The 124,062-nt window shown below is 47.0% G+C and overlaps 58 protein-coding genes across 58 annotated transcripts in view; 28 read left to right on the top strand and 30 right to left on the bottom strand.

The window, feature by feature from the left end:
* BDR25DRAFT_216848 (AAA-domain-containing protein) overlaps positions 1-859 on the bottom strand; it is a gene marked incomplete at both ends in the record, with an annotated part of 2,324 nt that extends 1,465 nt beyond the window's left edge. The window contains one exon of the mRNA XM_033684889.1: positions 1-859. This exon is cut by the window's left edge and continues 800 nt beyond it. Within this exon, the coding sequence (XP_033550452.1) occupies positions 1-859 (859 nt within the window).
* A 186-nt stretch (positions 860-1,045) lies between these two features.
* BDR25DRAFT_281495 (charged multivesicular body protein-like protein 6) lies at positions 1,046-2,006 on the top strand. The gene is made up of 3 exons (XM_033687896.1): positions 1,046-1,126; positions 1,185-1,548; positions 1,628-2,006. The coding sequence occupies exons 1-3, from the start codon at positions 1,083-1,085 to the stop codon at positions 1,856-1,858; spliced, it is 639 nt and encodes a 212-aa protein (XP_033550451.1). The 5' UTR covers positions 1,046-1,082; the 3' UTR covers positions 1,859-2,006.
* Positions 2,007-2,259: 253 nt separating this feature from the next.
* BDR25DRAFT_281492 (DUF1000-domain-containing protein) lies at positions 2,260-3,575 on the top strand. Its single transcript, XM_033687895.1, has 3 exons — positions 2,260-2,493; positions 2,548-2,934; positions 3,033-3,575. Exons 2-3 carry the CDS (start codon positions 2,657-2,659, stop codon positions 3,442-3,444), a joined length of 690 nt encoding a protein of 229 aa, XP_033550450.1. The 5' UTR covers positions 2,260-2,493; positions 2,548-2,656; the 3' UTR covers positions 3,445-3,575.
* A 118-nt stretch (positions 3,576-3,693) lies between these two features.
* BDR25DRAFT_301818 (Sm-like ribonucleoprotein) lies at positions 3,694-4,827 on the bottom strand. The gene is made up of 3 exons (XM_033689658.1): positions 4,596-4,827; positions 3,920-4,442; positions 3,694-3,860 (listed from the first exon to the last, which is right to left on the bottom strand). The coding sequence occupies exons 1-2, from the start codon at positions 4,621-4,623 to the stop codon at positions 4,177-4,179; spliced, it is 294 nt and encodes a 97-aa protein (XP_033550449.1). The 5' UTR covers positions 4,624-4,827; the 3' UTR covers positions 3,694-3,860; positions 3,920-4,176.
* Positions 4,828-5,618: 791 nt separating this feature from the next.
* Positions 5,619-6,510, bottom strand: BDR25DRAFT_311829 (glycoside hydrolase; the record flags this gene model as incomplete). The annotated part of the gene is made up of 2 exons (XM_033691261.1): positions 5,619-6,360; positions 6,413-6,510. The coding sequence occupies 2 exons, from the start codon at positions 6,508-6,510 to the stop codon at positions 5,619-5,621; spliced, it is 840 nt and encodes a 279-aa protein (XP_033550448.1).
* A 642-nt stretch (positions 6,511-7,152) lies between these two features.
* On the top strand, positions 7,153-8,054 carry BDR25DRAFT_386417 (uncharacterized protein; the record flags this gene model as incomplete). The annotated part of the gene is made up of 2 exons (XM_033698002.1): positions 7,153-7,314; positions 7,356-8,054. 2 exons carry the CDS (start codon positions 7,153-7,155, stop codon positions 8,052-8,054), a joined length of 861 nt encoding a protein of 286 aa, XP_033550447.1.
* A 3,710-nt stretch (positions 8,055-11,764) lies between these two features.
* Positions 11,765-12,274, top strand: BDR25DRAFT_340950 (uncharacterized protein; the record flags this gene model as incomplete). Its single annotated transcript, XM_033693558.1, has 2 exons — positions 11,765-11,849; positions 11,915-12,274. The coding sequence occupies exons 1-2, from the start codon at positions 11,838-11,840 to the stop codon at positions 12,272-12,274; spliced, it is 372 nt and encodes a 123-aa protein (XP_033550446.1). The 5' UTR covers positions 11,765-11,837.
* A 254-nt stretch (positions 12,275-12,528) lies between these two features.
* On the bottom strand, positions 12,529-14,207 carry BDR25DRAFT_386407 (MFS general substrate transporter; the record flags this gene model as incomplete). The annotated part of the gene is made up of 4 exons (XM_033698001.1): positions 12,529-13,263; positions 13,333-13,450; positions 13,508-14,064; positions 14,119-14,207. 4 exons carry the CDS (start codon positions 14,205-14,207, stop codon positions 12,615-12,617), a joined length of 1,413 nt encoding a protein of 470 aa, XP_033550445.1. The 3' UTR covers positions 12,529-12,614.
* A 286-nt stretch (positions 14,208-14,493) lies between these two features.
* On the top strand, positions 14,494-15,533 carry BDR25DRAFT_340949 (uncharacterized protein; the record flags this gene model as incomplete). Its single annotated transcript, XM_033693557.1, has 2 exons — positions 14,494-14,547; positions 14,643-15,533. The coding sequence occupies 2 exons, from the start codon at positions 14,494-14,496 to the stop codon at positions 15,531-15,533; spliced, it is 945 nt and encodes a 314-aa protein (XP_033550444.1).
* A 60-nt stretch (positions 15,534-15,593) lies between these two features.
* On the bottom strand, positions 15,594-16,182 carry BDR25DRAFT_352096 (uncharacterized protein; the record flags this gene model as incomplete). The annotated part of the gene is made up of 2 exons (XM_033694973.1): positions 15,594-15,787; positions 15,846-16,182. 2 exons carry the CDS (start codon positions 16,180-16,182, stop codon positions 15,594-15,596), a joined length of 531 nt encoding a protein of 176 aa, XP_033550443.1.
* Positions 16,183-16,240: 58 nt separating this feature from the next.
* BDR25DRAFT_256396 (uncharacterized protein) lies at positions 16,241-17,481 on the top strand (the record flags this gene model as incomplete). Its single annotated transcript, XM_033686406.1, has 1 exon — positions 16,241-17,481. A coding segment is annotated over exon 1 (1,215 nt), but the record flags the coding sequence as incomplete, so codon positions are not given.
* Positions 17,482-18,867: 1,386 nt separating this feature from the next.
* On the bottom strand, positions 18,868-20,632 carry BDR25DRAFT_386394 (uncharacterized protein; the record flags this gene model as incomplete). Its single annotated transcript, XM_033698000.1, has 3 exons — positions 18,868-20,049; positions 20,241-20,275; positions 20,614-20,632. 3 exons carry the CDS (start codon positions 20,630-20,632, stop codon positions 18,868-18,870), a joined length of 1,236 nt encoding a protein of 411 aa, XP_033550441.1.
* A 3-nt stretch (positions 20,633-20,635) lies between these two features.
* BDR25DRAFT_301817 (uncharacterized protein) lies at positions 20,636-22,055 on the bottom strand. The gene is made up of 3 exons (XM_033689657.1): positions 21,914-22,055; positions 21,540-21,744; positions 20,636-21,484 (listed from the first exon to the last, which is right to left on the bottom strand). Exons 1-3 carry the CDS (start codon positions 22,015-22,017, stop codon positions 20,867-20,869), a joined length of 927 nt encoding a protein of 308 aa, XP_033550440.1. The 5' UTR covers positions 22,018-22,055; the 3' UTR covers positions 20,636-20,866.
* Positions 22,056-22,314: 259 nt separating this feature from the next.
* Positions 22,315-23,397, bottom strand: BDR25DRAFT_352091 (uncharacterized protein; the record flags this gene model as incomplete). The annotated part of the gene is made up of 11 exons (XM_033694972.1): positions 22,315-22,339; positions 22,370-22,483; positions 22,533-22,612; positions 22,680-22,724; positions 22,782-22,808; positions 22,874-22,952; positions 23,011-23,072; positions 23,114-23,151; positions 23,195-23,205; positions 23,262-23,318; positions 23,366-23,397. 11 exons carry the CDS (start codon positions 23,395-23,397, stop codon positions 22,315-22,317), a joined length of 570 nt encoding a protein of 189 aa, XP_033550439.1.
* A 126-nt stretch (positions 23,398-23,523) lies between these two features.
* On the top strand, positions 23,524-24,919 carry BDR25DRAFT_352090 (uncharacterized protein; the record flags this gene model as incomplete). The annotated part of the gene is made up of 11 exons (XM_033694971.1): positions 23,524-23,572; positions 23,638-23,668; positions 23,942-24,040; positions 24,082-24,141; positions 24,168-24,192; positions 24,244-24,312; positions 24,388-24,482; positions 24,512-24,605; positions 24,642-24,656; positions 24,705-24,737; positions 24,791-24,919. The coding sequence occupies 11 exons, from the start codon at positions 23,524-23,526 to the stop codon at positions 24,917-24,919; spliced, it is 699 nt and encodes a 232-aa protein (XP_033550438.1).
* Positions 24,920-25,164: 245 nt separating this feature from the next.
* Positions 25,165-26,053, top strand: BDR25DRAFT_124048 (uncharacterized protein). The gene has a single exon (XM_033683745.1). It carries the CDS (start codon positions 25,253-25,255, stop codon positions 25,814-25,816), a length of 564 nt encoding a protein of 187 aa, XP_033550437.1. The 5' UTR covers positions 25,165-25,252; the 3' UTR covers positions 25,817-26,053.
* Positions 26,054-26,530: 477 nt separating this feature from the next.
* BDR25DRAFT_124039 (uncharacterized protein) lies at positions 26,531-26,881 on the top strand. Its single transcript, XM_033683744.1, has one exon. The coding sequence runs from the start codon at positions 26,633-26,635 to the stop codon at positions 26,816-26,818; it is 186 nt and encodes a 61-aa protein (XP_033550436.1). The 5' UTR covers positions 26,531-26,632; the 3' UTR covers positions 26,819-26,881.
* Positions 26,882-39,555: 12,674 nt separating this feature from the next.
* On the bottom strand, positions 39,556-40,877 carry BDR25DRAFT_124033 (putative short chain type dehydrogenase). Its single transcript, XM_033683743.1, has one exon. The coding sequence runs from the start codon at positions 40,592-40,594 to the stop codon at positions 39,761-39,763; it is 834 nt and encodes a 277-aa protein (XP_033550435.1). The 5' UTR covers positions 40,595-40,877; the 3' UTR covers positions 39,556-39,760.
* A 184-nt stretch (positions 40,878-41,061) lies between these two features.
* BDR25DRAFT_256390 (FAD/NAD(P)-binding domain-containing protein) lies at positions 41,062-43,210 on the top strand (the record flags this gene model as incomplete). Its single annotated transcript, XM_033686405.1, has 2 exons — positions 41,062-41,896; positions 41,982-43,210. Coding segments are annotated over exons 1-2 (1,869 nt in total), but the record flags the coding sequence as incomplete, so codon positions are not given.
* Positions 43,211-43,428: 218 nt separating this feature from the next.
* Positions 43,429-44,752, bottom strand: BDR25DRAFT_256388 (zinc-binding dehydrogenase). The gene has a single exon (XM_033686404.1). The coding sequence runs from the start codon at positions 44,501-44,503 to the stop codon at positions 43,478-43,480; it is 1,026 nt and encodes a 341-aa protein (XP_033550433.1). The 5' UTR covers positions 44,504-44,752; the 3' UTR covers positions 43,429-43,477.
* On the top strand, positions 44,595-45,028 carry BDR25DRAFT_124029 (uncharacterized protein). The gene has a single exon (XM_033683742.1). The coding sequence runs from the start codon at positions 44,686-44,688 to the stop codon at positions 44,908-44,910; it is 225 nt and encodes a 74-aa protein (XP_033550432.1). The 5' UTR covers positions 44,595-44,685; the 3' UTR covers positions 44,911-45,028.
* Positions 45,029-45,340: 312 nt separating this feature from the next.
* Positions 45,341-46,882, bottom strand: BDR25DRAFT_256383 (uncharacterized protein; the record flags this gene model as incomplete). Its single annotated transcript, XM_033686403.1, has 4 exons — positions 45,341-45,887; positions 45,969-46,193; positions 46,284-46,464; positions 46,570-46,882. 4 exons carry the CDS (start codon positions 46,880-46,882, stop codon positions 45,341-45,343), a joined length of 1,266 nt encoding a protein of 421 aa, XP_033550431.1.
* A 2,087-nt stretch (positions 46,883-48,969) lies between these two features.
* BDR25DRAFT_311816 (uncharacterized protein) lies at positions 48,970-49,591 on the top strand (the record flags this gene model as incomplete). The annotated part of the gene is made up of 2 exons (XM_033691260.1): positions 48,970-49,465; positions 49,524-49,591. 2 exons carry the CDS (start codon positions 48,970-48,972, stop codon positions 49,589-49,591), a joined length of 564 nt encoding a protein of 187 aa, XP_033550430.1.
* A 7,119-nt stretch (positions 49,592-56,710) lies between these two features.
* Positions 56,711-57,733, top strand: BDR25DRAFT_352081 (uncharacterized protein; the record flags this gene model as incomplete). The annotated part of the gene is made up of 7 exons (XM_033694970.1): positions 56,711-56,951; positions 57,091-57,157; positions 57,196-57,249; positions 57,293-57,400; positions 57,454-57,520; positions 57,592-57,645; positions 57,692-57,733. The coding sequence occupies 7 exons, from the start codon at positions 56,711-56,713 to the stop codon at positions 57,731-57,733; spliced, it is 633 nt and encodes a 210-aa protein (XP_033550429.1).
* Positions 57,734-57,778: 45 nt separating this feature from the next.
* Positions 57,779-59,186, bottom strand: BDR25DRAFT_352080 (uncharacterized protein; the record flags this gene model as incomplete). Its single annotated transcript, XM_033694969.1, has 12 exons — positions 57,779-57,964; positions 57,998-58,035; positions 58,066-58,146; positions 58,183-58,242; positions 58,301-58,346; positions 58,469-58,510; positions 58,545-58,566; positions 58,621-58,768; positions 58,807-59,011; positions 59,041-59,064; positions 59,118-59,139; positions 59,170-59,186. 12 exons carry the CDS (start codon positions 59,184-59,186, stop codon positions 57,779-57,781), a joined length of 891 nt encoding a protein of 296 aa, XP_033550428.1.
* Positions 59,187-59,654: 468 nt separating this feature from the next.
* Positions 59,655-61,446, top strand: BDR25DRAFT_323393 (retrograde regulation protein 2; the record flags this gene model as incomplete). The annotated part of the gene is made up of 7 exons (XM_033692099.1): positions 59,655-59,752; positions 59,825-59,862; positions 59,933-60,106; positions 60,167-60,279; positions 60,350-60,630; positions 60,735-61,179; positions 61,288-61,446. The coding sequence occupies 7 exons, from the start codon at positions 59,655-59,657 to the stop codon at positions 61,444-61,446; spliced, it is 1,308 nt and encodes a 435-aa protein (XP_033550427.1).
* Positions 61,447-62,198: 752 nt separating this feature from the next.
* Positions 62,199-62,354, top strand: BDR25DRAFT_217658 (uncharacterized protein; the record flags this gene model as incomplete). Its single annotated transcript, XM_033684911.1, has 1 exon — positions 62,199-62,354. A coding segment is annotated over one exon (156 nt), but the record flags the coding sequence as incomplete, so codon positions are not given.
* Positions 62,355-63,579: 1,225 nt separating this feature from the next.
* BDR25DRAFT_386379 (uncharacterized protein) lies at positions 63,580-63,822 on the top strand (the record flags this gene model as incomplete). The annotated part of the gene is made up of 1 exon (XM_033697999.1): positions 63,580-63,822. One exon carries the CDS (start codon positions 63,580-63,582, stop codon positions 63,820-63,822), a length of 243 nt encoding a protein of 80 aa, XP_033550425.1.
* Positions 63,823-63,869: 47 nt separating this feature from the next.
* On the top strand, positions 63,870-64,277 carry BDR25DRAFT_124012 (uncharacterized protein). Its single transcript, XM_033683741.1, has one exon. It carries the CDS (start codon positions 63,967-63,969, stop codon positions 64,228-64,230), a length of 264 nt encoding a protein of 87 aa, XP_033550424.1. The 5' UTR covers positions 63,870-63,966; the 3' UTR covers positions 64,231-64,277.
* A 112-nt stretch (positions 64,278-64,389) lies between these two features.
* Positions 64,390-66,414, top strand: BDR25DRAFT_340941 (uncharacterized protein). The gene is made up of 4 exons (XM_033693556.1): positions 64,390-64,561; positions 64,686-65,250; positions 65,304-65,600; positions 65,659-66,414. The coding sequence occupies exons 1-4, from the start codon at positions 64,535-64,537 to the stop codon at positions 66,069-66,071; spliced, it is 1,302 nt and encodes a 433-aa protein (XP_033550423.1). The 5' UTR covers positions 64,390-64,534; the 3' UTR covers positions 66,072-66,414.
* A 465-nt stretch (positions 66,415-66,879) lies between these two features.
* On the bottom strand, positions 66,880-68,448 carry BDR25DRAFT_311810 (uncharacterized protein; the record flags this gene model as incomplete). Its single annotated transcript, XM_033691259.1, has 5 exons — positions 66,880-67,023; positions 67,085-67,802; positions 67,853-68,064; positions 68,111-68,143; positions 68,413-68,448. The coding sequence occupies 5 exons, from the start codon at positions 68,446-68,448 to the stop codon at positions 66,880-66,882; spliced, it is 1,143 nt and encodes a 380-aa protein (XP_033550422.1).
* A 972-nt stretch (positions 68,449-69,420) lies between these two features.
* Positions 69,421-71,761, bottom strand: BDR25DRAFT_311809 (uncharacterized protein; the record flags this gene model as incomplete). Its single annotated transcript, XM_033691258.1, has 4 exons — positions 69,421-69,635; positions 69,701-70,963; positions 71,011-71,177; positions 71,232-71,761. 4 exons carry the CDS (start codon positions 71,759-71,761, stop codon positions 69,421-69,423), a joined length of 2,175 nt encoding a protein of 724 aa, XP_033550421.1.
* Positions 71,762-73,090: 1,329 nt separating this feature from the next.
* BDR25DRAFT_216837 (uncharacterized protein) lies at positions 73,091-73,585 on the bottom strand (the record flags this gene model as incomplete). The annotated part of the gene is made up of 2 exons (XM_033684887.1): positions 73,091-73,416; positions 73,489-73,585. 2 exons carry the CDS (start codon positions 73,583-73,585, stop codon positions 73,091-73,093), a joined length of 423 nt encoding a protein of 140 aa, XP_033550420.1.
* A 658-nt stretch (positions 73,586-74,243) lies between these two features.
* BDR25DRAFT_301808 (uncharacterized protein) lies at positions 74,244-75,924 on the bottom strand. Its single transcript, XM_033689656.1, has 4 exons — positions 75,337-75,924; positions 75,219-75,270; positions 74,907-75,090; positions 74,244-74,820 (listed from the first exon to the last, which is right to left on the bottom strand). The coding sequence occupies exons 1-4, from the start codon at positions 75,467-75,469 to the stop codon at positions 74,680-74,682; spliced, it is 510 nt and encodes a 169-aa protein (XP_033550419.1). The 5' UTR covers positions 75,470-75,924; the 3' UTR covers positions 74,244-74,679.
* BDR25DRAFT_352074 (uncharacterized protein) lies at positions 75,782-76,343 on the bottom strand (the record flags this gene model as incomplete). Its single annotated transcript, XM_033694968.1, has 4 exons — positions 75,782-75,794; positions 75,848-75,995; positions 76,021-76,095; positions 76,130-76,343. 4 exons carry the CDS (start codon positions 76,341-76,343, stop codon positions 75,782-75,784), a joined length of 450 nt encoding a protein of 149 aa, XP_033550418.1.
* Positions 76,344-76,377: 34 nt separating this feature from the next.
* On the bottom strand, positions 76,378-76,821 carry BDR25DRAFT_352073 (uncharacterized protein; the record flags this gene model as incomplete). Its single annotated transcript, XM_033694967.1, has 3 exons — positions 76,378-76,537; positions 76,589-76,642; positions 76,727-76,821. The coding sequence occupies 3 exons, from the start codon at positions 76,819-76,821 to the stop codon at positions 76,378-76,380; spliced, it is 309 nt and encodes a 102-aa protein (XP_033550417.1).
* Positions 76,822-77,538: 717 nt separating this feature from the next.
* Positions 77,539-78,095, bottom strand: BDR25DRAFT_386375 (uncharacterized protein; the record flags this gene model as incomplete). Its single annotated transcript, XM_033697998.1, has 1 exon — positions 77,539-78,095. Exon 1 carries the CDS (start codon positions 78,031-78,033, stop codon positions 77,539-77,541), a length of 495 nt encoding a protein of 164 aa, XP_033550416.1. The 5' UTR covers positions 78,034-78,095.
* Positions 78,096-79,280: 1,185 nt separating this feature from the next.
* On the bottom strand, positions 79,281-79,595 carry BDR25DRAFT_311806 (uncharacterized protein; the record flags this gene model as incomplete). Its single annotated transcript, XM_033691257.1, has 1 exon — positions 79,281-79,595. The coding sequence occupies one exon, from the start codon at positions 79,593-79,595 to the stop codon at positions 79,281-79,283; it is 315 nt and encodes a 104-aa protein (XP_033550415.1).
* A 649-nt stretch (positions 79,596-80,244) lies between these two features.
* Positions 80,245-80,966, top strand: BDR25DRAFT_332487 (uncharacterized protein; the record flags this gene model as incomplete). Its single annotated transcript, XM_033692754.1, has 1 exon — positions 80,245-80,966. Exon 1 carries the CDS (start codon positions 80,415-80,417, stop codon positions 80,964-80,966), a length of 552 nt encoding a protein of 183 aa, XP_033550414.1. The 5' UTR covers positions 80,245-80,414.
* Positions 80,967-82,058: 1,092 nt separating this feature from the next.
* BDR25DRAFT_301806 (ribosomal protein L6) lies at positions 82,059-83,400 on the bottom strand. Its single transcript, XM_033689655.1, has 9 exons — positions 83,357-83,400; positions 83,144-83,217; positions 83,075-83,082; positions 82,979-83,026; positions 82,843-82,926; positions 82,726-82,766; positions 82,651-82,671; positions 82,383-82,548; positions 82,059-82,330 (listed from the first exon to the last, which is right to left on the bottom strand). The coding sequence occupies exons 1-9, from the start codon at positions 83,365-83,367 to the stop codon at positions 82,205-82,207; spliced, it is 579 nt and encodes a 192-aa protein (XP_033550413.1). The 5' UTR covers positions 83,368-83,400; the 3' UTR covers positions 82,059-82,204.
* Positions 83,401-84,420: 1,020 nt separating this feature from the next.
* BDR25DRAFT_352068 (uncharacterized protein) lies at positions 84,421-84,839 on the top strand (the record flags this gene model as incomplete). The annotated part of the gene is made up of 2 exons (XM_033694966.1): positions 84,421-84,573; positions 84,642-84,839. 2 exons carry the CDS (start codon positions 84,421-84,423, stop codon positions 84,837-84,839), a joined length of 351 nt encoding a protein of 116 aa, XP_033550412.1.
* Positions 84,840-86,166: 1,327 nt separating this feature from the next.
* Positions 86,167-88,497, top strand: BDR25DRAFT_281458 (RNA-binding domain-containing protein; the record flags this gene model as incomplete). Its single annotated transcript, XM_033687894.1, has 2 exons — positions 86,167-88,257; positions 88,294-88,497. 2 exons carry the CDS (start codon positions 86,167-86,169, stop codon positions 88,495-88,497), a joined length of 2,295 nt encoding a protein of 764 aa, XP_033550411.1.
* A 290-nt stretch (positions 88,498-88,787) lies between these two features.
* Positions 88,788-91,102, bottom strand: BDR25DRAFT_352065 (uncharacterized protein; the record flags this gene model as incomplete). The annotated part of the gene is made up of 14 exons (XM_033694965.1): positions 88,788-88,977; positions 89,182-89,244; positions 89,284-89,301; positions 89,331-89,588; positions 89,615-89,760; positions 89,785-89,811; positions 89,841-89,936; positions 89,973-90,011; positions 90,068-90,203; positions 90,252-90,271; positions 90,330-90,519; positions 90,575-90,729; positions 90,789-90,916; positions 90,970-91,102. The coding sequence occupies 14 exons, from the start codon at positions 91,100-91,102 to the stop codon at positions 88,788-88,790; spliced, it is 1,599 nt and encodes a 532-aa protein (XP_033550410.1).
* Positions 91,103-91,338: 236 nt separating this feature from the next.
* BDR25DRAFT_165268 (uncharacterized protein) lies at positions 91,339-91,494 on the top strand (the record flags this gene model as incomplete). The annotated part of the gene is made up of 1 exon (XM_033684086.1): positions 91,339-91,494. A coding segment is annotated over one exon (156 nt), but the record flags the coding sequence as incomplete, so codon positions are not given.
* Positions 91,495-92,173: 679 nt separating this feature from the next.
* Positions 92,174-93,045, bottom strand: BDR25DRAFT_301805 (putative progesterone binding protein). The gene is made up of 4 exons (XM_033689654.1): positions 92,885-93,045; positions 92,792-92,829; positions 92,660-92,717; positions 92,174-92,586 (listed from the first exon to the last, which is right to left on the bottom strand). Exons 1-4 carry the CDS (start codon positions 92,991-92,993, stop codon positions 92,402-92,404), a joined length of 390 nt encoding a protein of 129 aa, XP_033550408.1. The 5' UTR covers positions 92,994-93,045; the 3' UTR covers positions 92,174-92,401.
* Positions 93,046-93,495: 450 nt separating this feature from the next.
* BDR25DRAFT_281455 (Arginase/deacetylase) lies at positions 93,496-96,129 on the bottom strand. The gene is made up of 10 exons (XM_033687893.1): positions 95,853-96,129; positions 95,256-95,352; positions 94,866-94,930; positions 94,772-94,813; positions 94,531-94,681; positions 94,454-94,477; positions 94,383-94,404; positions 94,058-94,326; positions 93,780-93,875; positions 93,496-93,715 (listed from the first exon to the last, which is right to left on the bottom strand). The coding sequence occupies exons 1-10, from the start codon at positions 96,096-96,098 to the stop codon at positions 93,594-93,596; spliced, it is 1,134 nt and encodes a 377-aa protein (XP_033550407.1). The 5' UTR covers positions 96,099-96,129; the 3' UTR covers positions 93,496-93,593.
* Positions 96,130-96,772: 643 nt separating this feature from the next.
* BDR25DRAFT_352060 (uncharacterized protein) lies at positions 96,773-99,020 on the top strand (the record flags this gene model as incomplete). Its single annotated transcript, XM_033694964.1, has 17 exons — positions 96,773-96,815; positions 96,864-96,938; positions 96,976-97,182; positions 97,237-97,261; positions 97,287-97,392; positions 97,426-97,526; positions 97,558-97,676; positions 97,711-97,811; positions 97,882-97,975; positions 98,011-98,055; positions 98,110-98,118; positions 98,214-98,384; positions 98,411-98,476; positions 98,508-98,629; positions 98,697-98,774; positions 98,809-98,930; positions 98,987-99,020. 17 exons carry the CDS (start codon positions 96,773-96,775, stop codon positions 99,018-99,020), a joined length of 1,518 nt encoding a protein of 505 aa, XP_033550406.1.
* A 60-nt stretch (positions 99,021-99,080) lies between these two features.
* BDR25DRAFT_352059 (uncharacterized protein) lies at positions 99,081-99,954 on the bottom strand (the record flags this gene model as incomplete). Its single annotated transcript, XM_033694963.1, has 5 exons — positions 99,081-99,105; positions 99,162-99,311; positions 99,342-99,410; positions 99,456-99,774; positions 99,834-99,954. The coding sequence occupies 5 exons, from the start codon at positions 99,952-99,954 to the stop codon at positions 99,081-99,083; spliced, it is 684 nt and encodes a 227-aa protein (XP_033550405.1).
* Positions 99,955-101,436: 1,482 nt separating this feature from the next.
* On the top strand, positions 101,437-102,045 carry BDR25DRAFT_158866 (uncharacterized protein; the record flags this gene model as incomplete). Its single annotated transcript, XM_033684002.1, has 1 exon — positions 101,437-102,045. A coding segment is annotated over one exon (609 nt), but the record flags the coding sequence as incomplete, so codon positions are not given.
* Positions 102,046-104,484: 2,439 nt separating this feature from the next.
* BDR25DRAFT_281451 (PTR2-domain-containing protein) lies at positions 104,485-106,904 on the bottom strand. Its single transcript, XM_033687892.1, has 3 exons — positions 106,172-106,904; positions 105,252-106,121; positions 104,485-105,197 (listed from the first exon to the last, which is right to left on the bottom strand). Exons 1-3 carry the CDS (start codon positions 106,470-106,472, stop codon positions 104,518-104,520), a joined length of 1,851 nt encoding a protein of 616 aa, XP_033550403.1. The 5' UTR covers positions 106,473-106,904; the 3' UTR covers positions 104,485-104,517.
* BDR25DRAFT_392124 (uncharacterized protein) lies at positions 106,342-108,219 on the top strand (the record flags this gene model as incomplete). Its single annotated transcript, XM_033698188.1, has 10 exons — positions 106,342-106,544; positions 106,589-106,625; positions 106,663-106,725; positions 106,767-106,919; positions 106,947-107,191; positions 107,224-107,477; positions 107,510-107,871; positions 107,916-108,010; positions 108,091-108,130; positions 108,176-108,219. The coding sequence occupies exons 1-10, from the start codon at positions 106,509-106,511 to the stop codon at positions 108,217-108,219; spliced, it is 1,329 nt and encodes a 442-aa protein (XP_033550402.1). The 5' UTR covers positions 106,342-106,508.
* On the bottom strand, positions 108,176-110,931 carry BDR25DRAFT_301803 (uncharacterized protein). Its single transcript, XM_033689653.1, has 3 exons — positions 110,578-110,931; positions 110,229-110,522; positions 108,176-110,123 (listed from the first exon to the last, which is right to left on the bottom strand). The coding sequence occupies exons 1-3, from the start codon at positions 110,640-110,642 to the stop codon at positions 108,320-108,322; spliced, it is 2,163 nt and encodes a 720-aa protein (XP_033550401.1). The 5' UTR covers positions 110,643-110,931; the 3' UTR covers positions 108,176-108,319.
* Positions 110,932-113,085: 2,154 nt separating this feature from the next.
* On the bottom strand, positions 113,086-114,368 carry BDR25DRAFT_281446 (DUF1295-domain-containing protein). Its single transcript, XM_033687891.1, has 2 exons — positions 113,549-114,368; positions 113,086-113,492 (listed from the first exon to the last, which is right to left on the bottom strand). The coding sequence occupies exons 1-2, from the start codon at positions 114,337-114,339 to the stop codon at positions 113,168-113,170; spliced, it is 1,116 nt and encodes a 371-aa protein (XP_033550400.1). The 5' UTR covers positions 114,340-114,368; the 3' UTR covers positions 113,086-113,167.
* Positions 114,369-115,878: 1,510 nt separating this feature from the next.
* On the top strand, positions 115,879-116,421 carry BDR25DRAFT_216791 (uncharacterized protein; the record flags this gene model as incomplete). Its single annotated transcript, XM_033684883.1, has 1 exon — positions 115,879-116,421. The coding sequence occupies one exon, from the start codon at positions 115,879-115,881 to the stop codon at positions 116,419-116,421; it is 543 nt and encodes a 180-aa protein (XP_033550399.1).
* Positions 116,422-116,458: 37 nt separating this feature from the next.
* Positions 116,459-117,760, bottom strand: BDR25DRAFT_352053 (uncharacterized protein; the record flags this gene model as incomplete). The annotated part of the gene is made up of 10 exons (XM_033694962.1): positions 116,459-116,473; positions 116,504-116,672; positions 116,766-116,787; positions 116,877-116,954; positions 117,020-117,060; positions 117,101-117,114; positions 117,148-117,165; positions 117,280-117,370; positions 117,582-117,647; positions 117,684-117,760. 10 exons carry the CDS (start codon positions 117,758-117,760, stop codon positions 116,459-116,461), a joined length of 591 nt encoding a protein of 196 aa, XP_033550398.1.
* A 35-nt stretch (positions 117,761-117,795) lies between these two features.
* On the top strand, positions 117,796-119,814 carry BDR25DRAFT_311796 (uncharacterized protein; the record flags this gene model as incomplete). The annotated part of the gene is made up of 2 exons (XM_033691256.1): positions 117,796-119,083; positions 119,156-119,814. The coding sequence occupies 2 exons, from the start codon at positions 117,796-117,798 to the stop codon at positions 119,812-119,814; spliced, it is 1,947 nt and encodes a 648-aa protein (XP_033550397.1).
* Positions 119,815-119,911: 97 nt separating this feature from the next.
* On the bottom strand, positions 119,912-120,456 carry BDR25DRAFT_352051 (uncharacterized protein; the record flags this gene model as incomplete). The annotated part of the gene is made up of 4 exons (XM_033694961.1): positions 119,912-119,999; positions 120,030-120,164; positions 120,191-120,235; positions 120,290-120,456. 4 exons carry the CDS (start codon positions 120,454-120,456, stop codon positions 119,912-119,914), a joined length of 435 nt encoding a protein of 144 aa, XP_033550396.1.
* Positions 120,457-121,853: 1,397 nt separating this feature from the next.
* The window catches only part of BDR25DRAFT_386348 (alpha-glucuronidase), a gene marked incomplete at its 3' end in the record, with an annotated part of 2,647 nt that continues 438 nt past the window's right edge, over positions 121,854-124,062 (top strand). The window contains exons 1-2 of the mRNA XM_033697997.1: positions 121,854-123,350; positions 123,406-124,062. The exon at positions 123,406-124,062 is cut by the window's right edge and continues 438 nt beyond it. Of these exons, the coding sequence (XP_033550395.1) occupies positions 121,938-123,350; positions 123,406-124,062 (2,070 nt within the window). The 5' untranslated portion in view covers positions 121,854-121,937. The remainder of the gene's footprint in view (positions 123,351-123,405) is intronic.

Genomic DNA, 124,062 nt, shown 5'->3' with positions numbered 1-124,062 from the left:
CGATTCGCTTTTCCATCTGACTTTGCGCACTATCGCGTTTCGGTGCAATCACGTCGATCTCATCGATGAAGATTAAACACGGTGCAACCTCTTTCGCCTTCTCGAAATGCTCTCGAATCTGCTTCTCCGATTCTCCAGACATGCCGGATACAACAGACGGGCCAAGAATCTCGATGAACGGGACCCCAAGCTCTGCAGCAAAAGCCCTGCAAATGACTGTCTTACCGCATCCGGGAGGGCCATGGAGAAGAATGCCTCGGGGGATAGGAATCTTTCTTTTGACGTATTCGTCCGGACAGAGGAGAGGCATAACGAGATGGTCTTTGAGCTCTGCCTTGACGTTATCGACGCCCCCGACATCTTTCAGACTGATGTGGTTTGGCGGAGCGGTGTCGATTTTGGATTGCGCTTCTCTGACATCTCGTCTCTGTTTCTTGCTTTCTCGCTCCCCATTCACCTTTGGCCCGTCTCTCTTTTTCGTCTTATCTCCATTCGCGACTGGCGTTGCTGTTCCCGATGATACCGCCCAAGAGTTAACGATTTGCTTGTTCATGATGTCGACAGGCTCCTTCGGCTTTTTTGCTTCCTGACTATTCCCGAAGTCACCATCAATAGGTCCCATCTCATCCTCCCCGCTTTCGTCTTCCTGAATCACTGCCAGAACTCGTTCGATGCTGTCTTCAAGCACTTTCTTCGGCCTTCTCTTCAAGCTCGAGTTCGAATTCTTAATCCAGTCGTACACCGTATACGGCTTTACCTTCAGCGAGGACTCATTCCTATCATCGAGGAACTTCCTCACAACCTGATATACCTCGCGATCAAGGCCCTGCTGAAGGGACGGGCGACCACGTGAGGCCATCTGCATTCCCAAAACCAGTCTCAACCGAGTGAATGTAGAGGAAGCGTAAACCATACGTAAAATTGCGACGACTTTCGCTTGATAAATTTCAACGCAGCGCCAAGAGTCTTATCGATACAATCCCTGCCCATGCGCACGTTAGCGTGCCTCATCGTCTCGGCGCGGAACTGCAATCAAGGCACGCCCGCTGTGACGACCTCATGGCGCCGCACACGACACCAACATGGGGAGTTCCAGCAGTGCGAATAGGATTTCTGCGCAGGATAAGCATGTCTTCGCTCATCCGCCTCTATACTTCCTACATTGCTAACGCACTAGGCTTTAGAGCTATCCTAGACATGAAGAACCAGCGAGACAAGCTGCGCCAATACCAAAAACGCATCACGGTGATAACAACACGCGAAACCGCCATCGCAAAAGAGTGCCTTCGCCGCGGGGACGAGAAGTCGGCCAAGCTTGCCCTGCGGCGGAAGAAGTACCAAGAGTCACTACTCTCTAAGACGGATGCGCAGTTGGCCCAACTAGAGATCCTGACGAGCGACGTCGAGTTTGCGCTCGTGCAGAAGGATGTCTTGTTCGGACTGCAGCAGGGTACAGCGGTGCTGAAGGAGATTCACAGGGAGATGGGTGGGGTTGAGAATGTGGAGAAGCTGTTGGGGGAGAGCGAGGAGGCGAGGGCTTATCAGCAGGTGAGGGGGGATGAGCATTTCCAAAGCCCTTCTTGGATGGATAGTGCGGATATGAGGGTATGCTGACAATGGCGGATAGGAAATAAGCGAGCTGCTTGCGAACAAAATGTCCAACCAGGACGAGGACGAAGTTGAAGAAGAGCTCGAGGCCCTCGAACAAGAAGTCTCGGGTATAAAGCTACCCGACGCACCGACGAAACAGATCGAACTTAGCGAGGAGGATAAGGCGAGGGTGCGGAGAGAAAGGGCGCAACGAAGAGCGAAGGAGCGTGAAGAGGGGCAGCAGGCGCCGGAGCCTATGCTAGCATAACATTTCATTTGGGTGTGTATGGTGGGTTGTGGATATATGCATTAGAACAAGGCGTTTAGTTCAGACCCTGCTCTGGTATTAGATACAGAGCGGCAGCATATTCTTTTAGTGGGCTTGGTGTTATGCACTGGTAGACTCTTGGGATTACACGCAGAATATTACTGAATTCAATACAGCATGCCCATGAATAGCCGGAGAACAAAGACGAAGAAGATTTAATCTAACAAACGTCATAATTAAGGAAACGGTAAATGGGTTCAAGCTTCTCTCCCAAATCTACCCAAGCCCTAACATATTCCACGGGACGCGCGCAGTTTGCCTAGCGTCCACGTGCTCACGACATAGGTCCTGATGCAAGTCTCACGATTCAGCATCGTTTGTCTCGAAGGTTGTGTCCCTTCCTTCCTTCTCCCTCACCGCAACTTACCACAATAAGAGCTCACATACGTAATCCTGTTTTATCCGCCCCCCTCCCTTTTAGCATTTCGCCCTCAATAGCCCAGTCTTCGTGTTAACGAAGCTCCTCAAGCTCCTGAAGCTACCCCGCTACCCCGCCAAACCCACACCTCTTCCAAGAACCCCGGCACCGCGCGAGCGTGACCTTATTGAGGTTCGAGGAGAGGCAAGACTCTCAGGTATTCGAGCAAGAGCCTTCTATAGGACAAAATCTGATTTTCCGTCTCCTATAGACCAGAAAATATCCTTGATTCTCTCAGTACTTTACCCGGGCAGCCATAGGCGTCGGGGGAAAATATCACCACCTTCCTTCCACTCGCAAATACACTATAACCCGCAGCCATGTCCGACCACCACCACCCTCACAATCACGACGAAGAGCACGCCGAAGCCCATAACCACGCCCACGACCACGACCACGACCACGACCATACCGACGACCTGACCCCCGCGCTCCAAAACCTTCTCTACGAACAAGTGGATTTTAGCAAACTACACACACTCAACGAAGAAGAATCAAACTCCGGACGCGCCATATGCCAGAAGACGTGGGCCCAACGAATGGATGCAGAGCCGGAATTGAGGAGTTCGGCGGATGAGCAGTTGTTGATGATTGTGCCGTAAGCTTCCCCTTCTCTATCCCCTGATGAAGAAGAGGAGGAGAAAAAAGATGATGAAGAAGTAAGCATGTACATGGATGCTAAGACGACTCCTCCAGCTTCACAGGCCAAGTCCGCCTCCACAGTATCCTCATCCGCACCTCCCCTTCCCCATCCTCCCCACTAACCCTAAAGCTCTTCGTCAACCCTCCTTCCTCCACCCTCGACTTCGAAACCGCCACCGACCTCGCCCCCACCCAAACTGTCACCATCTCGCAAACCTCTGCCGTCCAGGAAATCCCCGTGAAGCGCGCCTTCTTTAATACCACACGTTGCTTGGCGCTGTTCTTTGAGGATAATTGGAGCGCGGGGGAGGAGGAGGTTACCAGAATTAGTTACTTGGCGTTTAAGGGCGATTTTATGAAGTTGAGTAAGGAGCCGGTGAGCTTTTTGTATGAGGCTGCGGCGAATCCGAGGGATCATAGAATGGTTGTGGGGACGGATTTGGGGGTCGGGCGGCAAATACAGTGAGGAGTGCTTGGGGTTGTAGAATTGGGGAGAGATAGGAAGGTGTGATGGGCAATATGGTGTTTGGTATCCCATTTCAAGGGGCTTGCTTGCGTACGGTAATGGGTTTAGAAAGATAGGAAAATGGGATGGTGGCATGCGTGCGTGCATCTCTCATGGAGTGTATGTAAAATCGGCCTATTGCACAAAAGCGTGTACTCTTGGCGACTGCAGATTAGAAGCTATCATATTTGGAGATATAGAATACAAGATGAATTAGTCAATCACAAGGCAGAGGGGCGTTGATCGATAGAAAAACGAAGGGGGGAGCATCAGCAACTCCATCCTACTGGTTACTACTGCCCCTAATATAGGGTCACATGTCTTTCTACCTCATGCTCATGTAAAGTGTGTATAAATATTCCCATACTCCAGTATTCCTTTCGCTTACGTCAATAAAGTTGGGCCTAGGATGTAGAATAAGTGAAATATAACATACTTCAGAATTGTGGCGTCCAGCCAAGGGTATCATTCACAGCTGCCTCTGTTCCGTTCTGTTGGCAGTATAGGGGGTTTATGAGGAGCTCATCCTCCCTTTTCATCTCCGGCCAGAAAGAATTCTTTGGCTGGTTCTTGTGGTAGACGGTTAGATATGCCGCCTTAACCCCATTGCCATGCCCCCCGAAAGAATCCATCACGCATTACCCGCCGTATACCGCCCATGCACTGAATCCCAGCCACTCACTCAACCCACCCTCACGTATGATACGTCCCACCAATAGCATCTCCATGCACCTTGGTCCAGTCGATCTGAGCATCCAATTCTTCATCCACCCTCCCAACCACGCAAACCGTATCACCACGCACGATATACACTCCGATAGGAACCTCGGAGCTCTCTTCCCCACCCGGTCGAATCACGCGCTCCACCGTATCTTGGAGTACGAGGTTCATGCTGCCGTCGCATGCGACTAGCTTGCCGATGAGGATGCGGCCGTCATTTGTGAGGACAGAGACTTTTTCTACGAGGGGGGATGGTTAGTGGGGTAGGGAAGGGAGTTGTAGTGTAGGAAAGCTCTCTAGGCATATTCGTGCCGCGATTTGAGGAATGGGATAGAGTGAGGGAAAGAGAGGGAAAGAGAGGTGGGACAAAATTGAGGACACAGGGTTCTTACTCTCCAGGAGGATATTCATGTGCACCATTTTGCCAGGCTTGTTTCTCTCGAGTGCCGGTCCTCGAGAGCTCTCCCGTATTGTACCTGGTGTCGTTCGCTAATTTGCGGTGGAAGGAGCGGGCTCGATTGTCAGGTCGAGCGGAGAGAGTTTGCGGGAGGTGGGTACTAGGCGGGACTCTTTGAGCGAATAGCGGGGGGGTAGAGTGGTGTGGGAAAGAGCGACGGGTTAGGGATGAAGAAGGCAAGTTGAATGAAGGGCTCTTGGCAAATATTTAGAGCTTGGGGCTGGCGGTCCGTGCGCTCGGCCCTACTATTGAAATGGCCTTGTTCCGGTCGCTCCCTCTTCGTTTTGATGTTGGCGCCTTCAACTGTTCGTCAGAGGAATTGCACCCAGGCCCCTAGCTGTGTCCGTGGAAGAGATAGCAGGCAGCCGCACGTCTCCACAGTTTGGCCAGCTGTCCGCTGTTTAGAAATGAGACCACCACACGCCGATTCGGGATCCTCAGAGCCCATCTTGCAGATCTTAACACCTGAGCTAAGAGTCTTCAGAACACAAATATTAGGGCTAGTGCTATTCCACGTTATTCTCAGAGCTATTATATCAAAGAAACTACTATAGATGTCTTTGAGACAAATTAACTGATAGGCAGGTCGTCTGAAGGTCATCTAACTAGCACTAAAACAATTCAGAGATTTGACTACTCTATCAAATCAACTAGAATAAGTGAGAATCCCTTAATTGAATGGTAAGAGGGCCTGGCGTGTAGTCGAGATTGAGCCCTACTCTCTAGAATCTGGTGCGTTGTAGCTCTTCCTACACCCTCTTGAATACTTTCTACGTATTTCAGATACTTGAATTAGTCTCAGTGCGGCTACTTTACTCTCTTTCTCTGTAAAGTCCGCCAAAATCGACTCAATGGGAATACAAAGATCAACGCTTCCTTCCCTTTCTCCACCGGTTTTCACAACCCGCCCACACCCAACCTGCCGCCAAGACAAGCTCCACACGAATCTAAGGGCGACCTACGCTATTCCAGTTGAGGTGGCCGTAGCCGTCACAAAAGTCTGGGTTGCTGTCGCTGCACCGCCGTAAATCGTTGGACCAGGAATATCATACACAAACGGCGTCGCTTTCAAGAGCTGAGAAATAACCATCACATCCTTGCTCTGGTACAACTCTGTTCCGAGCACACCTGCCGGCTCTGCCGTCCCCCGTCCTACAACCCTAAGATTGATGCACGATGGATAGAACTGCGGAGTCTGATTCTGCAGCCCGATAATCTCATGCCTCACAACATAATTTCCCGGCGCAATGTCCTCGGGGATAACAGTTGTCCAGGAATCATCCCACTGGTGGACAATGCCTGCACCCCATGACTCCATGTCGAAATAGCTTTTATTCGTCGGTGGATTGTAGCCTGCATGATCGATCTTGAAGAACCTCAGCGTTGTCTTGTCCACGGTTGTGCACGCGCCGTGGCAGTTCGCCAGATACGTTAGCACGGGACCTTGGTGGCCGACTTGCGTCCAGCGGAATGTCAATGGTTTCCCGGCTTGCGCTGGAATGTACATTTTCCCATTCGTGCTGTTTACGCCGCAGATGATGTCGGGGTTTTGGGTCTGCGTGGCGGTTTCTGCGGCGGTGTAGGTGTAGTCCATTGGGAAGATGACTTGGTGCTGATATGGGAATGGTCGGTGAGGCTGCCATTGCGGCGTAATTGGGGTGTAGTTTTCAGACCAGTCCGAAAGGTTGTAGCCTACGTAACTACGGGATTTTGATTTTAGATTTTGGGATGGAAATGATGGAGGGTACTTACTTGACCTGGTTAGAAACCACGTCAGTAACCATAAAGTGGCCTTGGACTGCTAATGCCCAGATAAGAACAGCAAGCGCGGTGCGGATGTGGGAAGTCATAGTGAATATAGCTAGTTTTCTCGCAGAACTTGAATCGGAATATGCAACAAGAAGTTTTGGTGCTAACACTGAGGGAAGCAAATCAGCACGTCTTAATACTTTAAACTCAACTTGCGTAGAGTGTCTTGGGTGTCGGTTACACACTCATGTGCATATATAGACTTCTTAACCCCATGTATCTCTATGAGGGTCCATGCATCTCCTTGTTGTTCATATACACTCACCCCTCCTTGTCATCGATTTGAGCTTCCTGCTAAAGTGCCCTCACACCATTGCAAGGCTGCCTCGCAGGTGTTACCTATTAGAGGAATCTATCCATGGGTTGTAATAGGTTGTTGCCCGGTTCTCTATACTGCTGGAGATATTCGTTAATTTCCCGGAGCGCGAAGGATCCTACGATGATTAGCCAGAACAATATAACGCCCGATCGGAGGCAGATTCTCACAGCCTGTACATATCAGAATCTTGTTGCATCACGCCGCTCGCATGAAACCTTATAGGCGCATACCTGCAGTGTGGCTGTGGCGAGCCCTCGCGAGCCACGTCGTCGGGTGGGGAAGTTTGTGTACACATTTTAGGCAGCTTACTTACCTTCTCACCTTCCTTCCTTCTCATGAAATAAATAAAGACTAAATGCAGGCCATGTCGTATTTTGAGCCAGGAACCATCCTCTGGCTACCAAAACGACGAGATATTTTATGCAGCTACCTTGAATCCACCAACACTGTACCAAACCGCTGCTTCGGCCACCCCGTTCTTGTACTTGGTGTGAACTCTTCAAACAATTCCGTTTATATTTTAATCGTAAGATTGACCTTCCAGCGAACTATGCGATGCTCACATAGCATGAGATCACTTCTTTTGCGTGCTCGAACGACATTGCCGAAATACGCACCAAAGTATTCCGCCGAGGCCATGATCTAGACGACTATCTACCCATCCACCCTGCCGCTCGTTTTACCCACAGCGTCCCTACGCTGCACCTTTTTCCATCCCAGGAATTGGCTCGGAATAATTGGGTGCACGTCAGAGAACCATATCGCTGCCCCAAGGCTTGGGTAGAACAAACATGGGATGAGAACTGGGTCAGACCACATCTAAGTCGGAGGATCGAGACCAGTTCCGTACATGCACTGGCCCGGTATGCCATCTCACAGGGATACAAGGCGCGGGTTTACAAAAAGCTGTTGGAGAAGCATGCGTCCCCAGTCGAAGCTCGCTCGAGAGGCGGGGGCCCGGTCCACATTTCCATTCCTGACAACCTACAAGTTGGGGGATTTACTCCCAGCTCGATCTATCCCCCGCCCATAATACCACACAATTCCAGTTCTCGGATCACCGCTGGTCAGTCTACACACATCTTTAGCAGCTCTTACTCTTCGCATCCTCGCATCGCCCAAGACTATGGAACAGTCGAAACGCCACGAAGGAGGCCAGGCGGAGAGCAGATTCGCCCCTGTTTCGCGGTTTTCTTAACATTCTTATTTGCTGCTTTGATATTATTAATTGCGTATGCCGCGTATCTTTCAACGTTGGGCTCATAATGGTGTGCAAAGATACAGTTCGGCCACCCGTGAGTGCTCTGTTGGGAAATTTCTTAGTTTAGATTCAAGTGGTGTTGAATGAGGTTTGAACATGTTCTAAGCTGCTATTACTTCATATTGGACCAGCAAGATATTGCTAGTCTACCTTTCCGGGGCTTGTTTCCATTCAATCAATGGGTCTACTTAAGCGGCTTTCATAGTAGCATGTTTTGGCTGCCCATGGCTGTGAGAGGCTCTCGCAATACGGATTTTAAAATATTAAATCCTCTGCTTCAAAGATCCTTTGAAATATATGGCGTTTAGGTTGCGATCTAAGCAAGGGAAAAGAGAACGGGGCTCTGGGTTATGGATAGTTGTTCTGCACAGTATGTAGAGAACAGGAAGCGCGTTCCTCTTTATTAAATGGACTATAGAAGGCTTAAATTCATGTCTTAGAGAGGGACAAGACGCTCAGGGGTTGATACGGCTTGGCTAAATTGTGTAAAATGAATTTTGTAGATTGAGAAAATACTCTACATGCAGTTAGTGAGACGAAAATGCATGGATGAACTGCGTGCCGTGGAATCAGAGCCAATGTAAAAATGAAGGAGCATTTCTTCTTAACTAACTTGCCGAAGAAGCGGTCGACTTGAAGTAGCTGTCCCAGAAGCGTGGTGTACCCACTTTTTGCGGCTAGATAATGTCGTAGTAGTATGGAGTGGACGAGGAGCGCAATATTCTCTGTAGCATATGCTTCAGAAGGCTCATCTGCATGAGACCTGGAGATAGACCGGATGCTAGGAGATTCAAGACTCCACCCACAGAGGAAACTTTGCGCTTTTCCGCAGTTACTGGGAGTAATAACGTTAAACATTCATTCTCCATTACTTAGTAATAGCTCTAGGGCACTGGTCTCATAGTTTATTACTATGGATCAAGAACTCGATTGGATTTCAAGGAACAGCCCTGCGCAGCATGCACCTTAATTCTCAACACCCTCCGCAAACCATTTAAACAGCGTAACAAATCTGCGCGATGGACCATTCACAACGACCTAACAGGGCTCGCGCAGCCCCAAACAACATCCCTTGAAGCCGATCATTTTCCGAAACCCAGCACGTCGTCTCCATGCTCTGCTCAAGCCGAGTACCAACCGAGGACCCCACTAGTCCTAACTATGTCTACTAGCGCCCACTCGGTCGATCCATCGCATTCGCTGTTTACATAAATGATAGCCGGAATATCTACCATGTTGATAAGAGGTTCAATGGAGGGAGGAAGTTGATTCCATATGCGAAGCATCGCCCTGGAAATCGAGATTCGAGAATTCAGGCATATCTCGATTCAGCTGCGAGGAATGAAGGCGAGAATAAGAGGGTTAAAGTTTGGCAGAATTGGTCAGATCTAGCAGAATTTTTGGCGATGTATCCGCCCGAGGAGACGGAACATGAGGTGGTTAGGTTATATTGGAGCAAGGGTTTGTCGTGATTTTGAGCAGGATAGATCAAACCTCTACTATGAAATTGCCCTTGTCATTTCCGCATTAAGAAATAAGATGCAACATGACAAATAATTACTTAATGATTTTCTTCTCCCTGAACCTGCATCACCTATTTTGTATACCACCCTGTTGACATTCTGTGTGATTCCCGCGAGTAGTTTAGGTAGCAAAATCTTCCATAGCCGCGTCGCGTGGAGGCTTGAGAACGCCATGAATTTAAAGGATGAATTTATCACATTTCTAGGCTCCATTGTAGGACGGTGGATGCTGGCTTTCCAGCAAAGTCCTCATCTCAGCTTATTATGGGTTTGAGTGTTCATAACGTCCATGATTAGGGTCTACTGCGTGAGGAAGGGGAGCATAGTGGAACTCGATCGTACTTATGTTTCAAAGGCAAGGCGATATGACGATAGCATGTGGTATATTTCACGCTAAATTTGTATCTAACCCACGGCCCTTTTTCCCTTGGCCTTTTAGAAGGACAAAGTAATTCCGAAATAAGTAACACGTCGATACCTAGGAGGCTACGAAAGACTGTGAGCCAATTGCGGGGAGACACTCGGGAAACCTTGAGATACTCAGCAATGTGCTCACACTTTGAGTGTAATGTTCTTCTTTTGTGAGAGTGAACGGTAAGACAGCTTTCTGCTTATCGAGGCGAGAGGGTATCAAGAAAAATGAATATGAAAAAGATGTGCGGTATTAAAAACACCAAATGAGACTAGCGCCTTTGGTCAAAGCGCTCACCCCGCGGCAACCTTCGCATTCACTCTTCGTCCCCTCGTCAACCTTCGATAGCGCCTTGTTAGTTAATCACTTTAATTACTTTGATTGCAACATAAAGGTCGTACTATTGATGCAGTATATAGACATATGCGCTTTCTACTTAATGCCGTGTCCTGCAGGGGAGCTAACACCCATGGATGCAGGGTTTTCTCTGTCAACATCACGCAAATGAAGACGTTTCGTTCTTCTGAAGCCTGCGCACCACTTCCCGCCTCTAAAACTCCAAGCCACTAGGTAGGGGCTAGCTTCAGTTTTATACGCACTTAATGCTCGAAGCCCTTCCGGGATACCTGGATAGCAATGTTCAGAGCATGTCTTTGTACAATACTATCTTGAGCGTGGCAAGTAAACTCTCTTTCCAATTGCCCCTTTTACCCTTTAGCTATGATTATTGCATCTTCAACCCTTTGAAACTCTTATGAAAATAGTTATGCGTGGAAACTGTCTGAGCTTGTTCATCTCGAATATTGTGCATTTCGATTTATTAACTAGTTACCTCTGACTAACAACTCCATATCAGGCAGTCGAACCCCTCCACCGAAAAGACGCGAACTACTACGCTATGCCCCTCTCTCGTTATATATTAGCTCGTTAGTCGCTAGCGGCAGGATAGTGACCAGCGCATATGGTTCCTGGAAGCACGGTCTACGGAATTCTAAGGTGGCTATCGTTTCAAAAGTGGAGTAAGAAAAACTACGTGGCGCAGCATCTCGGGGCACCAGCATTAAGTGTAATATCATGCAAAGCGCTACCATTCGGACCACCATTCAGACCATCACACCTTGAGTGATTATGGTTCACACCGTGATTGCATCATTACTACTCTGGTCACGACGAGTTCGGAGGCGCTAGGAAATAATTTAGGGGCGACAGAGAAGGCTGTGGAGGAGGTTTCTGATTTAAAAGTCAGGCGCTTGTCATGATAAAGCGCAGCAACAACGCACAGCCTTTGTGCCATGGTTGATTTTCTGCTCAGCATTCTACGAAATCTCCCGAATTAACGGAGTCTAAAAATGTGCAGTGCACTTACACCTCTCTCGATTACTCGAACCACCACGTGGGCAGGCAGACATCCAGGCAAATTGAAGCACATGATAGTTCCGAACAAAGCCCTGGGTTGGAGCTGTCGTATTGCCAACACGAAATGGACATGCAACAACCACTCAGCCACACGCTAGTCCACACATTCCACACACCGGTGACGCACATCCAAAAGCTGCAGGGATCGACCTCCTGTTTTTGATACATTCTACGCGAGGCTCACTCCTCACGAAATAACCGCATTCCATCAAAAGTGTAGCATCAGATCGTAAACGATGCCGCAGTGCAGTCGAAGAGCACGGATTTGAATTGTGAGGCTGACGTGGTGGCTGTGGAGTAAGCGCCGCCAACTGCATATATACTACTTTGGCAAGCGTCAGTAGCAACGCACCTCGCCCACACAACAAAACACAATTCCAATACTGCGTGCGAACTACAGAAGCAAGCACTGCGCCAGGTTCTCGCCCACCTACACCATGGGCTCAAAGGTACGGCCCTATCCTCCGCCCCCTGCTATACCACCCTTGCACTCATATGACTGACTGACCACCAGAGCTCCAAAATAAAGAGAGAGCAGAAGAAGGAGCAAAAGAAGGGAGAGCTAAAACGTGGCCAAGCCGCATACTACAAACCACGTGTGCCCTCGCAATCTTCCGCCCCATATCACAAAAAGAAGGAGACAACACATGCCGGCGGGACGCATTCAAGTGGACATCAGGGAAGCTCGGATACGGGTGCGATGACTGGGGCGTATTTTGGGGCTATGAGTGGAGAAGATACTGGCGGGTATTCGGGAGGCGATGGAGGGCATTCAGGAGGTGATGGGGGAGGGTATTCAGGAGGTGATGGGGGAGGGTATTCGGGAGGTGGGGGTGGTGATGGAGGGGGTGGAGGCGGAGGCGGCGGAGATTAAGAGTCTTAATGTGTGTATTTATGTGTGTTCATGCCGAACAAAGCAGCTGGAAACGGAGGTCGGCTCTAAGGATATGCTATAAGGGTATAATGAGGATGTAGTGGTGGGTATAATGGGAGGCGGATTTGAAAGTATTATTGTAACGACTATAGGTTGTTAGCACGTAACAACAAGCAAGCTGACAATCAAACTGTATTATAGAACAAATTGCGTTTTTATCCTCATTGCCTTCTAAGTAAATCAAGCACGTTACATAGCTTAGGACCGTTTCATAGTTAGAAGAGCCTAGCAAGCGATGAGCTACGCTAAACAGATGGCCTTAATCTTCATTTTTTTTAGCCTACGCAATCCACCTCTGTTCGCTTGTCCCTACCATCTTCTTATTCAGGCGACGGTAATACATCATCAATCCAAAGCTCAGAACCCCGCTCATCAGAATGAACGCGGCGTTAACCGCATGACCTAGACGGTAAAATGGCTTGTCCTGCGAGCGATAGATCCAAACTCCAATGATCTGTCCCGGCCCCGAAAAAGCGATGTTGAGTGCGGTGGAAAGCGAGCCAGCGGTTGAAGTGCGCACATTATCGCCGACCCAGGCGCAGAGCGAAGGCAGGCCACCGAAGACCCCTGATGTTGCGATGATGAGGAAGACATATCGAACAGTATACGCAGTACCAGGAAGTGCGGCCTGAATAAGGAATGCAACTCCTGCTATAACGCACGATATGCCGGCGACAAAGCCTCGGGATTTGTAGTGATCGGAGATCATGGCAGTGATGAAGGTGACGACGTATGCTACAGCATAAGGGGGGACGGTGAAAAGTTGGGCTTGAAGGTCTTTGTAACCAAGACCCGCGACGATGGTTGGAGAGAAGAGAGACAGTGATGCCACGGTAACACCAGCTCCCATGTAAATGAGATAGTGCACATAAAGTCTCCAGGTTGTGAGACAATCTTTGATCTCTGCCCAGTTGAGCTTCTTTTCTTCGCTAAAGGGGGTCAGAGGATAAGATTAGGAGGCGGAGGAGGAGGAGGAGGAGGAGGAAAGAGATTCAAACCTTTGCCCAGCGTTGATACCAAGACGATCTCTTTGTAGCCGTTTCTCTTCCGGTGTCAACCATGAGGCTTGTTCAGGATAGCTTGGCAGGAAGAAGAACACAAATATCCCCACGACCGCTGCTCCAAATTAGCGAGTATCATACAACAGGGCGGTAGACAATTGGAACCGCTTACCTGTAAGACATCCTTCAAGAATGAACAGCCACCGCCATCCCTCCAACCCGCCAGCACCATTCATATGCCCCACGCTATATGCCAGTGCTCCGCCAAAAGCTCCAGCGAGGGTCGCGCTACATAAGAAAGCGGCAATACGAGTCGCTCGCTCTTCTTGTTTATACCACAGACTAAAGTAGAATATCAATCCCGGAAATGATCCGGCCTCGGCTGCACCAAGAAAGAATCGTAAGGCTGTAACTCCTGCAAAGTTGTGGGTTCCGGCAATACCAGCACATAGTGCTCCAAAAGCAATGACTAGAAAGCCGATCCATTTGTTTGGGGATATGACTTTCAGAGCCAGGTTACTAGGTGCCTCAAATATTGAATATGCGACCAGGAAGACCATGAGGGCGACTGTGAATTGGTAGTTCGTCATGTTGTTGGTTTCCACCATTGTATCCCCGGAACTGGAGTTCAGGATTTTGGCGTTTCCAATGTTCGACCTGTCTAGGTAGCAAAGCAGGTAGATGAGGGCAGTGATGGGAAGTAATCGGATGTCGATTTTGCGAACCATTCTGCACATAGTAAATCAGTCATCGGCCTGGTAATCGTGCCTGGAGACCTCGAACCTCTTTTCCACAGCTGGGTCCACCTGACTTTCCAGAGCTAGTTTGTCCTCGCTGACTTCAATCATCTCAACATCATTCTTTTCCAACATGTCGTACTGGTACTGTTATAGTTTTGCTAAGAACCGTGATAGAAAATAGGGAGTTAGTTTCGAGTGTTGTCTTCTCCAAGTGCGTAGATCTGGGTCTTAATAGCAGGCCCCAAGATGTGGGGATCTTGGGCAGTGATGGGGGTGCGGGGAGACGCTAATTGCATTTTGTTGTCCAACTCGAATCCAACAGTCTTAGAGCGATGCTTGGTCCTGGTCTGAGTGTATGAAGGTGGAGGTGTCGGGATATCGGCGGAGAGGCACCCTGTCTCCCCGACCGCCTTGGAAAATGAAAACCGAAGTTTGGAAAGTCGTGACTTCCCCCACAACGACCTTGGGACACGTAAGTGTCTCCACACCGAGATCCTGATCTTCCAAATATTACCTTACTTGGTGATAGATCTAAGAGGTTACTAAGCCTTACTATATTAGGCCTAGATGACTCTGCAATCGCTTATCAGGCGTTTCAGTGGCTCATTAGCCCGAACTGCGGCTGGTGGTCGCGAACATATTTTTCTGCCCCCTCCTCGTCTACTTTCAACTCGCGATTCTTTCCAGTCCTTATTTGATCGGGTGTCGAGACGAAAAATGGGATCTGTACCCGGCTGTGGAGGGCCGCCAAAAGTCCAGGCAAATGTCGCCAACCTTTTCCAGGATATTGAGAGCGCGGTTGAGTCGACAAGTTTAGGAAAGGAGAAATGGTACATCTTAACAATTGCGGCGCTCGTCGGAGGTACTGAGCCTGAATTGGCAGACCAACTGTACCTGTATATCATCAACAAACCCGAGTATGCCACAACCAGTCACCGACATTACTTGATCCGTCGATTACGAGAGGCGCTAGTTAAGCTCGTCTCTATCGTTGGAGTATGCAAACCCCTTGAGGCAATTATCGCCATTATGAAAGTGGAAAAGGAAGAAGACAGGGACTATACCTTCACCCGGGAGAACTGGCAATGCGATCAAGAGAACCATGACCGGGGGATGGAGTGGATGCGCCAGATTTACGCCCACAATATCGAACCTACGCTTGATCTCTTCAAAGCACACCAGGACTTCAGGTGGATATCAACCGAAATCACGTACGGCCTTTACTTATCAGACCGCAAAATACTCGACGACTTAGATACAGAGCTCGTGGTGCTCGTAGGAATCATGGTTCAGAACCTGAGGCTAGAGACGCATTGGCATATTCGAGGGACTAGAAGGATCGGCGTGTCTAAGGGCGACGTGGAGATTATTGTCGCATGTGTTCATAAAGTTGCGAACTTCATGGGGACTTCCCTGAATAGGATACCAACTGTAGAAGAGGTTGAAAAGGATGTTTAAATTCATTCGAATACCAGTGTCCATCCCTGAGCCCTTCAGTGCTCACAAAGCCCCATTCCATCAAAGTGCATCAGCGAGGCACCAATAGAAAGTAGAACGAGCCCATCGAGATAAGTTAGAGAGGATTGCGTACGACTTTGTAGATGGCGACCATTGCGAATGTTCACTCGGGGATGACTCAGCATTCCTGTGCACGGTCCATAACGTCCCCTTTTTGGCCACTAAGTTAGGAAAAGAATCCCTGTTAATTGTCCCTCGTAGCACAATATGAGCCCTCATTTATATCCCTCTAGCTTGCAGTATCTTAGATACGGGCGAAAAATGTCGAAACTTCTCGGGGTGGTTCATTGCCGTGAACAGCGCCCCAGCCCTCTTGGAGTGAAGCATCACAAGCCCCACTAGCTCGTTGCCTTCCTCGTATCCGTCCAAGTGGGAGTGTTTGTTCATGCAGGAGAATCCCAGCTTCAATTAAAGTCAAGCCACGTGGCTGTCCGTGTGTTGACATTGGATATTCTATAGCATTCCAATAAATTGAGTTTGTGCACAGCCTCCACTGAAGCCTCGGAACCTTGTGCCTTATCCCTGTGGCGTTGTACCCCACCACCACGAATTCATGATCAATAAAATATAAAGCAGCATGACATGGCATTCTGAAACTGTAGTCTGCAATATATGTCTCTATTCTGTTGACATACTTTCTGAGTGTATTCTGTTACTGCTATACACAACAACCATGAAGTCGAGAAGAGATATTACCGCTTTCGGTGTTGGATCGATGGCTTTCCTAGCTCTCCTGCTAGCAAAAGAGGTTGGGGCGAATGGGTTTAATCGAGACGAATGCGTGCGCTATGTCCGAGACTCACTGAGCCAAGGCATTCTTGCAAAGAATGCTACCTGCTTTTTCCGTGACAACAGTGGCATGCCAATGTCAGACCCCGACTACCCGACCGTCACTCTTGCTGGATGCAACCAACTCTGTGGTTCGTCACGCGGGTGGTATAAAGATATTGGACCGCGACTCAGCACTTGGCTTATTCCAGTCGTCCTCCTTTTAAGCAACATGGAGGTATCCCCTCTGGACAAGCGCAGATACTTGATGCTGGCACATCTTGTCGGAGATCCAATCGACTCGCTTTGGTCCCTTCTACTGAAATTAGAAGCGTGGTCTCGGTGCCATAATCTTGCGAAAGCATTTCTTCGAGTAAACGATCGACGCCTTGTGCGGAATCTAGCAACAGTCCTAGGAGGGATCGAGGAGCTGGTTGGATTTCATACCAATCCGCTCTCTGTATACCGCCACCTTGTCGCTCACTCAACTCTCGACGATGAAGAACTCAGCCTTCTCATTGGCAAAACCGCCCAACGGCTTTCTGACAGTAGAACGGACGAGCGACTACGCACTCTCTTTACTACCGCACTATACTTTTACCAGCTCGTTTCTGCATTCATAGCTACTGTAGGAGGAGGAAATACTTCTCCTCCTGGCGGACGGATAGGGACTGCGATGTTCATGACTTGGGTCGTTCCGTCCATATTGTTAAGCAACGCAATCGGCACTTTTACGTCATCACGCACTTGCTTCACCATCCTGGAACGCTTCTACCAAGATTCAACTGGTCAATTCGATCTATGGGCAGAGCTGCAGCGTACCTGCCCTCAACTTAGACAATATCCAACTATCGACGACTATTTTGATTCTTTGACCTGGTCTGGTGCCATTTACACATATCGCCCAAACAAAAGACTTCCTTTTGCCACCGGAGCTAAGGACCGCAGTCCAGTTACGCTGCTGATGTTGGCAACATCACCAATTATTGTAGCTTCGGTTATTTCATCTGCCATAATCTACCACACTCCACCGATTGCATTCAGCTGTCGCAACGTACTCATCATCTCCCTCGCTGCATTCCAGCTCCTCAGCCCTCTGTTTACTTGGCTTACTTCCCGAGCTGGCATTCGAGGAGGAGCTCATTGGCATATAACCATCGTTAAAGATATTTTCATTGCTGTTCCCACCGTCCTTCTTATCTTCCTTTCCAGCTCGGGCCTCTTTAATAGCTGCTATTGTTGGAGTGGGATATGGTCTTTGCACGGAAGGGCTCATGTTCCACTGAATGTAGTTCCCTTACTGGTTTACAGCGGCCAGACAATCTATCCTATTATGGTTGGAATATGTCTGGGGCTCCAAGTTGTAGTATTTGTGGCAATGATGTGGGTTTGCTGGGATGGATGGTCTCTTATGAGGTGGAGTGAAAAGGACAAGCATGATGAATGGAACGCAACTAGGCGAATCCGATGCGGGATGTCGGAGGCTCTAAACACTTCACCTCCGCATGGACGGCAGGACAGCATCATCGAAGATAAACCACAATCAATGCCCTGAGAGTTTTCGTCAGTCCAACTTAATATACTTCAAATAACCTTCTGTTAGATCACTTGGAGTATTATTTGAAACAAAGCGCAATTAGGATACAACTACAAGCTAATTCTGGCCTCTTCATATATGGCTCTCTTAAGGCCTTGCTCACGAGGTTTGAAGGAAAGGCAGCGTCCAACAAGACCCTTCGCAGTAGGCTTTGTTTATATACAAGCTCGTACCAATATCCAATTTTTGTATATTACTTTGTCTTTTCCAGTACCTACGGGGAAGGGAATATGCAGGGGAGCAAGCCGGAACTCTGATATATACCACTTTATTTAAGATCTTCCCGGGTTACCTTAAGAGCTAATGGCCCGTTCTTTAAATACTTTACTGGATCGACAAGTAATTTCAGGACCAATCGAGAGCGAAGCATCTCGTTCGATAAACCGACGATCGTGGCGTTATTGCCTTCATTGGAGTACTCGAGAAGCAACTAAGCGGCCTCACAAATTAGCTTTAGTTCGACAATGCAACTTCAGCGCGGACTTGCACCAAACTATTCCCGAAGGTAGATTGGGGTACCGGGTGGAACTAGGCCTGAGGCGTGTAAACTCTAGATGACAAATGGGGCAAATCCACATTGAAGTTTCGGCATTGTTATGCATGTCTTAGAAGACCCCCCATGCGCTTTCGAAAGGCGCCTTTGGCAGCGTTTGCTACCCCATTACTTGAAATTACCATGGAAGCCATGGACAAGTATCTTACGGTCGGGACATTAAAGTAACTTCCCTTGAAAACTAAAGTATCATTTACTTATTTCATAATGTTCCCCCATACAGTTAAGTAGACTTCCCTATCACTCAAAATTATGCATTTGTCAAGCAGGAAGCCAAACGAAACCCCAATTTCGCTTCCTCATATTGCTAAAAAAAACGTTCTGATTCGCTCTAAATAACATGGATAGAACGCTTCTTAGGCAGCAGGTCCTGCCCCAACCCAAACCCGGTAACTAACAAAAGGCCCTTTTCTATTATCCACATTCCGATATTGCCGTCCTGGACTCAATTCCAACTGATTCGTACAAAAATACAGCCACCCATCCCAAATCGCCGCAGAATCCGCGTGCTGGATCAACGCACTTCGGACCAGCGTTTTCACCACATAATCCTCTGGCGGCACTACTCCCGCTCCTCCTGCCACTACACCATTAACCTCTTCCGTGACGTATTGCTGCAGCGTGTCGACATAAAATATCGCATTATGCTCGCTCGCGCAAACATATACTCGTCCTTTATTGTCGGCTGTAAGACCAGCCTGTTCGGTGCCGATTTGGCTGGGATACACAACACCAGCTAACACCTCCTCTTCACTAGCAGAGGCATTAACCAGTAAATTTTGCGGAATATAATACCACCTCCGACTGGCCAAAACGCCCCAATACACATTCCCGCTCTGAAGAGCAATCCCATCCGCTCCAGTTGTGAAGTACGATTTCTTCGTCCCATTCCAGGCATACACTGGATTGCCGTTGTAAATCCCAACATACTTTTGATCAGCGCGGGTTTCAGTGGTGTTGTATAATCTCCGTAGAACGATGCCAGTGTCCAGGTCGATAGTTAGCAAGGATCCGGCTGTCGATTCATCCGTAATGAAAGCAAAGCCACCAGTACCGAGAGTGTTGTTTATGCGAACGTCATTTGCATTCATTTTGTCGTAGTACGATTCCTCCGGAATGACATACGTGCGCTTCAACGCCCGTGTCTGCCAGTCGAAGCTCATGATCTTGGCGCCGTAGCGCACAGCGCTGCTTTCTCCAGCCGGGATCCCAGAATCTACGATCCAGAGTTGGTGTAGCGAATCGAGGACTACATTTTGCACGTTGATGAAACATGTGCTCGCGTTTTGGCTGGATGTGCAGTTTTGGATTTCTGCGTTGGGCCAAGGCTCTTCAGTGGAGTAGGTTGGGCAGATTACTACGTTGTTAGGTGTTGGTCCGGTGTTACGCGGGTAGGTGAGATAGATCTTGAGGTCTGGATCTATTGCGAGGCCAGTTGGTGGGGATTGGGAAGCGTGGACGGCTTGGAGTGGTGGTCCTATAACGCCGTAATCCGTTGAGGAAGCAGGAGGAAATGCGCCTGTGGCATCGGGCAATGTCTGGTAGGAAGCGCAGCTTTGGAAGTTTGTGGGACAGGATGCATTAGTTGATTGGGAATGTGCGAAAGTGAAAATTATGAGGGTGGTAGTGAGGAATTGGATTGAAGGGCGCATAATTGTCGAGTTCGGGAATGTAGGCGGACAGATGTGAGTGCAGGAAACGCGCAGCTTTGCTCCAATAGAGGCCCTACAGAGCTTGGTTGATCAAAGTTTCGTAGCTCGGTCACTTGTACCTAGCTACAATGTGTGGGGGGCTCGCGTCACCGATAATATACCATATAATCCAATTGTACGAAACTGCTAGAAAGATGAGAGAACATGCCAACCCGACAAGAAAGCAAGGCACCGTGCGATGATACACTCCGGATAAATCCCAGGTCCGGAAATATGGACGACGTCACTGAGGAGTCGTCACGTGAAACTTACCGCTTTGTGGGGAATTGCAATTTGTCCGTAATGTAGCGGGGTTCTTCCCATTTGTTCCCACAATTCAGAGGGTTGGGGATTGCGGGTTAGAGGGATATATGAGATGGGTATTGGAAAGAAATAAATAGAAAAGGATACACGAAAAGCTCGCATACATAACTCGCAAATGATTCTTTGTTGAAAGATGGTTCCAAAAGCGACCATATAATACTCTGTCCGTTCCTTTTGACATCAAAATATTCTACGGAAGCTTAGCTGAAATATGGAAGCTTTTCTCACCTACGCCTACGGTGAATGGAATAGCTAGAATGATGCAGCTTTGCATCTTAGTAACTTGATAACAGTCCGTGATATATGCCATTTTACAGTAATTTCCACGATCTTGAATCGCTCAAAGCCGCTCATTCACAAGGGTACTACAGGGTTGGTAGGGAGGAGGCTGACTTGGGCGTTCAGTCAAGTTTCTCAACCCAAAGATGCTCGGAGAACTTTCGGTAGCTGGAACCGGCTGGTAGCGAGACCACTGTAGCTGGCGCCAGAATTGTCGAAGCCTCGATATCATAGATTGAGTGTCTTCTACCCGGTTCAATGAATGCTCATTCAGTAGCGCCTCTGCATCCTCTTCTTCTACATCGTCTCGTTCGATTTCCCCTCTTTGATCGCGTCGAGTGGCTTTGGGGTAGTGTTTCAAAATAAGAAACACTGGTTTCCAAGCGTGGTCTCCAAGCTGCCGATGAAGAGCTACGCTGCAGGCGCCGAATAAAACGTAAGCCCAGAAAGATGCGAGCATGGCTATCCAGAAGTCCGCGTTGGTGAAACTCAAGACAAGGAAGAAGACGAACGAGTCAGTAACCAGGAACCAGAGATTATAGCGCCAAAGCATGTGCTGGACACTCATTCGGTACCAGAAACCGCAGAAGCAAAACCAGCCGACGAGGACGGTGGCCGTTGATGGTCGGGATATGAAATGGGGAAGCCATCCAACCACTCCATTGAGAAAGTGTATTTGCTACGAGCCGTTACCTTCTGCGTCCGCAAATGTTGTACATCTTAAGGATGCTTACCTGGTTCCCAATTCGGATTCCCTTCTCGACGATGTCTAAATGTTCAGCTAGGAATAGTACGAGAGCCTCAGCATCAATCTTGGAGTAGTCGTGTTCATTGCTGCGGAGATAGATAGGAAAACGGTTGCGGCGTCTTTCGAGGATCCAACCCGCAAAGATGAAAGTCGTGATGAACGCCACAACTAGCCAGAGAATGTCGGCATATCTGAAGGATAGAGAACAGTTAGCATGAGAATCATGAATTCTACAGTTATCGCAGCGTGTTCCTGGCGTATTTGTATTTGAATCTTGCCATGCGCTGTCACATCGATCTAGGCTTGCTCAAATAAAGTACTCCTATGAGCACAGTATAATCGGTTCGCATTCTAACGTACAGATAGCTTGGTTTATCACGTGTGAATATTCCCCTTCTCTTCATCGACCGCTCATAATCTTCCAGGTACTCGTCCAGAGTCCTTTTCGGGGAACGTTGGGTCATGGCTCTATCGAAGGAGCTCTTATTCAACAATGTTGTGAGGCAGATTGAGTAGCGAGGCGTATGCGGGCGTATGCGGGCGTATGCGGGGCTATATACAGCCACAAACGTCCGAAGGATGAATGCATTTGCCAAGATGTCACACATCCTACTGCGCCTCAAGGGTGCAGAATCCTACGGGGCTAGTCACCTGTGTCGACATATGGTTCTGAGGAGACACGGCGTAACAGAGCCATTTAGATGGATTATTATAGGTGTATAAGTGGCAATTTTTGTGTTTAAATCAAAGTAGTGCTCGCTTTATTGGAAAGCCGCAAGGCGCTGACTCCGCCATCTCCCATCACAGTGCCAAGACAAAGTCTGTTCCCGTGAAGTGTCAGCGAGGCCGCATTCAAATGAACACCTCAACGTCAGCCACACATTGCACCCCCAAATTGAGGTCCTTTGGCCAGGATATTTACGGAATCCTCTCCAGCGTGGAGGATCATCTGTCCTGAAACGGCACTTAAACTCGAAACCTAAGGCTGGGGCTGGGGCTGAGGCTGAGGCTGAGGCTGAGGCTGAGGCTTGGGGCTGCAGAGTTAGCCAAAGATATTTGCTACACGACACTATGGCATGCTGAAGAGAAGCTAATAGCAATAAGACTTAAACTAGATTAGGGTGACTTTATACGCTATCGCATTGCCAGAAAATGATCCTGTTTTATCTTGCTAAAAGATTCCTGAAGATTAAATTATAGTCGCTCTTAGAGGAAGCACAGCTTGCACAGATCTGCGAGAGAATTGTCTATCGTGCTGTTGGAGATAGAGTCTTAAAAGCAAGCGCGATTTAAGCAAGAGAGCCGCAATTTTAACGCTACGGACTCTACCATGCGCTTCTCTGTGAGTACTACCTTTAGAAGCAATGCAGTGGCAACGATAAGTATGTGTTTCGCTACCCTAGTGAGAAATGGTGGCATAGGAGGGCACAGGAGGATCTTATAAGCTAATTGCGCACTTGAATGGTATAGGCGTTAATATGGGTTGGTGGTAGGGGAAGGTTACTGTAAGGCATATATACTATTCTGCACGCGAATCAACCGTTGGTTGATTATTCGCACCTTTTTGTTTGTAATGGCGGAGTGGCGCGGAGCCTGTCCTTGCAGGTACGTAAGAACCCTCTAGTGCTTATGGCAACAGACCCTCCAACGCGCTACAATGGATACACATCCTAGAGTTGTGCTAAAGCTCTCTAAAAAGACCTCCTACGTAATCAGTAAAGCGGCATTTGATTTCTGCATGATAACGCCTTTATACACCTGGCCACTAACACGAATGTGTTAATGAAGTACCTCGTTAATGTTATTATCTACCTTATTCGCCAGATATATAGCGTATTAAGCATATTGAGTAGGCCTTAAAGAGGGCCTCTATAGACTATACTCCTGTCTCTTAACGCTTAGAGACTTCTAAGAAGAATATGCCGACGGGAACAGACTTTTGTCCTAGAGCTGTACAGTGGATTAAGCCCATGTGGGCTCAGAAGCTGACATGCTTTTGCACATCTATATTTCATATTGGTAAGAAAAGTTAGCTAAATTCGTTATGTACGACGTAGAAGACTTATAAATTCTTCTCCTCAAAGATACCCTTCAATGCCTTCATCGTTTCAATGGGTCTTTAACCCCGCTCTAACCATATTAGGATTCCCGTATAGATTTATAGTAGATTTCTTATATAGCTTCTCAAGTACAATTATTTAGTATTAAAGCTAAAAATTACAATGTCGTTGTCGGCCTTCCTACCTGATAATAGAGAGGCTTCTTTAAATGCGAGTAAGACCTCTTAACTCACAACACCACAACTAGGTAATTTTCGCCCTTAAAGTTAATATACCGTTATGTCCTAGGTTCTCAAGTCTACCCACAGTGCTGACAGGTCGTCTTCAGCCTTATTAGTGGCGTGGCGTCCAATGTCATGGGATCTTGCAACCTCGGTACTTCTGGACAAAGCGAACAAGGATCCTTATTTAGGATAGCCCTAAATACGTTGTGTTATATTAGCTAATAGGACACTAAGCAGAAGCAAGTGACAGGTGTGGCTGCTTACCCGTGGCTGTCCAAGCTGTTCTCACTAACGTGCTGACGAAGTGTGCCTAACCTCTCGGCAAGATAGTCCCCGTACCTGCAAGGAGTCTCTAGTCGGCGATGTTCTAGCATTTCAGCCATGAATCTCTCTCAAATTTCCGAAGCTGATCAGTCTCTTCCGCTTTCTGGAGCTCGGCCTCTTGCTCGCGAATCCGACCCCCGTCAATGAGCAAGTATATGACACAAAAATTTCTAACAAGCTAACTAACTTACTAGTCAGATTAGTCTTTCGTAGAACGACATTATAGAAGAACGTAAGACAAAAAACGAAAGCTAGCTGCCACTACAGAATGACAGATGGTCTTCTCAGGTTGCCGTATCCGAGGATAAAATTGGCGCTTAGGTCGACGATATGTTCGGAGAAACATGAAGGCTAGCTTGTAGTGGGTACGTCTTGTTGAGCTGGTCTGCTACTTTCGCGGCTGCGATAGGCCTTAAGGGCTCTGAACGTGTGTCACTCCACCTTGTGGGGCTTCGTCATCCGTGTTTCGTTCGTCCATAGACCGGGGCTGTCGCTGTGTGTATGTTATAAGAGGTATCGATTGAAGTCACTGATCATGCTAAGGCTGTAGAGTCAGATGAGGTGGGGTTTGATCAAGTCACAGTCAAGGCTCGCTTACTAACAAAATATGCTACTTGCTCGCAACGCAGATCTTCGTGGACAAGGCCGGAAGCCAAGTGTATGAACATAACCGCATGAGTGATAACCCCAGAAAATTTGTGAAGTTCGAAATGGATCTTCGAAGACTTTGCGCCAGTTCCTCGATGTGTTTGATCTGATCTCGGTCCAAATCTAAGGCATCTGAAAGTCTTTTGATGACGTTGGATGTTATATTACGGTTAAACATGTCTTATCTAATTGCTCAGCTTGTATGATACTTGCACGAGATCTTTGCACATTGCGGTGACTGACTCGTCATGTGACTGATCGGAGCATTATCATGCGAGAGCATTCAACCTACTGTTACACAAGCTCGGTACTATATATAGCCTCCGTCTCTGTAACGGACCTCTGGTGGGGTAAATGCGGTTAGTGGACTTTCCAACCACCAAAAACCTGTCTCGCTATTATTTCGCGCCTCTTCGCGTTAGCCATCGCTGAAGCTGCACGCGATGCTCACCCAAACTGCCTCGAGGCATTTAATTGCGTCACAGTCGCCCCAGCAAGCTACACGTACGAACGACCCATCCCGGGGTGATGCAATCGCCCAGGTCGAAGATCCAGCAGAGAAGACTACCAGGATGGAAATGGTCCTACAAGAAATCCTTAGGCAAAGAAGTATCGCCTTGCAGTGCGTGCAGACAAAATCCGAGTCTACAGCTCAAGATTCAGAAGCAGCGCAGACAGAGAGCAGTGGAGATGTCGAGCAATGCAGGGATCTAGAGGATCTCCAAGACGACTTCTCGAGCATTGAATTCGAAAGGTTTCCACAACCCGAACACATCCGGCCGAGGCCTATGAAGAAGGTCAAAAGTTATACGGGGCCCGTCTTGTGTTATCATCAAGGTCATTGGGACCAGGTTGGAGGTCGCTGGCGCTGTGAACATTGTCCGGGGCATAGATTGTATCGAACAAGGCATCGATGCCCGGGATGCAATACGGTGGCTTGTGGTAACTGTTTGAAGAAGACAATGAAGGGGTACCGGGCACAGAGAAAGGTCTCAGAGCTAGCTTAAGTGGGATGTTTGGTGCAGTACGTTTCTTGAATGATGATCTCTAATGCATTCATGCCATGCGAGCCCATGCTGCGTATGTTTTAGAGTAGAGCTGGCTTTGATCTATGTCGTCTGGAGCTACCCAATCTGGATCGAGTGATCTGCTTCGGCTGTGAATACCGCACTTACAAGCGAAGGAGCATATCTAGCAATTGGCTGTAGCTTATTGGAGGTTCAACATAGAAGGCGGCGTTAGATGACTGTGTCCTGCAAGTGTACCTTCGTATCCCGAAGTGCTCTCTGCCCTAAAGCCATCGCAGCGCCCGATGCGGCAGTCCGGTCGATTTCTGAATGATCATGTGTCGTTGATCGCACGGTCAATGCCAGAAGAGTAGTGTATGCTCGGCCCTCCTCGGACGTTGATGAACATGTTAGGTCAAGTGCTACCACCCAGGACTAGAAAGTGCGCGCACATCTCAACCCGCGCCAATTATCCCCCAACCTCCTCCAAACTATCTCCACATGTTCGATCCCATCTCGAGATCTTCAATCGCATGGGTTTCTCCCTTCGCTCACAAACTCTTCTCCACGACGGGGCAATTTTCTCCACCGCCCTGCTTGCATACCAGTAACCCTCCGACCTCTATCGAACCGAACCTCAACCTCCACGCTAACCATCCCGTCTCCACAATAAACTGCTCCCCGCCTACGGCCGCACGGTAAAGGGTGGGACGCACGTAGCGGCAAGTGCCTTCAGACGTTCGAGGGCCACAGCTCCTACGTCAGCTCGGTGGCCTTCTCCCATGAGTCGATCTGGCGTCCACGTCCCGCGACTGCATGTCAAGGTGTGGGACGCGCGCAGCGGCAAAGTGTCTTCAAACAATCGAGGTTGAGAAGATACTCTATAGCATCTCCTTCTACCCTAGTAACAACTACCTACACACTGATGTTGGTGTTATAAACATCAGTACTCTACCAATTTCAACTCCAGCATTAACTAGTGCAGAAACTCAGATCGCTTAGTATCAAGGCGTGGCTTTAGGTGTAGCTAGAGCATGGATAACATACAATTCAGATAACTTCTTAAGCTGCGTTCAGGGTATCGACCGTCTTGTTCAGCAGTGTTAGGAGGTATTATTGCTATTAGTGTTAGGAATGGAAGAGTGTGGATGTGTGAAGTTTAGGGTAGCGTATCCTACCAATGTTACAGTATTTGCGTGTAACTTTCTCCTCTACTATATATTTTCTATTATCTCTATTTCATAGAGGGTGCTGTGGTGTATGAAGTTGATATAGTATGTGAGCTTCCTTAAACGATGCTTCGAGCAGGTTCCGCTCACATAAGCATCAATCGTCAACTTGTCACTTGCCTATGGTCGGGTGCATTGAACGGCTCAATCGCGCTACCAGTAGGATAGCCGACCCACTCTTGACCTTGTAGATGCTTTAAAATGTATAGATAATAAGTAGGTAGAGGCACAGGTAGCGGCAGCTCATAAAATCACCACTTTCTAAGCCACCTGCGCGGCCCCTGCAACGCGCTAGCATTTATTCAGTAAGCGCCTTTCTGAGCCTGCGCTCAGAATAACCTTATCTCAGCTAGCTCAGCCGATTGGGGAGAGAAGGGGCGAAGCCCCGACAGGGGCAGAGCCCCTGATACCCTTGCTAGTCAACATAAACCCATGCTAGTCGCGCTGGTGGCGCTCACGCTATCTTTCTGGCCAATAAGGATGCTAGATTTAGCTTCTCTTCCTAGCTGTCTAAGAGACTTTAGTAATTAATTATATAAATAACTAATTTTAGTGCTTACTTTTTATATAAAGATACATTATATTAATATTTACACATTCTTTCTTTTTTTTAAACATCTCTAAACTTTAGGCTAACAGCTACATAACTTTTTGCTATTATCTATTAAATTATTACATGTTTTGCATGTTATTTACTGTATAAAATAGCTAATAAGTCTACTAGTCCTACTCTGTGTCTGCGCTAGCGTCTACAACCCTTTTATCTTTCTTTAGTAGATAAGCTGCTACCTTCTTTATTATTACTTTTATTATTACCTTTTTTTATGTTCTTCTTGCCTTTATTTATAGTTACTACTAAGCCTTAGGCTTTAGTTCTAACAACTTATTTCTTTATAACTTTATAAGTAGTAGGCATGTCTACTTAGTGTGTCTAGTTGTCTATACTTATTTACACTCTAAGATTAAGAAAACTAGAGTAGGTTCTAGTGTTAATAAATAAGCTATAAATGCTAATAAGTAAATTTATTAAGTTATATTTATAAGACCTGCTGTTATTAAAGGCCTTACTACTTAGTAAATGTAAAATAATTCTTTAATTAGCACTAAAATAGCTAAACATTTATGTAGCATTAAGTAAAGATAATAAGGCTACTAGTGTCCTTAGTTTTATTATGTTTATAAGAAAACTTAACAGTTTTATTAAGCAAAAGTTTTTTAACTAGTATAATATAGCTTTTAGGCTAGATAAAGTTAATTTTACTAAGTTAAAGTTAATTATAGCTAATTAAGCTCTAAATTAAAGCAAGTTTATTAAAAGACTTTTATAAAATAAGTAAAGTGCTTAAAGTAGTTATAGTAAGGCTAAGAGTTTATAAAATAGTAAAGTGTATCTAATTACTTCTATTATCTTATGTTGCTAGGCCTAGAAGAGATGCAACTACCTTGCCTGCCTACTAGGTCTATATTTGCATAGTAGTAGTATAAAACAGCGTGTTGTAGAGATGTTGTTAGGCTTAAGTGTTTATAACTTATATAAGATTATAAACTAGAAAGTTAATAAAATAGTAGACTATATAAAAAGCTTATAAGTTATAATATTATATTATATAGCTTATGTCTTACTTAATGCTAAGCTGCTAGGTCTTACACATAATTCTTAGTTAATAATTATATATAATAATTATAACTTTACTAACTAAACTTATAACTACACTATAGGCGTTGTAATAGCTATCTAGCAGAACCTAATAACAGCGCTTATTATAAGATGTCTATAGATCTTTAAGAATAGTTTAACCTAGTCTATGTTTAATTTTAGCATAGCATTGCAGCCTAATTAGATCTGTATAGCGCCTAGCATAATTTAGGACTATATAAGCAAGTAAATTACATTGTGCTATATGTTGTACGCTGTAGCTGCTATCTATAGTGCTGCTATATTAAAGGTCTTTATTAGCTTAGAGGACTAGTTGCTGTTAATGCTAGCTGTTAAAGTCCTACTATGTAAAAAACTTAGCTAGGTAAATTATTTAAAAGTAATATTTTTTAATAAAAGTGTTATTAATAAGACTTATAAAGTACATAATAATATTTAGCTTTAGTAGTTAAATATTTTTATAAATTTAAAAAAGCTAAGCTTTAAAACACAGCTATAGATAGTATAAGGTAACTAGAAAACTACTAAGTTTATATATAGTCTTAAAAAAGAGCAGCACAGCGCGTTCTAGCTATATAATAAGAGAGATTAGATAATTAGACTACTTATATATTTTTATATTCTTTAGGCACTTACTTACATAATTATTTGTACACACTTTAATACGCCTAAAGGTACAGACTTTTTTAGTAATCTTTTACATAATATTATGCGCTTAAACTATGCTAGTATTAATTAGGGTAATGTTAAGTATTATATAGCTGTGCTGCTAATACATCTAAGCTAGAGCGCCTAAATAGTTGCGTTATTCTACTAAAAGATAGGCAACAGTAGATATCTCTAAGGCTAGGTGCTAGATATCTATGCAGTAAATGTCTAGCAATACTAGCAGTGTCTTTATAATAAGGCTATTAGTTAGCTCTTGCTTAACTAGTACATTAAGTTACTTAAGTAGATATGTAAGAAGGTCTTTACACTTACTATGTAGAAAAGCTATAATAATTTTAAAAGTAACTAAATAATAACATGTTAGTTTTTTTAAAAAATTAAAATATTTTTTACTTTATAGCATGTAGTTAAGTTTAGTAATATTAGAATTATTTATTACTTAATTAATTTATTAGCTGTATTCTTCTTTAGATCTAGTTAAAAGCGCTATAGTACTAAGCTGCTACACCTCTACTAGTTAGTCTTAGATAGGGTGTTAACTCTAACACTTTAGTAGTCTATACTTGCCTCTAGGTTAGTTAATGTACATAAAAAGCTAAACACCTTTTAAGTAGTTAATATTATGCTTAAGCTTATAAACTATATGTATAAGCTTAACATACAGCACTTTAAAAATAAGACTTATAATATAAACTTTACTTTTAGTTATCTTACACTGTTTTACTAGTTCTATATGCAACTCTGTGCGCTAATAGAGGGCGCCTTTAGAGAGAAGAGCAAGAATAAGTATACACAGTGTAATATTAAGCTAGAGATATTTACTCTTACTATTTATCTACTAAGTTATAGGCGCTGTAAGCGCTTAACTAGTTAGATTAACTAAGGGCTTCTTTAGCCTATTATAAGCTTTAATATTATTGCTAGTAGTATTAAGTTGTTAACATTAAAGGTTATAGACTTTAACATTAGTAATGTTATATCTAGTAATTATATACTAGCACTAGATGTAACTAATCTAGCAAGCATTAGCGCAAAAAAGTTATATTATATTAATGTAATAAAATTTATAAAAATAGTTAAGAGCACAACTTATAGTAACTTTAAAAGTTTAGTTAATAATTTAATTAATAGTAATTTTAATAAAAGTCTTAATAAAGCTTTTAAAAATAAATAAAGTAATTATATATTTTTATTTTATATATACTTATAGTAAGCACTTCTGTAATATATAATAGTGTTATAAAGCACTATTTACTTAGTGCAGCTAATTAGACGCTGTGCGCTGTTAGTTGCTTACTAGTTTTAACAACTGCGCAGTGTTAGGTACATAACTGCTCTCTAGTCCCCTTGTATTAGCTTGTACGCTCTTGTCTAACCTACAGCCTATTTATATATTGCATGTATTAAGACAAATTCCTAGCTATAGATTACTTAGTTACTAGCATACTATTATAGTTTTATGCGCTTACTATTTTTAAAAGTTCTTTAATTATAATAATGCTTATTAGTTTAATAGTTTTAAAAAGTTTATAAAAATACTTATATTTTACTTAAATAATTTAAAGACATAGTAGTAGTAGATAAAGTTATATAAAAGCTTAACTATATTAGAGTAAAACTATAGTTAAAAATTAAAGAAGCTAAGGCTACCTTAATTATAGTAATATTATGTTGCTATGTGTCTTAATTATTATAAACTATTTACTTATATTTACTACCTACTATTTAATGTAGTTTAACTCTACAACACTAATTAATTAATTATGTGTAATATATATTTACTTTAGTAAGACTTTTTTTTTTCTTTATTTACTACTACTACCTAGCCTGCTTATTATTAATCTAATGCCTTATAATTACTTATATATGTTATATTTTACTTATTTTTACCTACTTTTACCTCTAAATTAGGCAATTTTTAGTTATAATTAGTAAAAAATAATTAAAAAGTTATAATTTTTTGCACTAGTTAAACACTAGCGCCTTTTATATCTTTTTAAATAATTTTATAATGTGTACTTTTACTGCTAGGCAGAAACTCTAGTCTAGTTAAGTGCTTTTGCTACTAAGGTAAAAGCTAGAGTATATATAAGCCCTTTTTTTTTAGTTAAACTTTTTTTAATTATTTTTAACTTTTTTACTTTAATTAGCTAAGTTTCTCTTACCTTTTTAATTTAAGCTGTACTAAACACTATATAGTTACTTTATTCTCTACCTTGCCTTATAAGTACTTGTCTACTTTTATTAACTAGCTAAGTCTTCTCTTTATCTATGCGTTAGGCTGTACTAAATACTTTATAGTAACATAGTTTTACTTTTTTTTTTTTATTACTTTTTTTAATTAACTAAACTATCTTTTTATGCGCCTTTAAACTCTTTTTTTTTGCTTAACTATGTCTTTAAACCTTTTCTTACTATACTCTTTCTTAATTAACTATATTTACTTTTTAACTATTGCCTATTGCCTCCCTGCCTTCTTTTAAACAGTTACATGTGTTAGATTTAGTTGCTAGTGTTATGTATTAATAAGTGTATTTAATCTTCTTATATTTTTAGACTAACTATAATATAACTTTAGGCTATAACTATTTTAAATTAAGTCTCTTTTTTTTTATTTATAGTTATGTATTTTATTATTATGCTTTATATGCTTGTTTTTCTTTCTCTTCTTTTGTTATTCCTGTTTCCTTCCTAGACGCTAGACCTAGACCTAGACCTAGCTACCTTAGACAACAATTAGCAACAATTAGCAGGCATAAAGTTAAGACAGAGTTCTAGAAAGTCTAGTGCGTACTAGTTAAAAGGGACTGCATGCGTGCTAGTGCGTACTAGCAATTAGGCAACTAGGCACATGCAACATTTGCTACATTGCTTTAGTAATGCTATATTAGTGGGCAATTAGAGGGCAATTAGAGGGTAATTAAAGGGCTATTAAAGAGTAATTAGAGGGCAATTAGAAGGCAATTAGAGGGTAATTAGAGGGTAATTAGAGGGCATTTAAGACATTTATAATAATTAGTTTATCTAATTATAATAATTAGTTTACTAATTATTTAGCTAAGTCTCTTCTAAACCTAGTTTATTAGTAGGCACTAAGAAAAAAATAATTTAGATAATTTTACTATAAAACTACTATCTAGCTTAGTTTATTTAGTTTTTATTTAGATTATTCTTAATAGTGCCTAAGGTTGCAAGGCTAAGGGCTAGGTTTAGGCTTTTCTACAGCTAAGTAGTGTCTATTAACAAGTCTCCTTAGTTGTACAATGTAAACATTTCTTAGTAGAGCACTATAGTAGGGGCATTCTTATAGTCCTAGAAAGATTCTAAGCAGACAGTAAAGCATTATATGCTAAAGGCTATATTATATAGAACTATCTTTTTTAGTTAACTAGCTCTTTAGAGTCTAAAAAGTCCTACGCTTGCATAAAATAGCCTAAAAGGTGCTTATTAGTTTAGATAGCTATTACTGTCTAGCTAAAAAGCATATATAGTTTATATTATTTAATTCTTTTACTTAGTTAGCTAAATAAGGCAGATTTAATATAAAAACAATTTAATATAAGTGTGTTTATTATATAGAAAAGTGTTTATAGTGTGTTTATATAAGCAGCTAAGCGCTAATAGGTCTAGTGTGTAGATATAGCACATATTTTTAAAAGAACTACTTAATTAAAAAATTATATCTATGCTTAGTATACTTTATTTTAACCTTATTATTAACAACACCTGCTGCAGCTACTTATATACTCTCCTTTAAAGATAATAATAATAATTGCCTATAAGTTGCCCTACCTAGGCTTCTACATAATGCGCTAAAGATATATAAACATATAATATATACTTATAACTACGCTAAGTTTCTTTATTAAATTTTTTTAGCTACTTTTAAATTTAATATTTATTTTACTAAGACTTTTTACTAAACTTTCTTTTTATACTTACTATCTTTACTTAGAACTATAGCTAGCTTTAGATCTACTACTAAGTTTATCTCTAGGCTTAACCTACTCTACAACACACTTACCTAGCATAATAATACAAAAATGTAGGCCTAGTAGCCTTTCTTTATTCTATAGGTTTTTTATAATGTGCTTTTTATTTATAAAAAGATGTTTAGTTAATAAAGTGTTTTTTTTAAAGTTAAGAATAAAGCTTATTTATTACATCTTTTTTTTTAGCTGCACTGTGCATAAAACCTAACACTCTAAACACACACACCCTACACTATAGGCAACCTCTTTAGGGAACCCCCTTATACAAAACAAGAGGATGCGCTAAGGCAGCTATAAAAATAATAATAATAATTGCTTATAAGCACTGCTCTGTCTACTTTAGTGTACAGCGCTTTAGAAAACTAGTTTAAATAAGTAAAGCTATTACTAACACTTTATACCTAAACTATAGTAAGAATAAGCATAGTTAGTTTAGTATTTTAAAAAAGACTACTTACACCTTTATTAATATATCCTTAAGCTCTATGTAGTTAGAGTTAATAATATGTTTTAATAACACTTCTAACTATCTAACTGCAGCTTGTCTGCATTATAATAAATACACACACTACTTATATTAGCTGCTTTATTATCTAATAGGCACTTTTAACACTTATGTGTTAATCTGCTTAAAGACACTATACTAGCTACTAAATTAGTATGTAACACATTTATATTATGTAATAAGCTTTAACAAACTGCAGTAATTAGAGTATAAGAAGTTCTTAACTATCTTAGTGTATATAGCATAAAGGACTAGCGCATAGCCTGTTTACCTTTATAATCTAGCTTAAAAGCGCATAGGCTAACAGTAATTTTATTTAATGTAATAGAAGGCAATAAGACTATTCTAGGCAGTAATAGGTAGTAACTACTACTAGTTAGTGTGTGTAGGACCTAGGCTAGCATAGGGCTCCCTATAATTATAGCTGCGCGTTGCCTGTCCCTTAGCAACATATACAACTCCACACCTAGTAAGTATAGTACGCTAAACGCAGCAAAGGCTGCTGCAAACAAACTATTTAGACTAAAAAAGTGTGCTATAACTATAAAAAAACTGCCTTAATAACTAGAAATATTACTAAGTAAAAAATTATTTTATAAAAAAAAGTTATTATTAAATAGTAACTCTAGTACTATAGTTAACACTATAAACTTAAACAACACATTAATTATAACTAGTTTAAAGGGCAGACTATATTACTTTAACTAGTTTTATTACTAGTAATATTTATATTATGTAGCTTATATAGCTAGACTATTATCTTGTATATAACTACTTAATAAGGCCTTAGTAGCATTGTGTATACCTAGCAACCTAGAGATGTTGCCTGTTCTAAAGAGCGTGTTGTTTTTGCAAAACTTACTTTATACTGTAAGCATAATATGCTTAAACTTACTTTTAATAAATGCTAAATGCAACTCTATAAACTCCTAGTCTAATAGCAGACAATTCTGTACACTACTAGTGCTATACCTACTAGACTTAATAAGCACTATAACTTTATTACTTTTAATATTTTTTTATCTAGTAATAAGCCTTACTAGCTTTTATTAGTTTAGGTATAAAAGAAATACTAAAAATAAAAGTAAAACTAAAATATTATTCTTAAACACACTATAGACTTTTAAAAAGTACTAAAAAGCAGATGCCTAACATATCTTTTAGATATGCTGTAACATAAGGCTAGCTTTGCTTTTTAGTATTAGCGCAGTCTTTTTAGCAGGCAGAGGCAAGGCGCTTTAATATAGCATAAGTGCTAGATTATAACCTATGCAATAGGCAACCTTTTTTAGAAAAAGTTGCTATGTTAATTATATAAATAAGTTATTTTAAAAATACTAAAGTAAGTGCTTATAATAACACTTAGAGTTAATTAAGTTTTACTACTTAAGCTTAATGCTAGCCTGTTAGTTTAGCTATTTATTTATTTAATTAAAGGGTCTACTTTTATGTCTATTATACTAAAATGTAACTATATAATTTTATAAATTAGCTAAAGTGCTTTTAACTCTCTCTTCTATAGCCTCTAATTTAGGTTTATTATGTAAGGGTGTAGACCTAGGCAGAGGTGTTACAGCAGGAGTAACAGGCGTCTAACTACTACTAGCAGATGCCTAATTTAGCAACATTATAGTTATTATCTGCCTTAATATAAAAAGCTTTATCTTATAATAATTTTTTACTTTTATAAGTTACTTTTTTTTTATTTTTTACTTTACTTAGCTGCTAGCCTGTCTATTACTTGCATCTAGATTAGTGCTAAGACAGTTAAACATATAAAAAGGAATAAATAATATAGTAACTATAGTTTTACTATAACTATGCACGCTATAACTAAACTGCTGCATTAGATTACTTATATTCTAAGTAATTAAAATATTTTATTAGTATACCTACTTAATTCTAGAGATATCTATACTTATTTTAAGCATAGTTGTACAGATAATAATCTAGATAAAGGCATTAGCGCCTTTAAAATTTTAATATATCTTCTACTAGTCTACATCTGCAACCTAACTAGTATACGCCTAGACTACCTTCTTAGCATCTGCTATAAAGTAGTGTCTATCTAACATAAAACAAAATTAAAGGAGCCTTATAAAGTTAGTAATATAAGTGTAACTATTAATAAACACATATGTTTTTAAGATAAGCTTTAAGTTACTAGAAAAACTAGTAGTACTAAACTTATAATTAATAATACATAAAAGCTAAGTATATGTGCTCTTACTATAATTATTAATTAAAATAATAGTGTATATAATCTTAAAGTAATCTACGCACGTTCTAATTACCTCTAGGCTGCCTATTAGATTATTACCTATCTCTAGACCCTCTAGCCTAAAGCTACTAAAACAGTGTACTGCTTTTTCTATTTACTTATTAAACATAGCAGTATAAGTAAAGAACATTACATTAGAAGATAAACACTACTAGAGCTTATAAAACTATAAATACTTTTTCTAAAAATCTTTCTACTATTATATAACATAGCACTTGTCTAATGCTACTAACTTAACCTAAGCATAGAATATAGTGTTAGTAAATAGCTATTAGAACACTAGTAATGTAGCTTACTTTAGACCTAGTAAAATATAAGTGTATAGAAGCTACTAGATCTTTTAGAATATTTTTAAGTTAGCATTTTTTATTTATTTAGTAACTAGACATAGACACACTTTAAAATACTAGTAAATTACTTTAAACTACTTATTTTTTAGCTTTAATAGTAGTATAATCTAGAGTGTAATATTACTTATAAACATAAAATATATATATAAAACAATGCTCTTTCTAAAGCTAGTGTAGGCTATAAGGATTGTATCCTTAAGGCTATACATAAGCTAACAGATAGTGCGCACCTACTACTTATGTAGCTTCTTACTGCCTAACAACTTCTATATAGCCTAAGTAAGTAATAGTGTTTAATACTAGACATTACACTTTATAAAACACTTATATACTAAATCCTGTAAAGCATTAGCACTTAAAGTATAATAAGCTTTAATATAAAAAAGCATTATACTAGCTAGTCTATATACTTAATTTAGCGCTGCATAGTCTTTATTTAGCACTAAATAAGTAGTCTTTTCTAAGTAGATAGCTAGAAGACTTAGCGCAAGCTGTACTTGTGCTAGCCTTCTACTTAAACTCTAATTCCCTGCGCGCTAATCTAGCCTTTTAGTCTGCATAGTAGCTACTACAGCAAATAATTAGTAGTACACATTAAAAAGTGCGTAAACAAACATATAGATAATATGTAAAAAGATACTTATAATATTTAGTGTCTAAACTACTTACTATATAAGTGTTAGTACTATTTTACCTACTATAATAGAACTATACGCATAGGACAAAATTAGTAAATCTAGAAGCTAGAAGTAGTTTATAATAGCAAAAATAAATAGTGCCTAAAATATAAGTGCCTTATAATACATAAGTGTAGATAATAAGAGGGGGGGGGTTTAAAGTAACGCATGAAATTAGTTGTAAAAAAGGTTATGTTACACATGCAAATAGATTTAAATTACTCTAGACATTATTAGATCTTATTTAAAATATGCTTATAATGTTTTTACTAAAGTTTTACGCGTTGTATTAACTTTTAAAGTCTATGTATAATATACTTATTATACTATTTAAAATTGCGTCTTTATTCTTAAGTAGTTAAAATTAGTTATGTACATAAAAAATTACTAAAGTTTTTTAGACAGCTAATAAAAGAAAATGTTAGTTGTAGGGGTTTAAAACTACTAACTCTAGGTTATACTCTGTTAGGAGTAGCAGTATGCATGGTGGTATGTGCGTTGTCGGTTCTCTCATCAGCCGGCTGAGCTAGCTGAGATAAGAATAACCGAAGTGCAGGAACCGGAAACTATTGCAAGTGGAGAGGTGGTGTAAGCAGGCAGCTATGTTGAAGCTGATGAAGTGAAATGTATTGTGTTAAGTCTGAGTGCTCTGTTGCAGAGTATTTATTTACATCTATGATGGCAGGGGAATTGAGCGCCATGGCAATGGCTAAGGGGCTATAGTGAAGGTAGTAGGAGCTATAGTAACAGCAGTGGGGCTGTTGGGTCACAAGGAAGGAAGGTTTCTGTGCTAGGAATGCGACAGAAACCGATATATGTGTGGGAAGGAAGTCGGCATAGGATAATATTATTTGCAAAACAGAACTCTAGAATTTTAAGGGTCTCGTGCGTCTTGAAGCTATCACAGACTAGCACCTGGGGTTTCTGGTTAGCTTTTTCCTTAGTTTTAGGGTCAAACATATGCTTAAGCCACTTAAGGCTGATATAAGAGTTAGTATATCCAGACTTGGTACACGCATACTGCCATCCAGGGTAAGGGAACGTTGTCCAGTTACTTTGATGGGTGGTGCCGGGTTAAATGATTATAGGGTTTAGATACCTACCACCAGCGCTGATACACTTGACCGCAGTCACACTTGTACGCTTAATCTAAGCGCCTCTATAGTCTTGTAAGTCTTTCTTACCCATTAAGACTTTGACTGCGCCTGGCATTGATAGCATGACTCTAGTTTGTCTATATTATAGACATTCTCCTGAAGAATAGATGGATTATGTAATACTATTTTAATAACCTTAAACTAGTGTGTTATCTTCCTATAGGTGTTCTTTTTGTGGAGGTTCCACTCTAGTGCCTCTACTCGTCTCGTTTGAGTATCTGGGTGACGCTGTTCGAAAGCCTTCGGCCAGTTTTTATGTGGAGGATTAGGCGGTCTGTTTATGGTCGCTGGCGGGTAACACAGAAGGCTAGTGAGGGAATATACTTTACTTGCGCGGGTTGTCCGAGGTTAGACGTCTGTAAGAGAAACTTAACAAGGGCTCCTTCCTCCGATGGGGTGAGATATTGTTGGTCTTGAGCCTTTTCTTCCATCGAGCGTCGACCCTTCACACGATGATAGAGGGTAGGGTGAGGGACGCCACTGTGGTCTGCTAGGGCTCGACACGATGTGGGAACACTATCAGGAACTCCTAGTGCCAGTTCTTAGCTTACCTTACCCATGTCAATTCACTATAGGTTAATAATAGATGATGGGATGGGAGAGAATGAGCGCTGACTAGACCACCCACACAGCAAGGGGCAGTGCTAGACGGCAAAGAAAACGTTGCAACAATGGAACATAGTGTAAGGTCGAGATGGCCCTTATGCGCGACAGGTATATATACTGTTCTGTACGCAGAATCAACTGTTCGTTGATTATTCGCACCTTTTTGGTTGTAATGGCGGAGTGGTACAGAGCCCCGTCCTTATATCTAGCAGGTGATTTAACATCCTAAAAAATAAAAAAGGAACTTCATGCGCCACAGCTATCATAAAAGGGATTGCTTAATAGGGATAATGCCCAGTGATACTGAGCTTTGTAAGTAGATTCCATACGCGCTAGTGCAAACAAAGAAACGCCAAAATCTCCAGGGTCTAGCTCTGGACGGAGAAATTCTCGACATGACTGTCTATCAGATCAGCGCGGCTTGCGAGGTAAGAGATTTATTATTTCTTGATTAAAACCCCTTCCCAAGCCCCGAAATCTTAGAACACTTTTTTAGCTGCGACCGGACTGGAGTGGATTGTTGATGAGGCGATTAACGGTGTCAACAAATTGATAGATAGTATGACAAACGATGAATTTCTTCGTCAGGGACTAGTTTACTAGAGTTTAGTAGCCACAGAATATTGAATATTAATCATAGCTCTATATCTTCGCGGGGAAAGGCCTTAAGATATCTTAAAAGCAAATCCGTTTCGCTATACCGTGCGTTTCGCGACGAGAGGATTGACGTTACTAGGCAATACAATCCAATTGCAAGACTAGGTTGATTAATAGGACCGTATTCCAAATTTTCACTTGCCCAGTGCTACCCTTCCTTCTTTCTACATCCCCGTCCCCGTCTGGCTCGTAATTCCACCATCCACAATCAGTGGCTGGCCAGTGATATACTTCGCAGCTTGACTAGCCAAGAACAGCGCTGTATTGGCAACATCCTCCGCCTCCCCCATCCTGCCTAACGGCACGTTATGCTGGGTAATCTTCCTGAACACTTCCCTATCCTCTTCCCTATTGCTCTTCCCTAGGTTCTCGACGAGTGGCGTGTACATTAGCCCTGGAACTACACAATTCATCCTAATCCCCTTCGGCGCGTACATGACTGCTGTCACTCTCGTAAAGTGTATTATCGCAGCCTTAGCAGATGCGTACGCGATTTGATGTTTTCCAATGTACGAGACTCCGGCTATCGATGCGTTGTTGATAACGACGCCGGAGCCTTGCTTCTCCATGATGGGGAGAACAATATGGCACCCAAGATACACACTTTTCAGGTTCAGGTCGATCTGCGCGTCCCAGACTTCCTCTTTCATTGTCGATGGGCTCCCCGGCGCCGTCATTCCCACGTTGTTGATCAGGATGTCTATTCGGCCATATTTTGCCATGACTGCGTCAACCACCTTCTGGACATCTGAGATGGAGGTTACATTCGCGGTCATAACATCACAGGTTCCTCCTTCAGCATGCAGGCGGGAAGCTGTGAATTCCGCAGCAGAAAGGCTGATATCGCATCCGAATACGAGGACCCCATTTGCACATAATGCCCGGGCAATGGCAGCTCCATTTCCCCAGATCTTGGAGTCGGGAATTTGGGTTTGGCCGATGCCCATGATTAAGGCGACCTTGCCACTGAGATCTGGGAAGGTCGGAAAGATCGCCATGGTTATTGCCAGGTCTGATAGCCCGAGTGCTATGTTCTCCGTTAGGGCAATCCGCGACTCTTGCTGATGCTGAACTAGAACTTGCAATATGGGATCAAAGTTTGCAAAGAAAATGTGTATAAGTTTGCCGTCGGAGTCGTTCTAGGTATGTCGGAATATGTTTCTTCAATATGCTGGATGGAATGATATAGCCACTCGTTTCCCGACTCTCCCACAAATCGCTTTTGGGCTTTCTCCGACGCCTCTTTTCGAACATCCCCACGACCCTCCCCTCCAAAGTAACCTATAGAGGAGGCTGCGGGGAAGGCTGATGATCGATCCCAAGGGGACCGGATGCGGTTTCCGGAGACACGGTCTTCTCCCCGAGAGCATTCTCACGTGCTTTGGAAAGGGGAAGGTTTGCCGAGCACGCAAACTCCACATTGACGAAGATCTGCAGAACCACGCGGTCGGTCGTACGGTTGGAGCTAGAAAATGCAAGAATTCCGAGCGCCTTCACTTGGAAGAGGAGTAATGCATGACCGAGTACCTTCCTTTCACTTTCTTTAAAGGCGAGGTCTAGCAAAGAAACTAGGAACGCAACAAGGACTGGTTTAATCTCACTACGTTCCTGCAATTAATTTCTATACAACAACGGCTTTAAGGTCTTCAAGAGGTCAAAAATGGCTCCCCCTACTAGCGCCCTCCCTTCCAAAGACCGGGTCGAGCCGGGCTCCGTCAACATTCCATTGGGCGACTTCCCCGCATCCGCTTCAACTACCGACGTCGATGCAAATGCGGTCGCACAGAACACCACCGACGCCATCAACACCGCTCTTCAAATCAAAGACACAACAAAATTCTCCTCTCTATTCCTTGAGGGAAAGTCTTACTACCGTGACCACCTTGCTCTCACGTGGTCTCTGCGAACGCTGAAAGGCCGCAGTCAAATTGCGGAATATCTGCAGGCTAGCAAAACGCCCCTACAGTCGATTCAAATCGATAAATCCAGCGATTTTAGGGCCCCGCATTATGGGCCTATCGATGCGTGGGGCGATGTCAACGGGATTCAATTCTTTATCACTTTTGAGACAGGGCTTGGCAAGGGGAGGGGAGTTGTGAATTTGGCCGAGGAGAATGGCGAGTGGAAGATTTTCACAATGTTCACTGCTTTGGAGGAACTTAAAGGGTTTGAAGAGCCGACGGGAAGTAGGAGATCGAAAGGCGTTGAGCATGGCGGGAATCCGGAGAGGAAGAACTGGAAGGAAAAGAGGGAGGCTGAAGGGAGGTTTGAGGATATGGAGCCTAAAGTGTTGATTATCGGTATGTTAATATCTGGTCACCCCTAGAATAGGGAACTTTCTCTGCTCCTTCTAGACCATCCGCGTAAAAGTTAACCGGACCATAGGTGCCGGCCAAGGCGGCCTCACAGTCTCCGCGCGCCTCAAAATGCTCAACATCCCCTCCCTTATCATAGACAGCAATGCGCGTGTCGGCGATAACTGGCGTAAACGGTATCACCAGCTAGTCCTACACGACCCGGTCTGGTACGATCATATGCCATACGTCCCGTTTCCGCCTCACTGGCCTATCTTCACGCCCAAGGACAAACTCGCGGAGTTCTTCGAATCCTACGTTAAACTGCTCGAACTTAATGTTTGGACCTCTACAACCATAAAATCTTCGTCTTGGGACGAGGGCAAGAAGCAATGGACTATAAGCCTCGAAACGACGAAACTAGACGGCACAAGCACAACCCGCACTCTCCACCCCGCACACTTAATCCTCGCAACTGGCCACTCCGGCAAACCTAACATGCCATCCATCCCCGGCCTCTCCTCCTTTAATGGCACACGCCTCTGCCACAGTTCCGAGTTCCCTGGCGCGAATCCAGCGTCCAAAGGCAAGAATGCAATCGTCGTCGGATCCTGCAATTCCGGCCACGACATCGCGCAGGATTTCTACGAAAAGGGATACCACGTCACCATGGTCCAACGGTCTACAACCTGCGTAATTTCCTCCTCGGCAATCACTGATATTGGACTGAAGGGACTGTACGATGAATCCGGTCCACCAGTCGAAGACGCAGATCTGTTTCTTTGGGGCGTGCCTAGTGAGCTGTTTAAAGCGCAGCAAGTCAAGCTTACGAAAGTGCAGAACAAAGCCGATGAAGCGATTCTCACGGGGTTGAAGAAAGCTGGGTTTGGATTGGACAATGGACCGGATGACTCTGGATTGTTGATGAAATACTTCATGCGTGGTGGGGGGTACTACATCGATGTCGGGTGCTCAGCACTCATTGCCTCCAAGGCCATCGCTATCAAATCTGGCCAAGAAATTGCTGAGGTGTTACCGCATGGTCTGCGATTCGCGGATGGGGAGACGTTGGAGGCGGATGAGATTGTGTTTGCCACTGGGTATCAGAATATGCGGTCGCAGGCGCGCGTTATTCTGGGAGATGAGGTGGCGGATCGTGTGGGGGATGTCTGGGGGTTTAATGAGGAGGGCGAGTTTAGAACGATTTGGCAGAGGAGTGGGCATAGGGGACTGTGGTTTATGGGCGGGAATTTAGCGCTTGCGAGGTATTATTCGAGGATGTTGGCGCTGTCGATTAAAGGGGTTGAAGAGGGGTTAGTGGCATAGGGGATGGGATTGGTGGATCGAAGGGAAGTTTGTAGTATGGAGTGTTTGGTAGGAATATGCGGTTCTGTACACAGAATGGGTACAAGGATTGCAGACCACAACGTTAAGCATACAGATAGCTCAATATGATATGAGAACGCCAATTCCGGGGCTTAAATAAAGATATCATGAACTAGCACTAAAACCACGACGGCAAAACAAAAGGGTATCCTCATCCAATCCAACTCGAACCGAACCCTAAATCCCACCCATCTTTCCGGTTCAAGCCTTCCCATCATCCTCTGCAACTCTAACCAAAACACTCCCAATACCACCGGCCGAATTCCAAGTCCGATGCGCCTCAGGGACCTCCTCAAGCTCCCAAATCTTCCTAATTGGCACATGAATCTTGCCCTCGCGACTCATCTCAAACAGCTTCTTCAACTCTGGTTCAAACGTGGACTGATCTCTGCCAATATAATAAAACGAGGTTTTATTCGGGCAAAACGGAACCATATTCCTAGCCAATAATTTCGTCACCGCAGGGATAACACTGCGGTGTTTGCCACCCGTCAGCATAGGCAGGTTTCCTCCAAACCCGACCAAATGCCCGCCTTCAGGCGCTAGGATGGAGAAGGATTCATCCCAGGATTCAAACCCCAGAGCGTCGAAGGCAGCGTGCGCACCACCGATGGCGTTCATGGCCATGATCCAGTCTTTGTTGCTGTAGACGAAGGGGATGGCACCTTCGTTGCGGAGTGCCGCATGGTTAGACTGCGAGGCTGTGCCGTAGACCTCCGCTCCTTCGAGTTGGCAGAGTTTCATGAGCGCGTAGCCGACGGCGCCGCTAAGACCGTGGATGAAGACGCGTTGGCCCTTGGTCACTTTGGCGGTGCGGTAGACCATCCCGTAGGCGGTGTTCCAGTCGAGCGTTAGGGCGACGGCTTGTTGGATGTCGAGACCAGCAGGGACAGGGACGAGATATTTCTCGGGCATGTTTGCAAGTTCGGCTTCGGCGTCATAGACGCTGAGGCAGACGACAAGGTCGCCCGGTGTGAATTTTTTGCAGTCGCTGCCATTGACGTGGACGCGGCCTACGAAGCAGTATCCAGGTGTTAATGGTGCCTTTTTCTGGTTAGGATAGATTCCTAGCCGCATGTTGATGTCGGCACCTGAGAAGCCCGAGTACAGGACTTTGACTTGCACATGGTTAGGTGGCGGTGGGGCAATGGTCGCTGTGACGATTTGGACATTGGAGAGGTCGCCGGTGCCGGTGATGAGGGCTTTGCGGATTGTAGAGGTTGCCATAGTTGAATTGGTTGAGTTGATTAGAATGGCTAGTTGGAATGGTTGGAATGGTCGAATTGGCTGTGAATTGGGATATCTTGTTATGGAATTGGACTCTGGGGACGAGATTCAGAATTGTGGGGTGGAAATTACAGATCTCGATGAGGAGGCTTTGCTGATGAACAGGAGAGTTGTGAACCGCGATGCAGAAGCTGATGATGATGATGAACAAAATCCCAAACCCGCCATTATTGCCTTTATTTAAGCAAATTCTACACTGGAAAGATGAAGATCTCATACGGCCGTCCGGCGGGACTGAAAACACAACACCACGAGATGAAGGACTCATGGCCGACGTGACGGGAGATTTAAAGGATCGTGGGGGTGGAAAGAGGTCGAATGCGGGGGCCGAGTCGGCAAGAAATTAGTCCGCGGAACCGAAATAGTAGCCGCTAGCAAGGGTTGGGTGGTGCACAGATAACTCCGCCTCAGAGAAATCGTTGATCTTGCGTGCGTTGTGAAGATGGGGAGCGTTCTCGGGTAGGCGATTGTTCAGGAGATGTGGAGGTGAGGCGCACTTCATGGCGGCACTTACGACCTAGTATGGCGGGGTTGATTGAGGCTGGAAGTCTGTGTGCTGCCGAAAGCCGCCCGAGTTTGAGCGAAGCGCTCCCGAAATCAATCCCTCTCTGTGAATGTTCCATGGTTGGCGCGAACATGTCGCTGCACTCCAGTAGCACCACCAGTGAATTCTCCGACCCAATCGCATTTGAGAGCACGATATTTTCGCGAAATATTATATCGTATCAGATTATAATCGTTCCCCAGGTATTACCCCACCATACGCTGTTATCCCAGCTATCCAGGTAATCTATCCCACCCACCCTTCGTCTGCCTCACTAGAACCGCCTCATCATCACTATCCTCCCTCCTTTGCACTTCCTCGCTTTTCACACTCTCCCCACCCTCTGTCACATCATCCAAACTCTTCCCCTGCCCAATGCCAAGGTCCCGTTGGCTGATCATTATCCCGTGGTCCTTCGCACCCAGTCCGATGAACCGGTCCGGGTTTGGCTCTGACTGGATATGAATCTCCTCCGTCTTCTTAATCTGGTTTCCAGTGGGCATAAAACTGCCAGAGCGACTTCCCTTGCGACCTTTTTTTCCCGCAGAGCCTGAGAAGACATTTGACGAGAGCTCGATGATCGAGCTTCGGCGGTGGTGATGAGGCAGGGTCGAATTGGGGTTTGTTGAGGATTTGTTGGACGACGAGACGAATTCCGCAACAAGTGAGACGTTGCCGGTGCGTTTAGACGTGCTGACTGCGATCTTTTTGATGAGATTTGCCATGACCATTTCAATGTTGAGTTTTACAAGATAGGCCAAGGGATGGAATTGGATATAACTAGTCCTGATTTTAGCATTCATAACGCGCAGGGTATGGCATTTCTTAGAAACACAAATTGGAGGCGGTGGAGAGACTTACACAAACGAGTTCGGAATCGACATAGCCGCAATTATCATCACATCCATAAGCAGAGACACAACAATGATGCGTTGATTAAACCGGAGAAGCTTGTTGTATTTTTGAAGACCGTTGTTGATGAGATTCTGCTTGACAGTCTTGAGGAAATACCAATTGAGACCGGCGTCAAGGATGAGATAAATCACCTTCTCGATCCGATCCCAAACCTCATTGATCAAGATATAACTACAACATGGTCAGCCCTCCGATGCCCGCGACAACTCGGTCAAGATTAGGCCAAGACACGGCTGGACTGGTGCTGTTAACAAAACTTACCGATGGTTAACTTGTAGTCGTGCAGGAATCCAGATGTTGAACACACTGATATTGATGGCTGTCACGATCGACGCAGTCCCTATCATTATGTATTTAGAGCGCCGTCGATCGGGAACAATGACCCGGATACGGTTGATAATAATCTGAAGCAGGAGTTGAACTTGAATACACCACCAGAGCACTATATGCGTCAGTATGGTGGGATACCCACAACCAAAGAATTATTAGCAACGTACAGATGCTCATATAGAAGGGTAAACCTAATAATGGTCAATGCGGGCCCTACGTAGAGAAAAGGAATAAGACTTACTTGGCTTGATAACTTTTGTTATATGCAAATAGCCTTCAAGTCCCATCAAGAAGTTCGCCAGAAGCTCAAGCCATATTAACCAGACGTATGTGCTTCTCAAAGGCGACCGCGAGACTTTCGACTGTTTGGCTGCGAGTTTGATTGCTACCGCGATGCATACCAGCGAGGCGGCCCAGGCGACTGATGAGATGGTGATATCTGTATAGGTGATCTCTTGATTCTTAAAATGCCTTCCTACGAAAGGTCCCCATGGCTCGAAATTCGCGTTCGGTCTGAATTCGCGGTTCATAATGGGGAATATGACACCGTTGAATGGGGTAGGCCAAATGCCTGGTGAAAGAAAAAAAAAATGGGTCCTTGTATCAGCCTCAGAGACATGCAGATGGACCAAAGGAAGAAGCACGAAGGGGCGAAGAGAAGATTTCTATAAGTCTTATCTCGGGATCACGCAGGTAACTAAATGCTGTTGTGGCCCTGGGTTCCATGTGAGGGACGCAATTTTAGTGAGGAAGTGACAGCTGTTCCATGCATTGCACGGCTAGATGAGGAAAGTTTGTCGTTCCTCAACTGCTCGTTCCGCCGTTGTCATTAGCTGTGCCCAGGACGGGACATGATTCAAGGTGACAAATGTACTGGCGCACAGGAACGCATCCACAGCCCCAGCCCATTGTTGGTCGTATTCGGGTTGCATTCGAAGTGTGGAGGATCTCCCCTAAGGCGAAGCTCTCATGCATTGCGTATACCAGGGACTGCTTGATGCTCAGGGCGTCTCGAGTTGTGGAAATCTAATCCTTTGTGGGCCGAGGGTTGGGGTAGAGGAAGGTCGGAAAAGTGGAGTCGGACACAAGGGAACTGCAGATGTCGTACGACTGACGAGACTAGTCCTGGTACAGAGATAGGCGGCGAAGCTAAGAGCAAGCGGAAGCTTGTGTCTTCAAGTCAACTCCAGGGACTCTCCACGTCAACGTTCAAGAGAGTGGAACTTCCAACATGATTCCGCAAGATAACATCATAAACCCCTTTCTGATTCATGAATAATAATGACTTGGGACGTTTTGATAGCCACTTGGCATGTTTTTCAAGATCGTTGACTGGATTGGCTCGAAACTGGCAAGCCACCAAAAGCACGAGGGCGGTCCGATGCAGGGCTGGCTTAACTTCGGGAAAGTTCCACCAGGCCGGATTGGGGTTCTTCCCTGCAATGCGGGGGAGAAAAGCCTCAAGGTTTGCTGGCGGATTGAATGACAAGAAGCTGCCAAGTTGTGTTGCAGGTGTATCTCACCCCGAACTTACCAATCGTCGTCCAATTCGGCGCGAAGTTGCGTGCTCAGAGGCGTTCAGGCTGCTCAAAACATGCGATGCAGATATTCTCACATCTGCAACCATGACGAATCAGGTCAACTAGCGGTTCCTGGTGCCTGAGTCCAGAGCTGAGGGTTTTCGTGACGCCACTGAATTCGCCAGTCGACCCCGTAACAGTTGTGTCAAATCAACAAGTTCTCCGACTCTGAGACCAGGTAGATAAGTCAGTCACCGATCAGCAGCGGCTCCTTTTAAAGGAGTCTTCGTGATCGTCAAGTCTGGAAGGTCGGGGGGGGAAAGGCTGGGGTCTGGGCCCGCCAAGGCCGGAAACAAGGGAGTCCCCTTTTGTCCTCAAACGCTCTTCAAGGAGGCTCTGACTCTGTACCAAAGGGAAGATCTTTCGCAAGGAAAGGCTGGCGATGAGAAGCGTGATGGAAGCGTTGCTCGTGCAGCTGGAGCAGTCTGTGATGTGACGACGTGCAGTGCGTCCCTGCGAAAATCCTCCGCACTCCTGAAAGGCTGGAAGCTGGACGCTGTATGGCCCGTGCGTTGCAAAACACGGATAGCGCACCTCGACAGTTGACGCTATCCTATGTTTCGTCCCTCGTCATGCGCACGGTTTGCAAGAGATAAGAATGTAGGAAGGAAGTTACATTCAAATAGAGTTCACTGGTATGGTTATATTTTCCGTAGTCACACCACCGATATTCGCCAAATTAAGCCATCGGTCTGATTGAGTAAAAAAGTGGAAAGGTCGCCTGTTCCACGCAGGCCCACTTCCCCATGGGGTCAACCGCCACAGAGATGTGCCATTTTTGTGGCATGCTGTTCATATGCTGATGTACTGAGCTGTAGAAAATTCATCACGATGCTGTAAAACACCGAGTCGATATGAACACGTGTTAACAAATACGAGAACCCGGAGTCATCACGAAGTTGATGAAGTGTTCAGAAGTAGGAATAAATAAAAAGCGATATCGGTGTTCATCACGTCAATTGGCATGTACAAGCTACTCGCACAAGCAGAAGAGAACAGGAACTAATCAAAAAATGAGATCTTTCATCTTCGCAATCATGACATCCCTCATTGGGACCACCCTCTCCCTTCCCCCCAATCCAGTCTCCCTGCGCCTCATCTCCTCCAACCCAGCGCTCAACAACAAGCCCATAGTCGCCAATCCCTCAAAACGACTTGGCATCTATACCAACACCACGCGCCCGTGCGCGAAAAAGAACATCTCCAAATCATCCTCCACAACCGGAGGCCTCTACCAAATCCAATGTGCCTCCGACCCAGACACTTTCGTCGCCGCGCGTGGAGTCAGCGGCGGTAGCGCATGCTGGCTAGAGCTTTATCCGCGCGATGACAACGGCGCAATTGGAGTAATGACGGACCGGTATAGTTTCACCGTTGCAGAAGAGACGGGCACGGAGATAGTGGCTTCGGCAAGGAAAAGTTTGTTGGGGTATAAGATGGCGGGATATGAGGAGAGGAGGTGGGTTGCGGTTCCCGTAGATGGGAAGCAGGGTGACTGGGACATTTATTGGTGGAATGGGAATTGGAAGCATTGTAAGTGATTTCTTCAAATGTGCCTAGGTGTGTGTGATAGCTGCTGATGGTGGGATAGGGGATCAATGGGGAACTAGTCATAATGAAACAATGGTTGAGGTGCAGATAGAAATCGTACGGGATTGATAGTGCGTAATTGAGACAAAATTGTGTAACTGATGTCTATCGGTTTTCTGCGGTTTGAAGGAGCGCTCCTTTGGAAGAGTTGATAGTAAGGGACTGTGAACAGAGTTAGCAGAGTTTCGTTATGAGCAAATTGAAGAGCAGCAAATCTCCAAACAACTCTAAGAAGATCCATTGCCTCTTTGAGAATTACTAGTAAACTCGAATGATAATCAGCACACCCACCTCACGGAGCAGCCACCGCCACCACTAGCCTTAGTTTTATGCCAGGGCCAGAACGAAGAACGAAGAAATCTTCGGATGGCTCTAGTAAATCAATTGCCTCTTTGGGAAGGTCAGCAGGAAACTTGAACGAAGATCGGCACCCGGCTCACGAAACAGCCGCTGCCACACTAGCCCTGGACTTTTCTTGAACTGTCCCACAGACCGTGTCGTTTGCACTAGTATCAGAGACACACTTGATTGTGTCACTTGAAAGTTATCTCTTGTAGTCCCTATCCTCAAGATACCCAATCACATCCACGCCCTCGGTCACACAACAGCCACTGACAACGCAATGCTACCCTCGCGCCATACTAGACCCTAGTAAGTAGCATAAAAGGCGGTAGCCAAGAAGCTATAGAAGATGGAAGCCGAAGTGTTCATCCGGAGAGAATGAATGAACGCTTAACATCGTCGATTTTAACGAGTGGATTCGCCCACGCAACCATAACTGTCCGATTTGGCCATTGGCAGCTGTAGAGAAACGGGGCGAACATCTCACCCACGAAAGATAGAAGATTGAGTACAATAGCACCAGCCGTAACCGCGGTCGCAGAAGTAAGAATCCAGCGTGCCAGCTCCGGCGCGTGAGATCAAAGTACCATCACAGGTTAGGTGTGGCCATGATTCTAACTCCTAAAACAGCAGCGGGGATATAATTGACTTGCATGAAGGTGTAGTCCCTAGGGATTTAAGATTCGACGGCATAATAACATTCGTGTTAACCTTCTCGGAACTGGAGCCCTTCGTTCAGATGAAGCAAAGATCCATATATATATATATATATATGCTAGGTGGTGAAATTACGTTTGAATGAGCCTTCAGTGACTTCTCCATTTTCGTAATTAACGTGGCTGGGGTGGGAAAATCGCACGCTCACTCTCGGTCTGTGTGAGGGAGAAGGCTCGGGTTGTATTCGATGTATGGAGGAAAACGAGCTAGGTGTAGAAGGTGAGTGGAATGGTGACTAAGAAGTCAACAACCAAGAGCCAACGCCAGTCGGACAGGCCGGATTTACCTCGTGCATAGAATGAGTATCTCGTCGGGATTGAAAATTGGTGTCCTACTTACTGAGGCTATCGAAGATCGGAGAGTTCCCGCTAGACCTCTGGACGTAAAAATACAGGTACGTTTGCCTAACTGCTCGAGCCTATACTAACTTCCAAGCAGATAATGTGTTCCAACAAACATACAGGCTCTATGGGGCCAATATCAAATAATCGCGATGAACGTGGTGGAGCCCGGCCTCGTAGCTAGCCTCTCTGCCTAGGCTTAGGTACTGATAATGACGCCAAGCAGCCTGGAACTTAGTATTCTCGTCCATAGCAACGACTTATGGATAGGGACTGTGGGCACGGTAGACGAAATGCGGCTGTTTGAGGTCGAGGCGTTGCAAAGCCATTCGAGATATGCGATGCTTGCGGTTGGGCTGCTTCCTCTCTTCGTTGCGCTTCTCGTCAAGGCGCGAATTGACATTCAGTGAAACCTTGGAATTCAGAAGACAATATCCCACTAACATAATGTAGTATGCCTACTAAACTGACCGACCAAGATTTCAACCATCCTAAAAATGTCGGATGTCCGCCCTGTGAGGACATCTTCGTTTGCACGCAGGAGCGTCTGGCAAAGAATGATGCAGCCAACTGGACTTCATGGTGTAAGAAATTCGAAATGGATTTGCTTCAAGTTAAACTTGGAAGCGAAAGCCGTCGTTGCAAGCAGTTTGGACGACATGAAAAAATATTTGTAACGAATGCTTCTATCATCAACGCCCGAGCTAGGCAACATGTCTTTGAGAAATATGTCGGTTAGCAGTTAGAGACTGGCGTTGGGAAGGGGTCGTGGACCAACTGACGCATATCAGGGGAAGACATAGGTTCACACTCGCTTGATGAGTAGTTTAAGGCCCGAAGCACAGCTGCTCTGCGATCGGTTGAAATTAACAGCTAGAATTCATTTATCCGTGCATCGACTGCGAAGGGCACAGGCTCATTACGAATCTTGCCGAGCAAGGCCGTGAGGGCGAAAACAGGGCTTCCAACGGGCCGTACTACGGTCCGTACAAAGTGAACCGTAACGGTCACGTGAGCAGTACGAACGTACCGAGTTTGTGAGCCGTACCGTACGTTTAATGATGCCCTAGGTACGGTACGTAGTACGGACCGTATTACCCTTTTAGGAAGTTTGTATGGCGATTTTGGAGGAGTAGGACGGCTCTGGCGAAGAGCGGCCCTGCGGGAGCGTTCAGGAGGGTTTCTAGAGCTCTAATTAGCCAAAAGTTTTGCGAGGACGCGTAAATCTCTTTCTAAGTCTTTTAATATATCCATCTGCAGTCTGTTGTCTCAAAAATGCCTATTACTAACCATTTTCCATTGCAGGGCTATCCATCCACGCGCCTCGCCGCCTCACAGGCCTCATCTAGTCAATCGGATACCTCTGTCGCCCATTTTGCGCAGTCTCGCAGACTGCAGAAGTCGAGAGCCCTCTACACCGCGTCTCCTGCCTCATCCCGCGATAGTACACCGTCTGTGGCTGAAGATCAGTTGCAGCAGTTCCTGGAGGACCGCAATTGTAACGCTGGGGTTGAGTTTGCAATTGACTGGAATAATATATAGATGTTAGACTTAAAACAGGCGTTGCCCTTAGCGCGATTAGGTTACCGCGTGAAGAACAAGACTACGTTGCGAGGCAATTGTACGCTGTCAAAAGTATGGGCTCATGGCGCGGATTTGACGCTTATAGAGGAGCAGGGCAAGGTAATCCGCCTCTGGCTCTGCTGTCGATGCCATGAGCAAGGTTCTCAGCGCGGCTGGTCGTACGGTAACTGACGATTGAGGCTATTCAACTCCAGAAGAATTGGTTACGGAACAAGGTAGTAAGCAGCGAGCTTTTAGACCTCCCTGCTCATGTTACTAGGGAGAATCAGTTATCTAATGGCCATTTAGACCTTAATCCTGCGTCTCTAGAGACCTATAATATTAGCTGTTTCGACTAGAGTACGACGTACTTTAATCGAATCGTACTACTCGTACAGATCACGTGAGCCGTAACGGTTACGATACGTACACCTACCTCTCCTCCTCCCTGCCGTACGAACGTACTCAAAATCTCACCCGTACAGGCCTCAAAAACGCCCAATCGTACAGTACTACGCCTCGTTGGAAGCGCTGGGCGAAAAGGCCATCAATCGGCTTACATATCTGCAGGCCGTTGCAATGACACTTGGCTAGTCTATTACTTTCGGCAAGGAATTTAAAAGCCAATGGCCCCTAGCTTCGTGAATCCACCGATAATGCATGTCTCATCACGACAGTGCATGGTGTCTCTAACACCTAGTCCGAGTCTGTTCCCATCCTCGGACTGCATCATAAACTCCGCGCTATGGGCTTCAAAGAACAGGCAACATCGAGGAGGCAGAGAGCCATGATTCAAGAGGCGCCTGAAGACCTCAAGGACAAGGTGGTAAAGGGTGAGAACCAGCAATGCGTCGCTGCTCAAACCATGACAGGAATAGCTAACGATCGATGCGTAAGTCGTTTGTGCACATTTCTGACATGGTAGACTAACATAAGAGAATGCGGTCAAATACTCCACTATCATGTTACAGGGAGGTACTGAAAGCATCCCAAGTCACCCTGCTGCTGACATTGGAGGCTTTGTCCAAGGCTCTGGCCTTCCAATGCGAGAAGGTATTTGCTGCGATTAGCGAAATGTGTCTAGACGGCAATGCCATCAAACATGCATTTAACGAGGAGAAAGTCCCCAACATTGTAACCCTGTATACGGAGATTTTGCGCAATTATGTCGTGCGCCAATATCATTACCCCACGCCGTGAGCCGGGATGTTTATCATAAAGCCAGTATTACTAATTCCAAAGGTACTAGCTCACTTGTACATCAATTCCGGTGCTGGCAACCATGGTGAGTCATGTATGCTCCTTCTCTTTGTCTAGTCTGCTGACTTGGGTTAGACAAGACTATCTTCGGCCCGAATGCTCTCGAGCGCTATCCCGATAGATAACTTGGAAACCTCGAGTACCCCATTCCAGTTACGCATTGGCTCAGGCATATGCCCTGTCTGGTAAATTGCTAACCGCATCATGTCTGGCTTGCTGTTTCGCATCATTCTTGCGTTCAAAATGGAGGGGTCCTGATTGTTCTCCTCCCATAAGTCATGGGCAGTTCGGATGCAGTCCAGGACTAGGATTAAACAACCCAAAGTCCTTTGGGGTTAGATTTATGCTCTGGAATCAATAAGAGTTAAAAAGGCAAGTTGCCGAGATTCGGGAACAAGAATCAGGCACAATCTAATGTCCGTTTCACCGGGTCCTTGCTGCTTGTAGTCACTCTACACATGTGAACTTGGTGTAAATCAATCGGATCCGTCTTGGAGGTCCTTAAACGTATTACGAACGGTAGGGCATGAGAATGGTAGAAGCGGTACATTGCATTAGAGAGATACAGAAGTTCGTTACCCGACGATATGGGAACGCCATATGAGTGGATCGGGGATTTCCAAATGCTGATTCGGAAGAACCCCGATCAAGATTTCGAGTCCTACCTGAACTGCAGGCACACTTCACTAGTGGCTTGGCAAATGCATGCATGAAGTGGATCTTCACGTCACAACTCCATTTCCTTGTCTTTCTCGTCGATACGCGAACCAACTAAGCCTCCATAATATATTCCAGTTCATTTGCGAATTTATATCAAAAGATGCATCGCGGGCTTGGGTATGAAGCGTCAAGAATGCCGCCTTCATGAATCATGCAAACTGCGCATTTTCGCAGTCCTTCAAGCAAAAAGCAAGGTAATAAATTGAATAAGGCGTTGTCACTGTGATTCACTGACATAAAGAGTAGTGCAATAAGGAAACCCATTGTGCTCCAGATTTCTTCAAGATGGCTCCGAATGTGTTAGCCGTGATCATGCCACAGCAACACCTATTCCTAGAAAGTTGCATATTTCTACCGTTTCAGCCTTTTTATCCATAAGAACTGAATCATAGGATCGTCCTGTATTTAGAGCAAGGTATCTCATCATTAGAATTCAACTTAGGCCTGAACGACCCAAACGGCCCCCACAAACCTTCGGCAACATCAGCTTCTTTTCTGCTTCGAACATTGCATAAAACCTGAGAGAGAGAGAGAGGCTCACTCCTATGTGGCAAATGCCGCAGAAAATCCTCATGGCTTTGGAACGCCGTCACTACTCTCGTGAATTGTAGAACGCCTGTTGGTGCAGTTTTTAAAGAAGGAATAGAGAATGTTCATGAAACGTCCCGGGTCACACGATTGAAACTTTCCCCAAAGAAATGGCCAGGATCTGGGATGCAGGACATGAGTTGTATGAACATGTTCTCTTCTCCATCTCCTGAAACCCCGATATTGTAACGGTGAATACATATAATTGACTAGAGAGAATCTAGCGGTCTGCACAGCTACGCGCACGAATTTCCCGTGGAATTCACCCCCTCACACTCGAAACCACTCTCTCCCTAAAAACCTCGATCCAAACTGATTTCTAGTACGGAAAACCACCAGTCGGGTTTGCCTCCCTCGTGGGGAAGAACCGCCTCAATCAGATCTCGCTTGTGGAGAAAGTGGGATCACTAGTTCATGCATGACGACCTCAAGTCGTATTCTGTGAGCACCGGGAAGGAGGTGCGCATTACAATGGATTACTAGGAAGAGCCAGAAACGTGGATGGTGACAATGAAAATGCGGAGAAGAGTAGAATGTGGAGATTCCTGCGAATCAGACGCCGGACGATTGACCGCCGTTTCAGAGGGGTGGTGCGAGGCCGAATTCTATATGTTACGCGAACTTTTTCCTCTTCTCGGGATCTTCTGTTCGATGCGGATGGACCTAAATGACTAACTAAATCTTCTTCTAACGGCACGGCTACATAGACCCGTACATGTCGAGGGCATGTGGAAAGACATGTTTTTATGGTGCAACAGCGAATACGACACCTTCATTTTCCTATGTATTCATCCCCAGGTGTCTGGTCGACGGCATATTTTACTCATGGTTGAACGCTTTATCGATTGGATCAATGAACATGAGGATTCCGAGTGGCGTACGTCTGCACAGATTGCGGAGGAGTTTCGGAAGGGGATAATCAGTTGGACAGGGAAGTAGGGTGAGGGGAGACGTAAGAGGGGGTGGTGGCGAGGTATTATATCTCGCTCACTTCGATGTGAATACGAATTCCTTTGTGAATACCACCTAGCTAGGGGTTGCTTAAGTGTGTCCGTTGAATGCGGATTTGACCTCTCAAAGCTGTTGCTGAACTAAGGTAGATCTTTGGAAGGTCTGCCTTCTCATCGCAAATTACAAACAGGTCAATATTCACACATAGAACTCCCCAAGCATAGCCCAGCCAAATCTCCTTACACCCGGGCTCCCGTGTCTGCGGAGGGTTTAGCGCATACTCACGAAATGCCCCTCCGTACCAAGTGTGAGTGGCATTTCACTAGCGCCACCCAGAGCGGGGTTGACGCTTGGCAGCGTGTTATCGCGTCTGCGTCCTCGTCCTGATCGGCACTCTCTCCAAATTCCAAAAACCCTGCAGATTTACCTTGCGTCATGGATTTGGGCCAGATTAGGAAAATAGAAGCTTTTAGCTGGATCGATCGGCGCGTTGCGTCGTGGGGCAATTCGCTATGAACCCAACTTCTTTAATTCCATCTCCAACATTGAGGATGGCTTTGTCATAAAGACTGCGTTGAGATCGATATCAATATTCCCTCCATAGTATCTGAGGAATATGGCAGGACAAGCTATCCTTGTTGTAGGCGGTGGATTAGGAATTGGGCTCGAAGTCACAAAGCTCATTCTCGCAACTGTACCCTCGGGTATGAAAGTGGTCATCTTCGGACTGCACGCCGACCTAGATCTTACCTTGCTGTTGAAGTCGAATTCAGGTTGTCTATGGACCGTGCTAGGAGATGTGACAGCCAAGGCAGGCAAGATAAAGGCGATCGAGATATGTGCGAAAGAAATGGGTGGGATTGATAATCTCGTGTACTGCGCTGGCGTTATTGGTCCGGTTGAGAGGGCGGATAAGGGGAATGTCGAGGAGGTAAAGAAGAGCTATGGTACTAACGTCTTCGGGGCGATAGAAAAGGTATAATGTCCCTCCTAACCCCAAATCTCCTCCCAATAACCTAAATTCAAACTATCATGGCCCATGCTAAAGAAACTACAGAGCTAACTATGTCTCCCTTACCTCCGCAGATCCTGTTCTAGCAACCCTACAAACACTGCCTTCGACAAAGGTATCATATCGCTCTCCGCCTGCGAAGTCACAGGACCATACATAGGTTGAATGGCGTACTGTAGTTCCAAAGCGGCGCTAACCCGCTTCATCGGGATGCTTGCGCACGAGGAGCCTACGTTTTAGGTCTAGGGAGTGTATCCTAAGTTGGCGAGGACGAAGATGCCGGTGGATATTATTGCGGGCAAGTTCAAGGGGATTATGGCAGACCATGAGATTTTTTAGGCTTTGGAATGAGATTGGGGAAGCGATGGTTGAGCCGGCGAGTTAGTTGGGGTTGTGGTTGGGAGGTTGCGGTTGAGGTTGTTTGTGGGCGGTCCGAGTGGGAGGGTTATTTATTATGATGAACATGTACCGGGTGCGAAGTTACTCACGGAGCTTAGTATGAAGGTCGGGTACTGAGGGGGTGCTTCAATCCTAGCACCCCTCAGCCACTCAGCGTTCTTTGAAATCCATGACAGCCTCCCACGAACACTGTAGAGTTTTACTGGGCAGATTCTAGTGCTCATATCGCCGTTTAGTTCGCGCTAGAGAAACTATCCTTCCCACGCAGTACAATAGATGTTTGCCTCCAATCTTCGCAATATAATAGCCTCCAGTTAGCACGACGCAACCTAATAGTTAATACACCAAACCCAAGAATATTGGTCAGAGATGGTTATCGAGGTGATAACTTAGGAAGATTTTATGAGCGGGAAAGCCACTCTTTCCGAACCGCTTCCTTCCAAACTCCTTCCATCCGAATCCATACCTTCCGAACTCTTTCCTTCCGAATTCACTTTCGACTAGGCCGCACTCTACGAGGCTGAACTTATATCTGGCCACAATCAGCTCCTAGCTTGCGGGCAGATCTCGCCAACCAATCACTAGAGGAAGCCGAAAAATTATTGACGGATGTTGCAACACTAGGGGATGTGTCTGTGAGCTTAGTGGACGAGGTCCGCCTAGCCACCAGTCACACACTAGGTTTTGTACGGAATCGTGTGTTTCTCCCATACAATCGACGAACTCGACTCCTTCAAATCGTCAAGTCAGAAGTCAAAGCGGTCGACGAGATTGATCGACTAGAGGCACACTTATGAAGTTAAGGTTTTTCCGCTCATATCTGTATTCTCACCCCATGCTTAACGCGCTGCGTTTGCTTTAAAAGGCTTTGAATTCGTTTGATACTGTGGCAAAAAAGGCTGAGCAGGCAAGTATCTAACCTCTTAATGTCCTAGGGTGGTCGGGCGGGGGATGGAGAATGTAAGAACTAGGGATCATTGTAAGGCACAGAAAAGCCTAAGATTCGCCTTTCTATTCTAGTATAATTACATAAAAATCATCAACCCTGTGCACATCCTTGAAGGAATTCAAAAAGAGGTTGGTGAAAGACACACTCTTGCCCGCCTTTACTCATCGTACCTAGGTACACATGGTAGGTTCGGCCGAGGCTTCTGATTTCTCATCATTCGTCGACTATATAAAGGCGTAGTTCCGAATTGCCAAACTTTGCTTCAGTTGCCAAACTTTGATTTGACTGGAACGGTAAGACATCCATTAACCCGACGACGTGCAAATCTTCGTACTCGCATCCGATAGAGATAGGTATAGAAAGAGTGTTTTCGATAAACGACGTCTTGGGGAATGACAGAATTACTGTGATGAGTCTCCACGACCGACTCGGAGGCGGTTACGGTTGCTAGCTTGGCGATGGAGGTTCGATGCTCTGTTTGAGCCATTGCTGGACTCAAACGAATTACGATTATCCGTCGAGGAAGCTGAAAAGGGTATTTTACGGCATCTTGAAGAAATATCCAGCATCAAGAAATTTCTACATCTCTCAAATAATTGATTTTCCTTCCATCTCACAACTCCGCGTTCTCGAGTCATCCCCATCGACTCATCATCCCATTTATCTCTTTCCCCACATTTCCAACCTCCACAACCTGCTCCTTGGCAAAATCTTGACATTAGGATTTAAAGCATCGGCGCCAAGCAGCTAAACCTCGTCCAGGATTCTCTGGCGACTCTCATTCGATCAACGACGCAGGATTCACGTTTTGCACGCGTCCATCCTCCCAAGCTGCTGCTTGACCACCGAGACCATGGCGTCGACGCATCGGGGTCGCTCCTTTTCTAGTCCAGCGTTGCATTTTCTACCAGCGGCCGTGGTGTCGGTACTCCAAGCGCTTCCGGAGGCATATATCCGAAAAACTTGTTTATAGGCTTTGGCTCCAGTTGCTCTAAGATCTGAGTCTGGACCGCATCGACAGTTATTCTGGAGATTCCGAGTCCAAATCCTTTGTGCGTTGAATTTAGGGCATTGATCTAATCAGAATGGATGAAACGAAACCCGAAGTGGGCCAGCTTGAAAAGGCCTTTACTAGCTCTTCATCCCAGGCGGCAGGTGATGGCCAACGTGAACAAGACTGGACACCTGAAGAGGAGAAAGCAATTGTGTACGTCCTGCCACATCCGGCAAACCAGAAACCACTGTTTTTAACCATAGGATAGACGAAAGGCGGATTGGAGAGTGTTCCCTATGCTCTGCATTGTCTTTGGACTTTCTCTGCTTGATCGAACAAACATCTCCGCGGCATATATTGCAGGGCTTGCGGAAGACCTGAGGCTTGATATTGGGTACGTTCTATGGCTTGGTCTTGTATTAATATCCCAATCCAAGTGCTGGAAGGCTAATACTTGGGACTCTAGATCTCGGTATAACATCGCCCTGCTGATTTTCTTCGTGCGTATGTATATCCCCATACCCCACACCCCACACACGTGCATATTCATAGCTCTCACTCTAACCGGCCCCAGCCTACGCACTGTTCGAACTCCCTTCCAATTTCATCATCCGTCGACTGGGAGCAAGGTACTGGCTCGGCTTCCTAATCACATCATGGGGCGCGTGCGTGCTGGGTATGGGCTTTGTGCGCAGTTGGCAAGTCCTCACTGTGCTGCGAGCGTTGCTGGGAACCTTTGAGGCTGGGTGTAAGCCCACCATTGATTTAAAAATTCCTCTTCTACGAACTGATGCTAAACAAACTGCAGTGTTCCCCGGAGCAATTTATATCATCGGGTCCTGGTACCGACAATACGAAACTGCAAAACGCGTGTCAACATTCTACATGGCATCTCTTCTATCCTCTGGGTTCGGTCCTATTGTAAGCACCCACTCCCGCTCACCCCGTATTCCCCCTTCCCAAACGCCCTAGATAACCCCTAGCTCTCTAGTTTGCCTACGCCCTCTCCCTGATTCGGGTCGGCGACGGCATGTACGCGCGCGGCTGGCGCTGGATTTTCATAATCGAAGGCACCGCAACCATCGTCGCCGGTCTCATCGCACCATTCTTCCTTATCGAATTCCCGGAGAAAGTGAAATTCCTAACCGTGCGCCAAAAACATATCGCAACTGCCCGGGTCAGTCTTGAAAAGCAGAGTGGGAATGGGGAGATAGAGCATCCGACGTTTAGGCAGAGTTTGGGGATGCTGTTGGACTGGAAAATTGGCGTGTAGTACGTTAACCCCCCCTTACCTAGCCCTCTCCCTCTCCTTAAACTCATGTCAAACCAACAAATCCCTTCCAAGCCCCTTCAAGCACCCCTACTGACCTCCCCAGCTCAATCCAATACTTCGTAGCCGCCTCTTCCGTCTATTCCCTCGCCTTCTTCCAACCCATAATCCTGCGCAAAGGTATGGGTTTCTCTTACGCCCTCTCCCAAGTTCTCTCCTCCCCTCCCTACATGTTCGCCATCTTAGCATCCCTCCTCTGCGCCTGGCTGTCTGACCGCATAAAACTGCGCTATCCTATCCTCATATTTCAATCTCTCACTGCCGTCGTTGGCCTGCTGGTGATTTTGTATGCGAGGCCACCGGGAGTGAGATATTTCGGGTTGTTTTTAGCAACTTTTGGGACGCAGGCGAATGTCCCAGGGAGCTTGGCGTACGGCCAGAATCAAACGGCCAGAGTCCAGAAAAGAGGAGTTGTTGCGGCCGCTATGATCAGCGTAGGCGCTGCGGGCGGCATCACTGGATCTACCATCTTTCAGAGCAAGGATGCGCCGGTGAGTCACCTCCTCCAGTTTTATCCTCCCCTATTTCTCTTCGCCAGATAGAAAGCTTCTGGGTTAAATTGATTTGGATTCGGACGCTTATTTTTGGGGATTTGATAGCTATATCTCCCAGGCATGTGGGCGACAATAAGCATGCAATTACTGTATTCGATTGTCACGTTCTGTATGTCTATGTACTTTAAACGGATGAATCGGCTTGCGGATGAGGGGAAGAAACCGTGTTTGGAGGGCGTTGAAGGGTTTCGGTATGCGCCTTAGCTGCACTGGTAGTTTAAACATGTATTTGATGCAGGAGGGAAGAAAAGGGTTGAATGTTGGAGGTGGGAGGGACGATGGTAGGTAAGTGTTGAGTTATGAGGAGAGGGAGAGGGCAGAGGGAGAGCACATCAAACTCTAAGAGAAGCAGAAAGGTTCATCCGAGTGGGCTGGCGTTGAAGACTCACTTGCCACACCCTGGGACTACGGCAGCAGCAGCAAAGAGGTTATTATATAAGCATGTATACCAAAAAATAAGGATGAATCGCTCACACTGGCTCGGGCTAGATTCAACCTGTGTCGGTAAAGATCTGCACGCTCCTGATTTCGGACCCCGCATTTGGGAGGTATTAGTGGCTGCCTAACAGACAGGTTGTTTAGCATTCTGTCGAGTTCTTACGACAATTCTAGCTTTAGTTAAATGTTGATGTAAAATCTCTGTAGCGGGAAGTAGGTTTCTCTGGTGACCGTGCAGGACGCCTGACGAACGGATTGTAACGGCAACAGCAACGAGCGAAACTCTGATTGACCGTAGCGGTTCACTAGAAGCCCAGTCAGCGCCGGCCGGATTCTCAAACAATGGTCTACAAGGCTCTCGATATCCCGAAGCCAGAGGTTCGACTCCTTCACCTCCTCCCCGACCCCCACTCTGAGGACTTGCGCTGCACCTTGACGGTGACGGCTCTGGGTCTGAATCTGGGTCTGGAAACCAAGGTGAATACGACGCGCTGTCATACGTATGAGGCGACGCGGATGACACGTTGGAGATTCTACTGGAAGCCTCGCCGATCCAGGTGACGAAGAACCTGTATACGGCGCTGTATAGCTTGCGCTATGCAGACCGTGAACGGCTGCTCTGGGTCGACGCTTTGTCTATCGATCTGACAAATCTCGAAGAACGAAATCACTAGGTTGCACTCATGGGCGCGGTATACAGTCAAGCAGCCTGCGTTCCTCGGGGAGAGCTGGGAAGGGAGCAATTTTGCATTAGAGGTGTTGTGGCAAATTGGTGCAAATCCGGAGCTGCATCTCGATAGCTCACAGGCTCCGCATCTGGATGTCGCCGGCCTGGGAGATGTCGAGTCGGCGCAAGTACGAAAGTGCTTGATTAAATTCCTGTCGCTGCCGTGGTGGACTAGGGTATGGACGGTGCAGGAATTCAATTTCGCAACACGGGTGGCGCTGCAATGCGGCCAATCGTTTGTCGACAGGGAGCTAGTGATGGGGTTCATCCAGAACCTATACTTCTACCGAGACGACTGCTGTGACGGGAAGGCGCTGATTTGTCTCGACCTGATGCAAGACGATGAGCTGGGATTGACCGTCACCGATGTGCTCGAAGAAACACTAGTCGTGCTGACAGACTACTCACACGAGTTCTCGTTCCTGTTTATCCTGGCTATGTTTCGGATTCGCGAAGCCACAGGCTTGTGCGATAAGGTTTTTGGTATGCTAGACCTTGCGAAAGGGAAGTTCGTCGACTTCATTAATCTGGACTACTCGATGACAGCCATGGACGTCTTTACGGCGGCAGCGCTGGAAGATAATCGAAGGATGGAAACGTTGAATTTTTTGAGCTTTTGCTACGGGGATCGGAAGTTGATGGCACTGCCGTCTTGGGTGCCGGATTGGACTACGAGGGCGGGAGATTCAATAGAGCATCTTACGTAGCTAGATATCATACATTTGTACAATGCAGGGGGCCATAAAGCTAGGCTAAAGACCGTTTCTGAAGGAAAGCTTCAAGTCGAGGGACTTGCATTCGACACAATTAGTAGACATGGCGCTATACCCGGAGAAATTAGGATTAGGAATAGGGAGCTTCTTGACGAGATGAAGGAGATAGCCGGCATGGACGAAGACGGAGAAAGTCTATATTGCACTAAAAAGCAGACGGTCGAAACAGCCATTTGGATGACGGTCATCGGAGGTCTTCAGCCACAACGTTCGGACAGTACCGAGGCTAAAGACAAAATGGAACAGCCTAGGGATAATTTTCGAGGGAGATATAAGAGAGCAAACCACATTGAGATGTTTAGGTTTGAGAGATGGTTCGATTGGATGAGGAGTGACGACGATGAGCATCCATTGGAGGATATGTCTTCATTAGCTACTATTGCAACGCTATATAGGGCAATGGTGGTTGATCGCCGATTCGTGAGAACGGAGAAGGGATATTTTGGGTTTTGGCCTGCGGAGTGTAGGGAAGCCGATATCGTGGCCGTTGTGAGCGGCGGGTCGATGCCGTACGTTTTGCGACCGACCAATGGAGGGTACATGTTAGTTGGCGATCCATATGTTCATGGTATCATGGATGGGGAAGCCTTTAAAGGGGCTGCACGGGGGAGCAAAGAGCTAAGGATATTTGTATTGGTTTGAGGCAAGACAGAAATCGCCGAAAGAAACCAGAGTACAACCGACAGAGATTACCCAATAGACACACCTACGAGAATAATGAACGGTGCCAAGAGGGCGCTATTCTCGCCTGAAATCAGATGCTAGCCTGCGCCATTGTGTACCAGCATGGAGGTATTATTTAGTTTTCCTTCTTCCTTCTATGGACTAAAATTAGGACTACTAGAAGTACTTCTTATGGTAGACATAAGCATAATTTTAAACTACCAAACATATAAAGATAAAGCGATACTAAATGAAAAAGACCAAAAGAATTACCGATTGATCAAAGGGCATGATTTAAGGGAAGGGGGATTGTTCAGAAGCTCGCCTCACCTCAGACGCCTTCGTGAAGACGAAGTTGACGAGCACAAGCGACAAGTTCGAATATGAGGTTGGCGATAGAGATTGGAGACGGCGTGGTGAAGCTGGTGATGGGAATGATGGAGAGTGGAGTCCAAAGGACGAGGCTGGAGACGGATTGCACGTGAAACTCGGAAGGGATACGCCTGCTGACAAGCTTCGTCATTGCCAAGCGCGGGCGACGTGAAACAGCCAAAGCCACAGCCAACGCGCATCCGACCTGCATCGGCCGCCACGAAGCTCTAGGCACTCATAATTCAGCGATAAAGCGCTTTGAGTTGGTGTTTGCTTTCCTCTTCACAGTCCCCAATCCACTCCGTCGAGAACACCCACCATGGCCGAGAAACCAGCGGCCGAAAAGGTACCATAGCACCCCGCCACACCTCCCACCCACCTTCCACTGCACCCACCACATCCTCCAAACCCCCCAAACCTACCTAAAATTGAAAGGATGTCGCATGACTGATCCGGACCCCTTTGTGTAGCCAAAAGCCAGCACCACTCCAGGCGCTGAGTCTCCGACCACCGCGCGCCCGCTCGACTTCGACGACGACGGCGAGACACCCTCAACTGCCCTCGAGAGCGCTGCGTCCCCGCCACCCCCCTCTAAGTCCCCTAAACCGGGTGTCCGCTTCTCAGACGACGCTACCGAGATCCCCCCCCCGAAGCCACCGCGCCCGATGAGTCCCCAGCAGCAGGCCGAGAACACGCTGATCGAGGCCTTCCCCGGCATCGACGCCAAGGTTGTTAAGGCGGTCCTTGTCGCAAGCGGAGGCAAAGTGGAGCCTGCGTTCAATGCGCTGCTCAGCATGTCGGATCCCAACTACCAGGCCGAGGAAACGCCTCCACCTCAACCGCCTAGGCCGACTCAGCAGCCGCGAAACCAGCTGGAGGCAGATGAGCTGTACGCCCGCCAGCTGGAAGAGCACTATCAGACCCAGGGTGGACATGCGTCACATCGCGGTGGCCCTAGAGCGCCGCAGCGACGCAAGGACACTGGTCTGAAGCCCAATGAACTTTACGACGACAAGGAGCATAGCTTCTTCGAAGGTAAGCTGAGTCTTGTCCTCCATGAGCCCCACCTCAACCCTAGCTTCTCGCAGACGATCTCCCGGTGATCAAGAAGAACATCGAGCAAGGCTTCCGCGAGACCCAGAGTAAGGTCAACGAATGGATCACCAACTTTCGCAAGAAGCTCGACGGCGAAGACGACTACGACGAGCACACGCACGCTCAGCCCTCTCAACAGCGCCAGAACTATGGCCCTTCTCAGTCAGATCAGCTCTACGGCGCACGCAAGTCTGCAGAGCAGAGGCGGTCGGCAGATCGGGAGAGATATGATACGGACAACAGGGTGCTTGGAGATGATTTTGAGGCGCTGGAGTTGAGAGATGATGAAGGTATGGTCATTCATAGACATACACATGACACCAACACACCCTAACTTGTTTCCTCCAGCCCCCGCCCACCATAAACCAAACCGCCCGCTTGCAAATCCCGATCTCTTCAAGCCCACGCCCGTATCGCCACCCCAGAGCGGTCCTATTGATGAAGTCGACGCCCTGTATCGCAATCCCTCGCCCGCAAACCAGCCACCCGGCAAGTTAGGAGGCAAGAAGTGGCAGCCCCTTACGTCTGTAGCACCACACCCCGAGCCCGAAGACCATGATCCATTCAGTCTTGGGGACAGCGACGAGGAAGATACAAATGCCAAGACCAAGGACGTTAAAGCCGAAGATACCGATAGGCTGAAGAAAGCGGCAGAGGGCAAGGAGGGAAAGGATGCTGGAGATCTGAAGGAGGCGAGTCGGAGTGGGAGCGCGGGGCAGAAAGATGCGGCTGCAGAAGCCTTGTTGAAGGAGGCTAAATAGCTGCATCTTGAGGTCTCCCTTTGCAGTTCTGTTTGATGATGATTGATGACTGATGGGTAGTTTCCACGGCTTGGCTGGTTTTGTGGTATGAGTAGATGCACTTTCGGCCCTGCGGTTTGCTTAGTTTCTACGAAGCGATTGTATGTAGGCGGATTAAGTTCATATCAATACTGACCATCTTTCAGACAGGAATGGGATGATCCTCGACTGCTGCTTTCTAACTGGCAATCTTCTGATTAACACATATGTGTTCTGTATATATAGCCTGTGTACACTAGCGGCATTCATGGAGTACAGCTCTAGTATTAAGCTAGCAGAAAGGAAAATGAATGCGCCTACAGAGTAGCTTTAGCGTAATTGCATATATCTCTTCGCTTCTGCTCGAAGACAGAAATGGTTACCCCTTTTCTTCTCCTTTCTAACTAGCAAGATTTTAATTAACCCCATCTACACTCTGCAAACGTAGCCTATATACTGGAAACTCTTTTGTAGGCAAGCACTGTTTTAAGCTTAGAAGTAAGAAATATTGTAGAAGTTTACAGGCTTAAGTAGAAAGAGCTTTTCAACCTTCTTCAAACAGGAAGCTGCACTCTGTTAACAGTCTCCTTAGTTCTAGCAAGAGGTTCAGTAGGTAAACTTTATTCCACTCGTGTTCTGTACTGGGTGGTGAGGTGCTGTATCTAAGTAGTTAAAAGCGTTAGGACATCACGCAAAATTAGGAAGTGAAAACTCTGCGGATCGAGACTGCCATTTACTAGCCTACCCACCCTACCTCATTAACTACTATCGCTATCGTCTACTATCCTAATCAATAACGGCGCGGGCGAAACAAAGATCGACAGAGCGTCCGGAACTTCACCTGCCACTGTCTGGCCTCGTAGAGATCAAGATCCAGTCTTGCAGCGATGATCTCTGGCGCAACCCTGGAGACCAGCCCGGGATCGATTCCTGCCTAAAATTGCAAACATGTTAATGTGTAATACTTCCCTGACTACAGTTATGGGAGGACTTACTAAGAGCGGAACCGCGCCTTGTTCATCTTCTAGCACTGCCTTCCTCCACCCCTCCAGACTCAGTGCTTCCGAGTTCACTCCAACTACCATCTTCTTGATATCGGCGACAACAAAGATGTTATGATGCGCCATGGCGATATGGAAGTTAACATCAACATTCTTGATTCCTCCGGAGCCGAGTCTGTCAATCACGGCGTTGAGTCGCTGACCAAGGGTCATCATCTTCACGACCTGGAGGCCGTGCTCGCCGGCGTGAAAGGCCAGGCTGAGCTGAAACCCCTCCCGCTTTTTCAACTGCAGCAGCGGCGCGAACACGTCGTATATACCTGCCGGAGCTTTCCAACTGCCGACATCGATCTTAATCGTCAACTTCCGCAGCTCGCGGTCCTTGGGCACTACGCCGATGCCAAATACATCTGTTTCGAGAAACATCTTGATTTCATCTGGGCTGTTGATCGCAATGCTCGTGCAGTGGTCGTAGAACCACTCCGCAGCCTCGACGGCTGCGGCGCGGTGCATGTAGTGGGTTGGAATCTTGGTGAAGACGGCTTCAAGAATGTCGACGCCGCCGATGGTGAGGGTTAAGAGGGATGTGTAGTTCATGGCGCGAATGACGGCGTCTGACCAGATGTAGGAGTAGATTTGGTCGCGGAGTTCGCGGGGCAGACGCTCGTGCATGTGCATGGTGAGAAGGCGCACTGAGTCTGGGGAGAGGGAGCTGAAGGAGATTCAGAGTACGCTCGGGGGATGATATTAAGGTTGACTTACTTGGTGGTCATAATCTTGGTTTTGGTGAGGATGTTCATGCTGGCTGATAGTTGCTGGTTGGTGAGGAGGGGTGGAGGTATAAGGGAGAATAGGATTTGGATTGAATTGTTCAGGCGGTGTGTTGAATCAATTGAGATGAGGGACGGCGGTGAAAGTAGAAATAATCTTGGCGTGGTGGTTTGGGTCAGGTCGTCGTCGCCTTTACCTTGCACCTACTCTAGGCTAAGTCCATGAAGCAAGCTCTGTATGACCACATACCTCGCTGTCTTTCACTGCCTCGGCACTGCCAGCCTAGTATATGACATTCTTTACACTAATTTGGGTATTCACGCATCATCTAGAATACCTACGTCACCGTCACCCACATAAGAACAGTGATGCAAGCTACGCAGCATGAGTACTCAATTTACACTATCCCTCTTGGAGGGCCCCCACTATCCCAGTAATGCAGTACATAGCCTATGGAATGGGTACGGGAGCACTACAAAGCCAACAAGGCCCTTGCTATGATAGAGAGGTAGCAAACAGGATTGTGCTTCCTACGTCCCAGAGCTGCTTACAACACCAAGTTTCAAGAACCTTTCAGTGTTAGTCATGACGATGGCCATAGGATATCTATATCATTCCCAGAAAGACAGTTTCACGTTCAAACTTCGTCTCTCGAGTTTTGGTCAATGATTCGTTTGAGATACATACGGTGAGGAGCCACTAGAGGGCTCGAGCAGGACATCACGTAACGATTTGGCAAATCAAACAAGCGGATGCGGAGCTCGAAGCCCTCCCCTAAATGTAGATTCTCTGGCCCACTAAAATAACTCTATACTGTTAATACCATTATTTTTGGACTCGTATTAATTATTGATAGCTAGGTTGCGAGGCTTCTAATTCTTTGGCTTGACTCCATGATTTAACACACCATTGTCGAAGAGACCAAGTATATCGGACGGGTAGGACACTGGAAGGTCTATTAAGAACGCAAGAAGCTATTTTAGAGCCTACGAAGTAAGCTGTTGTCCCACGACGTTCCTCTTGGCGAACTGCGGAGTAGTCAACGAAATCCATGAAGACGGTAGAACTTTCGTAACAGTCACGAACTGCAGAACCAAAGAGTATGCAAGCGCTTTCCAAGCTTCGGCGTCCCAAATATGCAAATAGACTGTGTCTTGAATTTTGCGGGGCAACCACTGGGAGGAGCTCTTGGGTGAATGCCAAAAGTGCACTTTCAGGTGAGGATCCTGCCAGAAAATTAATGGGCTGATAGCAGAACTGGGAAACTCATTACTTACTTCTACAAATCCAGTTTCTTCTTGACAGACCCCATGTTAGGAGGTGGAGACGAAGGCCGTGGGAGGAGGTGCGACGAAGGAAGAGGTTTGCCTTTTGCCAAGCTTTTGTCGATCTAGAACGCACCTTGGGAGGGTGCTGTGGTGCTCTCTTGAGAGAAAGAGGTGAACGGAAACCTCCACTGGCAGTGGGTAGCAATCGTAGCTCGGGACAGGCATACTTAACTATCACCATATTAAGATGAAATATATAACCGTATCTTGGCAAAGATTCATATGCCCGTATCAAGGCCGATAGCTTATCCTTCCCAAATCGTCCTCCTCTTCCCAAGAGAGCCTCCTCGACATGTCCTCAGACAAAAGATCTTCGTTCGAAGGTAGCGAGATGAAAGATACATCAGAGCTGCGGATGTTCGGTAATCTCGGTGGAAGATCCGAATTGTACGTCGTCATTTCGAAATTCTCAGATGAGCGAAGGCCTCGTGTGGAGTCCGAGTCCGCTAAATCAAGTTAGCATGCGTTGACTACCCACACGATACTATCAGAGAATGGAGTTTCCGCTCACCGAGTAAGGATTTCTTCTCATCCATCAATCCAATATACGTATTTTCCGCTTTGTCTTCCATATCACTCACCGTCTCTTCATCCTTCAAGATATCACCCATTTGCGCGCCGCACTTGAGAACTGATAGCGAGCTCGACTTCCACAGCGGGAGTCTGTGTTGGTACGAATAGAAAATAGTAATGAAGAGGAAGCCCGTACCCCCAAGCACACTCACTACGGGCAGCGCGATCCAGCCCCAGCGTACCTTGTAAACTGTGACTGCCGTAGAACCCAGGAGGACATTTCGGTACTCGTCGTTTGTGCGAAAATTAATGCTCATACTCGTAGCTACGGATTCGAACATTGCAGTGATGTTCATGGTGAAGATCTGTTGCATGGCAGCGGGTTGGAATTGGGGACCAGAATCAGTACTAGAGTCTGTTCCCTGATCGCCACCTTGGTCTTGCCCCTTTTCTTGTTGCGGTGGAGACTTAATGTAGAATCCTGTTGCGCCAAGTGTTCGTCCTCCAGACTTGACGAAAGTCGAATTCATGAAGTATCCAATAGAATTCAGTGCCGCCTGAGTGATGTTGAAGCCAGTGTTATTTGCCATCAGTTGGAGGTCGGTCCTGGGGTAGAGGTACGGTGTCCACAGCGAGCCTGATGACGGGTTGGGTGTATCGGTAGATACTGGTTGAGATGATCCGTCCGAAAGAACTACCGGGAGGACGACTACATTCTCAGTGAGACTCGCATTGACGACCTTGGACGTTATATTCTGAACACAATAACTGAGTCCGCATTCCATGGCTTTGAAGTCGGATAACCCTCCAGGCTGATTTCTATTTAGCCGATGAATAATGGTAAGTGCATACAAAAGAGTATCATTTTTCTGGAAAGCAATCGTTTTCGAGCGGTTGCTGGTCCCGTACGTCACCATGTCGATAAAATAGTCTTTATAGTCTTCGATGTAAAGCCCGTTAGGAAGGCTGAAGGTGTTGACAGGGGTTGTCGCCGTCAGATTCTTGACTTTGTTGAAGGCAAATTCAGCACCTTGAAGTGATCTATTGTGCCCCAAGCTCACCCATTTTTGGGTCAAATTTCCAGTGATGTCTGCGCAAGAGCTACAAACCCCGAGACTAAGAAAAGGTTTCCAAGAACACTGGGTGCCGGAACATCGGAACTCGGTTTGTTGGAGGATGGTGTCCTTGGGCTCGGATAACCCGGCCATAATTGCAGATTGAAGCGAGAAATCAATTGTGGGAACATAGCTGACTTCAGAAGCTATGCGACATCAGCGCATACTTTCGAATGTAGAGCACGTGGCCTACCTCGGTTATTCAGGCTATGCTGGGTTCCCTTTGCGTATCGTATCGCAAATGGGATGGAAGTAGAATTATCAGGCGTCTGAATCTGTCCCAGTCCAATGACTTGTTGCACGAATGGATCAATCGCAAGCGATAGTATCGTGATGACAGCGCCGATGGATGCAAGCGATCTAAATTCCACACATCAGCAATTCACATCCAAAGACACGATAGTTCTAGCTTACCTGAATTGCATACTCCACAGTAAACTCACACTTCCATTCGGCCCACGGCTGGCCCCGTCATAGAGATCGAAGTCGATTAACTTTCGTTTTCTCTGCGAAAAGGAAATATATTTCCATTGACTAAGGCATGCGGAAACCGTGAACAAGAGCAAACTTTTCATGACCGTAGAGAAGATTGAAACCCAAGTATTCAGAGATAGACCGTGCCACGTAAATGGTGCTTTGTTGAAGTAGTACCCGAGGAGGAAAAATACCATAACTAAGGCGAGCCATGCAGTGAAGATCGACTGAACCTCTGGAAACCATGAATCTTTAAGAAGATAATCGAAACTCTGGGTAACCTGTCGTCGTCTTTTCAAGCTGAGGAAAGCCATTGGAGTGCGCCTCTTCGAGGATACGGATACATGAGGGGTGAGCAACGATGTGAATGAGCGGCAGAGCGAAAGGTTGAGAGTGATAGGAGCCTCGGAGATGAGGCTGTAGGAGCTGATCTGGCCGAGCTTATGTCTTTTTCCTCGGAGCTGGAGCATGCTGACTAAACGTAGGAATCCTTCGCGAAACTTAGAAACTGGCCAGGATTTTGTGGTGGCTGTGGAACGTTAGCCCCCAATATAGGAAGGCTAGATCACGTGCCTAGACAAAAACATTCTAGCGTGTTTATTTTTAGCTTGACACTTGGGAAGCGTTCAAGGGCGGGACAACTTATCGAGCCTTAAAAGGTTCTCCCCCAATACCAACGTTACTCTTGATTTTCCATTGCTTTCGGCCTTGCGAACATAGGATGATATTAGAATGCCTAGCCGGGAGCAAGAAATATCTCTTCATTACATAGTTGCTAGGTACCAGCTATGTATGTAGCCACGGCTTCGAAAATTGAGAAATGGAAATATTCCAAATGCTCTATTCCCGGTAATGCATTGCTGAGTAGACCATCGGTGAGAAACGAATAATTGGCGGAAATGGTTAAGGTGTGAGGGACAAGATCTAGACGTCGAAGCGGTAATGTCTGCATCAATTTAAGGGCTTGTTGTACTCCTTCCTTGCCCCTTCTAGGAAGAGTTCATAGTTTATTTCATCACAGTTCTCGTCTGAGTTGATGGAAAAATCATCAACTTAAAACCCTACGTTTCCAGTAATGCTGATACTATATTGTGGTAGCCCCGACAGCGTGAGGGTGGAGGACCTCACCCCCTAGGCGAACTCAGATCATTCTAGCGCACAATCTTGGTCGGTAATTTTAGAAAGCTAGCAGAAATAAAGCGATAGAAGGGGAATTTGTATATCGGCGCAGGATGGCGTGCTTTTCATGCTCCCTCGTTAAGGTGATTCACTAGGGGAGTGAAACTAAAGCTGGTCGGAGAGTGGAGACGTCTGCTCTGGCTACAATGATATCCTCTCTTGCTCATACGGCGTCTAGGAAAGTTCATAACTGTCACTGACACTCACCTCAACAGAGTATTTGGCGACTATATTTCGTGGCCCAATCCTTCAGTATTCGGTACCATCGATGACTCGATTCTCCCCGCTTGAAAAGGCCATAGTATTCCAATTGAGGCTCTTTTTCAGCTCACGCCGAATAGTCTTTAATCCGGTTTTGGATAAGGATGCGTTCATCAAGATAATGGTACACGATATCCTTGTAGAATTGCTCTACGTCTCGATGCTCCTTTAGCTATGTATCGTCCTAAAGGGGCCCCGGACATAGTGCTGGGGGCGGATGGTCGGCGACTTGGTGACAAGAAGGCTCGTTTTAATACGGAAGTTGATACTGTGATAAATATGGGAAGGGAGAAGATGCCTCTGGCTGAGCCTTTCGGGGATGAAATTTGTCGCAATAAAGTGTCTCGGCGGGTTAGAGATTATTCTTCAAAATCCACAATTACATTAGCCCCCAACATCTCGCTCGTCATATCTTCAACCATGATATCAAAATGATACTCAACCCTATAATTATTCTGTCCCTCAACAATTGGACACCACTGCGCCTTCCCTACATTCAGGAAAAAATTCGTAACCATAACGATGATACTTTGACTCGCGGCTCTGCTGGCGCCGCAGGTGGGGGAAGTGACAGAGCTAATGGAGGTGAGGGTGTAGCATTTGCCGCAGTCGGAGCCGCACCACGAGGTGTTGTAATGGTCGGAGAGGGATCGGGAGGCTGCAGCTGTGTAGAACCCTGGGGCTACTTATGTCTAAGGGTCGTTAGTGACTATGGGGAGGGGGATGCTTACCTGCCACGAGAACATGGAGTTGCTACTCGCCAGCCCGCAACCACAGGCTCCCTTCTGTCTATCTGAATATCTCGTTGCCGTTGCTTGTAATATCCAAGCCGGGATCACCGTCGTCGCTACCATAAAGGGGTATAGTTCCCTTCATCGTTCTACGGCCCAAATTCGAAGTCGAATTCAAATGAATGTGAGAATGGAGAGACTAATATATGATAGAAGTAGAGGCAGAAGGGATTTTCAATAACTTAGCTAAGGGGGGTAAGCCATAGTAGAAGTTTTATACTTCCTTCCCGGAAACCATTTCGGCCTAACCGGACCTTGGAAGCCAGATCTCTAGATCCTCTAATATCGTCTATTGTTGCCACCATCCGCTGTGGGGACTGCAATGCTTATTTCGAAACAAGCTTTCACGTCCTTTACCATCAACAATTGAAATTATGTTGTACTGTGTTAGGCTTCTAAAAATTTGAAACCGCCGTTGTGGAACGAACAGAGATGTCAGAAATCTTGTGGAACCCGACTTAGAATCTCAAAGCCGAGAACCGAGTCAAATATTGCACCAGTCCGGAATCAAAGAGAATGTTTAACCACCTTGCAAGAAATAAAGGAAAAATGCAAAGACCAAGACGAAACGAAATAGCCAAGTAGTGAATTGGGGGGGGAACCTTCGCTTAGAAACGCATCTTCCCGAGCTTATCCCACTTTGAGACCAGGCGCTGCACTCTCTTGCCGTGGGTCCCAAACCCCTTCTACAACACACTTCACACACTTCGCACAGCGGCACTCAATAAACCAGTCCTCTCATTCTAACGGACGCCATCCAGCAATCCGGAAATAGAAGTCCCAGTACAATACATGACAGATGATGAATAAGGTGCCGCCATCTCACCCGGCAGACAGCCTTTACAAAATCTATATCGTCAGATAGAAACAGATTCCAGGAGCGATACCTCAATCCTCACCACCAACAGCGCAGTCCACGCGCGCACCGCCGATCCTCTCCAGGCACCGAAGTCGGCCCGCAGACCACACTATCAGCAGTAGAAGGCGATCGAATACCGCTGAGAGCTTCCCCTAGCAGATCGGAATCACAGCCAGCAACCCGGATGCGCACATCCATGACCCACTATCTATATCTCAGATGTTGAAATAACGAATATGGAACCGAGAGGCCCGCGTCAGAAGGCGAGTGTTGGGAAGGCTTGGGGGCGAGTTGTTCATTACTCGTCACCGCCCTTCTTCTTCTTCTTGGAGGGTGCGGCTGCGCCTTCCTTCTTCTGATGAACAATGAAGCGCGTGTAGCACTCTTCCGGATCCCACTCGAAGCCGGCGAGAATGGGTAGGTCGAGTTCGTCATCGGCCTGGGTGGACGGACGGATTAGCGAGGCTGGCTGGCCGGAGGGTGGGAGAATACAACACAGAGCAACGAGATAGAATGGAGACATACCTTCTTCTTGAACTGCTTGTAGATGGCGTCTAGGGCATCCTTGATGGTCACTCCCTTGAGGTTCCGTGCCGTGACTTCAAGCCCAAGCGGGAAGTGGAGGTCGACTTTCTTGACCATTGGCGTGCACAGCGGCTTCTTCAACGTCTCCTTCTCATCTAATGATGCAGGCGAGGTGTTCAGCTTCCTACAAACCCCATGAGTCAGCCTTATCCTCCACAATTGGCAAAGCCGGGCCTAGTCCGAACGACAACAACACCACCCGTCATCAACAGGCTGGCATCAACGCCGGAGATAGCGGAATCGTCAACATACCAGTTCAGCTTCTGTGTCTCAGGAGCAATCTTGATGGTCTTGCCCTCCTTCTCTGCCGGACAGTCAGCCCCACATCCCCTCTCACCTAACCACAACAGGAAGGAACGAGGCTACTTACCTAGGTCAGCGATATTGAAGACATTCGTTGCCGTCGAGCTGCCTCTCCGGTGGCCCTTCTTGAGATCCTTGGCGGGGGCGTCCTCAACAAGTGAGTCGACTTTGGACAGGGTATTCTGAGTTTCAGCTGCCATGGCCGCAATGGTATGACTGCTGTTCAGCAAGGGTTGAGCGAGCTGGACAAGGGGAGGGCAATGTAAAGAGGAGGTATGGGTAGACAAGGAGGGTCAGTGGATGGGTGTATACGGGGGTGGTGTGGTGTAGAAGGAGACAGGTGTTCGATTTCAGATTCAGGCACAGCAGAGTGTGTGAGAGGAGAGAGAGAGGAAGGAAGGAGGGCGCAGCCAGCGAGATGAGGGGTCAGTCAGAACGCCTGCGGAATGGCCAGGAGGCCGGCGTGTCACTTGATCACCACACCACCACCCAATGGAATGTCGCCAATCCGGTTAGACGCCCCAACTGACCCGTGCACGGACGTCACGTCTGGGGTAAAATGCGGGGTGAGCCCTCACGCCGGCCCCTTGCGAGGTGTCCAAGCCCGAGAAACCGCTGGATTCGAAGGTACAATGGAAGGACCTCGCTCTTGAGGGTTTTCAAGCTTGATTGAGGCCGTTTGCGTGGGTTGTTGCTGTGTTGTGATGCTGTTCATGGCCTCTCCTGCTGGTGGTGAGACCTCTCACGCGACCTCGTCCTACGTCATCAGCCATCAGGCGTTCGAATGAGAAAGTCGCGCATCGTTTCAGCCAAGTCGCAAGCATCACTCACACATCGGTTCACATGAGGCAGGTACCGACAAGAACCACGATACGAATCAAGCAAGAGGCCCACGCAATCGGATAGAAGTGGAAATAGCTTGGCACTCAGCCATGGGAATCTGAGCAAGCATGGGATTCGCAAAGCCCAATGCTGCAGGAACCATTCGGAGGTTTTGATGCCTAGCTTTGCGGTGCATATGGATCCGAACTTCATCTTGTAGATGCATCCACCTCTTTGGAAATGTATACTCATGCCCGCCTAAAGTACAGCCTGGCTATGAATGTCCTTAGATGTTCATAGGCTGATACATCTCCTCTAGATACTTCTCCCCCTCATACGTCAATGTCTTCCCCCTCGATTCCAGCGCCTCATCCATTCTCTCCTCAGTACTAAACCCGATGATGGGGGACGTGACCCTCCTGTTGATCCACACCAAAGCAACCGTGCTCATCTTCCATCCATGTTTCTTTGCCAGCTGCTAGAACATCTCCGCCGACTTGCCCGTGTGCAGTGCTACATCAATCTTCTTCGTGAACTTACCCGTGTCTGCCCTTACTGGCGGAGCGGGCCCTACTATAGAGCCAGACTTGTCCAGCGCCAGTCACATCATATACCACGGGATTCCCTCCCGCTACGGTAGCTCATCGCTCTCTATCCTCGTAGCCGCTTTTGCCAACTTATCGGCCTTTTCGTTTCCCTCGATCCCCGAGTGCCCTAGGATCCAGTGCATCGTGACGTAGTGCATCGTGATGTTATTCATCCTGAGCTTCGTGATCTCTGCTACCACTCCCTAGCACGTGCTTGGCCTCCAACTCCGTACCGAGAGCAGCGCCGACTACGCGTCCGCGAAGATCCGTATGCTGGATGCGTGTACAGGGCGCCCAGCAGCGTCGCAGGTCGTACATGACGGGTCCCGCGGCTAGTTAGCCGCCTCGCTGATGGCTAGTAGCTTAGTGAGGTGCGCGTCTGCCTGCTCGGAGCTGGCCACCGTCTTCGAGATACATACTTTAGATAGAAGTGCGTAAATGCCAATTCTCGCCCTGCCGTTGCGTACGGATACATCCACATAGATGTCGGCCTATCCAAGCTTACACTATCTCTTTGGCCCGCTCTTCGTCACACACCACCACTTCGGCTCGAGCCACTCACGGCGGGCAGGCATATGGCTTGACCTCCAGCACCTCGTCCACCTGCACCACGCACATCTCCGCGATCTGCTGGAGCGGCAACCTGTGCCGTCTGTAGAGCCTCTGTCGTTTGATCATCCAGTGCGGGTGGGACTGACCCAGCTTGTGAATAGACACCCAGAAAGAGATCGCCTGTTTGTGAAGCCTTTGCTCTAGCGGCAGCAGTCCGGCCTCGACCTCTGCAACCGACAGTGCGACGGTGCGGAATCCTCTGATGACTACCTGTGCTGTGATCCTCTGTACCTGTTGTAGAAGCCGCCTCATTCCTGTGTCGCAATCGGGTACCATATCGGCGACCCATAGTCCGCCACCGGCAGCACCGCACTCATCCCCAGCTGCTTGACCGTCTTCGGCTGGAGTCCCTTTAGTCTGTGCAATGCCAGCGCTGCCTTCGTTGCCTTGCCGGCTTTGTCCGCCAGGTGCACTTTGAACCGCACTTCTTTGTCGAGCGTGACCCCGAGAATCTTGACCCTGTCCGTTGGCGGGACCTCTTTCCCTCTGAACCGGAGTGGCCCGCTGCTGTCCCTGCCAGCTCCTTTGTATCGCGCCAGGTGGATGAAAGGTGTTTTAGCAGCCTCGAATTCGGCGCCGCTAGTCCGTTCCCACCTCTCGAGCATCGGTACGATCTCGTCTTGGATAGTCTGCGTGTTCTCCTCCGCCGAGGGGCCCGCAATCCACGCTGGGTAGTCGTCGACAAACGCCATCGAGCTGCCATTCCCCGGTGCACTCTGCACCAGTACATTTAGGTCCAGCATCCTCCCTCAAGATCCGGTCTGCAAGAAACTTATTTCCACCTAAGTTCTTTGGTCTAAATTGATAGCTTCAGGGACTTTATTGACCGTTGACATGTCCTCCTGCAGTCCAGATAAACCGCTCCTACCAGTGCTTCAATTGTCGAGGCAGCAGTCTCCTGTGGCACTTCGCCCTTCTGTCACGGATTTTTCGCGACACAGTTTACCAATCCGCTTTCTTGAGCTAGCCGGCTCAGCTTCCTATTCCTGCATAACTCTTTCACTTCATCAAAGCCCTCCTCTGACAAGGTCAGTCTCTCCAACCACCTTCTGGAATATGCACTTACGAGTACTGTTACCAGAGCTATACTATGGTTTCAGAACAGTCTCCTGTTAGACCAAATCGCCCAGGAGAGTAAGACGCTTATTCCCTTCCACGTCTCCTTGGATATCCTCGCTCGAAGCCGGTGCTCCTGCGGCGAGCAATTCTTCGTCGAGCAAGTCTCAGTTCGCGAATCGATAGCGGAAGATGTTCTCAACAGGATGCTCTGCCATTGTGCAAGATGACCCTGCTTTAAATATTGCGTCCATATTGGACCTCCAATAAAGGCGCAATATCGTTAATAGTAGATATGCACTGACATAATGGGATCGCGTCTAGTCAGTCAGGCATTGTTGAAAACTTCAGTGGCGTCCACACAATCGCTGGGGGAGCAACACCCGTCGAGTACCGTATCTGATATCTATTAGTAAATGTCAGCGGGTCTCTACGACATGATGAAATATGGTCCAAACAGCCAGCCGATACACCCCTCTAGCTAATAGGTGGCTTTGGCCTCGTGTACTACCCACTGCATCTTTGATGAGAAGACGATCGGCGAATTCCGCAAGAAAGACTTGAATAGCATGAATGTCCTTGTCAATGGAGATAATATTGTTGGAATCATCGACTGGGACACGGCTGGTTGGTACCCAGAGTATTGGGAAATACGACCGCCTATAACGTCAATCCATACAATGGGTTCTAGAAGGATGAGATAGGCAAATTTCTCGAAGAATATCCAGAAGCAGCTGAAATGGAGCAGCTCAGGCAGAAATACTTTGGAGCATTTTGACCGGCAAATCTATGGATCATACTTGCTTTGTATATTCCTCTAATTCTTTCGAACGACCTAGGAGTAGCATTTCTCCTCAGACTAAAGTTTCTCCAGTGCAACCTATGAACCAGAATCAGAAATGAGTCTAGTCTATTGTGCGGATATCGGTGCACCTCAGGGGATAACCTCCTTCTCCTCCAGCAGATCATATGTCGGCACGGTACTAGCCCTCCATGTCCCCGACCCATCATATCGCCTCTGTTGTCGCTTTTGCGCGATATAGATATTCGAGGTTTGCTCAATCCTCTGCCAATCCGTTACCCTTGTTCCTAAACTCTTCCTATCAGCTTCCAACGCCGCAATTGCATCCCTGACCCAGATGCGGCAGGTCCACGCTGGATTATCCTGTACAAGGGGTACTTCAGCAAGCGTCTCGGCCAACTGGGCCCCATCTACAGCCTTTCCAATCCTGACCCGCGCTAGTAGCATACTGGTTTGTGCCAGGGGATATCTAGTGCCTCATAATGCTATACATGGCGCCCAGGCCTCGGTGGATCGAGTCTCCGTCTTGTGTGGTATCGAAAACCCCTTCCGCCTTCGACTTCGTTCTTAGGCCCTATAATAATGGCCTAGTGGTAGGTGTTGGGGTCCTGCCCGCCACGAGCGTATATAGCGACATAGATGCAGTCTTTGTTAGAGGCAGCCATTGTAGCTAGTGAAGAGAAGTTGAAAGGGTTCTGTTAACGCCGTTAGCTAGATCCTGTCTCTAGAGCCACTCTCCACATACAGATCTAATTAACAATCAGAACGTGTTTGAGGTCGGTATTTGGGAATAGATGGTCTTTCTAGAAAGGGTTTCTTCGCTGTGTGTTGGCTTATTGTTTCATTTTTGTCACTTGATAATGACCGAATATACAGCATTCGATTTAAATATACATTTAAAACTTTAGTTGGATATTTACTCTACCTAATATGGAGCGATTCGATTTTGCGGATTTTGTTTAATCTTCAAAATGGCGAGGTTGCGAGGCGATTCGCTTGTTCCACAAAGCGCGGGCTGCGTCGCAAGGACAAATAAAAGACGACCGCATCGTCACTCAGACCATCATCCATACCTCCCCCATCCTAAATATATAATCTCCATCACGTTAATCGCCAGCGAGAGCCTGCCATTACACGCTTCTAGACTGCTTCGTACAACTAACTATCAAACGAAAAAGCCTCGCAGAGCCGCCGATTCTCTTAAACTATCGTCATTCAATATAATCAGCTGCGCCTCCCCCGTTAATCTCCAAACTATTAGAAACCATGCCTCGCAACAAACCCCGTCTCCAGCTCGCTCTCTACGCGCGGTCGAAGCACCCTGGAACTTACCACTACGCGCTCTTAATTTCTCCAAAAAGCACCAAAAAACAGCAGGCCAATTCGGCCACAAAACATCACGTCAAAAACACGCTTCAAAATATCTCCGGCGAGCTCACACAGCCATGGCGCTACGAGCGTCTTGCCATCTCGGATATCCAGCTTGAACAACGTCTACTAGTCCGTATCGTTGTAGCTAAAGTTACGTCCCCAGATGCACTTGAAAGGATCCTTGAAGCAGTGCCGGTTTACCAGATCGATGACCCGAATCAAGCGAAAGCGCAATCGTTCACTTGTTTGACGTGGGTTCGAGCTGCGCTAGAGGAGCTGGGGGTGCATGGAGCAGTAGCTGAATTGGGGGAGTGGGAGGGGATTCAAAAGAAGGCACTAGAATACGTGGAGAGGAAGAAGGAGGTGGGGAGGTGGAGTGTGGGCTGGAAGGGGGAGGTAGGGGTGCCGATGTTGGATTTACTTGACGGGAGAGAGGTTGTTGGGTAGGAGGCCGGACTTAATCACCCAATTGCAATTCAGAGACAGCATTAAATATCAAGGTGACTAGCAAAAGGATCAACAAAACGTATTTACTAGAGTGCTTTATAAAGGGTGAACTTATGCATTCCCGTTCAAATTCTCAATTCATTCGACAGCTAAAAGCCAACCTTGAAATCTCTATTGGCCGTAGCAGCGGTATCCAGACGCCCATACGCAATTTTCTTGCCTGGTCGCTTCGCCAAGGCATACCCCATTCGCAGTGTTGTTAATCTAAGTCAGTATGTTAGCGTCAAGCTAAAACACTCTTAATCGGACATTACATTACATGTCTTCTATTAAAGCAACGGGCCTGATGTTTCTCAAGATCTCTGCGAGATTGTTAGGACCGGACAAAGGACGAGGGATAGGGACGCGGGACTGACGTAGCTATATAATCAAACCAGTGTGGGATCAAGAGGGAAGCAATTAGACAAACAGAAAAGGAGGCAGCCACTTGGGCCGTCACTACCTTTATGTAGGATACTAGATCATCGGTAGTTTCACCCTGCTGCCGTTAATGGGGTTGATTGGAAAGCGGGATGGTAAAAGTGCTGATGATGTACGGACTTTGTGGGGATAGAAGCGTTAACGTCGTGCGGGGCCATTCTGCCTCTTGCAGCATTGACCTAATCGCCATTGCAGCTTGTGTTTCGGTTGCATAATTCTCCGTTAGATGGGAGATGTGGCGACTGGAGTCGGGGGGTAAAGTTATGGGTTGTCCGACCAAGCATAACCTTGTTGGACAATTCATCATTCTGCACATTGGGTCACACACGGCATAATGTGAAGCTAATTCGAGATATATCGTATTAACACCCTCAAATCCAGCCAGACGATGATCAGTTTAGTTCCTCTCTGCTAATGGTATGTACATGGCTCCACCAAACTGAAGATCGTAGCGACAACGAATGCGATAATATAGTCAAGGAATCTGTATCAGCTCATATCCGCCATGCGGCAGGAATTGTTCTCAGGCCTCAAATTACTTTTGCAAGAGGCAAAGAGCGCGAACATACAGCCAGCGCAAAACAAGACGGAGCACGCATGCTGAGCCAAGGGTGGAATTTTTGAGGTGCTTGAGCCCATGGTATTGTTTTATTGAAACTGTTTTAGAGCTTATCCCCAAGGCGCCCAGTCGCATTCCACAATGCAGAAAAGCTTATATGCCCGTGAAAGAAACCCGTAATCTCCATCTCCGTAACCGCCTAATCCTCAACAATATTGCCCCGCTCCGACACGTACAGACCGTCCAAGAACTTTCGGATATCCTTATTGCGGACTCTGCAGATTTGCTGGATATCGGCAGCACTTTGGGAGACGTCCTCGAGGCTCTGTGGTGAGAGTTAGTGTAGTATTCCAACAGGGGAAATAGATGTTCCCTACGTTTCCGCTCAGCTGGAGCTCGTCCTTGACGTTCTTGGAGGCCTCGACCTCAACACCAGGCCGCATGTTGACCCTTCGGACGATCTTCTCGCCGATAAAGTTCCTGATCTCAACTTCCCAGCAATCGGTGTCCTTGTTCTTCTCGAGGTTAACGTTGATGGGGAAACTAGATTCAGGGTTAGTATTGTTCACCCTGGCCCTGCCTAGATCGAGCGTATCGCAAAGCCTGGGATTGGCTGCGGTCGGAAGCAGGAGTGGAGGAGCGTACTGGGCATAGACGTATCGCATCCTATGAATACACGTTAGCCCACAAGTGCATAAATTCGCTTCGCTCTACGCTTACTTGTACTTGAATCCCTTGGTGACGCCAATGATCAAGTTGTTCTGCGCCATGTTAGCCCAACCGTTCCACTCGAGCCTTCACTTCCGGTATCTAGACGTGGCAGTGAAGAAGACGTACGATGATGGTGCGGACGGTTCGAAGGGTAGCGACGCTCTTTCGGGATCCGTGGTGGAGCTCGATCTTGATGACATTCTGCTTCGGCTGCGCAATCCTTAGTCCACATTTCCAGCGTTTCTTCACTGTTCAGACGTACGTGCGAGAAGCTGACAGCCAAGTGACCGAGTGACTTTGTCAGTTTTCCCTAGTATCGTGAGTATTCCGTTCGTGGAGGGTATCGCGGTGGTCTTACTCGAGGGCCTGGAGGTGGAAAGCTATCAGTCAATGAAGCTCGCTAGTCTCAACAATTGGGAAACGGTACCTTCGACAACGACATTCCTGGTCTTAATGGAGACCTTCACCCCCTCGGGGATATCGAGCAGTTCCTCTGAATGTCTGTACCGAGCTTGTCAGCTGGGTCCGCAGCGTATCCGAAGTTTTGCAGAAGACAGTTGACCGGGTGCGCAAACCCAAATAACCAATTCTCGCGGTAAAAGGACTGTAACCGATGGGAAATGGGTATGCAACAACGTACATGTACTTCATTTTGAGGGATGCTGCGGCGTCGAGTTGTTGTCGATGGGGTCGATGTCGAAATCGATTTCGTTTGTGGGCTCTGGATCGGAAAAACCACTAGCCGACTACCCGCGCTAAGCCGCTTTAGCATTGGCCGAAGCGCAACACCAACTGAGCAACTCCACCTGCATCACCCCTTCTGCATCACATTTCTAGCATGACAAGGCTGCTTGAGGGCGTAATTTTGTTGTCATTCTCATTTACCATTGATTGCACCGTGAGTATTAAAACTTAAAACTATCCCAGTTCACCTTTTGTTGGGGCACTCGTGTTAAGTCAATAACATCTCCACAAAACCGTCCAGCTCATCAGTCATGTCAACTCCCAATACACTTAATTTCCTCCCTCTCCCTCATGCCGGTGCAATCTTCCTCCTCATCCACCCCATTAACGGTCCTCCCTCGAAAGGCCCGTCTCCACCTTTAACCTCTCCTTTGACAACTTCAGCCCATTCCAAACTCTTAGCATCTGATTCGACTTCTACCTCGCCCATTCCTTCACAAAACGCGCTTTATCTCCATATCCGTCTCTGCCCCCCTCCTCCTTCCCCACATTTTCTCCCTCTTCTCTCCTCTGACGCCTCCACCAAGCCCCCAACGACAGCTGCAGAGGTAGAAGGATCATCAAAGAACCCAATGGCATCGTATCCACCAGTTGTTCTGCGTATTTCGTTAGCATAACAATCAAACCCGCTTCTCGCACTTCCTCCTGAGCCAGTGCCACGGTATCTAGGAATGGTGAGAACGGAAAGGTTTCCGGAAGCGTTATGCAAAGCCCAATGGTGAGGATTCGGTAATAGCAGTATCGCGTTAATGTCTCGTGTAAATTTACCCATATAAACGCCAGCGACTCTGGAAAATACACTGCGAGATTGGAGGACGTGGTCGGTGTCCACTCTGCATATCCGCAGTGAGAGCACCTGCAATGAGTGTGTCAAGGTTACTTTCGTAGAGTTTCTCCGCGAGAGCAGTCGCGGACATCGTGAGAGTAATGTTGTAGGAATCTTACTGTATTTCTCGAACAATGCGCATGAGTCGGGGTAGTCGGATCACTTGCTGCATGATAGCTTTGTATGCACTACAGAAGGCGAGGCATTCTGTGGCATACTCTGGAGGCAGGAAGTATAGTCACTCTGTGGTGTCGAAGGCGGAGTCGGCTCCGTTTAGAATGGCTTCGGTGAACTCGAAGAACATTTACCATGAATCCAAGCATATGATAAATCGGATGATGTCTGACCTCATGAGGAAGTGAAGAATCAAACAACGATCGACTTAAATCATCCTCATCGGCATGCGGTCCCCTCGCCACAAGCAAATCTGTCAATCCGCGACTATAAGATACCCAGCGATTATTCGTCGGCATGTATAGCAACAACAATAGCACCCTCTCCGAGTTTCGAATTCTCCTTTACGAATTTCGGCACTTTCCTATTACGATACTAAGCCCAATTCTTTTTTAAGAATGGACTGCATCTTAGACGGTGCTCGTCACACTGTGGGTCAGAATTGGGGAAATTTTTGTTTATTATTATTTGCGGTATGGGGATTTTACAGAGTTCTAATGCGATATGATACTTGCTTTAAATTTGCACTGTCGGCAGATGTCGCATTTACTGATTCGGGTCATTTGATAACTACTGAAGAACAAGTAGGCGCGAGTCGTGATTAGGGTGAAGTTATATGACCGTAAGAGAACTTCAGAAAAATGTATATAATGACGTAGAATGGTAAATCGAGGCTTGAATCATAACTGAACGGTCTATATCTTCACGGTTTCAAGGTCCACACCTTTGGAGACCTTCACCAAAGCAGGTAATTCCATCCTACAAGGCAGCCCCTGACATTATTCTTACGCAGACAGACTTAATATTACCCGGAATCAGGGACAGACCGTATATGCAACTTCGCAAAAACTAGCTTGAAGGGGTAGTTTTGACATCGATCTCGGGTCGGAGCAATAACTTATGCTGATGTAACTACGTGAAGCGGCTGAGTCACTCACTCGGAGACACCGAATTTATGAGCTGTAAAAATGATTCTCTAGATGGTAAGGGGACGCGGGAAGCAATGCTGAAATTGAATATGAGTTTGCAGGTCTTTTACATACTCTTTCCCTTTGACTGCGTGCTTTGGAGTAGAGAAAGGCAGTGGAATCTAGCACACTGATTATATTCGGCTCCTAGCCCGTCGTCTTCTCTGCAGTGAGCGCAAGATTTCATAGAGAATAAAACCAACAGTTTTCCATCTAGCTACTTCTCCATAAATACTACGTCCATACTGGGACGTCAATACCAGACGCCAGGGTTGTTCATTTCCGCTGACCACGGCCAAACTGATCTATGTCCAACCAGAAGCACCATTTCTTCTGCGATGCGGGTGGTGGTTTCACTTCTTCCGTCAAGCTGGCGGTTCGAAGATCAGTACGACAAACAGCATCACCATAAGAGATTGCAAACTGAAACTTCCCTAAGTAACCTGTCCGACAGTTGTGAAGCTAGGGCTGGAGTTTGTGAAGGACTTTTAGTTAGGATGAAGGACAGATTGGGTGTCTTAGCCGCAGAAATCAAATCCAATACATATTACTAACAGAAACGTAGGTTATCGCTCACCGTGATGGATGGTGAAGCTCGGGGCAGTTTGGAAAAGGTTTGGAGGAGTTGCCAAGATGCGTCTGGATAAAAGATTTTCCGATCCTCGAAAATTTCGGTTTGCAGCGCTAGAATTTTGTAAGACGATTTTCAGTCAATATCAACGACTTTTTATATAAACCATGGGACCCCGTAGAAAACGCCAGCGCCTTTCTGTAGATGGCTCAGAAGCCGTAACTGCGATTGGAGAGCCTGAACAGCCCTCCGATGTCGTCGAACCCACTCCCGAAGGCCCTCCAGCTCCCAAACAGGACCTCCAACACCGTCGCTCGCTCTTCGTTCGCTCCCTAGCCGCGACTGTCACTACCGAAGACCTCACGGAGCACTTCTCCGAGTCGTACCCAATTAAACATGCCCTAGCTGTCCTCGACCCAGCGACTAAGCAATGTAAAGGCTATGGATTTGTTACCTTCGCCGACGCCGAGGATGCCCAGAGGGCGAAAGAGGAGCTAGATGGCTCGCAATTAAAAGGACGAAAAATAAGGATAGAGATTGCAGAGCCTCGCAATCGCGACGTGGACTCTGAGGTTCCGGGCCACAAGAAGAGCATCCCCTCTGCCGCTTCTATTGAGGCGAAGGCAGCGCGAGTGAAGGAGAGGAAGGAGCAGCAGAACCATCCTCCAAAGCTAATTGTTCGCAATCTACCGTGGAGCATAAGGACGCCAGATCAATTGGCGGTGTTGTTCCGGAGCTATGGCAAGATCAAACAGGCTATTTTGCCAAAGAAGCCGGATGGGCTGCTCCACGGCTTTGGCATTGTTCTTTTGAGGGGGAGGCAGAATGCTGAGAAGGCAATTACAGGGGTCAATGGCAAGGAGGTGGATGGCAGGACACTAGCTGTTGATTGGGCAGTGGAGAGGGAAGCGTGGCAAAATCTTCAGAGTACTGCCCAGGAAGAGAATGCAACTGACCAGGCAGGTGGGCCGGCAACCCCTGAGAAGGATTTCATTATGGAATCAGACGCTGAAGATGGGGATGGCGAAGCAGACGAAGAATCCGACTTAGGAGATAGCAACGCCGACTACGAGGACATCTCCGACAGCGAGGATGGTGGTGTGGAGATCGAACCGGAAACGACAAAACCAAAGTCCGACTCTAACAACACACTCTTCATCCGAAATCTTCCCTTCTCAGCCGACGATGAAGGCTTGAAGGAACACTTCGAACAGTTCGGACGCATCCGCTACGCTCGTGTAGTCCTCGACCATGAAACCGAACGACCTAGGGGCACTGGGTTCGTATGTTTCGCGCAAGAAGAAGACGCTACCAGCTGCTTGAGGGGCATCCCACGAACGAAGCTTCAGAAGACAACTGCCGAAAAGGATGGCTCTACCTTCACTGTCACCCGTTCGATCCTCGAGAACGAAGATGCAGACCCGACGGGAAAGTACACAATGGACGGTCGCATCTTACATATCTCACGCGCAGTCGATAAAAGCGAGGCCGCACGTCTCACTGCCGAGGGCGCTGCATCACGCTTTACTCGCGATAAAGACAAACGCCGACTGTACCTTCTATCTGAGGGAACCATCTCCACAGACTCGCCGCTCTACCAGAAGCTCTCTCCATCGGAAATCACACTGAGAGAATCCAGCGCCAAGCAGCGGAAACAGCTTATCCAGAGTAATCCCTCCTTGCATCTTAGCTTAACCCGATTATCCATCAGAAACATTCCCCGAAGTATCACGAGCAAAGACCTAAAGGCCCTCGCCCGCCGGGCTGTTGTTGGCTTCGCCGAAGACGTCAAAGCTGACAAGCGGCAAAAGCTGTCCAAGGAGGAGCGTCTCCGCGGCGGAGAAGCCATGCTCGTCGCCGAAAAGATGCGCAAGAAACGCGGTAAAGGCATCGTCAAGCAAGCTAAAATCGTCTTTGAGACACCCGAAGGCAGTAAAGTCGCTGAAGGTACCGGCGCTGGCCGAAGTCGGGGATACGGCTTCATCGAGTACTACACACACCGAAGCGCGCTGATGGGACTGCGCTGGCTGAACGGCCATGCTGTGGACTACCGAGTTAAGGGCGAGTTGCCAAAGGCAAAGAAAGCGGCCAAAGAGGCAATGGAGGATAGGAAGAAACGTTTGATTGTCGAGTTCGCTATCGAGAATGCAAACGTAGTTCATCGGCGCAGCGACCAAGAGGCCAAAGCGCGAGAGCACCCGAGAGAGAAGACTAAGGGGAATGTGGATGGCGTCAATGGTGGTACTGGCACGACATCTGTACCTGCCTCAGCAGGCAGCGACTCGAAGAGACAGGGAAGTAAACGAAAACGTGACTCGAGTGCTGCTGCGTCTGCTGTTTCGAGGAAGGGTACGAAAGCGCGGGGGACAGGCGCGGCTGCGGGAAAGGAGGCTAATGCGAGTATGCCGACGAGGGATGGGAAGATCGCGCAGAGGTCGAATATTATTCGGAAGAAACGCATGGTGAGACGGGCGAAGAAGGCGGGTAAGGCTGTGTAGATCAATAATTCTTTGGGTTTTTTGAGAAGGAGATTGGAGTGTCGATCAGTGACTCGAGTGACCAAGCTGTGGGTCGTAAATCATAATTATTAACTACCTAAGTTACTGTAGATACACTCCACACCAACATATGTTCCATCCATGACCCCCCATATCCTCTCTTTCTCACCCCCACTCCCATTCCCACCCCATTACCCCTGTCTCCACATCCAAACATCTCTACTGCAATTTTCCGGCCGCACCGTGAAATGATTCGTCCGAAACTTTTCCTTCGCTCCACTCCACACTTATCACATCCCTTGTAACTCGCTTTCGTGTACCACGTGTGCTACATGCGTATTCGCTGCCATGCATTGCGGGCTGGCTCCGACGGCTGGGGGCATGGGGTTAGGGGTGCGGTGATGTGCAGCAACCGCTGGGGAGAGAATGAGTGGGGCTGCGATGGAATGAATTGGCGGCTTCATATTTGCCTTGACTGCACTCTCTATTTACCAGCGTGCAAGCTTTACTACAAAATTTAAGTCTATAACAAATCTTAAAGAATCCTGTAGCTGAGCCCTGCTGTAGATAAGGGAATCTGGTCAATACCTGTAGGATTCTACTTGAGCCTCTTTATCTAGGGTTCATATCTATATACGCTTTCTACAACTAAAACTATGGGTCTATTCTTTAAGGGTGCAACACCGTGGGATGGTACAGGATAGGATGAGAAGTGGATAGCAGCACTCGTTATTCTTGTCATAACTGCTAGAGAGCGCTGGGGTGGAGAAAGTTATAGATGGTTACGGCGCCACATGATGCTCGCTGAAAAGAACCCGGCGACATCAGGTCACAGATCTGTGGGATTTTCGTTAGGTGTCCTAATGAGACTCTCTGGCAGGCAAGCCTTCGAAAAGACAAGAAAAAGGCTAGCTAAGCAATCTAAAGAGAAAAATCTGCCCCCTATTTCCTTCGAGCTAAAATTTGTGAAAGATGTAGCCATTCGTCGCATATCATACGTATGGGAGAACGCTGTCGCGGGGACTTTTGATGTGAGTACTCGGTAGTAGAATATGTAGTGTTGCTGTCTCTTTTCATGGATTGATTGGAAGCTGAGACGGTGCTAGACTGGCTGTACCTGTCTGTGGGCTGGGGGTATTGGACGTAGCGAGTCTGGAAGGATCCCAAGGATTGACCTGTATGTTCTCCAGAAGCGTTGGTGCGAGGTGGGCAGGGAGCAGGAATGCTTAGCAAGCAAAAGGGGTGTTTTTGTGCTGAGCCCCGCTAGGTGCGTTAGAGCTTCTGTACATCTGCAGATGTTCCCCAATAATCAGTCTGCGTGATGCGGGATTCAGCGGTTGAACCCAGGGGATGTGCGGAGAAAACTCATGCAGGACATCTAGCTGGCCAGCCTCGAATGAAAGGAGATGGGTAGAAGCGGATGCGGATGCATGGCTCCACTGTGAAGTGAATAATTAGAGCGTAGGGTCTTTCACCTTTCGCCTTGTCGGCACAAAAGCTTCAGTGCGGTAGCACTGACACTAGCATTAATGCAGATTATATAGAGAATGGAATGTAGCACCTCCGCTACCCAGTTCTTCAGCTCTTCATCATGTCTCAGGAAGAGGCCCGCGAACCGTGTGCCACAAATAGATTTGTACATGGAACAGTGTCCATGTGGAAAATCGGGTGGGGCTTCCAAGCCTATAGGGGATTTGCATGAGGCGCTAAGGGAGGTGGAATGAGAAAATGTGATGGAAAGAATTTACTACCACGCTATGGGCTCTGTGGTCCGCTACGTATTCACACAATATTTTCATTCATAGCTCTGTGCTACATTTGCTAGAACGTACAAAAGCCCCTTCATGGGGGCATGGAACAGGTTTCAGTGGGAATGCAGGACATGGGTAATCAGAAGGGAAAAATCTGCGAGGAAACATCTGCAGGGAAGCTGAAGGAGAAAACTCGACGCTTGGCAGTATCCAGCTCGGGCCGGCAGCGGGGCAACGGGAAGTGGCGAGAGCACGCACGACGACAGGCAAGCTAGGTGGGAGAGACACATGGGTGCAAGGGGCTTGTGCAGGTGGTTGCAGGGAACAAATGTTTGCCATGAGCAAGGCGTTCAAAAATCTGATGTATAACTTTTTCTTCATCACTTGGAGATTCCTGGCTACCCAACTCGAACCCGCTGAGTATGCTGTTTTTGCAGGGACACGGGATTGCGGAAGAGATTATGCGTGTCGCTGTGTTTCCCTATTGTAACGATAATGTGGCCGGAAGTTCCATCGTGCGTGGTTGTAGAGGCACAGGACGAGAGTTGGGGACCTAGGAGATGCTAGTCGAAGATCGAGGTGGAAAGATCGGAATCTGAATGCTGAGGTCATCTCTAGGCCAGGAAATCTTTGTCCGAATTCCTGGGTGACGGTCGCCGCCGGGCGCGCTGAAGGAGATTCGTGTGACTGGAATGACTCGAAGTTCTGTGCAGCTTTCCACTTTCGATATCCTCAGTTGGGTGACCACAGCAGGCTAGGATGGTGAATTCAAGAACCACCCACTTTTGAGATATAAAGGCGAGTGGATTTGTGCGATTTGAACCATCTCCAGATTTCAGCCCACATTGCTCCATTCCCCGCACTTCTACAGATCTGCCTGAGCACGGTGACCAAGCCTAGCCATCAAGCGCTGCAAAGATCTGCCGCCGGTGTCCGTTTATGCGTTGGAGAGAGCACCTCTACCGAAAAGGTACGTCAATCAAGCCTTGTCATTGTGGTAATATCAACTAATCCATTAGGCCAGCTTCAACTTTGACTTTAACAACTCCATTTCCGAATTCGAATTCTGCTCATCCACGTCATGTGCTTTTTCGAGAGAGTACACTTTCAACAGTGCGGACACGAAGAAAAGAGAGTCACAAGCCATTGCCACTTTGCCCGCAATGATCCCCTCCATCAATGCTTTGGTGTCTGGACGATGAAGCGAGAGTGGTGGGTCCGTGAGAGAATGTGCAAGGATTGCTGCGCGAACCAAATCCCCATGATCCAGACCAATGGAATCAGGAGGGAAAACACACAACCAGTTTACAGCATCGCAAAGGGAAGATAAGCCGCTAGAGCCTTGTACTCCATAAAGATACGACGAGATAGTTTGAGCCGGTAGCAAACCGACCTGTTCGTTTTCAGGGACTTCAGTGGCGGTTTTAGTGCTGATAAGAGGAGGACGAAGGCAAATAAATGGCAGGTCCATCTGATTTCGTTGGTTTCAGCAGCTATGTATTCACACCTGAGGTTATGTTGCCACGGCGCCGAACGATAACACGACGTGGCGATGTTGAGATGGGCTAGACGGTCTAGACGGGCTGTATACCCGTTACCTACTTTCTTTGTTAGTGTTGTATCAGCATCATACGTCACATAAGGTAGAAAGTCAATTTCCAACTGAATGATTCTTTCTAAGCCAATCACGGAAACCTGATTTGCATCGCGAGGAACCAATTGGTGGGGTATATGGTCAAGAACCTGTGTTCCATGACCACCACGGTGGGTTTAAGGTTCGGTTAGCTATCCGAAAAATGGCCGCCGCGTCAGATGTATCACCCGTCGGTTTCAAAAAATAGTGTGTTAGGAAGCGGTCGAGAAATCTATTTAGTGAGGAGTCTCCGGTCGGATATTGACGTTTCCGGAGCGATAAGGCAGTTATTTTTATAGTAAAATATATTAATTTCAGAACGGCCAGCGTGAAGATAGAACCGGAAAGTTGCTGTTGAAGCCCCTTCCCAATGAGTTGACTGGATAGGAATGGGTTGCTGTGACACAAATATTGTTGAGGTTTGGAGCACAGAGTCTGGTCAACCAATTTATGTACTACTTGAGCCGTGAATCCATTGTGATCCTTGTAGGGTTCCCCGTAAGAGATGTGGCGTACTTGTCTACAAATTTGAGCCGGTATCGGATTGAAGCTTTCCAACGATATTATATCGCTTGCTAAAGAAGGTAAACCAGTCGTCGAGAACCTTCTTTTTGTCTTCAGCAAGATCTTCGTACTCAGGTGTGCAGTCCTCTAGTTTTAAGGACGACGAGGCGAGAGCCCGATTTGGCTCCTTGCCCGCAAAAACTAGTAGAGGGCATCCAAAGTTAGTTTCCTGGGTAGACCGAATTCGAAGAACCATACGAATGCCGCAACGAACCGTGATACTGCTTTCCTGGGGCATATGAATCCTTGCCGGTTACGTCGAAAACAGTTCCCTGAAATGTTGTAAATTTTTGATTCACGCAACCACTAACAGCTTCAGCCGGCTTGAAGGACTCTTTGTGGGTACCTTAATTGCGACTAGAGTGGGATATCCTTCATTGGTCCCTACGGAATACTCGTCAGAATGATATCGTGCAATTATGATGTGGCAAAAGCTCACCGTTGCATTTTGATAAGTATTCAGGTGTGATCTGATCGTCTTTTGGGGGAGCCAGCTGAACCGTTTGTTTTGGTTCAAATTTCTTTGTTTGTTCAGTACCGTCGGACATGGTGATCAATAGGAGAAGGGACTGTGATTGGGGTGATGTGTGTCAATTCTTGCGGGTGAGGTTGATATTAGAGACAGCTGGGTGCGGGGTTGTAGTGGCACCGCCACATCAAGGATGCGCCACACTAAAATCCTTTATCACCTGCCGAGATCTGTCTTCACTCATTATACCCCCGACGTCTTCTTTCCATCAACTAACTCGACGACGAAATTGCGTCACCATCTTACATCCCTTTAGGCAGAAATCTGTTCACAGAGCTAGGAAGATACTCTACCAGTAAGGTTCTATCGGCGCGGCGATGTGTAATGAGGGCCGAAATATCTGTTGTGCAAGCCTAAAATGCAACATCTGCCAGTAATGCTACAAACTCTGCCAGTCCATCCCATTGGCGCATGTATTGTCTCTGCTGGGAGCTTGATTTTAGATGTTCCATGAGAACATTCCTTTGTCATCCTGTCTTACTTGACGTCTATCTCGCAGTTGTCTGTTTTCATTTTCCTTCCGGTAGTCTACATTCAACTAGAGAATAATTTCCCAATTACCAACACGCTGGTCTGTACAATTTTACAGCCTACCACACAACAGGCTGGTGCTAGCATATTACACGGCACGAGTACACTCTACAGGGCGTTGCACCATGAGCGCCACTAACGAATGAACGACTTCGGCTGCAGCAAGCAGGGTTGTCTCGCCAGGATTGTCATAGATTGGAGCGACTTCGACTGCAAGTATGGAGGGTCAGTAACTCCATAGCTCGGAGGTAAGAGCCGTCGAGAGGGGACGCACCAACATCCGCCCCGATGATTTGCATCCCGCTCAGGCCATCTAGGACCGACAGCAACTCACGTGTCGTCCAGCCCCCAACTTCTGCAGTCCCAGTCGCTGTTTAGAACGATTATTAGCCACTTGCCCATTAGGACTACCAAGACATGCGCCGGCTTTAAGACTAAGTTTGCCACGGCTACACTGCAGCTCAGGCTGACCCCACTGACAGGCTGCTTGCCATTCCCAAAAAGGGGTATTATGTTGCCATTTTCTTATGAAGAGGGAGTGGTAGTACTGACCTGGTGCGAACGCTGGGTCGAGGACATCTATATCGACGCTAATGTAGACCTTAGACTGACCCACCCTCCGCTTAAGGCCCTCAATGATGCCTTTCACACCTACACGATCGATCTCTCTCGCCTTTATTATTTCAAATCCGCATCTGAAATCGTTTCTTAGGTCTCCTTTTGGCCGGAGCATAGGGGCTCTAATACCAGCGTGTACCGACGTATTACGAATCAAGCCTTCCTCGTGGGCGATGTGTAAGAATGTGCCGTGATTAACCCCTCTAAATGATGCTCAGCGGCTTTCCAATTTCGGCCTATTATTTAACACTCAACTCACGCATAGTGCGATATGCCACCACCTGGGTTCATGTTAGCCTTCGGATACCATTACTATGAGGCAGACTTTACCCAACACCATTGGATCCCACGTATCTAGTCAGAATTTTGTCAGCTCATATGCATTTAGATTCAAGCCGTGGCCTTACCTAGATGGCTATCGAAATGTATTACGCTAACCTCCCCCCAATGTTGGTAGGTAGACCTCAAAGCAGAAAGAGTTGTGGTATGATCTCCACCCAACATGATGATTCGCGGTGTCGGGAATTCGCTGGAATTCGCTCGACGGCCCGAGATGATCTACCACATCGGCGTTGGCGAATTGTCACCCAGTGATCAAGCGCTACTGTGGATGCAGTACCTCAATCACGCAAGCAATTTACTACTCACCTTGTGGGTCGCATCAAGCTGTTTCAAGGCAACAGTATTGTCCTTGCTATTAGTTTAGCTTCCTCACTCGTTAACCAAAGGTAGAAAGGCTGACGAGGAATGTTAAAGGTGCATCCCCGCAATCAATTACTTTCGCCCAGTCGAGGAACACGTTTTCTCCTAGATTCGGGAAATCCACTGTTAGCATTGACAACTTGGGCATCCATGAGAGTGCACGAGGCGTGAAGAGCCTCGACGATCGAGAGTCACCTTATAACATGCAAATTACCGTCGCATCGACTATCCGATGAAGCCGCTAAGAAGACTCCACGTTAGGAACTTTTGGCTGACCCCAGCTTTGCAACGTTTCCTCGATGAATGGCGAAATTCTCCTGCTTTGTATGGTCCTTTAACAGCATGTACCCACCCTGCACGACGGTGTCTAGCCACGCGCGAAATCTAACCTCACAAAGGTAGGAATAATCTTAACCGAAAGAGTGCCTACCAGTATAAATGTCCCAGGCAGCTTCAGGGGCAATCCTCCGCGATCCCCGGCGGATTCCACTCGGGCCGAAACGGGCTCCTGGTCGGGCTGTGACACCCTACTGAAATGTCAGCTTGAGCTCTTACGATTGCTGAACTAGATTCGAGTTATTTGCACAAATTAGCGAAGGTGATGCTGCGTGTGTCCAATATTCCTCCAGCAGGTATGTACCCTAGTACAGATTCCGAAGACTTTGTAGCGACGACATTTGAATCTCCAGGAAGCAAAACAGCACTTCCTGTCTTCGGTCGCAACTCGAAGGCGCTCGGCTGATTATGACGTTTCGTCGCATTGTTAATTATTGCCCTCGGCCAGCGATATCATCCGCGTAGGCCTGAAGGGCTCCCAATCCCATAATTGTGTCCAGATTCTGTATCTTCCGATTCAGTCCGATGGCCGCCACAGGCGTTACATTGAGTAACACGCTCTCGCCTGGTGGCAACACATCGCGCTTGTACCAAAAGGCCGTGGTACCCGACACCGCAGCTCAGTTTCCTATTTGCCCTGATTCTTGGATACGTCCTTCCTGCAACGTCAAGAACTAGAAATCAAACATACAGTGTCAAATGGAGCTCCAATGATTGCGATATCGTAGCTTTCTACCTCTTGGCCCTCTCCAGCCAAGCAATGTACGTATGGGAGGTTGGCATAGGTCATTAATCCTGCAAATGCGGATCCAGTACTAATGTCTACACCACCCTGGGCAGAAACAAATTGTTGTGAGAAGCTAGATATCAATGGAAAGGTGATCTCACGTGCAGAGGAGGCGTAGGCTAGGAGGGGTAAGAGAAAGGAGAGAGCCATCTTCGAAAAGATCGGCTGCAGGGCGATGATGAGAAGTTGGTGGTCATTCTGAGAATTCGCAGGAACTTATCGGATGTTTATTGTGTCTTGCAAAAACCTTGTTACAGCCAGAATTTCAACCAATAGCTGGAGGTTCTGTGCACCGCTTGTGCTGCCAAGCCCTTGGCGCGCGCACAGGTAAAAAGGATGAACAACAAACTTCAAAGCTAGAAGTAAACTATAATTTAATCTTAAGAAGACGTTACTAAAAATAAAAATAAGAGAAAAAAAATATAGTGTGCTGTAGAGGATTGGTGAGTTGCATAAGTAACTAAGTTATATCTCTTGTTTCAGCATTGCTACCCTTTCACGGCCGTTCTCCTGAAAAATCTGATGGTAACCAGCTTTTTGCAAGGCACAATATTCATTGGTTAGAATCATCGATGATAGCGGGTCACACTAGCGCTAGAAAGGGAAGTTTATGCGGACAACACCCACAGACTTTCATTCACCTGATGCTCAAGGAGCTTTGGAAAACCTCAACGAGTATACCACGGGCAATTGATATTTGTAAATTTCTCTTTTGGCAACCCAATCGACCATTGGTATTGACCACGTTGTTGTTTTTCTCAACAAACGAATAAGAAGCTATGTACATGAAAGCTCTACGCTATTCCGAAGTCCTCGGAACAACCATGCATGCCTTAGCAGGAGAAACGAAGGACGAATTCTCACTGAGTTAAACTTTATCTGGTTGATTGCAGGAGAATCCTATCCTCGAGTCAGTAATGTCCTTTCAGAACCACCAGAACCGCCATGCGGAACCTGACCTTCGCATCATCTCAGTTAATCTTTGCATTTGTATCCCATCAACCCTTCGGCAACATATAACTCTGAGTGTCTCATTCCACAATCTTCAATCATCTTTTCAGATCTGCAGTTGTAGATCGCGCGCCCTACGTGAGGAGCCGAGGGACTGTAACCGGTTCGAGTTTCGACGCCAGGGTGACAACCGTCCGAGATTGCGGCTCCAATGAAGAAGAGGGCAACGCAAAAGGCAGAGAGAATCATTTTCAAGAGATGAAGGGAATCGACCGAAGTCTTCGTGGCGAATGGGTAATCTAGCTGAGAGCCCATAATTTATCAAAAATCACTGCAGTCGTAGGAAGCCTGGACGCGGTGAAGTCATCTTCCGGAACCAGGACACAGAGCCAAATATATCTCTTCCGCACCCCATCCCGTCGCTCCTATCTCTACGCCCAACATTCGACGCCTCGGGCATGTCCCTCGTTCGACCTGTAGAGTTTCACACTCCGTCAGGCCCAAGAATTTGTGCCTCTATTCTTAGGATACCCGACACGTTGTTTTATTCCCTTTCTCCTGGGATCAAGGAACTTTAAACGACCCTAACACTCTATCTCCAGCTTGTTTCGGGTATCGGCTGGCATGGTGTTGCGTTTCGTGGTTCAGACCGTCCAAGGTTCGGATCTGATTCGCTAGTTGGAGAATCGCTAATCCGATTTCGTCCCATGTGTCTCAGAAACGGAATCAGCCACAACACCACAATTCTATCCTTCGATGAGGCACTAGGCATTGTGAGTGGCTATTTCCTGCATGTTCCTCCGATGTCGAGCACGCATAGGGCTACAGGACTATTTGTATTTCTTCGGCAGAAACAGAGGAGGCATCACGTGGGATTTTCTGCCCACTGGGCCGGGTTTATTTGTCACTCACGTTATCTACTGCGACACCTCTTCCCAATTAGGCTTGCTAATTCTCGTACCTCTTTGCTACTGGCTTTGAGGCGTTTCACTTCAGGCCTCAAACTCGCTTGCTCTGCTTGGTCTCATCAGATAACATCATCTTCAGGAAAGAACTCGGACAAAATCGTGCTTTCGGTCACACATCCTAATCCTTCGGCATCGTTCCCCAGCTCAACCAGCTCTAACAATATCCTCAGGAAGACTCAGTAGTCAAAGTCCGCGCTATTTTTACAAGCATGTTAGATCATGCTCGTGGACGGCCATCTGAGGGCCCTTTCGTTCTCCTTAGGCTCTCGAACCTAAGTAAAAGAGCGATTAATTACACACCTATTCTTAAACGCATAACACCTACCTTTGCAATTTCCATCATAAGGTCGTGGCGGGTTCTCCTCCATGTGGTTATGTCCCCATTTTCGCAACATCACAGCATCCCTCCATTCTGAATTCCAAACTACGTCGCCGAGATCGTTCGAAAGAGATCCATATTTTCCTTCAGCTCGCTTCACAACTGTTCATGTTCAAACCAAACAACGGAAACTAAATTGTAAAAAAGAGGCTGCGCATGAATAGGGTGGCTTGTGTGCGTTTTCCAATTCGCTCATTCAATTATAGCGCTTTCTCGTTGGATGATTATCCGTTGCCGTTAAGATCTTTGTTTTTCACAAAGCTCCGAAAATGGGCATGATAAGGTTTCTAATTCATTTTAAGAGGCAGATTCTGGCACACGTTTCGGCCACGTTATTAGCACCGATCCCGCTATTTGAAGAGTCTGCGAAGAGAGATAAAATGGTATGCACACCCTGCTCTTCACAAGCGCTTGTTTTTGGATTCAGCTGTTCTAATTCCTAGTTTTTAGATGCAAATTTTGATCTATCTTTGTATTCCTGTGGCTGCTGTCGGCGATTTCGCTCTTGCTAATCTTGTTCATAAGGCAGTGGCATCTTTTCCATTTCTTGTCCCATCTTCAGATGTGCCTGAGCTATCTGATGCAAGCTTCACCGGCTGAGCATATTGCTCCGTCCGATATCTTTGCTGGTATGAAGCACCACCCCCATTTATCCGCTTTGATCAGAAAGTTTAGGTGCTGGAGGTGAGGCATATTACCTTGCAAAGTCAAAGCCCGACCTTGAAGGATCGTTCCCCCAGGATTCCCGTCCATTCATTAACTTACGTATTGTAGCTTCTTATGCGAAATCGGCATTTAAATAAGTTATGCGCGATTATCACTTACTTTATTACATCAGCGAGTGACATGGGAATAAATACTGAAGTTTGGAGTCCAATATTTTTTTTCAATTCGCGCAATTGTTGTCAACCTCACATTCCAAAATCACGTGATGGAGCAAGGAACACAAATTCACATTTCGCAATCTTTGGAGCCTCTTTGACATATGGCCCATGAGTAACCAAAAGATTTGGAGCTGCCCGCGTTCCCATATCGACGACAAATCTCCGAGAATTAGGGTCCCGTCTACAGGCGCGAAGAAGAGGCATCACCGACTGTACCTTCCAACTCCGCGCCTTATTTGCTTGCTTTTGCTTTTGCAAGGCAAATTGGGTAGCTGAATGTCTAACTTTTCTTTTGGAAAGCTAAATTTGGCCTGGTTGGGTTCACGTAAGAAGCGGGGATTCATTAAAAGACTTGCGCAATCCGTAATCCCTGTACTCTTGTCTTCCAGGCCTCCCCGTTAGGCATTGGTTAACAATACTCTCCCCACTGATGTTTATTTTCGTCCTCGTCGTAGCTGCTCTTGCTAGTAGCATAGCTTTCGCCAAGCCTCTTCCTGTAGCACCTGTATCACTTGAGTCTTCCTTTTCAATAATTTCGCCTTTACCGGATTCTGCCCATTCACTCTTCTTTAGTTGGGAGTACAGTTGGGAGTACAGTAGTGGAACATTTATGCACCTCACACGAGTGATCTCCATAGTAGCAGCTTGATGATGCGTTCTTAAGGAGAAGTTTAACTTGTACAACCAGCTATCCATTTCTCACATAGAGACAGTATGCTGGTTGCGTTAAAGATGCTACCAAAATATTCACTGGCTGCTTTCGAAATACGTTCTATCGGAGACCTACCATTACTGGTATATGGTGAATATGCATCCTTAACCATTCTGACATTTTGAAGGTCTGAGGTTTAAGATTTGATAGTTCATCCGGAGCAACATGGACTATATACGCCAACCTTACAGATGTATTTCCGCTCACGTCTCTTTTTGCCAAGCAACGACCTATTTGGACCACGGAGCAGCTTACCAAAGCGTTCCTGCCGTAGAACAAGCGGGTAGGGGGTAAGACGCCAACGGGCATTAATTGCGACTAACTTGTTTCTCAAGCGTCTTTAATGTCAACTGCGACCTCGACATACTCAACACCAACTACGAGCCCATCAAAGTCGCCGACCGTAGTCTCACCAGGATCCTCCTCATACCGAACGGTCAACGTTGCCATCACATCTCAAGTCATTACTCAGACCTTGGACTCTCCAATGACTTCCTTTCAGTCGAAATTGTGCTTAACATATCTCACCGTTTCAAGTGATGGCATAGCAGCACCTACAACTGGGGCATGTGCTGATACAAGCTCCAAAGTGACGGGAAATCTTGCAACTTATGGATTCAAACCATACATATATATAGTATCGAGCGTTCTTGTTTTCCTCGCTATTATGATGCTCTTTTCTTACTCTAATAGGCGGAGACTGGCAGGACGAGCTGCAATGGTCCCCGTCACTACGCCATCCGAACCATCCGAACCATCCATATCTAGTTACCGAGACCAAACTCTCCTCCAGAAATCTAAGGATACGTTGCAGTATCTACTTCCGACACCATATGTCATGGTAGCTCCTCCTCCGCCATCCGGCCCTGTGACCATTCCGGAAGCTGTAACATAGGAGAATTCTGTTCCAGCCTCCCGTTTAGCGCACTTCCTAAAGAGAGTTCGTCTATCCGACCCTTTATCTACGAAGGATAGTACCATCTGCTAAGAGGTTCGGGGCGTGATCGAATTCATTAACAAGATGACTCTGCACTGCGCATAGAGCAGGGGCGCTTGCCGAGAGTGCTTGGACAAGTGGATCGTAGCAAGGCTTGACAATGGAGATCTTGAAAAATCACATTGTCCGGAAGCCAAGTGTAGCAATGCCTATGAAGTGGGCAAATCAACTAGTTGCGTCTTCTGAAGTACTCGAACAGTATGTTTACGGTGTTGGCAAAACAGTTCTCAAAGTAGCCACTTAGCGACAACGAGAGTTTTCGCGTTGCATCTTCTACTTCGTGGAAAACCTGCTCAAGCGAGTCGAGAGGCGTTTGATACCGGGTTATTGCGCTACTGTGTTTGTGGATAGCAATTATGCGAGAATACTCAGGCAATAAGGGACAATGAAAGGAGTTCTCTAGCACGTGGACTAGTGATGTTTGGAAGCAAATAGATGCCTGAATTGTGGCAAGCGGTTTGCTACTCACCGAACTTTTGAGTGAGTCTTTCTTTCTATATAAAGGACTGTAGTCTCATCGGGAACGCACTCCTGAAATCCTCTCAACCGTTCTTTCATCTCGAATCAATAATGGCCGACAGCGTTCCCTCAGACACCATCACCCTCAACGTCGGCGGCCGCAAATTCCTCACCCGAATAGACACCCTTGCCACAGGATCTGGATTCTTCGCAGCTCAACTATCCCGATGGATTGGCGATCCCCGGGAAGATGGTTCGTTCTTCATCGACGCTGATCCCGATCTCTTCGCTCACTTGCTTCGACATCTCCGCCGTCCGAACACCTTCCCTTTGTTCTGGAATATGGAGAAAGGGTTTGACTATGCGCTTTACCACGCTCTCTATGTAGAAGCGGAGTATTTCGGAATCTATGAGCTTGCTAAGTGGATCGAAGCGAAGCAGTATCTCAAGGCGATCACAATCAAGTCACATGGCCCAGAGATCCATGAAGTTAATGGTGCTCCAGGACAGCCATTCGTTATGAATCCTAATGTAGAAGTCGTCCAGAGGGAAATTTTGGTGACGAAACGAGAGCGGTTTGTTTGTCCCCGAGGAATCTTTGCTCATATGGTTCAACGAGGCGAGCGGCTTAAGTGTGGGAAGGCATGCTGGAAGGTGGGAGGGGACGATCCAGATGAGTACGTGGAAGAGGCGTATAAAGAGGCAGTTACTTGGAAGAATGAAGTGATCTTTAATGCTGATGTTTGTGGTACAAAAGTCGAAACAGAAAAAAGTGCAGAAGGCATGGGTGAAGGGTATTGAAGTAGGTGAGAGAACTAGTATAGGGAGAACAATATAAGAGATTGGATGTAATTGGAATTGAAGGAGAGGATGGGACATCTCGAGATCTGATTTGGACACTATATCGAGAAAGCTTAGGAAGCGTAGGAACACGAGGTCAGGCTAAAATAGATTTTTTTTTTCTCTGTTCACGTATTAGCCCAGACGCGCATGGAAACTCTTGCGTCGACGAGCAATGTTGTTTCAGATTGCCTCTCAAACCAATAAGGTGGAATAAAATGATCGAAGAAGCGAACAAATTCCACTTGTATGACCTAGGAGACTGGGTCCGGGGGGTGCCGGTACGCGGAACCGTCAAGATGCATATGAAGGTAGAACAGAACCGAGCTGGGATCTTTGAAGGTGATGACGATGTGGTTCTTGAAAGCTACAACGGGCCTTTGAAGAGGGAGCTTTCCTCTGCCGTACCGGTGTGCATTTTCAAGCCGAGCATTGTGCGCATGGTTACACCAGGTCGAGAGGGGTGAACTCTCACTAGCTTTAAGAGAGGAAAGGTGAAGCTCGTTAAGTCTACAAAGAAGATTGTGTTCGACCTTCTGAGAAGGGTTGTATCAATGATAGCGCGAAGGTATAGTTGGTGTGGTTCGACATTCTTCGCGCAAGAACTTATTGAAGGAGGCATGGATGGAAAATTCGGCAGAGAGGTATAGAGCAATTTGATTTAATCACTATGTGTACAGTCCGTGGAGATTGTGGTAGTCATTGGAGGGAGCGGTTGGTGGTTCGTGGTATGATCTCATCGCCGATTTCCGATGTCCATGCAGGTACTGCGTTCTAGAGTGGCCCTGCGCGGCCCTGGGGGAAAGAGCCCGTAAAAAAAAAGTATTTTGTACCTGTAAAGATATCATAGACTATATCGTAGTTAGCTAGCGATGTAGAACCCTTCTGTATATCGCGATGTTGTTGATTTAGAGTTGTTCTCTTTTCAGACTGTGCCAGAAACTAACTACCTAGAGCCTCCTCCTGACTCAGCATCATCCCAACCGAATCTTCACGGATGACCCAACCATCACATTCAAGGGATTCGGGGTGTGGAGGGGGGTATTTGGACATTTGCACATCCTGCTAAGGGAAGTATCAGGTATTGGGGAGGTATCTGGTGTTATCTAACTGCGCCCTACATCGCCACCTATGACCACAATTGTCGTGTGCGAAATTCTCTGGATTCTTGGCAATGCCAAGTAACAACTTTCCCCTCACAAATCTCATAGACATGCAGGTCACTGCACATATCGCTCCATATAATCCGCCTCATGGGAGAAGGACGTTGTATAGTAAGTAAGGCTTTTTAATAGGCCCTATCCGCCCTATCTAACTGTTTTTTAGAGTAGTTACTGCTAATTGTACCCTAAATTGCTTACCTCTGTTATTAACATAAACAGATAGCTAGAAACGCTCTTGCTACTTATTAGTTAACTTTTAATAAACAAGGAGGTAACAGTTAGAGTATTATTGCGTTTAAAAAGCGCGCTGCGAGTACTCTAGCACCAGCTCCGCGCGGTAGGAACGCTGCACGCGGTGGGAGGGCTGGTAGAGTTGCGCAAGGTAGCTGTAAGGACGGAGCTCTGTACCACTACGCCAATACAACTAAAAAGGTGCGAATAATCAACTAACAGTTAATTATTGCGTACAGAATAGTATATATACCCGTCGCACGTAAGCACCATCTCGGCCTTACAGTAGCAGGCGTGCTGCGTTAACTCTAGCTCCTCTAAAAGCCTACTTTATCTTACCCTGGTACATCTAGCTGTGCGCGACAAGCTTATTAAACAGATCCTCTCTGTCAGCTAGGGTGAGTCTTAGAGGACGCCCTAACCGCTGCACCTGCGGGGCTGTAATAGTACTATACTTTATAAGGTTCTGATGGATCGCATAGACAGTACTACAGCTAGCACGCGAGCGAGTAATGACCTCTAGGATAGGGACGCTGAGCATAAGGAGATGATACGCGATAGAATGACTATGAGTAGTCTTCTAGCTGTGCTTTAAGTAGGAGGAGGCTAGTAGCAAGGCCTCTAGATTAAGGATGCGCGCTTCTATAAGACGCGTCCCCTAAGGGGCCCGCGAGAGGCCTACAGTTAGATCCATGATCTAAAACTCTGTCAAATTAGTGGGATAGGCCCTATCCATACATTTGAAAAGCTTCACCTACAGTAGAAAGCGTTGTGGTTGATTATATGGAGCGATATGTGCAGTGACCTGCATTTCTATGAGATTTGTGAGGGGAAAGTTGTTACTTGGCATTGCCAAGAATCCAGAGAATTTCGCACACGACAAAAGGGCCATGCACGCACGCAAAATTTGCATCCAGGCGTTCCGAGGTTCCGCTCCCTATATACCACGCACCACCGCACCTAATTCTAGCCTCCACAGCACCATCTAGACAGAGTGGTGATCGTCAGATATGCTGTGCCTTCTGTCCTTACCAATATAGTTGCTATCGGGCAGCATGTTAAGGATATCCTCCTTCTTATCCGTCGGACGCTGGTGGAACCAGAAAAGGATGCCACCAACCGCTGCCAGGATCGCAACAACACCGTAATTCCAGACGAGAAGTGGATCTTCCGACAAGGAGACAAGCGCCTGACCAATGGCGTTGGAAAAAGCGGACATGAAGTGCCAATATGAGGTAACCAGCGACCGCATGTTTTTCGGCGCCTTGGTGAAGGCGAATTCGAGACCGGTAATGGAGGTGAAGATCTCGGAGAAGCCGATAAGAACGTACGGCGCAGTTTGTACCCAGACATTGATGGGGGCTGGGTCGTCGCATTTATTCATGTGCTTTCCGCATGGACCCAGCTTGTAGATGTAGTACTGGATGATAGTTGCGGAGATCATGGCCAGAGAGGCGAGTCCGAAGCCTAAGGCAATGCGCTTGATGGGGGTGAAGCGGATGTTGGCTTTGCGCAGAGCGGGATAGAGGAAGTTGTCGACGATAGGGATGAAGATGACCAAGGAGATGGGGTTGAGGTTGGTGATGACGTCGTTGGGGACACCGTTGCGGGTGAGGGTCGCGGCTTGCGAAGTCAAATTGTTGTTCATCTGGTTGTAGGCGAGCCCTAGGAATGCGTTAGTGGAAAGGTCAATAAAAAGGGTATTAGGTAGGGTCTTACAGTAGAGTGGAATCCAGGTGAAACAAGAGCAGGCACGAAGACCACGAGCGACTTGATCAACCCAGGCATCGTCAAACTGCATCCACTTCGGCTTGCTATCCCCGAGCTTGCTCGGCTTGACATCCTCCCAGAAATGCACGTTCTTGAAATTCTTGCGGGTTTGGACGGGGTTGATGGACCAATTGCCCTTTTGCGCAAGGAACCAAAGCTTGATAGCGCGGATAAGCACGGATCCGGTAGGTGGGCTGCGGTGGTACTTGTGGCGGCAGAACCAGAGGACGAGCGGGCAGCCGCAGAAGAGAATGGTTGGCAGAAGGAACGCACACCAAAAGCCAACGTATTTCTCGACGTACACCATGCCGATCTGGCCGGTAAGTGAGCCGACGTTAATCATCATGTAGAAGTACAAGAAGATTCGGGAAAGAGTAATGTTGGGGTCCGAAATAACGCGCTCGCCAGTCTTTGGGTCCCGAATAACCCTTAGCTTCGTCTGCCTGTACTGCTCGGCGATCAGGGGAGAGATGTTGGCCTTGAAAGCCCCCGTTCCGAAGCCGAGGATGATGACACCGAGAATGAAGGGGGCGATCGCCTTGCCGCTGGCAAGCACTGTTGGTAGAGCAGAGATGACTAAGAGAATGTGGCCAATGATGGAGAAGGCGAGGGCAATGAAGATGGTGTTGAAGCGACCAAGATATTCATCCGCAATGATAGCACCAATGATGGGAGTCGAGTAAGCCCAGAAAGAGTTGAAAGTACCGATACCAAAAGACGCGCGCTGTCCCATACCGAGAGCACCAGGCTGGCCCTCGGCGCTGGGATCCTTTCCAGTCGGGTGGCCTGGTGGTAACGGCTGCTGAACGAAGTTGGTGTCTGATCAAACACATAAGCAATGCTCTCAAACGAGAAAGCGGGAAACATACACAACACTTGGCATCCATAGTAACCAAACCGCTCGCACATCTCGACGATGGCAATAGTGTATGCAGTCCACGGGATCTTGCCCGAAATACGGGGAAGCGTGCGCAGGTCTTCCTCGGTAGGCTCCTCACCCTCTAAGTCGGCTTCGAACTCGACTGGAGCCGGGGGTCCGGCGAGACTGCTGCTCCTACGATCGGCTGCGGCCAGCGCTTCCTTCTCGCTGGCTTCGAACATGGTGGCGCTGATCGCGGGCTCATTGCTCATGGCCATGTCTGGCACATTTTGGGCGGCGGCTCCAGCCATGCTGGTGTGCTTGTGTCGAGGTTGACTGCGGGTGTAATGGTGTTGCACAGAAAGTGGGCAGTCAATAGCGGGGTAGGAGGTATATAAATAAATAAATTGAGGGAGTGGAGGGGGAGGTCACAGGGAAGCACGCTGATCCCATCACAGCGAGAGGTCTGGTGAATTATACTTTCCCCGGCGAAAGGCACAGCAGCAAAGCGAGGGAAGCTCGTGATTCGTGAACTGCAGCTGTTTCAAGCAGGTGAGTATGATTGTGAGGTTGCAATCAGCCTAGCTATTGATCAAGCCTGTGAGGGACACGGGAGCAGTCTTGGACCTGCTATGTTATCGACTGCCGCGACCTCTTGAGAGGAGCTAAGGATGGGAAGAATTGCTGCCAAGTCTATCGACATTGCTTCAAGACTCGGCGCATGAAGATCACAGGGGTCTCCCAGCCACTCATGCGAGGTAGAATTCTTATCTGAACGTTCACAGGCAGCATTGTTACCCGGCTGTTTGTGAGTTCGCATCGCGCTGTGGGCTGTTCGAGGGGTAGTAGGATGCGAAAAATAAACTTCCTACCATTTCAAGAAAGCCCAAATCGCTCCCTCCCTGCGCTAATGACCAAAGCCATCATTGACAAACTGGTGAGATCCACCAGGTGGTGCAATTCACATTTCCTCCGCCTTGGCAAAGCGGAATCCCTTGGCACCAAGTGCCTCTCGGCTCCTCCAAAAACGGTGCCAAGCCAGCCACTGGGTTGAAACGCTAGGCTCATAAAGGCAGGTTGACAAGCACGGCAAATCAGCTGAATTTGGCCAATAGATCGCTAGCTCGAGACTCGATCAGGACAAGGGTTAAACGGGCGCGACCCGCCTTGCTTTTCGAAACACGGTGCGCATCAACGCCCATGCTTATCTCCTCACTCTTTGGGATACACCACCGAAACCAAGGCGTCGTGGCAACTTGGGCTTCGTCTTGGAGCGGGAGTGGCATTTGCGCCGTTGATGGCAACATCAACTTCTTGTGAGATGGGAATTTGCAGCCAAGGCCGCGAGTATGCGAGATTGGTCAGCCAATGGTAGTGAGAGCATTCACCTCTTTATTGAATGGTGGAATTTCATGACATGGGTGGATGTGTTGGAGTTGGAGTTGGAGTTGGCTGCTGTGCTCAGCACCCACACCACCGCTCTGTTACCCCGAACGAGTTGGCGTAAAGGTGGCGATATTGCTTATCAGCTTGGCCCTGCTGCAAGAGAAATTTTCTGGAAGGTGTTCTTGCTGGGTCTGACCATACTCATGCTTTTCCAAGGTTGCTCTCCCCATGCCCGTCCATTGATGGTGGGCCTCAAGAACACTATTTCGGCTCCGACCGAGTTTTCCAGAAACCTGGTCTGGTCTTTGAGCGGTGGGCTCTCGGGTGGAGCTATCCTAGAGCTTCGTGCAGATTTTTCTTCCTTCCAGGCACCGGGTTACAGGGTTGGGTATTTGGAACCACGTTTTCGCTGTCGAGGACGAGGGTGCTTAAGCGAATGCTTCAAGGAGAGAGACTGGCGAGGGTTTATATCTGATTGCTAAGAAATAATAAGCCTACTTAGCTTCCTATGTTAATACCGGTGGGGTTCGAAACGCAATGCAGGTTATATGGGAGCAGTTCTTCATAGTACCTCAACGCGGCGGTGCAAGCAAGAAACCTTAGCAGATTGATCTTCTCAAGATACTAGCCGGACTAGAAGTCGTCTATCTGACAGGAAAGCTGAGATTATGATTATGCGTTCCTAGTAGATCGGTAACTCTATATCTCTGTTTTTGTAAAATATCATACAGGATTTTCTGGCCTCAAAGCCTTTAATATCGATCTCTTGAACTCATTTGTCAACCGGAATGTCGTCTAAGGGTCCTCCAACACCAGACCAGTAATTAATCCAGTTGAAGATCTCCGTGTGCCAAAACAGAGAGTTCTCTGGGTCGAGAACCCAATGATTCTCATCCGGGAAGTTGAGGAACCGCGAGGGCACCCCGATTCCTTGGAGAATGTTAAACAGCGCGAGGCCGTCGCTTTCAGGAAGTCGAAAGTCCATACTATTGTGCACAACGAAGTGCGGTGTGCTATAATTCGCGATGTGGTCGAGCGGGTTGAACTTCTCATAGTTCTCGCGAGCATCCCAAATCGTGCCGTTGTTGTCATGCCGGATAAACCACAGTTCCTCGGATGCATAGTCCGCAAGCGTGTTGGAGACACCATCGTGAGTTACCAGTGCCTTGAACTTTCGTCCTAAATCGTGGCCTTGGATCCAGTTCGTCATGAACCCGCCATAACTAGCGCCAGCCTCGATTCCGTTCTCAGTATCAATATACGAGAGGTTTGAGTGGATATAGTCCCAACACAATACAATGTCTTCGTATGGGTAGCTGCCCCAATTGCCCTGGATGGCATCTATGAGCTCCTGTCCGAATCCTGTGCTGCCGGTTGGGTTTGGAGCCACAACGACATATCCTTGATCAGCCCAGACCTGGAAGTTCCACCGAGTGCTCCAAGAATTTGCATTGGATCCCTGAGGACCTCCGTGGATAATGTAAGCGAGCGGGTAGGTCTTATTGGCAACAAAACTGGATGGTTTGACGATCAAGGCGTGTAGTTGAACGTCTTGTGAGCCAGTGAAAAAGAACTCCTCAAAGAGTTCAGGACCAAGGCCAGCCAATTCGGGATCAACTTTAAGAGCTGAGAAGAGCATCTTGGGCGCTCCGTCGCCTGTGGTGATGTAAAAGTCTCGCGATGTCCAGACAGCTGCTGCAGATACCAGCAGAGAGGAATCTGGCAAAACGTAGAACGCGGATACTGTAGTGACGCCAGTCAAGTTCTGCGGTGTGAAACTATCTGACACAGTCAACGGGATGTTGAAAATTCTTTCCCGAGCATAATCCTCCGCTGAGACAAATATAGATTTGCTATCTGGAGCCCAATGAATGCTGTCAGGCCACCTGTCCCAGTTGGATGCAAGGCCTTTCCAGTTACTGGTAGTCACTTCGCTACCCTTAAGACCAACATCAAGGGCGTAGAGCTTAAATCTGTCGGATTCATAGTAAATGCCATCTTGTTGAATGTAAGCGAGTTTTGATGAATCCGGAGAGAAAGTAGGGGCTCCTGAAGCTCCTTCATGACCAGCATTGTTGGCCGTGGTGTTTGGTCCATTGAAAGCCACTGGTACTGATGATCCGTCGAAAGGTCCGAGATAAATGTAGCTCGCGGTGAAGTTGGCTTTGTTTAGGTGCGTAGCTTTACTGAGGAGCGCAATGATCTTACCGTCAGGGGATATGTCATAATCGCCACTCCCTCCAAACGGCTGCACAGGAGTCTCTGGTTGGGTAGCCGTAAAGTTGATGCCTCGCAAGAGATTGCGCATACCAGAACCGGACAGAGCAAACGATGAGTTTGCAGAAAGAGTACCAGCGAAAACAGCATATCGCTCTTTGGTAAGCCAAGTATCCCAATGGCGCGGGTAAATGTCTGAGTAGAGCCTCCCCGTGTTCCTTGGTGTGGGCGCAAGCTCCGCATTGTATGCTGTACCGTTAGGGTAGGCCAGGGAATTGACCAGAAAATGTAGGTCACCAGAGGAAGTATTCGCGACCTTGAGACCTGAGAATGGTGCGTCCAATGAAGCCACTAAAGTGCTATTTGAAGTCAGCATGCTTCGTTGCACAAAGACAGCTGTTATCATCTGAAGTTCCCTGAGCCCAATTGTTCGGTACTGTGCAACGCGATGAAACAAGGTGTACCTTTCGGATGGATTCAACGCGTCCCCAATCCAAAGGGAGACACCACCAGGAGTCTCCTCATTGGTCGCATTGATGTATATGATGCCCGTTTCGCTACCCGGTATCCACATAATCTCATTTACCTCACTGGAGTTTAACGCGAAATGGGTGATATTTCCAGACTCAAGGTCTAGTAACTTATATGCGCTTGAAGAAGATTGCTCATCAAACGAATATTGCGAGACTGAGAAGAATGCAATTGTTCCAGCTGGGTTCGGAACGGCTTCAGATCGCCGGGGTGCACTCAACATCTGCCTACACTCGCGTTAGTAAAGGGAATCAAATATAATCTTGGAAGCTCTGAGCCTACTCTGGGGTAATAGCGAGAGCTCCTGTTGCGACCAATGCCGCCGCAACACCCAAGTATCGCGCCATCTTCGCCACTATTTGATCGAGGCTTCAACGGGACCTAGAATTAGAACTCAGCGCAAGCTACACAAATAGATGAACTGACAGCATAAGAGACAATATCAACACCACCAAGCAATTTCGTGTTAGTGGGGTATTTGTACCCCATCTCTGCAAAGGATGAGCACCGAGTTCGAGTCATCCATAGCACCATCGCACTAACGCTCCCCGGTCATCCTGACTATCGCCATTTTCGTGATGACAGAGGCGATCCAAATCTCCTTCCTCATGGGGCTTAACAACATGCGACAAATCCTTGGTGCTTGGGGCCAGAAATCATGATGTGAGCTGCCGTATCACCAGCTTTCCGACGCGATGGATCCCTCAATTTAGCCTTCTTGGCAAAGAGGGACATTATTACATCACGTGCTTATCAAGCTTCCGCCCAGCACCATGACGCATTTGCCAAGTCCACGAACTCTCGAGGACAAGAAGGCAGCTCAACGTTTGCACAGGCAGCGCAGAATGCCAATAGTTCCTGGAGTATGTGAAATATTGGCCACTCGGATCCGTTTCCATCCTTAACTTTTTGTCCTCGAACGGCGTTGAGGATTCGACTTCCCAGACACCGATTTGTGCTCTTACCAGGTTCCCCTCATTACCCCATGTCTGCAAAACGTGCAAGTATTGCACGTTTTCAGACTCAGGTACGAAGTTGAAACATTATCCTGATTCGATAGCTACCTTTGTAAGCAGAGACGACGAAGAATCGCAAGTCGCCCACGTCATTTGCATGGGTGTATACGAAACTGTAAAATATTGCCTCGAATTCGGAAGGCCCTCCCACCCCATTCAACCAAACTCCTCCCAGTCTTCCCTGGCGTACCACTGTCATTTCCAAAACTGTAGAAAAGAATAACTGAAACATAGACAGAAAAGGCAGGGGTGTGGCCGATAACGACTGGTCAAGTACAACATTGGTTCTCAAAGACAAGCAGATCACCCCCTTGATCCAATGAGCAAAAACAACGAGGGGTGTACTCAAAGACGAACTAAAGGACTGTTTGATTTTAAAGATCTTCGTCTTTAGAATATTACCCTCTCTGTACTTACTGTCCGGTTGTTTACTCTCTTAAACGTACCCTCCCAACCAAAGAGGACTGTTCGCCGTGTACGGGTACCGTGAATTATGCCGACGGTAATTGTGTGACATAAGCTCCCACTAAACGAACGATAGCACATTTACGTCCTGGTCAGAAAGGCGAATGGATTAGGCTCTTGTTATCCAGCCCCATCGATCGACCGCTTTGTCTTTTTTCAAAGGTCTCGTTCCTGTCATTGTTAGTATTACTCTCCTCGAACTTCCTCTAGGTGTTGTATACTCTAGCTATCTCAGTACCGTGCTTCTTGGTATATGCGACGATACTGTAAAGCTAAAGTTCTTCTGCTTGCCTTGTTGAGACGAGGAGACGCTGTCGAGTTGTCTCAAGCAGAGCCAATACTAGTCCGAGGCCCTTAATGGGAGCGTCTATTCGTAACTGGTTCGCCCTTTAGAAAGTATTCAGTGTATTAAGAATACTAGCTTTAATTCTAGGGACAGTGTTCTTCTCACGCTTCTATTATTAATCGCTAACCAGACTTGGGTTGTGTTTAGAGGCGCAACGTCCCGAGCGGCTACGTGGATCCACAAGCCGATAAGGGAACGCACTTGGGGATCTCTTGCCATCAGCGCATTGATAGCTCTCAGCTAATTCTCTGTGAGTGCCTACAGATCCTTCTTAGTAAACTTTTCTTGGAGGACTCTGTAAATCCAAGGTTGCATGGATTTCGCACCACAACCTCACGGCTATAAATTGCAACAATCCCGGAGGATGCAGTCGAGATGATCCACAGGTACTCTAGAGAGTCACTGGCAGGTTTCTTATTGAGCATGGTTTCTTCGATACTATTGCCCGCCCCGGCCTGCGTGGATTCACGGTCGATGCTACCAGCTAGCCTGGATGTGTAATTTATTTAAGCTTCTGAGAGGTCTTGCCCTGATATTTCCGTGTGGAGGACGGTTATCTGTAGCTGCATCACCGATGGGCATGATGTGGCCTTCTTTGTAAGTGACGAGTCTCGCTGGTCGTTGTAGTTGCTTTTTATCAAATTCCTCTTCTTAGGCGGGATTTTCGGTATGACTAATATCAAATGAAATGGTGGTTGTAAGGGGATGGGAATGGAGGTTCCACGTTGATTAATGAGATAAGGTTAAGTATCAGATACACTTTCCATACTTGCGACTATGTTGCATGGTGCCTTAGCCGAGGAGTGTTAGCGGCATTATGATGCTACGTACAAAGTTCAGGGGTCTTTCGGGGTTCAGTACTTGATATGAGACAGAATAAAATCTGCTCTGTTCGTTTCCAAAACCAAACAATAGGCAGAGCAGATTGGATAACCTTTTTAATATTTGAGAATGTTCTAAAAAGCCAATTTTCATATTAAATTTGAGGAATGAAAAGAAGCCATCCGCCCCCAGGAAGCAACATTCACCTTTGGCCAATTCCAATCTAATGGAATGTTCTCAACCCCTCTTCGATAAAGACTCCTAGTCCACCACATCCGAGAATAACCCACAGCCACTTATTTCTTATCTCCCGAGCCGCTGGCCAGAAAGAATTCTTCTCGCTGCGGAACTTCTCTAGCTCCGCAAATTTATCTGGGGCGGACATGGAATAACGCCTAGTTTGACCCCTTTCGTTTTCCTTATCCCCACCATAGTACCGAAGGAAGAGGTAGTTGGCAAGGGGGCCGAGGAGTTCGATAGGTGCAAGCATATCCGAGCCGTACAAGAGAACGATGAACGACAAGTGAACGAAAGCATCACCAAGATAGCTGGAGAAAGATCACAATCAGCGAGCGAAGAAGGAGGAAAATACTGATGAACTTACTTTGGATGGCGGACAATGCTCCAAACACCCTCCTTCAACATCCCTGACTTCCCTTCAGCCTTGAATTGATCAAGCTGATAGTCCGCCAATGTCTCAAGCGCGATGCCAGCGGAGAACATTCCCACCGCAATTATCTGGATGATTGGATGGTAGCCCATCAGCACTGCTCCCTCGTGTCGGAATGGCGCTGTGAAAGGCAAGCTAATCAGCATCTGGAAGAACGCCTCGGGAATGAAGGTCGTGAAGAGCGACTTGGTCCAGAAATTTTCCTCTTGCTTAACCTCATCGTATCGTGGGTCGTCCTTGCCCCGCTTTAGCGACTGGGAGGAGATACGATAGAAGAGCCGTCCACCCCAGAGAGTGACGCCAGTCAGCAGGAGACGTTCATGCCAGGAGAGACGATGGAGAGCTTGGGAAAGGGTAAATCCTTGGTACATCCGACGGCCAACAGCAGACCACCAGGCATTGACAACCTGGCCAGAGGGCCACAGCCAGTCCTTGGCTTCAACGCGGCCTGTATAACGAGCAGCAGCCCATGCAAGGACTGCAAGACTCGAGTGCAGGCCTAAGGATGGGGCTAGAGTATCTCTGAAGATCCCAACATCGAACAATGAGGCTGAGTTGACATGCCTCTTCGAATGGAAAGTATCAATTTTCTCCGTTCCAGAGGCAGGTCTAGTACCATTTGAGCCCAAATAGAAGTTGTTGGGTTCACGGTCTGCGATTTGGATCTGGACATCAGGCAGCCTCGAGGGCGCGTTGTCTGATCTTCCGAACCACCCCGAAGCCATGTTGAGGAAGAGAAGAGCTACAAGTGGAGCAGCTCTCGCCCACGAGGTTGCTTCATCTTTAAAGCTTCCCCCGCAATATGAATGATGTAATGCATGGTGATCTGATCGCGGCCCCACTTACCCCGTATTCTTGTTGACCCGGCTAATCCTGCTGAAATGCTGACTCACGAACGGTAGTTTTTATTCCGGCCATTCAGCACTTGTCCCTTATATATATTGGATTCAAAGCCTATTCGAAGGCAATTACTGCCCCTCGGCTAGCTTCAACATTTATTCCTGTTGATGTTGAGACTATGAGGAACTAGGATGACGTCATTCATATGTGGTCAAAGCCTCCTTTCAACCAAGTGCGGCCACGAACCCACAACTGACACTGCAAGGTAACGTCCCCTGCAAAACAGATCGCCTCGTGCGCCAGAATAAGCCTAACATACTCTAACTTTCGAGCACGCAAAGTCCGCCGACGTGTTGAATCTCCCAAAACGTCATGTTCAACGCGCTCCATAGTGATTGGTTAATATAAGATCTATCCTACCTTAAATTACACATTGGTAGTTGTCTTGTCACTCCATTCGTACTGTGTACTACGATGCATCGAACAAAACCTCTTGAAGATAGCATCACCACCTCACCTAATCGCTACTCGGAGCTAACCCTCCCCCGCTATTCAGAACATACAATACTCGATATAATGTTTAACCTGTAGCCAACTATATACGTAGTGTAGGAAGCTAATCCGCTTTGCACGTCGGACCGCTGACAAAAACTTTAAATGCTCTCTGTAATTCGTAGCTAGGTTCCTATATTACAGCGGAATAAGAGCTCTGCAAGTTAGAACGTTCTTCGGACGGGGCCGAGGTTCTGACGCTTGGCAGTCTAATCCCCGGCAAGAATAGGTTTGCCCTACTACCGGTATGTTGAATGGTTCTCAGTTACGTGTGGAAATGGTGCGTGCATCCACAAACTTTTGACAAACCTTTGACAAATACGAGAGTTTTGAGCGTGATCATAGCAAAGTAACCGACATACTGTGGTGCGATTTTCAGGTTTACGAAAATCTGCTTATCCTATACTACGATAAGGCCAGAGATGGCTTCCCGAGCAAGCGCGTTATTATTACAGAGGACTCTGCTCCTGGCCATTGATGGGCCAGGCGCCTTACCGAAGAGCTTGACGCTGAGGGTGTAGAGATGATAGATTGATCAGTAAAATCACATTATTTACATCCTATAGATGGTCTGCCCCTAAGAATATATTCAAATTTCCCAAAAAATCAACGTCTGTTTGGCTGAGCGCAACTACCAAACAGCCATCTTAGCCCCGAATTGGTGTCCCCCCACGTGACTGAAACCCTTAGACATGCTGGGTGGGCTGGGAGAGAGAAGAAGCTTGTCGAAGACCACCTCTCTACGCTAACGAGCGTAAGTAACCTGGGTGGTGTGCTGCAGTACCTGGGGAAGTACAAGGAGGCAGAGGAGATGGACCGGCGGGCGCTGGCAGGGAGAGAAGAGACTTGGCGAGCACCACCCTTCTACGCTAATGAGTGTAAGCAGCCTGGTTGTGGTGCTGCAGTACGAAGCGAAGTACGAGGAGGTAGAGGAGATGAGCCGGCGGGCGCTGGGAGGGAGAGAGAAGAAACTTGGTGAGGACCACCCCTCTACGCTGACGAGCTTAAACAACCTGGCAGTGGTGCTGCAAGACCAAGGGAAGTACGAGGAAGTAGAGGAGATGAACCGGCGGATGCTGATAGGGAGAGAGAGGAAGCCTGTTGAGGGCCATCCTGACGCGCCGAGGAGTGTAAGCAACCTGGCGCTGGTTCTGCAAGACCAAGGGAAGTACGAGGAGGCAGAGAAGATGAACCGGCTGGCGCTGGCAGGGAAAGAGAAGACACTTCGCGAGGACCATCCCGACAGGGTGACGAGCGTAAGCAACTTGGCGCTGGCAGGGAGACAGAAGATGCTTGGCGAGGACCACCCCGACACCCTGGAAAGTCTATACTATCTTGCACATCTCCTGGACATACTTAAGCAGTATGAGGAGGCGACAAGCTTATACGAGAGATCATGCGCTAGAATTGACTAGGCGCATCTCATCCAATTACTATAGTAAGTCACCAGCATTATTCTACAATGCTCTCGGCGATATTAGCAGATTAAGTTTCTACTGGACGAGCAACGACTACAGAATAAGATTCGAAAGAAGATAGTAATAGCCAGATAACCGGTAAAGAATCAGAAAATCGTAGAATGGTGCAACTATCACAGAAGTTTTCTAGATTTGGCATCGGAATATTAAAGAAACGCCGCAAGTAACTCAAACCATACGACCTGATACTGTCCCGGTGCCAAGCCTATAAACTGCAGTGTACTCTGTCAAGATAACCTCTTATCTTCTGTATAATCTTACGAAGACATTAAATTAGACACTAAATTTGCAGAATAAGTGAAGCTTCGATGGGAAGGAAATGCAGAACTTACAATTAAATATAGTCTGAAGAAATTATGAAGTCTTTTTGTATATGCTACGCATTTCCCAACAGATGTAGTATGAAGCTGCGATGTCGGTTGGCCAGTAGCTCTTTCCTACACTTTGGCAATTCGCGTTGCCGAGGAGAGCTTAAATTTGCCATTTGACGCAAAACTCGATAACAGGGGAAAAGAAGCTTAGTAGATAGGTTCACCTACGGTATGATTATCATGTAATAGTATTATAATACCGAGGCTGGTAATTATCATTATCGGAAGTGTTTAAGGGTTTTTACCAAGCAGTACCGATCTATAGGGGGGATTTGTCTCCTACATAGTGTACATGGTTGGTAATGATTTTCTAATGATTTCCTAATATCACTGCAGAATTTTATAGGCTGGATTAGCCTTAAAATGAATTTAAAAGTAAGAAGATAATGCTAGTATTGTGGAAGTTTGTAGAACCAAGGCGCACTGTGCAGGAATCTAGCAGAAGGACAACTATTGTGAAGCTTTTGGGAGAGCCAAAGTGATGAGGAACTAATTTGATTGGTAAAGGAGTGTATCTGAGGGCATATTTATGCAAAAGAGTGAGCTAGGAAGCATGGTGCTAAAGTAGGCAGCAGTAGTGGATGAATGCGAGTAGGTGGTGCAGCTCGGAGGACTTCATAACTGTAGACAACTATTTTAGAGTATGTTTTTAGTGCCAATGTCTCATATATTAAGGCCGTCCTCTAGACTACGTTGATTAGAGAAGTATAAAATAAGATACCTCACTTTGTCACCTTGAATCCGCGGTGAAGCAACACCGTCATCTCCATAGCTCTAGCGGTGGAGAAACCGCTTGTTCGAGCAGCTGTTTGCTAACCTTCACATCACCACATCAACACCGCTATTTCGTCACCCACGTCAGTGTTTTTTTCGTCCCTCTCCCCTCTCTTTTTTCCCTCTCCCATCTCTTTTTTCCCTCTCCCACCAACAAACCCGCAAAATGTATGCACCAGAATACTCCATCTCACCGCAACGCAAGCGGGCTTCGACCGCAAAGTCGGAGAAAATGAGCGTGGAGCTTAAACACGCCCTCAAATGTCTTGGCTATCGCGATCTCGACCAACTACAGCACATGTTCCTGGCCAAAGAATCATTCCTCGTGCCATGGGCCTTCTTTCGCGATACCTTTCTCTTTCGCCAGGAGGCCGGCATGCCACGAGCTTCGCTTCCAGGCAGTGTCACTCGAGAGGACATCTTATGGTGGTATACGCGGTACGATGACGGAATTTTACGGTACGATCCTAATGATTCTGATGACAAGTCTGCCCTTGATGATAAGACCGCGTCCAGGATCGATGATATCGATACATCGGCTTGGAGTGTTATTGAGCATGAGAAACACCTCTTTGTCTGGCTACTTCAGGCCTTCAAGGTCGGCAAGGCGAAGAATCCTTATGGTATCACGTACTTCGAATGCCGCAACGTTTGTGCTGCCTGGGAAGAAGTGCTTCTGCCTATTGTCAATGATGTTAGGGAAGGTCATGATATCCGCGGCCGTCGGCACTATGGGGAACTCGCTGCCTTCGTCGATAAGGTTTCTCCTAGTGCACTTGCATTCCCTGAGAAGAACGTTGGTGTTCGTCGTCGAGACATAGGGAAAGACCGATCTCACCGGGTTGGGATGTTAGCCCGAAAGAAACAGCTTGACGAAGATGACATGGAGTTGCGGCACACATACCCGCAGTTCGGGCAAGTCGCTGAAAAGCAAAAGGTCGATCTGAAGGCTTGGATCCGAGACAAGAAGACTGTTGCTGATCGAAAGATGGCAATGAAGTTTCTCGAAGGCAGTCCCTGTCCGCCGAAAAAGCTAGCTGAGTGCGCATCCTCCTGGATCAAGTCCCTCTCATTTAGTAGTCTTCGACATCAATCTAATGATAGCAGCCACAGTACGCCTAGCAAGAAGGGCAAGGAGGTCTTCGGCAGCACGCGTCCTACACCGGAAAACTCACCGCTTTCGAAAAAGAATGAGTCACCGTATGGTTCCCAGCGCGGCAAGACACCGCTAAATCAAATGGGTCGCGGCAATAGGACGCCGTCTACAGAATTGGTTGGAGTCATTCAACGGAAACCATCACAACATGAGGCTGACGGTTTGTACAAAGCAATCAGGACCTCGAATCCATTTGCTAACGATATACCCAAAGAAGTGGTCGAGTACACTGTGCCTGCGTCTGATGGTATGGCCCTCGCTCTCAATGTCAAGCAAATCGCGTCATCTGGGTTGAACGGTTCGTTTCCTGATTTGATCTTTACGAGTCATCCCTTTGCACCCGTACAGTTCTCTGACTGTGTGACTTCAGGATCGATGCCATACAACCCCAACAAGCGCGATGTCTCCAAAGAGTCGAAGGCGGACGTGAAGGAAGGCGGAGGCTCTAGGGTCTATGGAGGTATTCCTGTTGGCTTTCTGGAGGGTATATATGCTGGAACCATCTTAGTTGATCTATCCTTAACTAATGACCTGATACAAGGACCTGACCCATTCTTTGAAAATAAGCATACTAGGTCCAACGAATCGGTCGCGGCCCGTCGCGCTGGGAAGATGCCAGCCACCCGTATCCCGAGCCCGGTGAACGTTGGCCCCGCTGGTCCTCCTAAATACCACCCAACACGACCCCGAAGCCCTCCACCATACGCTGTTGAGGAAGACGATCAAATACCACCAATTCCACCCAAGAATCCCCACCGATATGCGGCTAGCAACGTAAAGCCTACTACAGTTCGCATCGTGTCAAAGGACAATATCCGAGCTGCTCTCTCTACGCACTCCTCTCAGGAATCCCTTGCTGAAGTTGCGCAGAGCAATAGGAACGTCTCGGCTAGTAGTGAAGCAAGTTGCCGATCTAACCCGTTCGCTGTGATCGGCGGCAGGGGTTTCAATACGGGCGAGTATTCGATACATTCGTACAATAGCCACATGTTCCACCGTGACCGTATCCAGGAGGGTAGGGGTCACTAGCAAAGCATGAAGAACCCAGAGGGGAAGATGCAGGGAGGCAGCCCGTATGAGATGCAAGAATTCTAGGAAACCGGTTTTTGGGGATTATGTAAGGCAGCTACCAAGAGAGGTTTGAATGAATTGGTGTGGCTTCGAGTCGTTGGAACTTGGAAGAACTGATTTTGTACAATAAGACAGGCGTGATTCTGAGTTGCATGTCATGCACTGCACCCTACTGCACTTCACTGCCAATCAGATTCCCAACACAAGTAGAATTAATATTGATTTTCAGCTTCCCATCTGGATACGAGTCGGAATGAAATATGCCCGTCATAGCGTAATACGTGCAACCACGAGTGCAAAATACGATGCTAGACCAACCGATGTTCGGCACTACTTCAACTTTGGATCGTTCTGACATAGGTCGGCGCACTGTCTTGCACTGCAGTTGTTGTGAATTAGCATTTTAATGCGAATTGCGCAATAGGGCACTTACCAGAGTTTGACATCATCCGGGTCAGGGCGATAAAGACATAGCTGGGCAAAGCATTCGTCAACGCAGTTACGTTTGTGAAGGGAACCGGCTGGTAAACGAAGGCCTAGCACCGGGAAACCAGATGCCAGCACAATGAGGGGGAGATAATAGAGGACTTGGGGTCTCATCGTGTTGGCTCTCTTGTTGGAATAGCGACGAGAATGAATTTAGTTTGGATAGTTATCGAGACTTAGGTGTGTGCCATCATGAGGGCGACCGGTGGTGGCTTTATATGTCGCATCGGCAGCGTATTTAAAATCCCGGTGGAATGGGTCCGAGTACGGGGCAATAATTACTACCTTTGTTCCAACTACTCAGCTGTGTGTGTGCCAACCTATAAGAAGGAACCTCGGTTGGGTGCTGGACAAGAGAATACAACTAAAGGGTGAGCAGGCTATGAGTATTGAGGAAGAAATCGTGGGTATGATGTTCTACACCGAGACGTCATGAAAACTTGCACACTAGATAATATAAAGAGATGGCTAGAGAAGCTCCTTGACAAACGCCGTACAAATGGAAAGCAATGACTTTAAAGAAATATATTCTGAATTTTTTTGCCTTTCGCTACGTGTTCTAGATGGGACTTTGAAGAATATGTAGTGTTTCGATGTTCATCTTACGAGCGAGTGCTATTTGCCCTCTAGTGAAGAGATAGTCTGAATCTAATCGTTAGGGTATATTTCTTAGAGATGTTGAAGATACCCAAGCAAGCCACTATGATCGTCCCACGAACTTCGTCCACTATCATAAAGGGTAATCTTGGTAGCCTGAATTTGACCGGTATTTCTGAGAACTAAAGACACCTGCCCAGGGCAGCTGCACCGGAGATTCGAAGTTATCGGAAGATACCATGACAGTTATGTTCGTTGGGGCGAGATCCGTAGTTAAAGTTGATGGCCGAGTCTCGAAGATCGAGTTACATTGCGCGTAGTCACGGAGCCTTAAATTAAGCTAATTATAAGCAGTTTCTTAAGACCAAAGTCTACTCGGTGGTTTGCTACTAGCGATATCCATTGGGTCCACACAGTTTCTAAAGCATCTTTAAACTACAATGCACATATTACATGACAGGAGACAGAGAGATCAGCTTAGGTCTCTTCGGAAGCGAGTGAGAGGCTAGCACAAAGGTGCATGATATCAGTCGTGCAAACGTCATGAGGGTGTTTCGGCACATACGTCTTTTTCCCCAGAAATAATGGCTTTGTGCAGTAGTCAACTCAGCGGCTGATATGAATGCTACTGGTCTTCTTTCGGCTTAGCGTGAACCATCGCACCTTTCAAAGCCGAGGCTGACCCTTCCTCAACTCTACTCCACTACCCGTACCTTTTCTCGCTTCGCCCCATTAGTATCTCAGGGAACACGGCACCCTCTCCGCACACTAACAACATCAGAGATCATCATATCGTCTCGCTACGTGTATTTAGCCTGAATCAGCGGCTTTAGACGAACACACTGTTGTGGATCCCTCAATGGTATCACCGCAATTGCTTTCATTTATTCCTCCAATTAAGGCAAAAGATCTTTCAACTCTACAAATAAACATGTTGGAACCGGTATTTGGTACATCTGTACCTGACAGGTCAATCTTTTTCTGGAATACTCAGCGCCATGCGCAACCTGATCATTTTGCTGGTTGTCGGCTTAGCTGCTGCGGAAGACGGCGCGAGCGCGTGGCTGCGGTACGCGCCCGTCCCGCAAGCCAGCAATTATCGCTCCCTCCCATTATCAATTGTCGCATTGAATACAACGACATCCAGTCCGGTTCACATTGCAGGGAAGGAATTGCAGGAAGGGATCAAAGGTATCCTCGGAAAGGAACTCAGCATCGCTGATGGGACGAAAAGAGGATCATCGTCAATTGTCGTGGGTACCATTGATGCTTACAAAAAGACCTTCGGTGATTTTGAAGAAGCCGATGACCTTGAAGAAGATGGCTTTTTTCTCAGCACCGTGGGACAAAATGTTCGAATTATTGGACAAAACCAACGTGGCGCGCTCTACGGTGCATTCGAGTACTTGTCACGGCTCGCACAAGGCAAATTCTCTCCAGTTACATACGTCTCGAACCCCCATGCCCCGATCAGATGGGTGAACGAATGGAACAACATGGATGGCAGCATTGAACGAGGCTATGCTGGCCCATCCTTTTTCTTCAAAAATGGCTTTGTTGTGGAGAATGTCACTCGCGCGGCCGAATACGCCCGTCTCTTAGCATCCATTCGCGTCAATGGTATCGTTATCAACAACGTTAATGCGAACGCCACCTTACTGAGTGCCCGTAACATTGAAGGACTCGGAAGGTTGGCCGATGCTATGAGACCTTATGGCGTCCAACTGGGAATCTCGCTCAACTTCGCTTCCCCCCAAACCTTCGGTGGTCTGAACACGTTCGATCCCCTCGACCCTTCTGTGGACGCCTGGTGGACCAACATTACCAATCAGATCTATAAGCGAGTTCCCGATATGGCTGGCTACTTGGTAAAGGCGAACAGCGAAGGTCAGCCAGGGCCGCTGACGTATAATCGAACTCTTGCGGATGGGGCGAACATGTTTGCGAGAGCCACGAAGCCACATGGAGGCGTAGTCATGTTCCGTGCTTTCGTTTACGACAATCACATTAATGAATCCAACTGGAAAAACGATCGCGCAAATGCGGCTGTTGAGTTCTTCAAAAATTTGGATGGGAGGTTTGATGACAACGTGGTGGTACAGATCAAATTTGGACCAATTGATTTCCAAGTGCGAGAACCTCCTTCCCCTCTCTTCTCAACCTTGCACAACACTAGTACTGCTATTGAGCTTCAGGTTACACCTGAATACCTTGGTCAAAATTGCCATTTAGTGTATCTTTCGCCTCAGTGGAAGGAGATCCTTGAGTTTGATTTACGCGCTGATGACAAGCCATCGAAAGTCAAAGACATCATTTCCGGGGAGCGATTCAAGCGACCTCTCGGCGGATCGGCGGGGGTTGTTAATGTTGGCACGAATGCGACTTGGCTAGGAAGCCACCTCGCAATGTCAGTAAGTGGCATTGGTGGGAACTTGTCTTAAAGCAGTACTGTGCTAATTCTTGTAGAACTTGTATTCTTACGGTAGGCTGGCCTGGGATCCGTCGCTGGAATCCGAGCAAATGCTTCAAGATTGGATACGTTTGACTTTCGGATTTGACCGCAAAGTTATCGATACGATCACCGAGATGTCCATGAAATCGAGGGCGGCCTATGAGAATTACAGTGGCAACCTTGGCATTCAAACCTTAACCGATATTCTTTACACCCATTTTGGGCCAAACCCAGCGTCTCAGGATGGTAATGGGTGGGGCCAGTGGACGCGTGCCGATGGATTCAGCATTGGCATGGACCGTACGGTCAAGAACGGAACTGGAAATGCAGGGCAATATCCACCTGCGGTTGCACGGGTGTTTGAAAACATTGAGACCACTCCCGACAATCTGTTACTCTGGTTCCACCACGTTAATTATACGCACCTGCTTAAGTCAGGCAAGACCGTCATCCAACATTTCTACGATGCCCACTACGAAGGTGCTGCTACTGCGCAAACATTCGTTCCGATGTGGGAATCTCTAAAAGGAAAGATCGATAACCAGCGGTACAGTGAAGTCCTCTTCCGACAGGTCTTTCAAGCTGGACATTCTATCGTTTGGAGAGATGCTATCAGCCGCTTCTACAATAATTTGTCAGGAATCCCGGATCAAGCAAAGCGTGTGAATAAC

The sequence above is a fragment of the Lindgomyces ingoldianus genome (genome assembly GCF_010093535.1).
Source record: "Lindgomyces ingoldianus strain ATCC 200398 unplaced genomic scaffold BDR25scaffold_8, whole genome shotgun sequence".
NCBI lineage: Eukaryota > Fungi > Ascomycota > Dothideomycetes > Pleosporales > Lindgomycetaceae > Lindgomyces > Lindgomyces ingoldianus.
The sequence above is the reverse complement of the archived record's forward strand: the minus strand, read 5'-3'. Positions and strand labels throughout refer to the sequence as shown.

Excerpts from the sequence above, each read along its gene's own strand:
- BDR25DRAFT_124029 (XM_033683742.1), top strand. The coding sequence starts at position 44,686 with ATGCAGAAGCTGATGATGATGATGAACAAAATCCCAAACCCGCCATTA.
- BDR25DRAFT_281495 (XM_033687896.1), top strand. The coding sequence starts at position 1,083 with ATGGGGAGTTCCAGCAGTGCGAATAGGATTTCTGCGCAGGATAA. Across the intron at positions 1,127-1,184 it reads AGGATTTCTGCGCAGGATAA|AGCTATCCTAGACATGAAGA; the intron begins GCATGTCTTCGC and ends ACTAGGCTTTAG. Across the intron at positions 1,549-1,627 it reads AGGCGAGGGCTTATCAGCAG|GAAATAAGCGAGCTGCTTGC; the intron begins GTGAGGGGGGAT and ends AATGGCGGATAG.
- BDR25DRAFT_340941 (XM_033693556.1), top strand. The coding sequence starts at position 64,535 with ATGGCCGAGAAACCAGCGGCCGAAAAG. Across the intron at positions 64,562-64,685 it reads AGAAACCAGCGGCCGAAAAG|CCAAAAGCCAGCACCACTCC; the intron begins GTACCATAGCAC and ends CCCTTTGTGTAG. Across the intron at positions 65,601-65,658 it reads GGAGTTGAGAGATGATGAAG|CCCCCGCCCACCATAAACCA; the intron begins GTATGGTCATTC and ends TGTTTCCTCCAG.
- BDR25DRAFT_281451 (XM_033687892.1), bottom strand. The coding sequence starts at position 106,472 with ATGGCTGGAGCCGCCGCCCAAAATGTGCCAGACATGGCCATGAGCAAT. Across the intron at positions 106,122-106,171 it reads CTATGGATGCCAAGTGTTGT|ACACCAACTTCGTTCAGCAG; the intron begins GTATGTTTCCCG and ends GTGTTTGATCAG. Across the intron at positions 105,198-105,251 it reads CACCTGGATTCCACTCTACT|GGCTCGCCTACAACCAGATG; the intron begins GTAAGACCCTAC and ends ACGCATTCCTAG.
- BDR25DRAFT_281455 (XM_033687893.1), bottom strand. The coding sequence starts at position 96,098 with ATGGCTCTCTCCTTTCTCTTACCCCTCCTAGCCTACGCCTCCTCTGCA. Across the intron at positions 94,931-95,255 it reads TGCCTGGGACATTTATACTG|GAGAAAACGTGTTCCTCGAC; the intron begins GTAGGCACTCTT and ends TCCCGAATCTAG. Across the intron at positions 94,682-94,771 it reads AGCTTGATGCGACCCACAAG|ATCATCTCGGGCCGTCGAGC; the intron begins GTGAGTAGTAAA and ends CCGATGTGGTAG.
- BDR25DRAFT_301818 (XM_033689658.1), bottom strand. The coding sequence starts at position 4,623 with ATGGTGCACATGAATATCCTCCTGGAGA. Across the intron at positions 4,443-4,595 it reads CATGAATATCCTCCTGGAGA|AAAAAGTCTCTGTCCTCACA; the intron begins GTAAGAACCCTG and ends CCCCCCTCGTAG.
- BDR25DRAFT_256388 (XM_033686404.1), bottom strand. The coding sequence starts at position 44,503 with ATGGCAACCTCTACAATCCGCAAAGCCCTCATCACCGGCACCGGCGAC.
- BDR25DRAFT_124033 (XM_033683743.1), bottom strand. The coding sequence starts at position 40,594 with ATGGCGATCTTTCCGACCTTCCCAGATCTCAGTGGCAAGGTCGCCTTA.
- BDR25DRAFT_301803 (XM_033689653.1), bottom strand. The coding sequence starts at position 110,642 with ATGGCGCGATACTTGGGTGTTGCGGCGGCATTGGTCGCAACAGGAGCT. Across the intron at positions 110,523-110,577 it reads GCTCTCGCTATTACCCCAGA|GCAGATGTTGAGTGCACCCC; the intron begins GTAGGCTCAGAG and ends ACGCGAGTGTAG. Across the intron at positions 110,124-110,228 it reads GCGTTGAATCCATCCGAAAG|CACTTTAGTGGCTTCATTGG; the intron begins GTACACCTTGTT and ends GACTTCAAATAG.
- BDR25DRAFT_281492 (XM_033687895.1), top strand. The coding sequence starts at position 2,657 with ATGTCCGACCACCACCACCCTCACAATCACGACGAAGAGCACGCCGAA. Across the intron at positions 2,935-3,032 it reads CAGTTGTTGATGATTGTGCC|CTTCACAGGCCAAGTCCGCC; the intron begins GTAAGCTTCCCC and ends CGACTCCTCCAG.
- BDR25DRAFT_124048 (XM_033683745.1), top strand. The coding sequence starts at position 25,253 with ATGCTCACCCAAACTGCCTCGAGGCATTTAATTGCGTCACAGTCGCCC.
- BDR25DRAFT_301805 (XM_033689654.1), bottom strand. The coding sequence starts at position 92,993 with ATGTCCGACGGTACTGAACAAACAAAGAAATTTGAACCAAAACAAACG. Across the intron at positions 92,830-92,884 it reads ATACTTATCAAAATGCAACG|GGACCAATGAAGGATATCCC; the intron begins GTGAGCTTTTGC and ends AGTATTCCGTAG. Across the intron at positions 92,587-92,659 it reads CCCAGGAAAGCAGTATCACG|TTTTTGCGGGCAAGGAGCCA; the intron begins GTTCGTTGCGGC and ends GCCCTCTACTAG.
- BDR25DRAFT_124039 (XM_033683744.1), top strand. The coding sequence starts at position 26,633 with ATGTCAAGGTGTGGGACGCGCGCAGCGGCAAAGTGTCTTCAAACAATC.
- BDR25DRAFT_124012 (XM_033683741.1), top strand. The coding sequence starts at position 63,967 with ATGGAGGTATTATTTAGTTTTCCTTCTTCCTTCTATGGACTAAAATTA.
- BDR25DRAFT_301817 (XM_033689657.1), bottom strand. The coding sequence starts at position 22,017 with ATGACCCAACGTTCCCCGAAAAGGACTCTGGACGAGTACCTGGAAGAT. Across the intron at positions 21,745-21,913 it reads CGTGATAAACCAAGCTATCT|ATATGCCGACATTCTCTGGC; the intron begins GTACGTTAGAAT and ends TCTATCCTTCAG. Across the intron at positions 21,485-21,539 it reads GAATCCGAATTGGGAACCAG|CAAATACACTTTCTCAATGG; the intron begins GTAAGCATCCTT and ends AACGGCTCGTAG.
- BDR25DRAFT_301808 (XM_033689656.1), bottom strand. The coding sequence starts at position 75,469 with ATGGCAGCTGAAACTCAGAATACCCTGTCCAAAGTCGACTCACTTGTT. Across the intron at positions 75,091-75,218 it reads GAGACACAGAAGCTGAACTG|GAAGCTGAACACCTCGCCTG; the intron begins GTATGTTGACGA and ends TGGGGTTTGTAG. Across the intron at positions 74,821-74,906 it reads ACAAGCAGTTCAAGAAGAAG|GCCGATGACGAACTCGACCT; the intron begins GTATGTCTCCAT and ends CCGTCCACCCAG.
- BDR25DRAFT_301806 (XM_033689655.1), bottom strand. Across the intron at positions 82,927-82,978 it reads TGGCTGTCAGCTTCTCGCAC|CCGAAGCAGAATGTCATCAA; the intron begins GTACGTCTGAAC and ends AGGATTGCGCAG. Across the intron at positions 82,672-82,725 it reads ACCAAGGGATTCAAGTACAA|GATGCGATACGTCTATGCCC; the intron begins GTAAGCGTAGAG and ends GTGTATTCATAG.
- BDR25DRAFT_281446 (XM_033687891.1), bottom strand. The coding sequence starts at position 114,339 with ATGGCTTCGGGGTGGTTCGGAAGATCAGACAACGCGCCCTCGAGGCTG. Across the intron at positions 113,493-113,548 it reads AGCATTGTCCGCCATCCAAA|CTATCTTGGTGATGCTTTCG; the intron begins GTAAGTTCATCA and ends ATCTTTCTCCAG.